The sequence below is a fragment of the Vipera ursinii genome, assembly GCF_947247035.1.
Source record: "Vipera ursinii genome assembly, chromosome: 3".
Classification (NCBI taxonomy): domain Eukaryota; kingdom Metazoa; phylum Chordata; class Lepidosauria; order Squamata; family Viperidae; genus Vipera; species Vipera ursinii.
In genome coordinates, this window is record NC_139516.1 from 53,191,121 (window position 1) to 53,335,299 (window position 144,179).

General features: G+C 39.1%; 6 protein-coding genes across 8 annotated transcripts in view; 3 read left to right on the forward strand and 3 right to left on the reverse strand.

Annotated features, from left to right (window-relative positions):
- Positions 1-32,923: 32,923 nt before the first annotated feature.
- Positions 32,924-39,686, forward strand: RBM15 (RNA binding motif protein 15). The gene is made up of 2 exons (XM_083358857.1): positions 32,924-35,913; positions 39,316-39,686. Exon 1 carries the CDS (start codon positions 32,988-32,990, stop codon positions 35,844-35,846), a length of 2,859 nt encoding a protein of 952 aa, XP_083214983.1. The 5' UTR covers positions 32,924-32,987; the 3' UTR covers positions 35,847-35,913; positions 39,316-39,686.
- Positions 39,687-56,416: 16,730 nt separating this feature from the next.
- SLC16A4 (solute carrier family 16 member 4) lies at positions 56,417-72,144 on the reverse strand (the record flags this gene model as incomplete). The annotated part of the gene is made up of 8 exons (XM_083360218.1): positions 56,417-57,007; positions 62,058-62,151; positions 63,692-63,903; positions 65,479-66,039; positions 66,829-66,990; positions 68,351-68,494; positions 68,965-69,097; positions 72,016-72,144. The coding sequence occupies 8 exons, from the start codon at positions 72,142-72,144 to the stop codon at positions 56,883-56,885; spliced, it is 1,560 nt and encodes a 519-aa protein (XP_083216344.1). The 3' UTR covers positions 56,417-56,882.
- Positions 72,145-74,775: 2,631 nt separating this feature from the next.
- LAMTOR5 (late endosomal/lysosomal adaptor, MAPK and MTOR activator 5) lies at positions 74,776-83,299 on the reverse strand. The gene is made up of 4 exons (XM_083358080.1): positions 83,171-83,299; positions 82,944-83,005; positions 79,010-79,127; positions 74,776-78,044 (listed from the first exon to the last, which is right to left on the reverse strand). The coding sequence occupies exons 1-4, from the start codon at positions 83,242-83,244 to the stop codon at positions 77,984-77,986; spliced, it is 315 nt and encodes a 104-aa protein (XP_083214206.1). The 5' UTR covers positions 83,245-83,299; the 3' UTR covers positions 74,776-77,983.
- An 18,361-nt stretch (positions 83,300-101,660) lies between these two features.
- Positions 101,661-112,869, forward strand: PROK1 (prokineticin 1; the record flags this gene model as incomplete). The annotated part of the gene is made up of 3 exons (XM_083357981.1): positions 101,661-101,732; positions 111,431-111,556; positions 112,455-112,869. 3 exons carry the CDS (start codon positions 101,661-101,663, stop codon positions 112,572-112,574), a joined length of 318 nt encoding a protein of 105 aa, XP_083214107.1. The 3' UTR covers positions 112,575-112,869.
- Positions 112,870-119,590: 6,721 nt separating this feature from the next.
- On the forward strand, positions 119,591-133,814 carry LOC310638858 (embryonic pepsinogen-like; the record flags this gene model as incomplete). The annotated part of the gene is made up of 9 exons (XM_083360219.1): positions 119,591-119,610; positions 122,300-122,471; positions 123,259-123,376; positions 124,884-125,002; positions 127,336-127,535; positions 128,505-128,618; positions 129,210-129,345; positions 130,156-130,254; positions 133,677-133,814. The coding sequence occupies 9 exons, from the start codon at positions 119,591-119,593 to the stop codon at positions 133,812-133,814; spliced, it is 1,116 nt and encodes a 371-aa protein (XP_083216345.1).
- Positions 133,815-136,070: 2,256 nt separating this feature from the next.
- Positions 136,071-144,179, reverse strand: part of LOC310637094 (adhesion G protein-coupled receptor E3-like) — a 14,007-nt gene continuing 5,898 nt past the window's right edge. For 2 of the 3 annotated variants that reach the window (XR_014491864.1, XR_014491865.1), the window contains exons 9-13: positions 143,375-143,466; positions 142,332-142,500; positions 139,796-139,894; positions 137,674-138,920; positions 136,071-136,540 (exon numbers count right to left, since the gene is read on the reverse strand). Coding sequence is in view for 1 of the 3 variants with exons in the window: in XM_083357365.1 (XP_083213491.1) it covers positions 138,858-138,920; positions 139,796-139,894; positions 142,332-142,500; positions 143,375-143,466 (423 nt within the window). In the remaining 2 variants the exon portion in view is untranslated. Of the gene's footprint in view, positions 136,541-137,607; positions 138,921-139,795; positions 139,895-142,331; positions 142,501-143,374; positions 143,467-144,179 lie in introns of those variants that run through there. The other variant, XM_083357365.1, reaches the window with a different exon arrangement.

Below are 144,179 nucleotides of genomic sequence, written 5' to 3' on the forward strand. Positions count from 1 at the left end.
GCGGGCCGGATCTGGCCCCCGGGCCTTGTGTTTGACATGTCTGGTATAGTCCCAAAACACATTCCCAGTTGCTCAAGCATATACTTCCAAAACAGAACAGTGAATACACAAGAGCACAACTGAGTGGAAACAAATTGGTAATGAGGAACAGAAATAAAAAATGCCAACCATTATGTACAGTCAACATTTCCCTGACAGAATCTCAGTGAGCTTTCCCTAACATGGAGATGACGGAATGAGAAAAACATATTTGTTGAACATTTATATGCCAGGCATCTGTTAAGGCATAAAGCCTCTGCAAAAGAAAGGCATGTGTTTGTGCCAGCACAAAGTAGGATGTTCTTTAGCGTACAATTGTCTTTCAAGTGCAAAAGAATGAGGAGAAGGGGGGAAAAAAAGCAGCAAGGCTTCCTTTGTTGTGCATCAGGACAGAAACCCAAGAACTTAAGTGCACTATAAGCATGAAAGCAAAACACAGCATCTGGCAAGTAAAGGATTTTTCTACGGGAAGTTCATGCAGTGGGCTCTGGTCTCGAATCTCTTGCCTCATCATCTCCACAAGCAAAAGGGATAAAACCTGAATGTTTCAGAGTCAAGGTTTCTCAAATTAATTCAGAACATGCATACAGAATTTCTTCAGCTGGGCCTTTTGAATGGTTTTAAGGACATCTCTGTGTTTATTATTATTATTATTATTTATTATTTATTGAACTTATATACCGCCCTTCTCCCGTAGGACCCAGGGCGGTTCACAAGGCAGTTAAAACAACATTACAATACAAAAAGTTAATAACAATTAAAATGGAAATGCTAAGCTTGTAAGCCGCCCTGAGTCTTCGGAGAAGGGTGGGATATAAATGGAATTAAAATAAAATAAATAAATAAAATAAAATAGATTAAATTATCCTTGATTAAAAATCTAAAACCCCTATAACTCTGATTAAAAACCCAATTACAATAAGTTAAAAATTAAAAATTCTCAGTCCTGGCCAGAAAGCTCAAAGAGCCAGGTCTTCAGGTCCCGGCAGAATGAACGAAAATCAGGGGCAGTCCTAAGCTCTACGGGTAACTGGTTCCAGAGGGCAGGCGCACCCACAGAGAAGGCCCTCCCCCTGGCTGTTGCCCGCCGGCAATCCTTTGCCGGTGGCACCCTGAGAAGGCCCTCCCTGTGGGAGCGCACAGGATGAAGGGAACTTCGTTTATGCACGTAATTCTGGTTTGAATTGCTATGATTTTGCTCTTTCTATTGTTATTGTGTCTTTTTTAAACATGATTTTATTAAATATTAAAGTATTAAATATTAAAATTATTTAATAATTTTTATTAATGTTTTTTTTAAAAAAGGAAGATAAAAACCAATACAAATTAATGCAAAGTGAAAAAAAGGAAGGAAAAGAAAGGTAAAAGTGCAAGAATGGAAAAGAAAACAGAAAAGAAAGACAAAAAAAATCAAATAAGTAGCTCCCATCTTCTTTACAGCAGTTGTAAATACAATGATCAATTCATCTCTTACTCTATGGTTACAACGTAATTATCTTCGTTCTATTGTCTATCCTGCCTAATCATCAAAATCATAAATCATAAGTTTATTTTTTTTGTTTCATACAAAAAGTGTGTATGGGTTTCTAGTTAGCAATAAACATAGATATTGTATTTTTTTCCTGATCAAAAGTCAATATAGCCATATCTGCAAGTTGCATCACCTTCACCAACCATTCTTCCATTGCAGATAATGTCGCTTATTTCCATGTTTGGCGTACAATATGCCATGATTTTTTCTCTAGTACAGTATTGTTGTTGTATTATCAAATAAGGATTGTTCACATTGGGCAAAATGGTGGGAGATAAACAAACAAAGAGCCTTGGTGGAGCAGTGGGCTAATGCCTCCTTAAGTAACACCAGCTGCCTGCAATTATTGCAGGTTCGAGTCCCACCAGGCTCAAGGTTGACTCAGCCTTCCATCCTTCCGAGGTAGGTAAAATGAGGACCCAGATTGTTGGGGGCAATAAGCCGACTTTGTAATAATGCTGCTTGGGGTGTGTGTGAAAGCCCTAATAAGCAGGCATATACATAGAATGAAGGCTACTGCTAAGCTTGTAAGCCGCCCTGAGTCTTCGGAGAAGGGCGGGATATAAATGTAATAAAAATAAAATAAATAAGCATAGTACAAAGACCTAGCAAAATTATGAAAAATACAAGTGTTCTGAAAAATACAAGGTGGGGAATGGAAGTATTTCATTTTAATGGAATCCTTCTATTCCCCACAATCCAGTCACAGCTCAAAATGCTTCTTGGATGACAAGTGAAACATCTTCAAAGAAAAGCAAGAAAGTCCAGTTGCCCTGTGAAAAAGCACCTTTGGGACAACCATAATCTGGCTGGCGGAGAATCTCCATAGACATTCTTTCTATTATTTTCTAATAATCAAAGCCACAAATTAAAAGTTCATTATTGATGTTTCATGCAAAAAGTCTATAAGGGGTTTCAAATCAACCATAAATGTACATATTGCTTTTCTCTAATCAAGAAAGTAAATTTAGCCATTTTTGTAAGTTCCATAATCTTTACCATCCATTCCTCCATTGTGCATAATGCTGAGTGCCTTTCCACTTTTGAGCATAAAATAATCTCACTGTAGTTATCATATATAAAATCAAAGTTCCGTGACTTTTTTCCAGCTGTTTATCCATTAGTCCCAAAAAACAAAGTTTTTCGTTTCAATTGTACATTAGTTTTTTAAAATCTTCTGAATTTGGGCCTGTATTTGTGTCCAAAATTTTCTGTTTGTTTTTTTTACAAATCCACCAAACATTATAAAATGTTGTTTACATTTCCAGAATAAATTCAAATTACCTTTATACATTTGATGTAGTTTATCTGGTGTCATGAACCAACAGTACATCATTTTATTAAAATTAATCCCTTAAGACTAGAACATACAGAACCAGAGCCACAAAGGTTTTTGGACACAAACTAGATTTATATTAATTCCATATTCTCAAAATAGCATTTCACATAATGATTTTTAAAGTCTAACCTCACTTTCACTGTTCTATAAATATTCCTGCCACTCAAATCTGAAATCTTGTCCTTCTGATTCTAATAGCCTTCTGTTTCTCTGCAACATCCACTCTTTCATCCAAGCTAAGCAACAGACAGTAGAACAGTTTCAAATCAGGTAGACCCAATACTCCTCTTTCCTTTACTTTTTGTAATACCTTATATTTAAATTATGGGTTTTTTCCCCCTCTGCCATATAAATTTAGATATATCCAACTTTCATAAGAAAAGTCTCCATTAGTTGTTTGTAAAACATCACTACTTCTTCATTTGGGATGTAGATTCCCAAAACCCTAGTGTTGAGTCCATAAGGATTAATTTCTACCTCAACAAATGTAGGTTGTCAACGTTGAAGATTAATATACAAAACAACTCCATTTCTCTTTTTAGCACCTATTGAAATAAATTCTTCAACTAAAGCTTTGTAAGTCAAATATTTGATGTCTTTTTTTATATATGAGTCTCTTGTAGGCAAATAATATCTTGTTCTATTTTTTCATATAAAGAAATTTATTTTCTCCTTTGAGGAGCATTTGCTCTGTTTATATTCCATGTGAAACATTTGTAATTCATACTCAGGAGAAAAATTTAGATAAGTCAATACCTGTAACATTTAATTCAGTATCATCTTTTTCCCGTTGCATGTGTTGTGAGGTTTCTGTAGTAGCCTCTGAGAGTTCCATTATGCACCTCTTCCAATTTTCCTTTAAATCTTTCTAGAAATTCCCTCACCTTCTGAACAAAATTCAGTCTGAATCTATGCTGTGTAAAAGTAAAAAAAAACAACAACCCCACACCTTCCAATTCCCATTTCCAATCAAAAAGGATTCTTTTTTATTTTTATTTAGTAGCCAAGAAAGAATATTCTTTTTTCTTGCATAAAATTCTAATAGGAATCTCTTTCAAAATAATTTCATTTGTATTATCCATTTTCAATATTTTATTAAAATGGTGCTGCAGGACCTTGTCTTCTTTCTAACCAAATGAACCAAATTATCCCTTGGGACATTTCTTTTTCTGGCAAATCTAGAATTTATTCTATAGACTTTTATCTGTAGACTTTTAATTTTTTTCCCCATATCTTCTTTTTTCCCAATCCAGGAAATTTAAGTTTAAGTTTATTGAATTTTTATACCGCCCTTCTCCCGAAGGACTCAGGGCGGTGAACAGGGCATTTGAATAAAAATACAAAAGTACAAAAGTTAAAAAAGAATTAAATTATTGCCCAAGTTAAAACAATCAAAATATACAAACATTAAAACCCTAACTCCCCATCAGGCCAGGCCAGCTTGTTCGAATAAATGGGTCTTTAGCCCGCGCCGGAAGGAGCGAAGATCCGGTGCCATCCGGAGCTCAACCGGCAGTTGATTCCACAAAGCCGGGGAAAATTTGACCAAGTGATGTAACCTTTTCTGCCAATTGCTCTAGCAACTCTGTTCTGTCTTCTCTTGATATTTTTCTGAGATGCCATTGTATATTGTAATCCAAAAGTGAAAGTATCTCAAACAAGCAAAAGGAAAAAGCAAGCCGCCTTCTTTTTTTTTTTTTTTAATCTTCCTGGGCTTTAAGAGTTTCAGTCTAATGACTATAACTTCAAGCCATAATGCACACCATGTTTTTCACCATGACTGACCCTTTATCCACTTTAAAGCTTTCTTAAATCTTCTCTTTGTTAAACTTTTTGCTGAAAATTCTTAGATCTTTCAATCCTTAACATCTTTTTTTTTATAATCGGAAAAGAAAGTTTGATTCACCACAAGAAATCTTATCTTTGCCACAAAAGAAACCTTTTTATGTTTATAGATCAATTAATTTTAGCACAGTTTTTAATAATATTTTAATGTTGGTTCATTTTAAACCTTTAATTTTTTAACTATTTTTCACTTGTTTCCAGATGTTGTAAGCCACCCAGAGTCACCTTGTAGGGGAGATGAGTGGTATAGAAATTTAAATAAACAACTTCCCAAAGTGATTAAGAAATGAGGAAGGCAGAACTTAATGTCAATGTAGGCTATGCCACAGTTCTGAGTGTAGATGGAATCCTGGGCTCCTGGCAACTCAATTCTCAACCCAACTACAAAAACTTTCAGGGAATTTTATGGGAAATTGATATCCATCATGCACATAGATTATTTCACAATCTCCCTTTGATCCAGGGACACTTTTGCTGCCAGAATCTTCCTTCCAGCTACCATTCGCAGCTGTGATGTCTTTCTATTCCTTTGGAAACTATCAGTCCACCATAACTCCCAACCTCTTGCCAAAAATTCTAATAAAAATCCTTGAGGAATGATGAGCATTTGAATTTATACCTGCTCAATAGAAAGAATTTGAATGTAATCCATGAATGTAAAATTAGATAAATTTCTGCAAGTCATCAGGTTTAACAGTCTTACTTTTCCAACAGTCACTGCTTACCTCCTTTAAGATAGCCATATATATTTCTGCAGATCTTCCTTGTGCTCCTGGGTACATGAAGATGGAAACCAGAACCTTGGCATATGAAGATGGAAACCAGCTAATCATTGAAATGATTGCTACTCGCAACTATTTGAGATTGGTCAAAGTGATGATTGGCTGCCCTTACATTGGCTGGGCTTACATTGCTTGCAATAGAATCTGTTATGGCAATGAAAGTCCTAGAAAATCTGTTATGGCAATGAAAGGTAACCCACACATGAACCCATTTTGTTCAGTTGCCAGTTATGCCATGAAAATCTCTGGCCTACAAGTTAAGAAAACCAATGGGCTCGAAAAAAATATATAGGGCATCTACAGAAATGTTTGGAAATAATTCCCAACTCATTCATTCATCCCCCCCCTTTCATTAATTCCTTCCATTTCCAATGTTTGAGTATGTGTGCTGACACTTATGCAGCTAAACTAACACCATCTTTGCAAGTGAGAGGCTTACTTGAGGTAACCTGAGAGTTCAAAGAAGTACAAAACCTTTTTATACCTTCCCCCTCCCCCTTCCCCAAGTTGTCAAGGAAAAATGAAAAATCGAAATGTTGAATAGCCACAGAATACAGTAATGGGATAGTGGGTGGGAATGAAAGCCGTGTTAATGGGGAGAGATTATACTGGAGCAGAATATGCTGTGAGTAAAAGCATTTTGTGATTCTTTAAGAACATAAGCATGTAAGTGATGCCTGTCTGGAGTGGATTTCTTCCCATCTAGTCCACTAATCTCCTCCTACTGTGAGCAACCAACTGCACAAGGAAGCCCATTAGTCTCTCAGTTCAGAGCAGCCCCAGAGCAACCAAGGCTAATAGCTATTGGTCCCCATGACTTCCACAAATTAGTCCAATCCTTTCTTGAAGCCAGCCCAAGCTGGCAGCCAGAACCACAACTTGTGACAATTATTTGTTTGTAGGTCCTGGTTGTTTCTGTTCTATGTATTGCAATATTATTGTGCTGTGACTCACTAATTTTCTCTCTCTCTTTCTGAATTACTACAAAGTGCTTCCTGTTTCTGTTTTTTTCATTTCTTTGGGAATCTTTGCAAGTTACTAATCAGATGAATGATTGTTTTACTTGGATATTTCTTAAAATACTCAGTTGGGCTTAACTGTAGTCAATTCATAGAAATGTGAAGCTATATGTGACAAGAGGAATTATTTTAAGGTCTTTATTAAAGCTTAGTAAGAGAACTGATGTATATTTTTAGCCAATAGGCAAGTTAAATAGCATTAAAATTCACTCTGTGTTGCAGTCACTCAGATGGAATCAGTATTTCAGCATGAGTCTTTCCACACAAGCATTTTCCATTGAGTGTCTGAAAAGCAAATGTAACCATGGAGACCCAGCTCCAGGGCAACAGAACTTCGTGTCAGAAAGTGGCTGCACAGGTAGAAAGATGGCCCTGTAGAAACATGAGCATCTGAAATGATGTCATATGGGTCATCTTAAACAAAACCAATCTCATTCATAGACTATCAGGGAGATAAAAGTTCTATTAAATTTAGGACACTTAGTCTGATGATCTCCATGGAGAACATGGTTTGTAAAAAGCATAATCAAAATGCTACATACTGTATCCCAAAACCATTTTTCTGCTCTTTTTTCTTGAGAGTGAGGCTCTTCCTTTTAGCTCCAAAGCCCACTTCTCAAAAAGCTTCATAAAGGAAAAATCCACAACTGTACTTAAAAGAAATCAAGTACATTTTTAGTAGAAAGTGAAATAACACAGAAGATGGAAGAACAATGGAAGATAAGAAGAATTTGAAAGATAAGAAGAATTTCAGCAACAGAATGGGAGAAATACATTAAGAATTACTGGATTATGGTATATTCAATCTTGTGTTCTAACCTGAAGTTAAATTTAGAATATCAAAACCACCAAAAAACATCTTCCTTTTCTGCTCCCCAGGATATGACTTGTAAGTTGTTATCAAATGTTCTTGCCACTCATCCCATATTACTCTTATTGTGTTGAAAAACCACATTAGTTCTAACAATACTGTGAAATCACCACTTATCCTCCATTACATATATGCACATACATACTGTATATGGCTGCATAAATCATTTTAATGATTTCAGCCTGTTTTTCTAAGCATCAAAACTGCTTTCCAAACTGACCAGATTCTCCAAGCTGGTGGAAAGTTCACACTTTTAGCGCAACCTGAAAAAAATAACACCAGCATATAAGCAAATCTATGTTTTGCTATTAATAATGATTAATGACAGACTACTCCTAAATGCATGAAATACAAATCAGCATTTCATTTAACTTCATTAGCATGAAGTTAAAGGGATCAGCCTAAAATTTTGTGTAATGCCCTTTTTTCCAAGTACAAGAATTATGCTTCTCATTTTCTTATTTCCTCATACCGTATTCCCCCCTCCCCCCAATGAATTCTCAGAACAAGCATCAGTATATTCCTGAGATACTCCAATCCTTTTGGATTTTTAACTGGGTTGTGCTTTAAATCTATGCAAATCTTATCAATATTCTATTTTTTTTAATTACTGGCTGCATTTTCCCTTATCCTTTATTGACCAGAATGTTGCTTAGCTTTTGCACTTTCCTTTATAAATGTTGGCATCCTCAAATCTTTGTTTACCTTCCCTACATTTGTCTGATTTTGCTTTGCATTCCTATTAACTTTGCTGGAAAACTTTCTGATCAGTTCAAGATTTCCTGAGGGTTTTTTTAATGAACAAGAGACTACCTGATATTTATAACTTATTTAAAATCATATTCTGCAGTTGCTTCCTGTAAACTGTTTTCTGCCTTTTACAATTTTCTCCTCTGCAACAGGATGCTTTGTTGGGTTCGAATAATTTCCCCCTGGATTATTGGGCAAGTTGATCAGATATGTTCGGACCTGTAATTTAATATATCTGGAGAGCATCAAGATTGGGGCAAGCCCGTTCCATAATTGGCCAAAGTAGAAACAAAAGACTGGAGATAAGAAAGATTCAGAGATCTTTCAACGGTGCTTCTTATATGGAAATGAATGAATAAATAAATAAACAAACATGCTTTAAAGAAAAGAGGTGCAGATTTCCAGTATATTTAGGAGTATAACCTTTATAGTCCTTTATACTTGCTCTGTTTCATTTCCTGCATTGTGCTATCTCTGCCAGGTACTAAATTTATCTCCTTTAGTTTGAAAAAAAACAGGGTGCATTTATCTTAGATGTACCCAGTGTAAGGTCTAAGCATGAGTGGCGAGATGTGCATGGTTAAAAATGTTTCAGTAGCAAAAGAACTTTGAAACAATTGGCATCATCTCACTGCAAGAAACAAACAAATAACACAGAAACGTATATATTAAAAAAAATCCAGGGGGAAAAATTCAGTACAGTTACACAGTACTGCCCTTGCTTCTAAAGGAGAGGAATGCAATGTCAAAAAAAAAATGTTTTAGGATGACTTTATGATTGAAAAGAAAGAGAAGTGACCCCCTCCCCCCCACACAAATAAAACAATTTTAAAAGATTGTTTTCATCAGATCTTCAACCCACTGAGTAATTGGTATTATTGTTGCAAGAGCCTTGGTGGAGCAGTGGGCTAATGCCTCCTTAAGTAACACCAGCTGCCTGCAATTAGTGCAGGTTCACATCCCACCAGGCTCAAGGTTGACTCAGCCTTCCATCCTTCCGAGGTAGGTAAAATGAGGACCCAGATTGTTGGGGGCAATTAAGCTGACTTTGTAATAATGCCGCTTGGGGTGTGTGTGAAAGCCCTAATAAGCAGGCATATACATAGAATGAAGGCTACTGCTAAGCTTGTAAGCCGCCCTGAGTCTTCGGAGAAGGGCGGGATATAAATGGAATTAAAATAAAATAAATAATAAATAAATTTGCAATTTTTGAACAAATTCCTTTTAGATGTATACAGTATAATATATGGCCTCGTGAACGTTCTTTATCGAAACTTTGTATGGGTATATATGCACATATTAGCTTTCTCTATATAATTTTGTGCTGTCCCAAAGGTGCTTTTTCAAAAGGCAACTGGAATTCTTGGATGAGAAGTGAAATGTCTTCATGGAGAACCAAACAAAGTCCAGTTGCCTTTTTAAGAAGCACCTTCGGGACAACCATATCCTGGATGACTGAGAATCTCCGTAGACATTCAGAGAGAGACTGCTTTCACTGAAATAAACAAGTTGGAGGTTTTTTGTGTGGAGTGTGCAATAGATAGTATGGCACTAGCCATTTGATTATAATTAATTATTGTATTTGTTTGTAAGATGTGTTAGTGAGCCTAAAGCTAAGAGGTTGAAACCGTAGAATCCAATTATTTGGAGAAGAGACTGAAAAAAGGGGATGTTGATGACAGAAGCCCGTTGAATTGAACTGCTCCTGTAGCTTGCTCTGAGGAGCAAGACCACAAAGTTTCTTTCCTTTTTTATAAGACTGTATTACGTTTCAAGAAAAGATAAACGCTGAAGGAGAGAAAGGAACGCAGATGAAAAGAACCAGAGAAGCTTGCTCAGTTTGACTCTTTTCTCCCTCTGCAACCTGATACAAGCTGTACTAACAATTGCCCTGTGGGAAGGATTCTAGATGGGTTTTTTTTTTAAAAAAAAACCTATTGTACACTATTTTTTTAAATAAATCTTTATTTACATTTCGTGTTAAAAACACACCATACACCAACAAAGACAAAAAAAAAACATTTACAATATACAAAAAACGAAGAAATCAAAAAATTGAAAACCATTTCAAAAATTTCACATTATATCTACTTCTAAACTAACAATTATATTCCACTCATTAAGTCTCTTATAACTATTCAACTCCAAAGCTTATTCATTAACAAAGACTATATCACTTCATTTTTGACCAACCTCCAAGCCACCCTCATTTCTTTAATCTTTTATCCATCCAAATATACCATTTATTCCATGATAGAAATGCTGGTGTCTCTTCTTTACCCTTCAACTTCTTGGTCAATGTGTCTGCTTCTGCACAATCAAGTATTCTCCTAATTATAACTTCATCCGGCGGGGTATGATTTGCCTTCCAAAATTGAGCATACCCCATCCTTGCCGCCGTTAAGATATGTAAAACCAAATACCATATTTCCTTCTTAATATTTCCAGGCCTGGAGCCAAGCAGATACGTCTCTGGTTTAAGATCAACTAAACACCCTGTGATTTCCTCTATCCATTTTTGGATCCTCATCCAATATCTAACCACTTCCGGACATGTCCACCATAAGTGATAGTATGTGCAAGATCTGGCTCAGCAAGGGTTTCAATTGGAGTGGTGGGCCTACCTGCAGATCCAGTCAAGGTATAAGAAGGATAAGGAAGGAAGGGGTATTTATCTGAATCTGCAGGAATTAGATAAGATTCTGCTGGGTCCGGAGAAAGGGATGATATCTAAGTGCTATAAATTGTTGCTAACTAGGGTAGTAGGGGAGGAGGTGGTAAAAGATGCGATGATTGCCTGGGGGAAGAATTTTGGTTATGCACTTCCACTTGAGAAATGGGAAGAGATTTGGTGGACTAATATGAGGCTGGTGGTTTCCACGTCATATAAGGAGAACATATACAAAATGCTTTATAGATGGCATCTCCCTCCGGCTAGACTTTTCAAAATGTTCCCCGGATTGTTGGCCGATTGTTGGAAGTGTGGTAAAGGTATTGTACACTATTTTTATTTCCACCCGTTCATATTGCTTGTAAAATATTTGGAATGGCTTTGATCAAGAAAGCCAGGATATCAATAATAAAATTAAAAACAGTTCAGTATAACTATACATTAAAAAAATCAATTGAAATTGCCTTGGAGTATCCATGTGCAAGGAACATTTGCTGCCAAAACTGATTTTATATCCAGGATGTGCAAAACTTTGAAAGTGATGAAACAATTGATGTGATGAAGCAGTTGCAGCAGTCCTTCAAAAGGGGGTCCTGCATTAAATGTCAGGACCTTGTTCATCAAAGTGGCATTTATCTCCTGATCTTGCCACACATTTACAATATCTTCATCTTCACATACGTTCAGTTTACTGCAGACATAGATGCCATCAAAGCGGTTTTACAAAAGATGCACAAAAGCCTTCAGGGTCCTGGATATGCCAAAGCCTCAAAGATAGAATGTCATCATTGCTCCTCAAATAATATCAACTGTATCACGTCTGAGAAATAAAGTGCCTTTGAGGTAACACATGATCAACATGTACTGGCCTAGCCTGTATAACACAGTGAAACTATCATATAACGGACTCCAGTTTAGCAGACTTCAAATGTAAAAGTTGAAATTTATGTTTGGACATCTCTTTGGAATAATGGACATTTCTCTGCACCTGATTTTAGATGAGGCAGTTAAATTCTTTTAATTGTTTGTCTTTCATGGTGATCTGCATCATTTGTGTAACGATATCATTGACATATAACAGGTAATTTGCAATTCAATCTTTCTCCTCCACTGGTTATTAAATGCAAATTTTGTTGCATTATATAATTATATAAATACATTAAATGTCCTTAGTGAGATCATCTGCAGTTTTACATTATACAGCACATGTATATTCATTAATAATCCAGGTTATTAATCGGAATTATAATTAATCTGTCTCCACATCTTTCAAATGCCCTATAGGAAGATAATATGACAATATGCTAAGATGCCATTAACAGAGGGATAGAATCAAGATCACGTGAATTGTTAATACCACTTTACAATGCCTTGGTAAGGCAACACTTGGGATACTGCATCCAGTTTTGGTCACCACAAGGTAAAAAAGACGTTGAGAATCTGGAAAGAGTACAGAGAAGAGCAACAAAGATGAGTAGAGGTCTGGAGGCTAAAACATATAAGGAACGGCTGCTGGAATTGGGTATGTCTAGTTTAATGAAGAGAAGGGCGAGGGGTGACATGATAGCAGTGTTCCAATATCTCAGGAGCTGCCACAAAGGAGAGGGAGTCAAGCTATTCTCCAAAGCACCTGAAAGCAGGACAAGAAGCAATGGATGGAAACTAATCAAGGAGAGAAGCAACCTAGAACTAAGGAGAAACTTCCTGACAGTTAAAACAATTAATCAGTGGAACAACCTGCCTCCAGAAATGGTGAATGCTCCAACACTGAAAGTTTTTAAGAAGAGACTGGACAGCCATTTGTGTGAAATGGTATAGGGTTTCCTGCCTGAGCAGGGGGTTGGACTAGATGACCTCCAAGGTCCCTTCCAACTTTGCTATTATGATTATGATTACGATCTGAAACTTGGGATGGTCTTGATTCTTCAGCTCCATAGGTTTTTAAAATACATACGAAAAAGATCTTGGCTGAATTTCCTTGGCAAAAGCTGAAATATCAAACATGATGGTATTTCTCTTCTGAGGGAGGAGATGTATGCATACAACAAATACCTTTCAAAAAATGACTCATGTTAAATCGTAACAGTTAGAATACAAAACCTCCTGTGATATTTTGAAAACTAACTGGTTGATTTAAAGCACTCTTATAGCCAATAATAATTAACTATGTTATGAAGAACTAGAAAAGTTAGGTCTGCCTTCTCACATCATGCTGAATGATTACATGTTTTGTTTGGTTTGGTTTAGTATACAGTGTGAGTCAAGCCTATATATGCAAGGCAGATAGGCTGTAAGCTTTTAACGCAATGAACTTACTGTTCTTCCACTGATCTCTCCCTAGCCCATCATCCCTTCTGGACAGCAACAGAAAATAATTGTTAGGTATCACAAGGCTGCCCATTGCTCACAGGATTCTAGCTAGTCAACAGTGGTACCATTCAAACTGCCATTTGTAAAAAAGAGAATGGCTTATCCACCATATTCTTGGGGGAGTGGGGAAAGTGGAACTATTATATATAATTTATTTATTTATTTATTTTATTACATTTATATACCGCTCTTTCCCGAAGGACTCAGGACGGTTTACAGGGTAATTAAAAACCAAAATACAAAAGTTAAAAACAAGTTTTAAAAAAATTAAATTTGTCCCTGTATAAGTAAAACCCCAGTTAAAAAGATTAATCCTCAGCCTAGGCCAGAGAGCTCGAAGAGCCAGGTCTTCAGGTCCCGGCGGAATGAACGGAGGTTGGGGGCAGTCCTCAGCTCCACTGGCAGCTGGTTCCAAAGGGCAGGTGCCCCCACTGAGAAGGCCCTATCCCTGGGTGTCGTCCGCTGGCAATCTCTTACCAGTGGCACCCTGAGAAGACCCTCCCTGTGTACAAATGCTTTCAAATTTGGAAAAACTTGATGTTTAAGTAACTGTGCACAACCAAAAAAGTCTTTGTCTTGGTAAGTTGACCCACTGTGGTAATTATTACAGCTGTTTATATTCCACCTGATGCTAATGTCAGCAAGGCACTTTCCAAGCTGTATGATGTCATCACCAGGCAGCAGCAAACTCACCCAGAGGGCGCTCTTGTCATGGCTGGGGACTTCAATCAAGCTTGTCTGAAGACAGTTCTCCCCAAGTTTGTACAGTATGTGCAAGTTTCCACCAGAGGGAAGAACACTTTAGACTACGTGTACTCTAATCAGAAACAGGCATACAGAGCATTTCCTCTCCCCCACCTGGGTACATCTGACCATCTTTCACTCCTGTTGTATGTCCCTCTCAGGAAAAAAACTCAGGCAGTCACAAAAAGGGTCAAAACCTGGCCAATGGGTGCTCTCAGTCAGTTGCAGGACTGCTTTGAAACCACTGACTGGAGTGTATTCGAAGATCAAGACCTGAATGCATACACGGATGCCGCTGTTATATTAAAACATGCACTGATAGTGTAACAATAGAAAAGTGCATTAGAGTTTACGGGAACTGTAAACCCTGGATGACTGCAGAGGTACGAACATTCCTGAGAGCCCGGGATTCTGCCTTTAAGGCAGGGGACAGGGACACATACCGAGAGGCCAGGGCAAATCTCAGAAGAGGCATTAGGATGGCGAAACAGCAACATAAATACAAGGTGGAGAACCACCTAGCAGACAACAATCCGAAGCAAGTGTGGCAGGGACTGCAGCACTTAACCAACCACAAGGGCAGTATGAGTAGCACAGTTAACACTGATGCCTCGTTGGCAGAGGAGCTGAATATCTTCTTCGCTCGCTACGAGGTGAAAAGACCAGACCCCGTAGCCTCTGCTGGCCGGCCTTCTGATTTTCAGCAACTCAGCCTATTTGAAGACCAAGTGAGAACTGTATTGAAGGCTGTGAATCCCAGCAAAGCCGCAGGGCCAGGGGTGCTGGGGATAGTGGTTAAGAACTGTGCCGACCAATTAGAAGGGGTCCTGACAAGGATCTTTAACATCTCCTTGCAAATGGCATGTGTACCATCATGCTTGAAAGCAGCTACCATTGTCCCAGTCCCAAAGAAAATTGCAGTTGAGTGCCTGAATGACTACAGACCTGTTGCATTAACGTCTGTAGTCATGAAATGCTTCGAAAGACTGGTTCTCCAACATCTCAGGACATGCCTCCCACTGGATTTTGACAAACATCAATTTGCCTACAGGGAGAACAGGTCGACAGAGGATGCCATAGCTACTGCTTTACACTCTGTAGCAAGTCATCTTGAGAAACCTGGAAGGTATGTCAGGATGCTTTTGGCTTTCAACACCATTTTGCCGAGCACTCTCATCAAAAAGCTGACTGACTTGAAATTTTCTCCCTCCATCTGCGATTGGATTCAAGACTTTCTCAGGGACCGGTTACAAACAGTGAGGGTCGGGTCTGCTTTATCCACCCCCCTGAAGCTTTGCACCAGCTTACCACAGGGCTGCGTGCTTAGCCCCTACCTGTACTCTTTGTACACATATGACTGTGTATCATCTGACCCATATACTGCGATAATTAAATTTGCAGATGATACTTCCGTAGTGGGTCTTATTACAGGTGGGGATGAGACAGCATACAGGGGGGAGGTACAAAAACTATCCATATGGTGTTGCAACCACAACTTGCACCTGAACATCGGCAAGACGAAAGAGATGGTGCTAGACTTCTGGAGGAAAAAGGAGGAACCTGCCCCACTTTACATCGGGGAGGACTGTGTGGAGAGAGTTTCCTCCTTTAAATTTTTGGGAGTCTACCTTTGTGAAGATCTTACCTAGAAAGTTAATACAACCCAGGTGGCCAGAAAGGCCCAACAGAGACTTCACTTTCTCAGGGTCTTGCGGAAGAACAGGGTAGAACAACGGCTAATGACCCTCTTTTACTGGACTACTATAGAGAGGGTCCTCTTGTACTGTATTGTGATTTGGTATGCTGGTCTGACAGCCGTGGCTAGGAAAGCATTACAGAGGGTGGTGAGCACAGCACAAGACATTGTGGGCTGTCCCCTGACACCACTGGATGACATCGCCAGGGCTAACTGCCTTGGAAGAGTGAGGAAAATTCTCAGGGATGACTCACACCCTGGACGGTATCTCTTTACTCTCTTACCATCGGGTAGGAGATATAGGAGTATAGCCAGCCGTACCAACAGGCTGAAGAACACCTTTTATCCATGGGCTGTTAGGCTTTTGAACAGGAAATAATTTTATAAACTTTATGCATGATTGACTTGCGAGGCTGGTGTGTTGTGCAATTAGCTCACATGGTGTAATAAGATGGAGGGTTTGTGTCACTGTGAGTTGGGGGGTGGAGGCATGAAGGGAGGCTCAGCCAATCTCAATGTATACATGGTTGTACTTTGACAATAAAGGTTCATTCAAGATGTCAGCTGATGGAAAGCACTGAAATGGGCAGATTTTCTCAAGCCAGAATAGCATTTCAGCAAGGCTCGCAAGAACCAAGGAGAATCAGAAGCTATAATAAAATAAAATAATAAAATAAAATAAAATAAAATAAAATAAAATAAAATAAAATAAAATAAAACACTAAATAATTAGAATTAAAAACTTATCTGTATCTCCTGCTAGATTTATTCAGGTTCCCAATTCTTTCTTCCATTAAGATGATTGGAAGTGCATTTGAAATTACAGTACTTTCTCAAACAGCAATGGTGGTATAACCTCAGAATATTTGTGAGTTTACACTGTTGCTTCCTCACAATCTGCACCAGCTTAGTGACCGATGTAGCACATGTTCACGATTGAAACTTCTACTATGTAGAATGAAGACTAATAGTGCAGGAAAACAACAACAAAAAAGAAAATAATGTGGCAGCCCTTATGCATGAAACCCGTTGGCTACTTGCTCCATGCATCTACACATTGGGCATATCCTTTGCCTCATCCATTCTTGTATCAGTAGAAATTCAGATCCTACGAATTGCTGAAACATCTTCAGATTCTGTAGAATGACTGCCCTTAAATGCAAATGATTTAGAAATGGTTGTTAAAATTATAAGATGGAAGACTTTACCACTATAGTCTCAAATCAAAACTATCATAGCATTCTCAGTTGCTTTTCTTGGCATCTGTCCTTGCCTACCCAAACATCACTTATGAAATTTAAAGCTTTATCAGGTGAGCTAGCTGAAAAGTGAAGCTCCAATCTCCAGTTGTCTTCCTCTCTAATTTTGCCTCAGAAAAAGAAAGAAAGAAAGAAAGAAAGAAAGAAAGAAAGAAAGAAAGAAAGAAAGAAAGAAAGAAAGAAAGAAAGAAGAAAGAAAGAAAGAAACATAGAGAGGGTAACCTAGCTGGGAATGGGTTTGCTGATCCTTGGGACAGTGTTCTAACAAACTTACAAACAACAAAACATTCTTGCTTCCTGAGGTGAGATTGGCTCCCATCCTCTTTGACATTTTCTAAGCGCCTTAAGACCTGGCTCTGCCAGATGCCTTGAGGACCCAATGGGGGAGCTCATACTGGAGGTGGTTTATTTTATTTATTTATTTTAATTCCATTTATATCCCGCCCTTCTTCGAAGACTCAGGGCGGCTTACAAGCTTAGCAGTAGCCTTCGTTCCATGTATATGCCTGCTTATTAGGGCTTTCACACACACACACCCAAGCGGCATTATTACAAAGTCAGCTTAATTGCCCCCAACAATCTGGGTACTCATTTTACCTACCTCGGAAAACCACCTACCCCTCTCCCCTGTGTGTTTGGCTTCCTCCTTTGCCATCTTGTGCTAATGATTTTATCTGTTAATGTTTATATCTGGCGAGTTTTTTTACGACTGACGATTTTAATGTTGTTTAATGTTTTTATGTTGTAAGCCACCCAGAGACATTGGATACGAGATGGGCAGTAAATAAATTTCATAAATAAATAAAATAAAAATAAATTCTATCAAAATAATAAAAATATTTTTCTTAGATGAACATTTTAGAGAACAAAGTAAGAAATTGATCATCCCTTCAGAAAATGATTAAAATTTGATATTAATAGTACTGATACTCTGCCTGCCCCACAAATGAGTTTATTATCATTATTAGATTATATTATTATTATATATTAGCTTTCAAGAAATTAAAAGTATCTGTCCAATTCTGGGGGAAAAAAACAACCAGTGCTTTTGTTCAAGGTTTCACCAAAGTTCTTAAACAACGTAAGCTTGCTCATCTACATTTTCAATTCTAATTCACCTCATTTCTAGCCTTTTTATCACAATGAGAATTTAACCAGTCATATTATGTATATAAATATGGGTTAAGATACACACACACACACACACATACAAGCAGTGGTGGGATTCAAATATGTGAACAACCGGTTCTCTGTCTGGATGCTGCTCCTGGGCCTGGGCAACAAAAAGTTACTGTAGCTACCGTTTCGGCCAAAGTGGTGCGAACTAGCTGAATCCCACCACTGTATATAAGAACAAAATATAAAGTTACCTCTTGCTTAAAATATTTGCACAAGGAAAATCAAGTCTGAATGTGGGGAAACAGCAATGAAATTTGAGTAACAGATTATTTTATTTATTTATTTAATTAATTTAATTTGTATACCGCCCTTCTCCCGAAGGACTCAGGGCGGTGAACAGGGCAATAAATATCAAAATACCAAATACAAAAATTAAAAACAGATTAAACCATAGTGCCCAAATACAATAAATAAATTACTTAAAACAATAATTAAACCCAAACCCATCAGACCAGGCCGGCTTGTTCAAACAAATAGGTGTTTAGATCACGTCGGAAGGAGCGAAGGTCGGGAGCCATCCGGAGCTCCACCGGTAAACGGTTCCACAAGTCAGGCGCACCCACAGAGAACGCCCTCCCCCTGGGGGCCACCAGTCCACATTCTCTGACCGGTGACACCCTGAGGAGGCCCTCTCTGTGGGAGCGCACTGGGCGGAGGGAAGTTGATGCCGGCCGCAGGTGCTCCCTAAGGTACTCCGGACCCATGCCATGTAGGGCTTTGTAGGTCATTACCAGCACCTTATATCTCACCCGGAAGGTAACTGGAAGCCAATGCAGCTCACGGAGCAGAGGTGTAACATGGGAGTATCGGGAGACCCCCAACACAACTCGCGCGGCTGCATTCTGTACCAGTTGGAGCCTCCCAGTGGTCCTCCAGGGATTACACCTTGTTTAAGCTGAATATTGTACAACAAAGAGGTCATTGGAGGAGTATCTTATATCATATTGTTCTATCTGTATGCTATTTCTGTTACAGCGCCAGTAGCAGAGTGGTTAATAGTGTTAAACAATATTATAGATGTTCTGGTTCTTTTCCTTCTCCTTTTCAGTGCCTTCATTTCAGAATTGACCTCTGGCATCTTCCTAGATTAGTCCTTGCAATTTTCTTGGCAAGAAGACTTCAGAAGCATTTTCTCAGTGACTAGGCTGAGAGAGACTTTGTGTCTAAGGCAGGACTAGAACTGTCTCCAGGTTTCTAGCCTGATGTCTTAACTACTACTACTACTACCCCAAATTGGCTCTCAATTTTCCTTCTAGTTTTATCAAGAGACTTCCAGAAGATTAATTGTTCCTTCTCCTATCCCTTGTTTCCAGTATAAAAGACACCCAAGGTGATCTGGCCTAATCTGAATGAAGACCCATGCTGTCTTTCAGTCCTCACAGGTCTCTGGGTGATATAATGTAGTAGTTAAGCGAAATGAGGAGGGGTGAAATGGACAAGTGCTGCCTAACAGTAAGGCAGTAGGAGCTATCCTCTGAAGTGGCTGGCAAGAAAAAGACCCCTTCTTCCCACTAGCAGGGATCCAGCCAGCATTCAAAGTGCTAGGCCGTCGTTTGTTGTGTTTGTTTTTTTTAATTATATAGTTCCCAGGCAGATCAAATTATCCATTTCTCCAGCAGAGGTTGAGTCAGAACACAAAGAAACTGTTCCTTTTTCATTTTTTGGGTGTGTGTGGTTGTGCTGATGGTGGTGGAGTGGGGGTCAGTCCTGAAAAGATCATTTGTCTTGAAAGAAAATTTTCCATCTATTGACTAGGATAAAGGATAAGTAACCCCCTACAGGTTAATTAATCCTATTTAATTGTTCGCTTCTGTATTCCCCACTGGTTAGAAGAAGGGAAGACAAAGCACGCTTACTTGACCCTCCTCCCATGCCATTTTTATTATTCTCTTCTTTTTTTAAAAAATAATAATTTTAATAACATTTGCAAATAAAGTTAAAAGGCATAACAAAGTAAAAAAGTAAAAGAAAATGAACAAAGAGTGATAGAAATGGCAGAAAAGAAAATAGAAAAGAATATTGTAAAGGAAAATAAAAGAAATACTGGATATAAAATGACTTTCCCCTTCATCATATCAGATGTAAACAATTTCTGTAACTAATCACCTTCCCTGAGAATGCAACAAAAAATTTCCATCTTTTCATATCTCATTTCTTAACTATCAACAAATTCATAAAGTCTCATCACTTTCTCTAAAAATACAATAAAAAAGTATCTTTTTCCAAACCTTTAAAGCCTCGTTATTCGGTCCTGGTCAGCAAAACTCCTCTAAGGGTTACCAGAAGCAACAACATATATTTTTTAACCTTGATCAAATAAAGCAAATTTACATTCCTTCGTTTTTATTTTAACTGTCTTGATCTTTAATCCCTTTAAATGATGTACCAGTATTTGATTTTATTTCTCTTTGTCTTCTCAGAAAATCCTTTGAAACTTTAAGAAATCTCTTTTGTAAATCCCAAATAAGAAAATTATCTAAGTCACTCTTCTAGTTTCTTTTTATATCAGTTTTAATTATTAAGTCATCAGCAAGTTTCATTTGTATAGTGTGTCATCTTTTTCTACATCATTCTTACAACTGGTCATTTTAAAATTCACCTTGAAATTAGCCTCAGTTTTGACAAGTAAAACTTGTTCCAGTTCTATAATCTTTTTTGAACCCAGTTTGTCTATAATAGCAGATAATCTTAAATTTAATTTTCAAGTCCATTGTTCTAACTATTGTTGAATTTATTCAAAGTGTTCAGTTGCTGATCTCTGCCATTATGCCATACCTGTTCCTTCAAGGTCATTTAGCTCACCATGCTACCATGGGAATCCCTATTTTTATTCTCCTCTTTAAGCGATAGAAGATTACTTCAAAACAAAGCATTCCTGAGATTTTAGAAATCTAATTTTTCTGTTTTTTAAAGACTTGGGGGCATGGGGACATGACCTTAGGAGACAGGGAAAAAGTCAAGCCAGGAAAATGGTCACATGAGAGTCATCTTAGCCCTCAGGAGGAATATATGGCAAAGGTCTCAGAAGGGACCTTCTGTAGTTTGTTTGGACTGTAAAGGTGATGGGAGAGTAATGCATTTTCAGACTTGCAAGATTCTGTTAATGTAAACTTACAATAAAGTAGAAGTAGTTCATCTGGGTAATGATTCCTATCTGAACTCTCTCACAAAGTTGACAAGACATCAGTGCTATGAACAGAGAAAGTTCTGTTCTGCAAATAAGAGAAAGGAAATGAGCTGTCAAATCGTTTGACTGGGTGGCAAAACAGTTACATCAAGATAAGAAAAAAGAAAGATCAGTTTGATTAGATCTTGCTCAGAGATGAAATCCACAGGACTTATAGTTCAGTTTATATACTTAAAACAGGCATATTTGCAATTTTATAGCTCCATTCTGTAGGCAATAAGAATAATAATTGTAACAACAACAATAATAGCAACAATTAAAGGTGTGTGAGAGAACAGTGTTATAATGATGTTAAGAAATTACTGATATTAAAGACCTCAGGAGAACTTTGTGTGATAATTATTGCTGAAAGCTCGCCTGCTTGCAAGTCTATTCCCACTTTATGTATAGAACAGAAGATGTGGATTTCAAAATACACAGGACCTCTGATCTATGGAGTCAGCTGCAATTTAGCTTTCTGCTAACTGTGGAAGAGCAATGACAGATAGTGCCAGGAACCCCGTTTGAAAGCACCTCATCATTCTCAGAATTCTAGGAGAAAGAGATCAATGATTGCCTTAATGGATCTTAAAGTTCTTTCATTATTTATTAAAACTTAACATTGCCATCAGCCTTTTGACTGAAAAACTTAGCAAGGAAGGAATTATTTTAGCCAGATGAAATATTACAGCAGATCTTACAATTCGGACTCTGAATGCTATCATTATCAACCTCTAAGATAAGTGACAAATGATACAATGCTACAATCAGGAAAATTCCTATACAGTTTCTGCCCTCTGCTGATCAGTGGTAAATAAAACAAGTGGTGACTGTTTTCATCCCATTCTATGAAGGAATTCTATACTTTGATGTGAAGAGGGGAAACTATGTTGCCATTACAAAAAACGGAATGACAATCTATACCAGGGTAGGCAACCTTGGCTCTTTTATGACTTGTGGACTTCAACTCCCAGAATTCCTGAGCCAGCTGGCTCAAGAACTCTGGGAGTTGAACTCCACGAGTCATAAAAGAGCCAAGGTTGCCTACCCCTGATCTATACCAATCTAGACTGGTTAGTACAACACCCTGAAAATGATGTAAAAATGTTATATATATCTGCAAAAGATTCAGGGATTCTACTGGTGGCAGTTTCTACATGTTTCCCAAACGCAAAGGAATTTAATAAACCTATAACAGGAATAATTTTCCAAGTTGTTGATGTTAAATCACACCATTGCAAAACGATGCCATAACTTTTTAATCCACCAGTCTTAGTAGCAGGACAATCAACAGTTTTAATAATACAAACACTAAGAGCAAAGGCAAGTGGCTATGTTAAAGTGCTCATCTCCTGTCTTGAAGGGAAAGTTAAAGTCTAAACTTTAAAAAAAGTATGCCGGTATAAATTCTGATTCTGCCATAAAAAGGAGAACATCGTTAAGGTGACAAAAGTTAAGGAAAGTGATTGGTTTGGCTTTGTTTTTCCCATGCTTAAAATAACAGGTTTAATTCATCATGTTCCCAGACTAACAGGTATGAAGATGCTTCGAGCATGTCACTTTCACTCAGGCTATTTCTGAATATGGGTCCAGCACTTTTCTGACACGAAACCCAAAGAACTCTAGCTGACAGGCCATAGATGTGGCTGAGGTGTGCAAGATGAATCAGGAATGATCTCTCCTAATGCTCCTTGCTCTATGCAACTCCATCTCCACCTGCTAATGACAGTTTGCCTGACTACCTTTGAACAGCAGTTTAGGGAGGGACCAAGATATCTAACTCTGTCCTTATGCTAGGCTGTTCCCAAAGCAGCTGTGGACCACAATGGAAAAAATACATGCCAGAGTTCCAAAATCATGCAAATGTGATTTCCCCATAGTTTTCACCCAGGGATTATTGCCACCAAAACTAGAACAAAGTATTGAAAATTCCCCTCTCCCCAACAAAGATGGCATTAAGTAAATGAAAGCATTACGAAGACAGTAGCTATAAAGTAATGATCCTGGATGTGTTGACAGGTTTATGCCAGTATGCCGGTTTTCAGAAATAACAAAAGTGGTATAAACAGCAGATAAACACAAACTTGTCAGCCGAATATAAAACTAATAAAGCTTAGAGTGACAGAGCTAGCAGCATATTACTGATGGAACATCTATCTCTTTTCCTAGTTTATAAAAAGTAAAGGTAAAGGTTCCCCCGCACATGCGTGCTAGTCGTTTCCGACTCTAGGGGCCGGTGCTCATCTCCGTTCCAAAGCCGAAGAGCCAGCGCTTGTCCGAGGACGTCTCCGTGGTCATGTGGCCGGCATGACTAGACACCAAAGGCGCACGGAACGCTGTTACCTTCCCACCGTAGTGGTCCCTATTTTTCTACTTGTATTTTTACGTGCTTTCGAACTGCTAGGTTGGCAGAAGCTGGGACGAGTAACAGGCGCTCACTCTGTTACGTGGCACTCGGGATTCGACCCGCCAAACTGCTGACCTTCTGATCGACAAACTCAGCATCCTAACCCACTGAGCCACCGCGTCCCTAGTTTATAGCTAAACATAAAACAGCTAAATCTGTAGAGGCACAGTGGCTCACTGGCACTGAGATGTTTTTTGCTCCATGGCAGAGTCCCCAGCACTGCATGGCAGAGTGAGCTCCTGTCACTTGTCTCAGCTTCTGTCCACTTAGCACTTGGAAAGCATGCTACGTGTGGGTAGATAAATAGGTATCACTTTGGTGGGAAATGTGGTGGCGTTTTGTGTGGATAGTCGGGCCCCTGCCAGTGCTGGACTTGCCCGGATTCGAGATCTGATTGCAAGGTAACATTGGTGGTGAAAGAAGGCCCAGGATAACTCTGCAGAATGCCACTTGTTTCTTATGAGCAGGTCTGCCCCCTGTGGTGCACTCTGGATATTCCGTGAGTATGAGCAGAACCGACTGGCCATCGTCAGCAGCCAAACAAACAACTACTTTGTAATAGTACTGTACTCTCCTGGTTAATGTAACAGTGCCATATGCTAAATAAACAAAGCTAAATCTTTGTTTAAAGAAGGGGTCAATTGGATTTTGAAAAGGTGTTAGGTTTGCATATCTAAGACCTGACCATTGTTTTGGAAAGTACCGGTCAAGCATTATGCAGCAGTTCTGGAGCAGGATTCTCTGCAGAAGCCTGGTGTCCAGTCTCTTCTTTACACCCCAGGCCAAAACATCCATGGAGGTTAGTGCTCGGTGATTTCAGGGAAGGAGGCCATACTTGGATCTGTATGGCAATTGCCAGTGCGGCACGCTAGATCAAACTAATAGCAAAAAAAAAAAGTGTTGAAGAAAATTAGAAGATTTAAATGGCTTCAGCGGTCTTTTGGAGAAGGCAGCATCGTGGAAACATGCTTAATGAAGATGGGAAATGTTTGTGCTGTTCCAGTTAGAATATCAGCATGAGTGCTAAGAGTCCTTCCAGGCAGATTCATCTTATATGGGTTATAAGGGGAGTTGAAGGATGCCTGCAGGATTTCTGGTAATTAATAAATAGTGTCCCTGCTGGATGTTCCACTGTAGCTAATAGGGAAGCTTTTATGTTGCTTTGTATGTTTACGTGTATGATAAACCAAGGAAGGTCACCTGCTTTGGGTGATGGGTCCTGGAATATCTCACCTTCAGAACTCATGGCAGGATATGTGGATGTTATTGTGATTTCTTTGTCCTATTTGCAGGAAATCTATAACTCCTGTTACTAGGATAATCCTCATGTGCTGGTCTTCTATAATATTGTGGCTTTCCTTTGGACTATTTTTAAAATTTCTGGTTGTACTTCTGGAACACCTCCTGGGCTCAGCTGAGCACCCACCAGTTCGGATAGCTATTCTGATTACATATTTCCATTCCAGTATAAGCATGGAATTTATTTGGTTAAAATAGCGGGACCTTCTGTATTGTTCTCTGAAGTAAACCATATTCATTTATTTTGTCCAAGCCTGTGTTAATGTCCTGACTACAGATAGTCCTCGATTTAGTGACAGCTCATTTAGTGACTGTTCAAAGTTACAACAGCACTGAAAAAATGACTTTATGACCATTTTTCACTTACGACTCTGGCAGAATCCCCAAGGTCACGTGGTTTATATTTGAATGCTTGGCAACCGGTTCACACTTATGATGGTTGCAGTGTCCTGGGGTCATGTTTTGCAACCTTCTGACAAGGGAAGTCAATGAAGAAGTCAGATTCACTTAACAACCATGTTACTAATTCAACAACTGCAGTGATTCACTTAAGAAATGTGGCAAAAAAAGTCATAAAATTGGGAACGACTCACAACAAATTTCTCATAAATTTTGGGCTCAGTTGTGGTCGTTGAGGACTACCTGTATTTCTCTTCACTGAGGGAATAACTACATTAGGGTTGGTTTCTTGCATATTAAAAGTCCAATATTCTGTCGTAAAGTGGGCAGCCAACAAATGTAATAAATAAATAAATATTGGACGGAAATAATGTAATCTTGTATTTTATTTTAGCAGAAAAGATCCTTCTATCCGGTGTATTAAATGCAAATGGAGGTGGGGTAATGTGGGGGAGAAGCAATAGTATTTAAATAAGAATGCTATATATCGTTCAAAAGAACTGTAAATACATTTATATAAGAATACAGTCTCAGTTCCATTGTGATCAAAGTCAGCTTTGTATGTTCCTCTGCTATGTCATCCTTCTCCAAACCCAATAAACCTGCTCAAAATAGAAATTAATGGAGGTTCTGTCAATGTGATTTCAAAATAGATTCATGGTAACCATTAATTCGTTTCTATGACACCCAGTCTGAGTATGCTCTTCTGCCTGACTCCCACACAGACTCTTAGTATATTGTTTGGATGAAAACAAGTTATATGGAAATGTGAAATGATCTGGCACTGATTTCTAACCCTAATACTTCTCAGGTTAAATCAACAAATGATTCCAATATAGACCTCATAATCTAACTCAGTGATAATATGTAATGTTGCTACTACACAAAGGTAATCTGATCACATTTTCATACCCTTGGTGGAGCAGTGGGCTAATGCCTCCTTAAGTAACACCAGTTGCCTGCAATTAGTGCAGGCTCGAGTCCCACCAGGCTCAAGGTTGACTCAGCCTTCCATCCTTCCGAGGTAGGTAAAATGAGGACCCAGATTGTTGGGGGCAATAAGCTGACTTTGTAATAATGCCGCTTGGGGTGTGTGTGAAAGCCCTAATAAGCAGGCATATACATAGAATGAAGGCTATTGCTAAGCACATTGGTTTGTGCTTAAATTGTAAGCCGCCCTGAGTCTTCGGAGAAGGGTGGGATATAAATGGGATTAAAATAAAATAAAAATACCATCAGTACTTTCAGTCCCCAAACTTCCAGGAGCACTATGAAGAAAATCTGTGATTATCTTTATTTCTGCATACCGTATTTTCCGGCATATAAGACGACCCGACGTATAAGACAACCCCAAACTTTTAAGAAGATTTTCAAGGTTTTTCGTCTTATATGCCAGAAAATACTTACATGCCCTGCCCTCCCTGTCCGTCGCAGAGGAGGCGAAGGCCCGACTGGCCCCGCCGGCCCTCCCGCTGCTCCCGCGCTTCTGCCGGCCCCTGAGGCGCAGCGTTTCCCGGGTGGCAGGCAGCGCCGGAGGGCAGCCGCCACCCCGCCACGGCCAGCGCCCCTCCTGCTTCCCCCCCCCAGGCCTTGAAGTTAAACTTCTCCCATTGGGCGCAGGGTGGGGCAGCTCCGCCCGCAGCCTCTTTTTTAGAACTCGTGCCGCTTCCCTCTCACCGTCGGCCGAGGTGCGCTCGGCCCGGGCTCCCGGTCCCTCTTCCCGGCCGGCTTCCCGCCCTGCGCCTCATGGAGCTGGACTGGGCGTGCAGCCTCTCAGTGTGGCTGCTTTTCCTGGGCAGCCTGGCGGTGCGGCTCCTGCGCTCGGACCTGTTGCTGAGCTGGCGGCGGCTGCTGCGCGTGGGGCTGCTGGCCGTCCTGCAGGCGCACGGCCAGGCCGTCCTGCCGCTGCCCCTCAGCGCCACGCTCATGGCGGCTGCCTGCTGGCTCGTCTCAGCCAGCACCGCCCGGCGGAAGTGCATCCCCGCGGGGGGGAGAGCGGTGCTGGTGACAGGTGAGTCCGGTGGGCGCGAGGCCCTCCCCTCGGGCCAAGAGCCGACAGGCAGCGCCGCCTTCGCGTGGGGAGAGCCGCCCGACACTCCCACCCAGCCATGTCCCGGAGCCGCGCCGGAGATAGTTCGGTTGCGCAGGGTGGCCCGGCCCGGGCGGGGTCCTGGAGAGCCAAGGGCCCCAGGCCCGCTCCATCCTCCCCGCGTCAGGACTGAGCCTGGTCTCCGTGCTCGCCGGAACCAAGTGGAGGATGCTGGCGGCGGGCGGGCGCTCCCTCCCCGATCCGCCGGAGAGCGTCTCCCAAAGCGCAGCTTCTGGCGGCCGGGAGTCCGTCGGCCTGGTCGCTGGCGAGCTGGCCCGCGGCTAGGGCCGGGGCCCAGGAACCGGTAGCCGGGTGCGGGTGGGGGGAAGTAAAGCCGGGCGCGGGCTTCTGTGGCTGGTTGCAAGACTGGATGCGGGCGTCTGCTGGGAGAGATAGGGGGTAGCAGGGCGCGCTCTGCTTATGGTCAGATGCCGCTTGGGGGAGGGGGAGGGGCTTCCTGCCACTCCCGGGGTCTGGCGTTTGCAAGGGGGAGGGGAAGGGGCTTAGAGGGGGTGGGAAGGGAGAGTCACGATGGAGGGGGGACTGGACTAAGGAGGCTTGAAGTTGCTTTGCAAGAACGGGGACACTCGACTGATTTATGTTTTTTTCCGGCGTATAAGACGACCCGGCGTATAAGACGACCCTCCAACTTTTGAGAAGATTTTCATGGGTTAAAAAGTTGTCTTATACGCCGGAAAATACGGTACTTGAAATGTTGAAATCAAAAAGCAAATCAGTCCTTACCTCAGTTGTTAGAATAACAAAAAATCAGATCACCACCAGTCCTTGCACTTACGACCACCAGAGCACCCCCATCAATATTTTGGTGCTTGGCAACTGGTGTGTATTTATAATGGTTGCAGCATCCTAGGATCACATGATCGCCATTTGTGCCCTTCCCAATGAGGTGAAACTGGATTCACTTAACAACTGTGTGATTCATTTAATTGCAGCAATTTGTTTAAGAATCATGGCGAAAAAGGTCATTAAAATCAATATAACTCATTTAATAATCGCTTTGCTTAGAAACAGAAATTCTGGTCCCAACTGAAGGCTTACCCATACTTAACAATTTAAACTCTTTATTTGGTTGAGCTACTACGGATAAACTGCCATGCTGCCAACTAGCATTTCTCTTACAAAATTTCTAACTCAGCTGGGTGGCCAGCAGAGGCAAAAACCTCCTCCAAAAGAGAAGCAGAGTCACGCTATCTCAACAAGGAACCTAGCTTGGCAACCATATCAACCTTGCCTAGAAATAAATCTTTCCAGCTAACTCTTGTTCACATCACTGAAAGAAGAGGTGCACAGCTGGCACATATTAAATAATAATTAATAAATAAAATAATAAAGGCTAATAAAACTAAGAGACAGTTTGGTGTACAGGAGTGGTCAATGCACCAAGATAGAAACCAGGAGACCGTGAGTTCTACTGCCACCTTAGGTACAAAAGCCAGCTGGGTGACCTTGGGCCTAGGAAGGATGACAAACTCCTTCTGAAAAACCTTGCAAAACTGTAGGGCAGTCACTAGGAGCCAGAAACTGAGGCACACACATATGCAAAACACCTGTCTCCCCCCAAAAAACTTTAAAATATTGCCTAGAAGACTTTATTAGTAAATGCCTATTTGAATAAAGCTATTTTATTTCTGTGTATAAAAAACCATACAGAAAAATTAAGCAAATGTCTACAATGAAACCATGACAAAGCCTTGATACAACTACTAAGAAAATTTACTTCTCTTAGTTTAGCTTCTCTTAGACTTTCTACTGATAGTATAAAGTGAGTCTCCCAAAACTGATTTTAAAACTGCATCTTTTGATTAATAGAAAATATTACTTTTTCCAAAATAGATCAAACATTTGTGACAACCATTTCTTAACATTTGGAAGAATCTCTTTTTTTCAGTATATCAGTATATTCCTGATAAACAGATTCCAAAGGTATATAATTCATTAAAATATTTAGCAATTAAACATTTTCCCAGAAATCTACTTATGAACACTAATTAACTATGGCATTCCAAATGATATCAAATGATCATGGTCAGTGAACCCTCAATTTTATATCTACAACATAGAAAATCTGATATCCATTCTTTCAAATATTCTTGTCGGGGATACTAGTACACCCTAAATACATTTTTGATGAATAATCTCAAATCTTTTGATGTCATTTTAAATTTTTATGAATTCACTGATGCAGCATTATCTGAGATTCTATTTTTAGTGCAGGTTTGAAATAGTATCCATACTTTAATAATATTCACCTAAAAATATTCTTGAGCTATTGATAAAATAACTAGGAAGTAGGAAGGAAGCCATGTCTTCCCAATGACAGCCTTGAAGATTGCTTCTTTGCATAGCAACATAAGAAGAGTAATTCATTTCCCAATACTCCTTGAAGATTGATGGTTGCTTCTATAGGCATCTTTACTATAGGCATCTCTACTAATCCACCTGCTGTGAATCTTCTCTCCTTGGCCAATGCAATGTGAATCTCAGGCACAGCAGGATAATTTGGAGGGAATGTTTCTTGGAGAAGTAACCATCAACCCTGTTTACTCAGAATCGTTGCATGGTGTTGGAAAATTAGGCTAGTTGGCCCCAATTTTCTCCTCCCTTCATTTTATTACTCAAGTAGAAGGAAGCAGTTTCTCTGAGGATAAGTAAACAAGAGAAATGGCTGGCAGCTCATAATCTGCACTAGAAACTTTAACTTTAGAAAGATGTAGCTAATAGTTATCCCAGTTACAAACAACTAACTTGTGAAAATCATGAATATGAGTCTGCCAAATAAAATTGTTCTGGTAATCTCATTAAAGAGGGTAAAAATAACATCAAAGCCGAGTGTTTTGCATCTTATGCATTACTTCCATTTTGTGTTTGAGTTAGTCTGGACTCCTGGAATCTACATGGACAAGTCCCTCAGTTCTTTCAGCACCAATTTTCCTTGGCTTTTTTTCTAGGGATTAACTGGTGATTAACAACTTAATTTGTGCCTAAGGCAGGACTAGAACTCTGTCTCCCAGTTTCTAGCCCTGTAATTCTATCCACTTTAACCAAACTGGCTTTTACTTCCATACTTCGTTAATTTCAGCAAATGTTTATTAAAAAAGTGCAAGTACTGCAGTACTTTATACATCTGCTCATTTAAAATAATAACATTGTATAACAGCAACATGTGGGGTTCTAAATCAAGAATAGAATATCTTTGTCATTGTGTAACACAATGAAACTAAGCGCTGTCCACAGTGCACACTACTCACAAAACCACAAATAAGAGCATACATGATTGCACCTAATATTGCACTTCAACGTTGCACTACGCAGAATTTAATATGGTTACAGCTCTCTAAGATAAAAACTATTTTTCAGCCTATTTGCCTTTGTTTTTATTATCTTGTACTGTCTGCCAGATGATAATAGTTCAAAAAAAAGAATGTCCAGGATGAGATGAGTCTTTAAGAGTGTTTTGAGCTTTCCTAAGACAGCGGGAACTGTACAGTTCGTCGGGGGAGGGGAGGGGGCAGTCAATAATCCTTTGGGTGATGGTAATGACCTTCTGGAGTGTTTTCCTATCTGCTACTGTGCACTTTACAAACCACACACAAATGTAATAGGTTAGAATGCTCTCTATGGAGCAATGGTAGAAGGTCATCAGCAGTTTTTAATTCAGTTGTTTCCTGAGAAGTCTCCAGAAATATAATCTCTGCCAAGCCTTCTTAACCAATGCTATAACATGAGCACTCCAGGTCAGGTCCTCCTTTATGGTAACACCCCAAAACCTAAAGCTAGACACTCATTCTACATGGTCTCCGCTGATGATCAGGGGGCTGAATGTCTGATCTATTCCTCCTGTAATCTACCTTACACTCCTTGCTCTTAGTGGTGTTGAGAACCCAATTATTTGTGTCTGCGCCACAAGAGCAACCGTTCCACCTCATCCCTGTAGGCAGACTCATCATTCCCCTTGGAGATAAGCCCCACCGCTGTTGTTTGTAAGCAAACTAATAAAGACAGTTCTGTGATTTAGACTTCTGTTGTTTTAGTCTTCTAAAATTTCCAATTTTTGCATGGAAATTGTACAAATAAATTAATAATTTCTAGGCCACGGTATCCTGTTCTCCAAAGGATATAGGAACCTGCAGTTCATTCTCTTTTTAGCGTTGTAGTCATATTTTTTTTCCAGCAAGCCACTGTTGTTGTTTTTTTAAATTTATTTGCAAATGCTCTACTTGTTACGGCCATTTAATGAGGTCTGCGGATTTAATGAACGAGATTTCCGAGAACACCCAACAAAACTACTTTAATAAGCCGAAAACCCAATTTCGTCCAGGAAACCACCCATGAGCGACTGGATATTTATCCCCGGCGCGGTGCTTTCTGTCTTCCATGTGCTTTGATATTCTTCCTGCGTTTAACCCTTTGTAAGTCGCCCAGAGTGGTCCGGCGAAGAAGCGGACTCGGGAAACTTAATTTGAAAGGACTCCGGGTAAGAAAGCTCTTTTGGACGAGGTTCCGTGATGAGAGGAAAGCAGACTCGGATCCCCTCCGTTCCTTCTTCGCGAGATCCGATTAAGCCAGCGTTTCTCAGTCTCAGCAACCAAGATGGGTGAACATCAATTTCCAGAATTTCCTCCCTAGCACTGGGTGGAGAAATGACCTGGCTGGCGGGGGAATTCTGGGAGTTGAAGTCCACACATCTTAAAAATTGCCGAGGCTGAGAAACACTTCCCGCCTAGGCCAGGGGTAGGCAACCTCGGCTCTTTTATGACTCGTGGACTTCAACTCCCAGAATTCCTGAGCCAGCTGGCTCAGGAATTCTGGGAGTTGAAGTCCACGAGTCATAAAAGAGCCGAGGTTGCCTACCCCTGGCCTAGGCGAACACACGCCGGAAGTCGCTAGGAGATATAAAACAGGAATGATATCCACGCGACAAATCTTTTCCCGCCTAAGTTAAAGAAGTCGAAGGTGCGTCCCATGCAGACGCCAAACAAACGACCAACTGAAGCCACTGCCCTCCCCCCGCCCCATCTCCCGCCATTTCTTTAGTCTGTCAAAACCAACGTTCCCACGTGGTCTGGGCACTTTCGCGCGGGTTGAAGCCAGCGAGGAGACTGAGGCCTTCTCTAGAAAAACCGTCAATGAGAGCGTGGAGTGTGTGTGTGTGTGTGTGGGGGAGAAACAAAGAATTGGGATTCTTGCTTCAGCCAATGGGATGGAAGTTCTTCCAGTTCGGCCCATTACCGCTCAAGAAATCGATGACTGATTGGCGATTCCTCCAACGGCCTAGTGAAAGTATGGTAGGAAGGCGGTATTTCCGTTTCCGGTGCTTTGAGCGCTTCCGATTCTACGCTTTCCTTCACCGACAGCTCCTTTGTGCAATGAACACGATGTGCTCCGATTAAACTGTCCAATGCCTGCCCGGTGGGCGGAGTTCCAGCCTGCCGGAAGGTTCCAAGATGGCGGCGTGTGCGTGAGGCGCGATACTCCGCGCGCGGTTCCCTCTTGCTTGGCGCGCTTGCCGCCATGAAGGGCAAGGAGCGCTCGCCGGCCAAGGCCAAACGGTCCCGCGGTGGCGAGGATTCTTCTTCTTCGGTGCGGAGCGAGAGGAGCAATAAGAAGCCCAGCAACGGCGGTGGGAAATCTGCGGGCGGCGGCTCGAGTGAGGGCGGTGGCGGCGGCGGCGGCGGCGGCAGTAGTCGGCGGAGCCTTCATTTGGAAAAAGCCAGCCGGGCCAGCAGCCGTGAATATGAATCGGCCGCGGTGGGGGTCTCCGGGAGCGGCGGCGGCGGGAGCCGCCACGGCTACAGCGGGAACAACAACAGCAGCAGCAAAAATGCGGAGTCTTCCTCCTCCTCGCGTGGCGGCAGCAGCAGCCGCGGCGGCGCCGATTCCCGCGCGCTCCCCTCCGACTCCGGCAGCGGCAGTGAGTACAAGACGCTGAAGATCAGCGAGCTGGGCTCGGCGCTGAGCGACGAGGCGATCGAAGACGGGCTCTTCCACGAGTTCAAGCGCTTCGGAGACGTCAGCGTCAAGATCAGCCGCCTCCCGCCGGGGACCGGCTCTGGCGACGAGCGGGTGGCCTTTGTTAATTTCCGCCGCCCTGAGGATGCCCGAGCTGCCAAGCATGCTCGCGGCCGCTTGGTCCTCTACCATCGGCCTCTGAAGATCGAGGCCGTTTATGTAGGGGGCGGCAGCAGCGGAGGGGGAAGCAGCCGGCGACGCAGCAGTCGTTCCCCCGCCCTTTTGGACAAGGAGTCTCCTTATGGGTCCTCAGCAGTGGGTGTGGCGGGGGCCTCTCCCGCCACTCTCAGGCACCCTGCCACTGGAGCCACTCAGAGGGCCCTCTCTCCTGCTGGGGGAGGGGCAGGCTTAGGGTACAGAGACTTCCGATTGCAACAGCTTGCCCTTGGTCGTCTGCCCCCACCGCCTCTGCCCCGGGAGCTGGAAAGAGAACGCGACTATAGTAGCTTCTATGATCGGGTGAGGCCCGCGTACAGTCTCGATCGAGTTGCCGGAGTGGCAGCTGCTGCCTTTCGTGGGGTTGGTACAGGGACAGCCACTGAGGAGGAGATCAGTCCTGAAGATGACCAGAGAGCTAATCGCACCCTTTTTCTGGGTAATTTGGATATAACGGTTACAGAGTCAGACCTTCGTAGGGCTTTTGATCGCTTTGGGGTTATCACTGAAGTGGATATTAAGAGGCCATCCCGGGGTCAAACTAGCACGTACGGATTTCTTAAGTTTGAGAACTTGGATATGGCCCACCGAGCTAAGCTGGCCATGTCTGGTAAAGTGCTCTTGCGCAATCCTATTAAAATTGGCTATGGTAAAGCAACCCCCACCACGAGACTCTGGGTGGGTGGCCTGGGACCATGGGTACCGTTGGCTGCTCTTGCCAGGGAGTTTGATCGCTTTGGTACTATTCGTACTATTGATTATCGTAAAGGTGACTCATGGGCCTATATCCAATATGAGAGTTTGGATGCTGCACAAGCTGCTTGTACGCACATGCGTGGCTTTCCTTTGGGTGGGCAGGATCGTCGCCTGCGTGTGGACTTTGCTGACACTGAGCATCGGTATCAACAGCCCTATTTGCAGCCATTGCCACTTCCACCCCCTACTCACTATGAGCTAGTAGCAGAAACATCAGCTTTTGGAGCACATCGTGGAGCCCCACCAGATCCACTCCGAGGTGCCCGGGATAGAACACCACCACTGCTCTACAGTGACCGTGACAGAGACTTATATGCTGAAACAGAATGGGTGCCTCCTCCACCTCCAGTTCGGGACCGAGGCAACCGAGCAACTGTTTATGATACACTTGAAAGTCTGGAACGGCGTCGAGATGGTTGGTCTCTAGAAAGAACTCGTGGGGAAAGGGAGCTTGGTAGCAGTAGTAGAGACCCACCTAGGAAGCGAAGGCTAGTGGAGGATGGGGGTCGACATTTGGACCGATCACCAGATAGTGAACGTTCATCTTCATCTCGTAAGCGTCACTGCCCTGCTGTAGCATCTCCTCAAGATCGTAGTCCTGAAACAAGCTTAATCAGAGACCGTTATAATACTGATATTGATCGCCCCACTTCTCGCTTACTCTTGTTGGATCGTCCTTCACCAGTCAGAGAGCCACGTAAGGGGAGTTTGGAGAGAGGCCAGAGTGAGAAGCGGGAACATAAGAGTTTGGTGGAAAAAGAAAGAAAACATCGCACACTTGCATCAGCTGCCATCCAAGAGTGCAAGAGTCCAGCTAAAAAGGATGAGCATACTTCTGAAGGGAACAATAGCAGTGGATCTCGGCTGAAGCCACCTCAAAAGCAGCAACAGCAGGATGGAACTTCAAAATCGGGATCATCTACCAAACTCTGCCTAGCCTGGCAAGGAATGCTTCTGTTGAAGAACAGCAATTTTCCATCAAACATGCACCTACTTCAAGGTGACCTCAGCGTAGCTAGCAATCTGCTGGTGGAAGGAACAACTGGTGGCAAAGTGGCCCAACTAAAGATAACACAGCGTCTTCGTTTGGACCAGCCCAAGTTGGATGAAGTTACCCGCCGTATCAAAGTAGCAGGACCCAATGGATATGCTATTCTACTTGCTGTGCCTGGTACCACAGACAACCGTGCCTCATCTGGGGCTGGTGAAGCTAATACCACCTCTACCCAGCGACCATTAAGAAACCTGGTGTCCTATCTTAAACAAAAACAGGCAGCTGGAGTGATAAGCCTCCCAGTAGGAGGCAACAAAGACAAAGAAAACAGTGGGGTCTTGCATGCTTTCCCCCCCTGTGATTTTTCTCAGCAGTTCCTGGATTCTACAGCAAAGGCCCTGGCTAAATCGGAGGATGACTATTTGGTCATGATCATTGTTCGTGGTGCATCTTAAAGTCCTAATGCTTTCTTGTGCTTATCCTGCTGCTTCATACAACTCCCCCTCCTCCAGTGTCTGCCAGGTGCTAAGCTTTAGCCAACACCCTAAGTATAATTTTAGATCTGTAGTTACTGTTATTTTCCCTTTATCTTCTATAAACTCTAGAGAGCAAATATATTAACTGTTCACTAGGCTACCCTCAACTGTCTTGCTAGTGACAGCATAGTAAGAAGGGATGGTCTGCTTTCACTAAAATGAAACATTGAACAAGCTTGCCTCCCTCTTCTTTTTTTATCTTTTAACTTGTCCTTGTTCATTTCACAACTTTAAAGTAGGTATAAAACCTTTTCCTACACTTAAATTCTAAATTGCCATACTTAAAACATTCATGGCTCATGCCCATTCTGAGCCTTGCAGCTTCCATAAAACTATAGATATAATTTCAGAATAATTCCTAGTTTAAAAAATGTAAAATCGAATTGAATTAACTCATGGTTGAGTCCCTGATACAGCTGATATTAAGCCTTCATGGTGCACTGTATTTTTTTTAATTGGGTTTTCAGGTTTTGTTCCCAAATTTGGAAAAATGCATACTCTTGGAAGAATGTTTCTAAATGGTATTTTGCTTTATTGTTGATTTTTTAAAATATGTTTGCATTTAAGGGTGGTAGTTTTAATGAGAGCTTTACTATAACCCATGAACATCGTGAACTTCTGCATTCAAGAAGCAGGTGGTTTACTGGTGTCATTGTTCTTATTACCTATTGCTAATTGTTAATAGGCACAATGAATTCTAAAGTATAACTTGGAAATGCAAATTTCAAAGTTGGCACTTAATTTTTGCAAAAAGTTCTGCCATAAAACCATCTCAATTATTCTATCCCTGTGGAAATAGAAAAATAGATTACCTGCTTAATATTTTTCAGGTAAAATATAATAGGCATTATGCAAGGTTTTATAGTCTGGTTTGCACTGTTTTAATCTTGACACTTTTGCATTTACCTTGTATTTCTAAATGTTGGGGAAGCAATTCAGTTTACTAAAAGAACATAATTCATTTGAAAGCAAGCCTTTAAAGGCAGTTCTTATTTTTAAAAAAATATGTGATAAGACTTAGGAAAGAATCAAGTTTAAATGTGTGGCTTTTTGCTTGGTCTCTTTTCTGGTCCAATATTTTTGTTCATTTGTAAAGCCGCTGTACAGTAACAATAAGTTTCTCATGTGTAAACCAATTCTTAAGTTTGAATAAGTACAATTAGTTGAAAAGTGGCTTAGTGAAACACTGCTCAGTGAAATAATATTGGGAAATGTCCTATTCTTAAAGTATTTTTTCCAAGTAGAGCCTCACTTCTGAAACAATCACACCCTTTCAGTTTTTAAGAATGTGGGTATAGTAACCTAAATCCCACAATTCTGAAATACAAATTGAAAATATAAATTGTTCCGTAATAAATGAAACTAGGAACTGTGAACCAAATTAAATCTAGCCACTATTATAGGCAGAGTCACTAAGACAGATTTATGTTGCCTGTATGGCATAACATAAATATTGGATTATCCATATTACTGCATTTGTAAATGCAGTATGCTCGTAGCTAAACAAAGCATTTTCTTAGTGTATTTATTTGAAGAGGGAATTTGCTCTGTGTTGAACTAATATATTCATTTAAAAGCCATCGTATTTTTTGAAAATCTTTAATCAGATTCGAAAGTCAAACTTGTTGGCAATAGTATACATACTGATATGCTCTCCTTGTTAAAAAAAGATCCTACAGAACTTGAATTTGAGGTAAATTGAACATTCTGGCATTTTAGGCAACTTTTGGGAACTGGTGTTGGAAAACCCTACACCATGGATTTCTTTTTCTATTTTAATTGAAAATTACGTTCAATGCTGCTTGTCATGATTTGAACTAGGTAAAGGAAATGTGAAATGGGCAGTTTTACAAACCCTTATCTAAGAGGTTTTTTTTTTTAAAGAAGATAGTCCATTGGTAGCTATAGAAAGAAAAAGAATATTAGGAGTCCAATTTAGACTAAAATGCTAACCAACGTTGGATGGCACAGCACTTAGTTATAGATGCTATAGCAATGAATTATATGCTTTTCTTGTATTAGGATAATAGCAGTGCAATTATTCATTTGAGCCAACCTCCAACGCTTCAGCATAGCAAAAGTTAAGTTTTGTGACACATCTGCATGGGAAAAAAGAGGATTGTGATCTTTTGTATATGGTATTATGAAGCTTTAGAGCAATGTATATTTGAATGCTGCACATGACCAGAAATTAGTTTCCAGAGGTACAACATAAGGATGGAGAATGTGTCTTTTCCTGAGAGTCACTTAATATCACTTTTGGGGGAGCTGGATAGGAAAATCTTAACTGGCATGTTGTCTTTAGGATTTAAATTCTAAAATGGGAAACTTAAGAGGTTGGGTTTTTCCCTCCCCCCTTAAAGTTAACTAGGAGTTTTGCATTTTGACAGTTCATCATACATGGTTGGCTGTCAGTGGAGTATCATTTTAAGGCTACCTCATTTACCAGGATCCACTTTTGCGTTTATACAATTGCCTCCCAATTTGGATTATCAAAATTTGAAACATTGGGAGGTAAGATTAGCATTTTTAAAACCAATATATTTAGTCTTTTAGTCTTTTCTTCCAAAGTTATATAAGGGGGAAAGGAAAAAACCTTCCTTAGGAATTTAAGCAAGTAGTAGAAGTTTGATTATGTTTTTAAGAAATGTAGGAATGTATCTGAAAGATCAGTCATTGGATAAAAATGGAAAAGTTAAGGGTAGCCACTTAAGCATACAAAAGAATAATCCTGATTGTAGGGTGCCTGATTGAATGGCTTGGAAAATGAAAAAAATATTGTAAAATAATTCGATGTATGTTAATTTTTTTGCCTTAGATTTTTTTCCCATAAAGTAAACAACAGCTGCTCCAGATGTGTCACTGAGGATAAATATCTCCCTTTGCATTAACCAAATTAAAGTATTTTGGAACAACTAGAAAAAGTCACAGATGTGGGACGAAGAGAATCCAATGCATATTTTAGCTAGTTTTCTCCTATAAGTAAAGAGTCTGTAGTTGGAGATAACATAGCAATGTGAAAAAAATATACTGACAAACAGAACACTAAAGTTCATGTTCTCGTTTGACTTTTTGAAAGTGAGGGAAATGGTGTGAATTGTGAAAATTCAGTTGATTTTTCTCCTGTAATGTTTTTTTTACTAGTACAGCTGATTTTCTCCCCCAATCTGCAACCTATATTTTAACTCCCTGAACTACTATTTGTGCATTTATATACAGATGTTAATTCATTTCAAAAGCTTTGTGCCAGTGAAGGGTGATTGGTGCTTTCAAACATTACCTAGAACATTAATAGCCTTGTAGTTTGAACAGTTATCTGTAAATGTAGGAAGAAGACAGATCTCTTGTCAACATTTGTACTGAATAACCTCTTCTTTCCTCCTGAAAGCAAGGCTAGTGAAGTGCTGAAGACCACAAGGGATTCCAAACTCTAATGGACCTTTGCGAAGAAAAGCGTTGGCTTATGTGGAATTTACATGGGCCTCATGGAAGAAAGCTTATCTGTTTAGTATTTGTGCATTTTACTAAAATGCCAGCTTAAAAAGTTGTGTATCTGCTATTTGTGATGACAATGCCCATGTTTTTAAGTGGAAAATTGACCTCTTTGCTTTGTGCTGTGTACACAAGATTTCTGCAAAAGTAAAGGAAAAAAAAACCTTTTTATGGCTCACACAGCTTAAAATAGCTGTCACTCAAAACATGCGCTCACAGTCGAGCTGATTTTGTTTCATTCTAAATAAATTGTTTCTTTTGAGGAAAGTGGTTTTTCTGCCTGGAAATGAATTGACGACAAACCTTTGACCCCCTTTGTTTGCAGCTGTGGGGGTACTTTACAACTGCTCCTGCTGCTCCTTCTCCTCGATCTGATAGTTGTGGGTCTCAGACAAGAAACAGGGAAAACTTCGCTTTGATATTGACCATCCTTTATATCAGATCTGAAGAAATCTAGTTTGTTGTGTTGCTGTGTCCTCTTGTGTACGGTGAATGGGGATCAATGGCTGCTATCTCCTCATCTTTACGAGGAAATGGTGCTGTTGCTGGCATGCAAGAAGCAGGGAGAGCATCTTAAGTCTCAGAACAGTGTACAGATCTGGGACTTTGTTGATTTTGAAGAGCTGGAGTTCCTGAATTTTAAGTTCTTGATTTGTTTTGTTCACCTAACTTGTTTGGCCTTAGTTCTGATTTTAATTTGAAGAAAGTTTGAAATTGCTTTGCATCTTGCTCATAACCTTTTCACCAAATTGAAAACAAAAAGAAAAAGTAACTCGTAAAAAAATTTAAATGATAGCGCGTTTCCAGACACAGTTGAAGAGCTCCTCCACAACCAGGGGCTTTTCTTCAGAGTTATGCAATCCTGGGTGTAGTTCTGAATGGAAGAAGAGTTCCTGAGAGCTAGAGTGCTGTCATTTTAAAACCTGTACGATTGTTATTGGTGCTCTTACTTGACCAATTTTGAAGCAAATGGTCTACACACCTTGGATGTGCATGCAACCTTGATCGTTTCGTAGGTACCACTGCAAACTTTTAGTTTGTAGTACAGATGATATCAGGAGGAGAGAAAAAATGGTGAAACTTTGAAAAAATTGTGCTATATTTCCTGCATTTGGGGATCTTGAGCTTTGGAAAGCTGTTCCCACTGTGCAGGAGTACAACTCTTTGCTGCAGGAGACTTCGGGGCACAGTTGACAACACATCACCAGAGGTCAAGAGGAAGCGAACAGTGCTGCACCTGCATCGTGGCTGCAGAAACTGCATTTGTTTCCCAAGTCTCTTAGAATTAACTAGTTGCCATTTGACATGCAGATGGAAGACACCTTGAAATGCAAGCTTGCTCTGGTTGCCTTGAAATGCTTAACCTATTGTGGATAAAGAACACTAGCGCTGTCCTGTATCCATGCAGGATGATTGCTAGGCAGCAGGTGCTTATCAACCAAGGATGCTACGATTATGGGTTCCCATGGCAAACTGCTGTGTAAAACTTAAACAGGTAAGGGGTTTTTAAGAGGTCAAAGTGAATTGTAATTATAAGGAACTGGGTTGACTGCTTTTAGGCTTTGCTCATTTTAGCCTTCAAAGTTCTTAAATTATTGGTTCTTACTAACTTTTACTGTAACCCCCCCCCCAACGCAAGGAGGTTTAGTACAATTAAGTATTAATTTGAACATCATTTAATGCCACTTTCATATTGATTTCTGAACTTTTTAAATGATGTAAGTAGCATTTATGATGACATTTCTGTTCAGTAAATTACTGAAGCATCTAAGAGTTGTATCAAATACAGTAATGTCTAACAAGGTCCAGGCTATCCTTTGTAAGAAAAGTAATGTAAAAAAAGGTGCATGTGTATTTCTGGGTACATGCATAACAAAACAAACAGATATATTTATGTTACGATTGGTCCCTTTCCTGTGTACAGTGAAAGACAGTGGAATGTGAAGAGGTCGGTTTTTAGATAATTGAATTTTTTCAATATTTAGTTGATTCAGATATGACTAGAGATACAATCAATTTGCGTATGGAATGCTAAAGACAAGCTACTTAGCAGAAATAGTTATAATTCTAAACTTTAGAATGTTTCTAGATTGGTAAGTAAAAAGTTCCATTAAGTATCATCCTTTATTGGAAGAAAACATCTTATTTTAATACATAGATGAGAAGGTGTGCTTAAGTATCCTCTGATTGCAGTCTAAAAAATTTGTATTTATAACAGAATAGCCTTGCTCCTGTCTACTCAGAAGTAATTCATATAAAATGGAATTTACATATTTCTCTACAGAATTGCAGCTTAAAAGAGTTTCTAATGAGGGAATTATACAGTTAGCAAACTGAAGAAGATTCTTCAGATCAATTAAATCAAAATATTTGATATATTTTCTCTTTTATTGTTCAACCCAGTATATAACTGCAGTGCATTTGGTGCTGGGAAATGCTTTAATAGCTGTTCCATAATAGTTATTTTTTCACAGGATTGGTCAGCCCCTCTGGATTGATTAGAGGGACATCTTTATCTGAAAGGTAACTATTTTTTCCATAAGAATGAAATGCTGCTTAGGTTGGCTTTGACTATGACATAAGAATATAAAATGGACTTAGCCGTGTAAGCATTCAAAGCAGACTTGAGAAACTTATGAAACTGCACTTCATTAGAGCGCTGCCTTAAAATTATATACTGTAAAACAAAAGCTGAATATCAGTTTTAATATTAAACAGCATTTAATTACTAATTTTGGAAAATCTTACTAATTTCAGCAGAGAAGAAAATTATCCCACTAAAATCAATGAAATTGAAAAAAATGAGTAACTTTGGCAATACTGTACATAACTTGCACAGTTAAAGGCAGCTTTTAGTCACCAATCCAAATATTAGGGCTATACAGTTTTACGATTTCAGGCAATATTTCATTAAAAAGATAAATAATTAAATGAAATATTGCCCCTTAAGACATACGCTGCAATGGTACATAATCCTCACATTTCCCCATTTTTTCTAGCTCAATATAACAAACCTAACTATTTGTTCTTCTGACTTGTGTACCTTAATAGGTATAGTCTTAAAGAAGATTTTGGAAAATTACCTTTGCATTAAATCCTTGTAGAATTCATGTTTCAACATAATGAAGACTATATTTAATGTCATGATAAACCAAGATTTATTGTAATGTGCATGACTTTATGAAGCCTTGGGCTTATTTACATTCTTTAGGAGAATAGGTTTGTATAGCTTTTAGTTTGATTGTAGTTAGAATGCTCTGATGTTTACACTAATTATACTACATTAACTTGTGTTTTGAATTGGCTTGTTTCAGAAATATTTATAGTTGCTATTAAGCCAGAATCTCTAGTTCATATAAAATGAGATGCTCTGGTCAGCTAAAGTTAGACGTTTCCACAGGCATTCTTGGACTCACGCAAAAGGAACGTTCCGGGCATACTGTGATTGGTGTATGTCATGCAATGATTGACTTTGTGTCCATAGTCTTTTTTTTTTAAGACTGGCAAATGATGTTATATTTTTTCTGCACTAATTTAACAATGCAGCTAAGATTTGCCTCCATTATTTTATCCCAGATATGCTTAGATGAGGTGGGGAAAAGCCTTCCCGATTGTAACGTATAAAAATTAATTGTTCAGGAATTATGGCTGAAGTTAATTGGCAGAAGTTAAACAGGCGATCGCAAGGGAAATGGCGCTTCAGGTTAGACTGGGAATTCAAAAAGCATCCCAGAAGATAATATCTATATGGTTGCTAGAAACTGCAGTTACTGGGAGTCAGGTTTGGTTGAAGAATACCTATGTGTTGTTTTTTACATCTTTGCGAAGTATTTTTACAAATACTTCTATTCCAGACTTAAGCATATTTAGATAAAATCCTTAGAAAACTGTGGGTCTTTATTCCTGATTAATTTGCATCAAATTGATTTCATTTACTCTGGTCAAATAATTAAATTTGGATCTAACTGGAGAATTATCTCGTTTAAAGTTGCATTACGTGTAAAGGTTTATCACACATAATGAAAATATGCATATAGGATTTGATATACTGTATGACAAAGTATTCATCATAGCGAGGATGCTGTAATCCTACCTACAGGTAGCATTTTTGAAAGGTATGTGAGAAAGCAAGATCCCAAAGATTACTGCTTTCATAAAAAATGCCTAGCTGTTATGGCAGTGAAAGTGTATAGGAATACTCTTGAGAGAAGAATGCACAAATAAATGCACAATCTTCAGTGGTTGTAGAGTTGGATTATTCTGGGTAGTTGCTTATGTCATGTGAACCAGAAAGAATTGTGCAAAAAAAGAAAGAAAATGCAACAGTGTGTAGATTTACACAATTGCATTTGATTTGAACACAGAATATATATAGCTGTTCATTTAAAGCCAATCACTAGTATGGCAGGTGGGGTTGGAATCAAATTAAAAATATGAAGAGAAGAAAATTCCTTGCTTATATTCCTAAATTAAATGTGCATGCTTCTTGAACAGATTGAACATTTTAGGCAAATCCCTCGTGTTTTCAAGTGCATTATTTACTAAGTTGCTGTCCCCAGGAGCCTGGTGTTAAGTCTGTCTGCTAGATATGCCTGCTGTTTCTAGGTTTTGGTAATGACAAACTTTGATTATTAAGGACGGTAATAATTGGACTTTAACTCACAGAATTATAGGGCATACAGGCCAGGGCATAGAAGACATCAAGGCAGTCACCTTTTGGATGTAAAAAAGCATTCAGTGGTACTTATCAAGAGACCTTGCACAGTGTGCTGTGTGTATATTCATTTCTACTTTCCATTATGTTTTATATACTTGAGATAATTTTTAGTCATAAAGGTATCTTCATTGCTGAATGAATTTGAAGTAGTTAGGAAGATATATCGGAGGTTGCAGTTTATTTAATTATTTATTAGATTTTTTAACCCACCTTTATTACCTTTGAAGTAACTCAAGGCAGCAAACATACATAATACTCCTTCCTTTTTATTTTTCCCACAGTAACAATCCTGTGAGGTGGGTTGGGCTGAGAGAACGACTGGCCCAAAGTCACTCAGCTGGCTTATATTGTGTGTATTCGTTTTTTATTTTTATTTTTTGCCTTTGGGTCAGCCTTGTTACAGTTTTCCAGGCAACATTTTCAGGAATGGTTTGCCCTTTCTTTCATCCTAGTACTGAGAGTGTGAGGAATAGAATTCAGGTTTCTCTAGCTTCTAGTCCAGCATTTTAACCACCAGATCCAACTGGCTCTATGCGTTTTCTATTAGCAATTTCATTGTTGATTTTCTGGGTCACACAGTTGGTGAACAAGGTATCCTCACAGTTTTTGGAATGGAGAATACAGTATTTCTATTTATTTTTTTCCTCAACTTAATGTAAAAACAGACAGTAAAGATGGCAAATCCAAGCAGCATTAGTAAGCATATGCTCAGCAAAGGGGTTCAATGACTCTAGCTCAGAACCTGGGAAAAGAGCTAGATTTTTAAGGCCATCCAGAACAGCATCGGAGGAAGCTCCATCTTGCTCTCCGGGAAAGGCTTATTCTAGCAGACAGGTGCTGCAACAGAGAAGAAGGCATGCTTCTGGGGTCCTGTTAGATGGCATTGCTTAATCAAAGGAACCTGGAGTGACCCAACCCTGTCAGGTTGAAATGCCCAGGCTGATATCACAGGAGAGAGGTAGTTTTCTCAAGTAATCCAACCCCCTACCAAGTAGATCTTTATAGGCATCTTGAATTGCACTCAGAAGCAGATTGGAAACCAGTGCAGCTGGCAAGGAGAGGTACCACATGGGCACAAGGGTATATCCACCACTGCCTGCACCAGTTGAAGGTTCCAATGAGCTCTTGAATGGCAGCCGCGTGAAAGATGCATTGCACATCAAGCTATGATATGACGAGGTCCTGAATGACTGTCTGAAGAGCCTCTGAATCTAGGAAACAGTGTAAAGGGTGTGCCAGATGAAGCTGTTCAAGTGCTTTTGTGGCACAACTGTCACCTGCTCACTGAGCAGGCGCTGTGTATCCAGGAGACCCACACATTGCACACCACTACAAATTGGGGAAAGTCAATACAGAATGAATACAAACAATACAGGATTCAGAGCATTCTGTTTTCCAGATTGAATGGTTATAAGAGAGAGCATCTTGATGCAATGTAGCAGAAGAGATACTGTATATTCTAACTCTTTAGGTATCACACCATTACATTATCTTTTTAACCAACTATAGGCATGCTGAGTGTCTAAGGGTTTTTTTAATCTTAGAGGATAAATGTATTTTGGGTTGAAAAGGCAGTATTAACAACTAATCGAGTTAGCTGTTGGAAGTGGAAGACACAGGAAAGCACAGAAATCATTTTTAAGGACATCTTTTAGCTCCCTTTAAAATTATTTCTGGTGCTTAATTATTACAGTAGATAGTGATATTATCTTTTTCTTTTGTGCGAGGACAAGTAGTGAACAAAATGAAAACCATGTTAAAGTTTTACTACAAAATTAAAGAGTAAGCTTTAGAGTTCTGGGCTGCAAAAATCTGAACAAGCATCAAAGAGTTAATACTTTTCTTGTTCTCTTTGCTGCTATTTAGTGGTTGTTTGGATTATTGCTGACCAGTTATTGTATTTCTATACTATGCTATCAGACAGAACTCTGTAATGACAGACAAGACTGGGGGGCAGTGGAGTGGCAACGCAATTGAAACATGAAATGCCCTGGACTTAAAAACATAAGTGTCTGGTATGCAATTTGTTTCTTTATAAGGAGAAAGATCCTCCCAAATAGGAATTCCATTAATATATTGCTACCCACCAAAATGTTCTCAAATATTTTGGAAAGCTTTTCAAAAATTCTTCTAGATGACTGCAGCAAGATGCTAGGAGACCCTTTAATTCCTAGATTAAATTGGATATTATTATTATTATTATTATTTTTGCAGCTTTGCCTACTTATGTCAAACATTAAGGAACTTTTTTTTGCCACCATGGAACTGAATAATTTTAAAACTTAATGCTCCACGTTTTTGTCATGCACGAAAAACTAGGTTCACATGTGAAGATTCAGTTAAATTAATTTATTGCTAAAACCCTATGCGCAGACTTCAGTTGGCACAGGAATCAGTCAACATCTGCTTAGAATTAGATAAAAGTCAGTAGCACTCAAGGGGGGGGGTTGGACTTAATTCTCTCATGGCTACTACGTAGGGTTCCTAGGCTCTTTCACTCCCCCCCCCCAGGTTCTAACTTCCCTTCTACAGTTTTAAAGGTAAATTGCCTTGAAGAAATGTTAAGAATTGGCAAGGTTACAGAACATTATAGTAATATTTCTATTGATCTATTACATAAAATAGAATATTGAATCTAAAACATCAAGAAGGCTTCTTATAGCATTCTTTTTATTTATTTATTTATAAAATTTATTGGCTGCTCATCTTACCATAGGGTAACTCTGGGTGGCTTACAGTTATACAGTTAAAACATAAAAAAATTAAAATCACACATTAAAACCAAGCACACATGGGGAAGGTGGGGGTCTGTTTTGTTATGTGTTTTGTTGTGTGTTTTGTTTATAGAAGAACTGGGTGATTATCTTGAGTTCAGTACTGGGTTATAGCTAAGCTTCACCAATTAAAATAAAACACTGCTGTCTGTAGACTATTTGCTAGAAAAGATATAATTAGTCAGAACCAGCATTCTTTACACTGTCTATATTGTTCAGAAAAAAGGGGAAATATTTAAGTTTGGCTTGAGAATTTTTATTAATATGAAATAAGTTCTTACAATAGTGATAATTCTGATGTTTTTTTTATTGGAGATAATTGGGAAGCATCTTGTTAATTGGATCTATGCCTGCCCGGATTGATAAATGTCATCTGAAACGTAGTTTTTTTTATATATATACTGAGTTTTAGTTGGAGGTATCAATACATCCTCTCCAGATGTGCTGGACTTCCCAATCAATATGGGCACATACATCTGGAATGCAATAAGTTGGGGAAGTTTAGCTTTAGTACTGACTTTCAGTTTTGTACTTTATTTTTTTCAGTGTATATTTACAAATATGGTATTTGATTATATCTACCAAAGAGACAAGCTCTTCTGTTTCTTTTCTATTATCCAAGTAATTTAATGGTATTATTCCCCAACTTGAAAGGAGTAGTTGAGAAATTAATTAGCTCAGAATCAACATGAATATGGATAGCCTTAGATTGTTATCCAGGTTAGAGCATGGGTTTGAGTTCAAGTGACTGTGTTAATGAGATGCATTCTGGATGGTTCAAGGAATCATAAACTAATTTTTGTGCGTAAGACTAGAGTATATGTATATTTATTCAAATTACCATGCATTTAGACTCTTCTGGTTTGCATGTGACCACATACCAAACAGATTATAGAATCTTACATGTAAAGAAAAATCACATAAATTACAAATTAGTGTATTAAAGATTATTATCAGTACTCTCAAGAAGGATCTAAATCAATCCTTTGCCCTCATATAGAGATGCCCATATGTTAAATATTTTTATGCGTACCCCTAAATCTTGTCAACTTCAGGAAGTGATTCCAAATATTTGAGACGGATAAATATCCATTGCTCCAGCACTCCTTTTAGATTGTTTTTTTTGTCCTATAGATATATATTTCATTCCAAGGAGGAATAGCCCATAGCTTATAGCCCAGAAGGAACCCTGGCTTCTCTCTTCCTATTAGCACCCCAAAGGTGCTTTTCAAAAGCCAACTGGACTTTCTTTGTTGTTTCCTTGAAGACATTTTGCTTCTCATCCAAGAAGCTTCTTCAGTTCTGATTAAATAGCAGGGAATGGTTCCATTCAATCACACTGGTAATAAGGCCAGTGGGAAAATGCTTACGGATATTCTCACTCATCCAGGCCATGGTTGTCCCAAAGATGCTTTTCAAAAGGGAATGGTTCCATTCCCTGCTATTCAGACAGAACTGTAGAAGCTTCTTGGGTGAGAAGCAGACAAGTCTTCAAGGAAAAAACAAAGTCCAGTTGCCTTTTGGAAAACCACCTTTGGTCAACCATGACCTGGATGACTGAGAATCTCCATAAGCATTTTCCCGCTGGCCATATTATCAATTTGATTGATCAGTTTGCTCGTTTACTTTAATAGTAACAGAAAACCAGAATCTGCAGTGATCCTTAGGGGCTGGAGACAGCCTTGTTTTCTGTCTAATCCTGCTCATAATCCTTGAGGATGTGAATGGGAAAAGGCCAAAAACAGAAAGAAAGAAAAACACCATGAATTGCGTGACTGGAATGCCGTAACCAGTGGAGGTGCCACTGTTGGAACTCCGGAAGCAGTTCATAAATAGCTTTGGGGGGAGGGTGTCAATCATAACTTCAAATTATGACGGTCGCTGTGACTGTTAAATGAGGACTATAATATAGATCATATGTCTTTTATGAAACTTGGTATTTTATTTTCAACAATCTTTCTAAGTGTATCTCGTCTCATGATGTGTCACAGAGTTCTGTGGTTGCATATGAACAGTGTGGCCTATATTCATACTTTCGGTTAGGAATTACCTTTTATAGCACCAATCAAATATGCAGTAATAGTTTTTTGTATACGGAGAAGAAAAGGGAAGAAGAAACTTAGCTTGATGTATTTTTAAACAACTCACTACTAGAGGTATGCCATATTATGGGAAAATAACTGCCAGCATCATTTTTTCTTGTACTTCATACATTAAGACTCCTTTCTTGCTGATATTTTCAGGAATGTAGGGATTTGCAGTTCTTTCAATTCAGTTTGGGGAAAAAAAAACTTGGAGCGCATGTGAATGAAAAACATTTATGCCTTTTCACAGGATTGTTCAGTCATGGGAAAAGGTGGCTACTTAAACAAACAGCAGCTGCAGACTGCTGCTACATTTGTGACCTTGCATGCTTTGAAATATTTTTTTAAATGAAATCCAAAGCATTATACAGCTTTAGAGAATCATTCACGTAGCTTGATCCTAAGCATAGCAAAAGATTGCATCATGAGGAGGAGTGGGACAGTTTATAACATTATTTAATAAACATTGACAAAGTTGCAGGCCACTTTAAAGAATGATATTTCCACTCTGGTAATTTTTGATCTTAAGCATAGTAAAGGAATTGTGTATGGACATGATCCTGTTCATTGATAACTTATTGGTGCGCGATACTGCACAGAATTGTAATCACTATGCTAGATCTAACCATCACTCAGTCGTGCTTATTTTTTCGCAGAACTTTTCTTCTTTATGTTAATGATTTTAGCCTTAAATCTTTTGTATATTAGAATGAGTTTGAATCTAACCAACGAATGACATGTTGGAACACAGTCAATCTAAAAATGGAATCGGAATGATAATGCTGGCTGGAGTAAACTTATGTTTACAGATTTTACTTTGTATTATAAATCCGCATCCTATTTATTACTTAAGCAACATATCTACATCAAGCTACTCTGCTTAGAGACAGGCCTCACAATTGGCTGACAATCAGAATGATGCTGCATAACATACGCTATGTGTTTAAATTTTGCAGAAACCAGTGACGACTTAAGTAAATTATGGTGGACAGGAGTGAAAATGTTTGCATTAAACATTTAACCTTTCCAGTGAATGTGATAGTGCAGGTGCAGCAGATTTGAAAAAAAGGAAATAGCCAGGAAGAAGATACCACTTCAGTGCCTGTTGAATTTCATTCATTTGATTGAAAGAACCATTCTAGAGCCAAAACTGCAGAAAATAATGTTCAAAATTACCTTATTCTGTGGATGACATCTTAGGCCAGACATGTCAAACACAAGGCCTGGGGTCCGGATCCGGCCCGCGAAGTGGTTTCATGTGGCCCGCGAAGCCATCCTGGAAACAGTGAGGGAACGGCCCCCACTGCCTTGGCCCTGGCCCAGAGACCCTCCTTCTGCCAGAGAGACCCTCAGATCTCTCCCACTACTGCCCAGGCCCCCATAGGCACCCTTGATGCGAACAATGTAGAGCTGGCCATGCCCACCCAGTAGGCCTTACGCACTCTGGCCACACCCACCCAGTAGGCCACACCCACCCAGGCCATACCCACCCGGCCCCTTGAGGGCAACCGCAATGCTGATGCGGCCCTCGATGAAATTGAGTTTGACACCCCTGTCTTAGGCAATTAGTAACAGTAAATATAAGGGAAAAAAGATGACCTGTATATTATTTCCTCCCATTCTGATGAAAACTGGGAATTGGTGATTCTAAAGATTATATACAATTCTTACAATATCATAAATCATATAAACACGGTTTGACAAGTCGAAGCAATGCTTTTTGCATATCTGCATGGAAAAGTGGCAATATTCATAAATAAGCACAAATCTCATAGTGATCAATTAGATCAGGGGTGTCAAACTGCTGGCCTGCAGGCTGGATGCATCATGCCGAAACCGCACCCATCCCAGCTCCGGCAATGGAAAAGTCATGATATGTTGTGACACGTTACGTGACATTGCGAGTTTGACACCCCTGAATTAGACTATAAGAGCAGAATTTCAGCTGACATAAATTTCTTGATGACCAGTGTTCACATTGGCATGCTTAGAATCAAGATTGTTTCCTTCTTTTGTTAAAGAGGAACATGTTTATACTGAAAAAGGTGAGGAACCAACTATATTTCTTGCTATTTTTGTGAAACAATCTATGGATGATGGATCAGGTATTTTCTGGGTAGGTTTAGTCAATTTATTTTGTTAATATTGGGATCCATTTCAGTACTTTTGTTTTTACCTCTGTACTGCTCAGGAGAAGATTCTCATTCAAAGTGGGCCTTTACCAGCAAATAAACAACTTTTAAGCTTAATAAATGATAAGTCTGAAATGAGTGGAATGATGTAAGCAAATATTTTGCATCATTATAAATCAGTCTTAGGGAAATGAAATTGGTAGGCACTCTTAATCAATACTATCAGTCATTATAGAGCTGCACATTGGGAGGTTGAACAAGCCAGGTAGTGCCCAAGAGCCATGTAAGATAATGGACTACTGTAAGTCTGAAATGGAAAAGAAACTTGAATGTATGAGAAACCACCATAAGTGACTGAAGGGCTGTGTTTTTTTAACTGATATTGCCGTCAGATAAAAACAATACATTCTACTGTTGTAGCAATGATATTGCTACCTGCTAGAGTGCAAATATCTTTTTGTATTGGTCAGTGAGTTTCTTCACATTGCTAGGAAGTTGGCAATTGCAAGAACCAAGCAAAGCACATATGACACAAGAAAACAACTGTACATCAGATTCCAACTGGAAACATTTAAGTATACAAATAGAAAAGTGTCATCAACCTGGCACTTTTTTCTAAAAATTTCACAGCAAATGTAAGTATGAAAAGGATATAACATCATACAAGATTTAATAAATCTGTTATGCAAGGTTTAACTAAATGCTGGTTCAGTGTGAAAAAGCTCTATTCGCTAAGCAGAAAGCCTATTTCACATGCTTCGTACTTATTTCGAAGTATGCATTCATGCAGTATATAATGCTTTTTCTAGTTCAGGCAAATGATCTCTAATTAAAGATAATAGTGGACAGAACCTTAGATCAGACTGTTTTGTAGCCATTGACCTATGTTGAATTTCAGTTATATGGTCAGCGGTTGTGTTAGCTTGGGAATTCCAGCCCAATGCATTTGTAAAACAGTTAACTACAATTGGTAATAGTCAAATTGCATAAGGCAGGCATAAATATTTCCTATCATCTATGAGCTGATTCTTTTTATACTGAAACTGATAAGATATAAATTACAATGGCTATAAAAATCTATATAGGTAGTCCTCAACTTAAAACTGTTTAGTTAATCTTCAAAGTTACAGTGGCACTGAACTTATGACTGTTTTGCATACATTGTTGCAGCATCCCCACAGTCATGTGAACAAAAATCAGACACTTGGCACCTGATTTATATTTATGACGGTTGTAGGGTCCCGGGGTCATCTGATCACCTTTTGTGACCTGACAAAGTCAATGGGGAATCAAGATCAACTTAATCATGTTACTAACTTGGTGCAGTGATTCACTTTAACTGTGGCAAGAAAGATCATAAAATGGGGCAAAACTCAACTGTCTTGCTTAGCAACAGAAATTTTGGGCTCAATCGTTGTAAGTTGAGCACTAACTGTACACCCCCTGTTAAAGTGCCAGTTTTTTGAAATGTAAAAAAAAAAATCAGACCAAGATAAATCACTTCAGATTTTTTCCACCTTTAATACACAATTCAATTGAAAAACAAATCTTTTAGAAGAAAAAATAAAAACAAGGCACCTACAATAGCGTGGTTGCATAAGTGTACCTTAAACTAATATTTTGTTGAAGCACCTTTTGATTTTATGACAGCATTCAGCCTTTTGGGGTAGGAGCCTATCTGCCTTGGGAATCTTTGCCCACTCTTCCTTGCAAAAGTGCTCTGATCAGTCAGATTGCAAGGACGTCTCCTGTGCACAGCCCTCTTCCAGGTCAGCTTACAGATTTTCAATTGGATTCAGGTCCGGACTCTGCCTGGGCCATTCCAAAACTTTGATCTTCTTCTGAGGAAGACATTCTTTTGTTGATTTGGAGATATGCTTTGGGTCATTGTTGTGCTGAAAGGTGAAAGTCCTCTTGATCTTCAGCATTTTTAGCAGAGGCTTGAAGATTTTTGTGCAAAAACTGACGGATATTTGGAACTGTTCATAATTCTTTCCACCTCAACTAAAGCCCCTATTCCAGCTGAAGAAAAGCAGCCCCAAAGCATAATGCTGCCACCACTATGCGTCACTGTGGGTACGATGTACACTGGGGTATGGTGTACAAAAAGACCGCTGATGCACAGTGTTGTTTTTGCACCAAACATACTTTTTTGAATTCCAAAAAGTTCAACTTTGGTCTCATCAGAGCATAGCATATTTTCCCACATGCTTTTGTCTGAGGTTTTTGTAAATATAGCCGGGCTTGGATGTTTTTCTTTGTAAAGAAAAGGCTTCCGTCTTGCTACCTTACTCCACAGCCCAGATATATGAAGAATATGGAAGATTGTTGTCACATCTAGTACACAAGCAGTACTTTCCAGAAATTCCTGCAGCTCCTTTAATGTTAAGTTAGCAGGAGCTGGGGCGAGGACAGGAACTCATCCTGTCGTGTGGAGCTCGGTTGTTGAAATAGGTACCACTTCGGTGGGAAGTGATGCCATGCTGGCCACATGACCTTGGAAATGTCTTTCACACAACTCTGGCTCAATGGCCTTGAAATGGAGATGAGTACTACCCCTTATAGACAGCAATGGCTAGTGGAGTAAAATCCACAGGGACTTCTTTTAAAACCTTTTTTTGTTGCTGTAGGACTCTTGGCAACCTCTTGGACCAGTTTTCTTGTTGGTTTTTCATCAAGTTTGGAGGGACATCCAGTTCTTGGTAATATCACTGCTGTGTCATATTTTCTCCACTTGTGGATGACTGTCTTCACTATAGTTCCGTAGTATATACAACACCTGGAAAATTTTTTGTACCTTTCTCCTGATTGATACCTTCCAATGAGATCCCTTTGATGCTTTGTAAGCTCTGTGCAGACCATGGCTTTTGTTGTAAGAGGCAACTGAGTAAATGTCAAAAAGAATCTGACTAGAACAGCTGAACTTTATATAGGCTGATCAGAATCACTTTAATTGATGGCAAGTATGTACGGCCAACCTGTAAATGACTAACATCACTTGGGAATGTTATTGGTTAATTTGGAACACAGCCATAGCCCTACTTCTGAAAGGATGTGTGCACGCTTATGCAACCATTTTATTGTAAGTATTTTATTTCCTCCTCTAAAATATTTTCAGTTGTTTTTCAGTTGTATAGCTTATAGGTTGTATTAAAAGTGGAAAAAAATCTGAAGTGATTTATCCTGGTCTGATTTTTTTACATCTCAAAAACCTAGCATTTCCACCATATCTACTGTATATATCTCTATAACAGCCTTAGTCTCCAAATTTGTGTCTCACCTCACACACATACTAGCAAGTGAGGTAAGTACACATATATGTAACAAACCACAATGATTTTCAGGTCTGAGCAAATGCAATCCTATTATGCAAACTTTGTAATATGTTAGACACGTTCATATAATAATTCAAACATTTTCTTTGTACTTTTGGGTGAATATTGTTGGACATAAAGTTAAGGCAACTGAGTTTTCTAATTCTGGTGGCTACTGATATGCCTAGCTTTCTCCAGTTTCACACTTTAAAGAGATACTGAATTACTGCACCCATAGATCTCCCTACATGGTACCTTGGAGCTGTTGGATTGTAAGTCCTACCTATGTTAGTTGAAAATTAAAAGGAACTTATAAGATGACATTTCGGGAGGACGTTGTTTGGGAAAGGTTGGAGTAAGATATCAAAGGAGTGAAAATGATTTCTATTCTTAAACCTTTCTCTTATGTGCAGTAAAAACCTCAATGTACAAGTAATCCTCGACTTAACAACAATTCGTTTAGTGACCATTCAAAGTTACAACAACACTGAAAAAGTGACTTATGACCGTTTCTCAGACTTATGACATTTGCAGCATTGCCATAGTCACGTGATCAAAATTCAGAGGCTTGGCAACTGACATGTATTTGTGGTGTCCCAGGGTTATGTGATCACGGTCTTGGTTATGATCTTTAAGTCCCTACATGGCATGGGTCCGGGGTACCTCGGGGACCACCTGCTGCCGGCTTCAACTCCCCTCCGCCCTGTGCGTTCCCACAGAGAGGGCCTCCTCAGGGTGCCTCCGGTCAGGGAATGCCGACTGGCGGCCCCCAGGGGGAGAGCCTTCTCTGTGGGTGCCCCGGCTTTGTGGAACCAACTGCCGGTGGAGCTCCGGACGGCATTGGACCTCCGAACTTTCCGTCGTGGTCTGAAGACCCATTTGTTTGAATTGGCTGGTCTGGCCTGATGGGGGAGCTGGGTTTTAAATTGTTATTTCAGATTGTATTATTGTTTTTTAATTGGGCATTGATTTAATCTCTGTTTTAACTTTTGTATAGTATTGTATTTTTATTTATATGCCCTGTGAACCGCCCTGAGTCCCCAGGGAGAAGGGCGGTATATAAATTAAATAAAACGTAAACGTAAACGTAAACCTCTTGTGACTGTCTAACAAGCAGAGTCAATGGGGAAGCCATATTCACCTAACAACCATGTTACTAACTTAACAGTTGCATTAATTCACTTAACAACTGTGGCAAGAAAGGCTGTAAAATGGGGCAAAACTCATTTAACATCTGTCTTATCAACAGAAATTTTGGGCTCAGTTGTGGTTGTACGTTGAGGACTACTTGTATTAAATATGATACCTGATGAAATTACAAAACTTGCTTCCTCATTTGCTCTGATATTGTGGGGAGGAAGTTTCTTCTTCAGCAAAAATGTGATCTCGTCCAAATTTTCAGAATATAGTTTTATTTGCCCTCTAAAAGGAGGGATAATATTTTCTTTTTAGTTTGTGCGCTTAATTTTAAATGACGAGTGATGACCTGCTAATATGAATAAACTGATAGTTAGTATTTTATCCTGCTATTTCTCCAGGAACTCCAGGCAACTTACATGAAGATAGCTCTTCAATTTATCCACACCACATTCCTGTGAGGTAGGTTGGGCTGAGAAATAGTGACACTATATGATTTTATACACATAGCTGATTTTGTACTTAAACCTGCATCTCCCTTGTTCCTCTATTTTTGGATATTGATCAAGCAGCTGTCAAGATACAAGAAGTAATGTCTAAGTTAACTTTCCATTTGCTTTGGATGATAACTCCAATAATTTTCAGATTCAAACATATTTTGCTAAATGAAACAACAATTCAAAAAGGCCATTTTGACTATGGCACTCAGACTCTGGTGTTTGCAGGAATCAAAGCATCCATAACGAATGGCTGAGCAGCTTCTACTTGACCACATGCAATGGCACAGAAATATATAGTCACAGCATAGCTTATAAAAGGTAAAGGTTCCCCCGCACATGCGTGCTAGTCGTTTCCAACTCTAGGGGCCGGTGCTCATCTCCGTTTCATAGCCGAAGAGCCAGCGCTTGTCCGAGGACGTCTCTGTGGTCATGTGGCCGGCATGACTAGAGGCCAAAGGTGCACGGAACGCTGTTACCTTCCCACCGTAGTGGTCCCTATTTTTCTACTTGCATTTTTACATGCTTTCGAACTGCTAGGTTGGCAGAAGCTGGGACGAGTAACAGGCGCTCACTCTGTTACGCGGCACTTGGTATTCGACCCGCCAAACTGCCGACCTTCTGATCGAGAAGTTCAGCATCCTAACCCACTGAGCCACCGCGTCCCAGCATAGCTTATAGGCATGCATAATATTAATATTTTTGAAAGACCTTGTATCCACTGTCCCATAATTGGTTTATTATTGAAAATTTATAACTTCTACAAGATCAGGCTTTGGAGAATTGTAGAATCTGGACTGCAGTGGATTCAACTTTCTTCTCTCCAGTTTTGGGCTAAAGGTTCCAAGAATAATGAAATGGATGAAACAAGGAAACATATACCAGCCAAAATGAAGGAGCCTGAATATGTCTGTGTGTAATCATACAGCCAACCTGTAAGTAAGAGTAATAGCAGAATTTGGTTATTAAATTATTCTCATTTGGTATAGTTGTCTTTTCATATCATTACTAATGCAACACTTAAAAACCCTGTGTTTGCATCATTTAACCTAAGTGGCAATAAAGATTGTTTTATATATTAATTCACCTTAATTGGTATAAATTGCAGGAGCTGATGTCTTATTCCAAGGTAAATATATTTCATTCCTTTAATTTCCTCATGGCATGTTTATTAAATAATAATGTGTTTCAGTTTTTCTTTCACTAGTCTGTTAATTTTTCTGTTTACTCAGTCTCTGTATTTTAGGATCTGCTAAAATACTTGCTCTGGCAAACTGTTAAAATTTACCACCAGAGGGCTTCTTCCCACATTGAAATAGTATGGCTCATATTTAAAGCACTCTGGAATAGTGTTTTAAAACTGCATCTATTGATTCACACTTAACGTGGTGCTTCTATGTGCTGCATGTATGAATTGGATTACTAGGGGATCATAATGTCCTTGCCAGTCTAGTTCTCTTCATTAAAATAACAGCCATGTGGATGCTTCCTGTATGCAGAAAATAGTCCCCCCCCTCCACAATTACTCCAAATCTCATACTCAGAAGTGTCTGAACAAATTCTTTTTATCCCTCAAGGCTTAATACCTACCTGCTTTTGATAATAACATAGAATCAAACCTGAATTTGGCTATAAATGCTTGTTAGCTTGTACCTTAAACCAGAGGTCCCCAACCTTTTGGCCACCAGGGACCAGTTCCATGGAGAGGATTTTCCATGGACCGGAAGGGATGTAGGTTTGCATGCTGCTTTCATCCCGGAGATGGGGCTTCACTGGTTTGCGCAGACTGGTCTCTGGCGTGCCGCGGACCAGTATCGGTCCACGGATCGAGGGTTGAGGACCCCTGCCTTAAACTATACTTTTTGCTTTTTTTCTAAATCTACAGCAGATAACTTGCACTGAATGAGCTCAAATGTTAGAGATATGAAAGAATATTACCAAAAATGCATATGAAATTCTGAATCTATTCTTTTTTTCCCCTTTCTTTTTTGAAGTCTCAAGCGCCTTAACATGGTGTATATGGATATGGTCATATTTCTGATTATTTCATTTCTGTTCGTTTCAGGGCTATGAAATACCTTCTGAAATGTGCCAGATGATTATACCAAATGATGTTACATACAGAATTATTTAAAAACAGTACTTGCCATTTTGTTTTCAGTTTTTTTCCTAATAAAGCCAGTGTTCATGTTTTACTTCCAGTACGTATTATAATGAAATGTTTACCCCAAGTGAAAATCTTTACAGTTCTCTGATAATTAAGCCTCCCCTACTTTAAGAATATAGGAATTGTCGAGCTCAAAGTATATAACCATGTACTTTAATTGCTCGTGTATTTTTTTTTGAAGTTCTTCTGCTTTAGGTTTCACCATCTTGAATCTTTGTATCCAATGGATACAATTGCAATATAAAACACAAAAAATATTTACAATGATTGTCTTCTGGAATTGAATCCTGTCTCATTAGTACTTCTCAGTATCCACTTTGACAACTGGACCATACCCCAGAAAACATGATTGTTGTCGTTTTACCGTCTTTGTTGCTGGTTGCTAGGGAAGTGCTAATAAACAGCTAGATTTAAATGTTAAAACTCATAAAAATTTACTAGAAATTCTTCAAGAACACTAAATTATGTTGTCATGTAGTTAATTTTAATTTGTTAATTTTAAAACCTCTTACATTTTTTCTATTTGGCACAGCTCTTCAGAAGCAGTCCCAGCCCTGTTCCCTAGAATATGCATCAGGTGTGGGTCCTGCATTAAGATCTTTCACAGTGAAGACTGATGCAAAGATTCCAGGTAGAACCTGTGTAATTTCCCTACCCTCTTTCTGCATTTCTATTACAAAGGTATTAAGTTTCTCTGGTTAATTTCCTATTCCCTTTTCCTCATCAGCTGACACTGGTTTTATCAAAATCTGCCTCCTTTCTTATTTTCGTCATGGGTGCTAAAGAAAATCTTAACCATTGTTGCTTTCCTTAGATTGTTAAACTGTGTTATTAGCTTTGAGCTTCTATTATAATAGCTTTAAATAATCCTTTTAATTAATTCCCTTACCACATAGGTCATGTCATCCCAAATAAAATGTAAGATCCTAATTCAGCTTCAGAAATATGAACAAGGATTATATTTCATCCACATTTTGACTAAACTGGATAAATGTGCAGTTGCAAGAAAAAGTATGTGAACCCTTTGGGATTACGTGGAGTTTTGTGTGAATTGGCCATAAAATGCGCTCTAAACGTCATGTAAGTCACAGCAATAGAAAAACACAGTCTGCTTAAAATAATACTACACAAACATTAGCTGTTGTCATGTTTTAATTGAACATAACATGTAAACATTCACAGTGCAGGGTGGAAAAAGTATGTGAACCCCTAGCCTAATGACTTCTCCAAGAGCTAATTGGAGCCAGGAGTGAGCCAACCTTGACTCCAATCAGTGTGATGATATTGGATGTGTTGCTGACAGCTGTCCTGCCCTTTAAAAACACACACCTGTTTTGGGTTTACTCATCTCAAGAAGCACTGTCTGATGTGAACCATGCCTCGCAGAAAAGAGCTCTCAGAAGACCTACAATCAAGAATTGTTGACTTGCATGAAGCTGGAAAGGGTTACAAAAGTATCTCCAAAAGCCTTGATGTTCATGTGTCCACGGTAAGACAGACTGTCAACAAATGGAGTAAGTTTAGCACTGTTGCTATTCTCCCTAGGCGTGGTCGTCCTGTAAAAATGACTGCAAGAGCACAGCGCATAATGCTTAATGAGGTAAAGAAGAATCCTAGAGTGTCAGCTAAAGACCTACAGAAATCTCTGGCACATGCTAACATTTTTGTTGACACATCTACAATAAGAAAAACATTAAACAAGAATGGGGTACATGGGAGGACACCACAGAGGAAGCCATTGCTGTCCAAAAAAAATATTGCAGCACGTTTGAAGTTTGCAAAAGAGCACCTGGATGTTCCACAGCACTACTGGCAAAATGTACTGTGGACAGATGAAACCAAAATTGAGTTGTTTGGGAAAAACACACAATGCTATGTGTGGAGAAAAAAAGGCACAGCACACCAACATCAAAACCTCATCCCCACTGTAAAACATGGCGGAGGGAGCATCATGGTTTGGGGCTGCTTTGCTGCCTCAGGGCCTGGACGGATTGTTGTCATTGATGGGAAAATGAATTCCAGAGTTTATCAGGACATTTTGCAGAAAAACTTACAACCATCTGTCCGCCAACTAAAGCTCCGCAGAGGATGGGTGATGCAACAGGACAATGACCCAAAGCATACAAGTAATTCAACAAAACAATGGCTTCAACAGAACAGAATACGTCTTCTGGAGTGGCCCAGTCAGAGTCCTGACTTCAACCCCATTGAAATGCTGTGGCATGACCTTAAGAGAGCGATTCACACCAGACATCCCAAGAATATTGCTACACTGAAACAGTTTTGTGAAGAGGAGTGGTCCAAAATTACTCCAGATCGTTGTGCAGGTCTGATCTGCAACTACAGGAAACGTTTGGTTGAGGTTATTGCTGCCAAAGGAGGGTCAACCAATTATTAAGTCCAAAGGTTCACATACTTTTTCCACCCTGCACTGTGAATGTTTCCATCTTATGTTCAATTAAAACATGACAACAGCTAATGTTTGTGTAGTATTATTTTAAGCAGACTGTGTTTTTCTATTGCTGTGACTTACATGATGTTTAGAGCTCATTTTATGGCCAATTCATGCAAAACTCCACGTAATCCCAAAGGGTTCACATACTTTTTCTTGCAACTTAACTATTTAGCCTGGGCTAGGATGACAGTAGACCGTGATGTTCACATACATCTCTCCCCCCCCCCTCTCTCTCTCTCTCTCACACACACACACACACACAAACAACTTGGTCTAGTTATAGCATTGGTGCTGTAGCATATTTATTGTTACTATTTATTCCACTTATCAATATCTTTCCTAAAGGATATCTAGTCTGAATAATAGCTACCTCCATTGCTGCCTTTATAAAAAGAAATGCATTGTCTGAAGTACAACTTGATGTTTTCTTTTATAATTAAGAACTGACAAATATTTTATATTCAAGTTATTATTTTTAGGGCTGTGCAAACAGGGTTCGTAAGGGGTACTTTACAATATTTGGAGGCACCCCTCTTCCTATTGTAAAGCAGCTGCAGAACCTCCTTTGGAGGCTTTGCATAGCCTTAATATTTCTTGTAAAAAATCACAGAATTTCACAGCCTTTTGCATCTGAATAATCTTTATGGCTTAAATATCATAAATACTGAGAAGTATTATGCTTAACCTACAAACATAGAAGTTAAAATCTATCTATATAGTTTACCTGGATTTTCAATTCTTTTCTCATAATTTCAGCCACTGTTTGGCTGATAGATATTTAAGATACATATTTTGGCTGTTGTGTACACTATAAACCTTTTGTTTTTTTGAGGACCCAAGCTACTCATTTGGACCTACAGGTAATCTTGTAATAGTAGAAAGGAATAATGCTCTGATATCTATTACCAAAAGTTTAAAAGGAAATTACAATGTAAAAGGAAAGATAACTTTAGTACAAGAAGGGATTGAGCAGTGAAGAAATAAGGAAGGTAATGATTTCCTATCTGTAGTAATTGTGGGTGATACATTCTGCTATTATGCTTTACACAGCACTGTCAGCATACCTGACATTTTATGAACAGAAAGAAATCTCTGTTCTTACTAGAAATCGACTTAAGGGAGATGAAATGAGGGAAAGAGTAGAAGAATATTTAAATATGAAATGCAACACTAAGTACTACATTGCCAAATAGTTACACAGATAATTTTGCTTTCCCTTTGTTTACACTTTTGATAGGATTTTTCCTAAATGTAAATGCATATATAGGTCACATTATAGTTTGTGCTTTGAAAGAAAATGCAGTGCACTATACGGTTAGAAGAATTATTTTTTTCAAGGAAAAAAAAGACAATTGTGTTACCTGCTATTGGAGGTCCAACAATAACTCCGAACCCAGCAATGAATGAGGCAAGTCCCAAGGCACTGTGAAATCTGGCTGCACCTACAAGATCTACCTGTTAAAGGAACCAGTATTTACAGCGATAAAAAAATGATCACATATTGTTGTTAAGTGTTTCTATTTGTGATAGCTAAGCTCTTAGTAACAAATTTGTGACACAACTGGTGGGACAGGCATGTGACATGACATATTTGGCAAAAATCCACTCTTACGGATTTTGTTTCCTAGACTTCCAATATTGATTAGAGGTAAAACCAAGCTGAAGCATGTTATACTGTAAATATATATTTATTGTATTTGATGACATTTTTTGTATATTTGGATATTTGCAGGACCGCCTGCTGCCGGGAACGACTTCCCATCGCCCAGTGCGCTCACACAGAGAGGGCCTCCTCAGGGTGCCGTCGGCTAGACAATGTCGGCTGGCGACCCCCAGGCGGAGGGCCCTCTCTGTGGGAGCGCCAGCGCTATGGATCCAACTTCCCCTTGAGCTTCAGACGGCCCCGGATCTCCAGTCCTTTTGCCGCAGCCTTAAAACATTCCTTTTCCATCAGGCTGACCTGGACTGACGATAGGGATTTTTAAAATGTTTTTAAATTTTAATTTATTAATTTTAATTATTTTATTGGGGCTGTTAGTTTAATTCTTTTTAACTTTTGCATTGCTGTATTTTTATTGTTGTTAGCCACCCTGAGTCCTTCGGGAGATAGGGTGGCATATAAGTCCCAAAAATAAATAAATAAATAAATAAATAAATAATATTTATCTAGATTTGTGAATGCTCAGCTCCATTCAGTTGCCCTGACTCCATCCCAATGCAAGGGATTACAGGGTCATTAAAAAAATCTGGATTTGTGTTAAACTTCAGTTAAGCTTGCAAAAGTGTAGGCCAGGGATGACAAACTCGCAACGTCACGTGACGTGTCACGACATAACGTGACTTTTTCCCCATTGCCGGCAATGGGGTGGGCGCGGTTTCGGCATGACGCATCCAGCCCATGGGCTGGCAGTTTGACACCCCTGGTATAGGCATAGATGACTCAGGAATTCTGGGAGTTGAAGTCCATGAGTCATAAAAGAGCAGAGGTTGCCTACCCCTGCCTTAACCCTTCCATCAAACTGGCTCTTAAAGTAACAGTAACCTAATAAAAATATTGGTCTTAAGACAGTGCAGATCAGTGTTTATGGAGATCCTCAGTCATCCAGGTCATGGTTGTCCCAAAGGTGCTTTTCCCAAAGGCAACTTTCTTTGGATGTTTTTCCCTGAAACTGTTTCACTTCTCATCCAAGAAGCTTCTTGAGTTCAGACTTAAAACTGAAGAAGCTTCTAACATGAGAAGCAAAATGTTTTCAAGGAAAAAAACCCAAGGAAGTGCAGATCATTGCTTAACTAATAAAATAAATTAGGAACAGTAAAATGTATTTTCAGTGTTTCTTTGCAGTTCTTTTTCTAACTTCATCTTTCTGACTGTACCTGAAACATGCACTTCTCCAGTTCTCTAGCATTGTCTGAATTGAAGCAGATTTCAACTTTTGGAAATGTAAAGTGCTACTGTTCTAATATTTTCATTGTTCAATTACTTTTTCCCACTTACCAGTACAAGAAACAGCAGTGCAAGATATCCACCACTGAAAATGGCAAAAATTACAGAGTAACTCATAAGTAATGGGAAGGTTGTAGCCAGTGGACACAGCAGATTAGTGACCCCACAAAGAATGAGGTATGTTTTATGGTAATGATATGTCTTGGTCCAGTTTTGATGAGCAATCCAGCCAGAGACCAGTAAACTGACTGTCTCTACTATCCCTAAAAGAAAACAGAACAGAAACACATAATGATTTCTGAAACAGAAGTTCTTTGGGTGCTAAATAAGGATCAAAAGGAAGGAATTGGCATTTTGTAAATTTCTAAAACCTAAGTCACCAATGTAGCACCTGTGGACATAAATAGACTTAGCAATAATATCTATGTCCTAGTATCAGATTTTTTGTGCCATCTAATTTTATTTTGTATTATTTTCATTAAAACAATAAACAGAAAAAAATCATGCTGCAAAACACCACAAGGAGCCATATGGTAAATATTTATGAAGTGGTTTATAAACTGTCATTTCATGTCTGAGGGTAACCAGATCGTTCTATTTCACATGAAGCAAAAATAACCTGCAAAATTGGAAAAATAAAAATAATCACTCTGGCAATTTAGAATGTCCTTTTCTGTACTACTTTTAGACTTGCTGTTAGATGCTCACACTGCTTGGCTGTGGTCTCGTTTGTCAGATTTCTTATCTGAGTGGTAAGTCTTCCATCCGTTCATATTTTCAGTTCTATCATCAAGATCCAATATCAAATTTCTGGTGACCTTCATTCTCTCTCATGTCTCAAAAATTGCCCAGTACATTGTATGGAAAATTCTTGGATGCTATAGTGAAGAGCTTTTCACTATTAGAAGACTGTTTTTTTCCTTTTTTAAAAAAAACTCCACATTAGATTGGTTAAAGCCCAGTAAGTACATTGAATTATATGAACACTACATTTTTGCTTTATTTTTGTTAGGCATATACAGCTGAAGTTTTGTTTCTATCTGATACATTCATATCTGAGAATTCTGAACATTTTCTTTTATGTTTAAAGCGCATGCTTATTCACAAGCTCTGGCCGGTAATTTTGTGGCAAAATGTTTTGTTAAATGAAATTGGAGTTTAGAATCTGGAGTAATAACTTTTACTTTCTTCATCTGCCAAATTGCCCATTGGTAAGTTCCCATGCTACATAAGCTGCTTGGTTTTGCCTCAAGAGTATCCATCAGCAGGTGTAAGATAGATTTTCCTCTGACATCTCAGTTTCTTTAACCCCTGTTCTTCATCAGTGTTTACAAGCAAAATTGGAAGGGTGGTTTAAATTAAAAATGAATAACTAATAAAGTTGCTTTAACTTGGTTTATCTCTTAAGAATAATATGTAATAAAGATGGAAGCAGTTTTGTACTGAGGTGATTTTTTTAATGCTAATAAAATTTATGAACACATTTTGTTGTTAAAATGGTTTTCTAAAACTATACATAATTATAGAAACATGTCTTTGAGAAAAAGGTCTTAATAGTTACAGCATAATCATATTTCATAAAGCTATATATTAAATATTTTCCCCAATGTTACATTGTAATTTCTCCTTCATTGCAGCATTCATCTGATAGTGGAGTTAAAGTTTTGAATTTGAATCAACACACATGCCTTGATTTCTTTTGTGTTGACTCTTAAGCCATAAACAATTATACATTTTGATGTGCTCTATATGTAATTAGTGATTACATAATTATTATCGGTGATAGCTAATGGTGACGTTTTACAAAAAACATTTTAAAAGTTTGAGATTTTTCTTACCAGCTACTAATATGATGTAAGCAGTATCCATTGGGTCAATACCCAATGTTTTGGCTCTGGCTGCAAGATGGAAAGTTGGGATAAAATAAGCAAGTTGACTAAAGAGAAAAGACCATGTGAAAATAAGGAAGAAGGGATTTTTCAAGTGATAAACAATAAGACGGCATTGCTTCTGTATAAAATGCTGTACTCTGGATTTTCCTTTCTCATTTGATCGGATGCAACTTTGATCACCAGTTTGGTGATCATTCTTGTAGGCGTCCACACAACTATTTTCATGTGACATTTCAGAAAGCTTGTAATTAATTGGGGCTAAGTTATCAGGCTGTTGTAGGTTGTCTAATTTAGCACATTCTTGATTGGGAGGATCCAGTATGTTCAATTCTCTGCTGCAGGTTTTATCTAGGCTGCTTTTGAAAGTCTCTGGAAACATACTTAGTGCAACTATTTGACCTTCATTTTTAGGACTGATGCCTCTGGTTTTTTTCTTATAAACTGGCCGTAGTAGCAGGCTAGAAGGGACAAGGTTCAACATAATGCCGCCATATATCAATAAGAAACCTGAATGAATGGGAAAAGATAATATTTTTAAAAATCATTTTCTAAAAATCATTACAGTCACAGAACTAATTATGGATAAATATTCCTTCCACTTTTCAGGGCTATTTATTTTGGTAATTTTCAAGCAGTATCCAACAATTTCCTTATTCCCCATGCTGTATAGAATCTACTTCCAGCATTGCTTGAAATTATGTCAAAGCTTTTATTCTTGTTGAAAGAAAAAGTCAAAAATGAACACCATTAGTATTAGATGCGGTAAATATCCCTTTAAGTGAATAACAACAATAATAATGCATTTGACAATCCTCAGAGATTGTCCATCAATCTGAGATGTCCCTCCCTAATCACTGATGAATTAGGCCAGTATTAACTTTTATATTTATATTAAGTAAAATTTAAAAGAAATTTTTAAAAAATGTTTCCTAGCTATTTAAAATGAACCTTTGTTTTAATCTCCAAAATGTTATTTTGACAGTATTTATTTCTCATGTGTCTGAGGTGACACACGAATAGCAATAATTCAGTTTCTGTAACTCTTTCTAAAATTGTCCTGTCAAAAAATCAGAGCAATTAAAATAGAAAATCTAAAGCACAATGTATCTTTCCTTTTGTTTGAAAACTAAGGTAGGCTTAAAGTAGATTTCTCATTTCATTTATATCACTGAGAAGAAACTGAATGATTGAAAGAGAATGAGAATTCAGTTACTATTTGACTGAAATGTTAAGTTTAGCATCAACTTACTTTCACATATTAACAGTGTGAAGATGTAAGAAACGAAGATGACTTACCTTGCCAGCTGTACATTTCTATCAGGAATTGAACAAGTGGTGTTAGCACAACACTCAGCCCCATTCCTGAGCGGCCAATTGCATTGGCTAGAGCCAGGTATCTCCTGAAATACTTAATTACCATGACAGCAGCAATCTGATATAACAGGCAAAAACCCAACCCTAAAGAAAGAAAACATCATGAGCAGGGGCAGAATCTTCTGTAGGAATGTGTTTTTATTTCATTTAATGAAAGCCTTTCATAAGTACAAATAATAAATCGCCCAAATGCACAAAGCTTCCAGGTGGACAGTTCTTAACTCTGAAGCAATTGTATTTTGGTCTTTACTTTTTTCCCCATAACAAGATGAATAATTACTTCAAACAATGGTGTTGGAAACAAAAGGGGGAAAAAAAGTTTGGATTGGTGACTGATAGTGATGCATTCTAGAATTCCTTACTAATAGTCACAAACAGGTCTCTAGTCTGAGGTTTGGTAAATTTATTTTGAATGCAGTAATCCTTAATTTGAAATGATGTCACTTAACAAAGGAATAGCTCGGTTCCTGAAGTACTGCACATTTAAGGACCATAGCTATGTGATATGTTACTATGTCAAAGACTTAATCTTTAGAACAAAATACAGACATGGAAGCCTTAAAACGCTGGATAACCATTGCCTCATCAGAAGCAGCATCATGCCATCATACTGTATATAATATTGCAATGTGGTTAAATATCTGACCAGCTTCTTAATATGAAGTGATGTAAAGGTAAGAATATATTTCTAACAATAGCAATATAAGAAAAGCTTTTGTGGTATTTTATCTTTGTCCCTGTCTCCAATACAAGCATTCAATTTGATCAGGAACTCTTAAAGTTTTAAGAACAGTGTAAAGAAATATGCTTGAGCACTCTACCCTTGTCTCAGGTAAGCAATTATTCATGCCCCTCAAAAGATGATGCAATAAGGAATGAATTAAACACCGTGGTTTTAAGTATTCTCTAATTGCTTAAGGACAGAATATCAATTTAAGATAGTTAGTTGTAGTAGCATTCCATTTAACAGCTTCAATTTAGCACCCTGGATTTAATGCACAAAATTATTTGGATCCAGTTATCGTCCAAAATTCAGACAGAAACAAGATTAGGGATAATGTGAATAGTTAACATAGCCAGCTGGCATTAGCATCTGGCGTTGCTTCCTTTCTCTGTCTTTCCTGAAGTATAAAGCCAAGTGTGTTTTGGAGCTGTAAATATCTCATTCCTATTTAATGGATTCCTCTTCCCTCTTAACAGTCCACTAAAATGAGGGGTTATTTTTTTTTGTATTGCATTGAGCTTGTTTCCTATTCTGTTCTGCAGTATTGCCAGTCCAAACAGATTATAGTTCTCTTTGTTAGGGAATAGCTTTATGAAAATGCCCAGAAAATCCAACCTTTGACAATGAGCAGGTGATACAAATTAACTTCATGTACAATTTCAATTTCTGGAAAGTTTCTGAGGGGGAGCTTATTAAATATACTTGAAATGGTACGCTTACCTGTTAGGAATCCCATAGAAACCCAAAGAAAAGGAATACTCGTGGCCAGTGTGCTAATAAGAAAACCAGCACCAACCAGGAGAGCCCCTAACAAGGACGTTTTCCGTTCTCCTAGTAGTTCACACACTGTAGTTACTAGAGGTGCTGGAACAGAGCAGACAGAAATTGGCATTAATGATAGCTTGAGAAATAGATACCACTTCTGGGACAGGAAAACACTGAGTGGAAAATATTTAAGCTTTAAAAGGCATTGCCAAGCTTGCTATTTTTGTTTATTAAATTTACACTGGTTTTCATAAAGACCTTGATTTATGAAAACTACATATGAGAACTATAATGTGTGAGTTATGATCAATAAACAAGATTGGGAAATGACTAAAAACAGATGGGAAAATAGTTTTAACTCACAGGTATAGATAGGTGATTTGGGGATAGGTAGGTACCTTTGCAAGCACATTTGGCATTCTGAGTAAGAGTACTACCTTCCCCCAGCTCTGGGGGCAAAAATTCACAAATTGGACAACAGTCATGAACTGGCCTTATACTGATCTGATCTCAGCCCAGTCCAGCCAAATACATTTAAGCATGCATTTAAACACATAGATTGTACTAACCTGCTAGGAATCGAAGTGAGGACATAATGGACCCAATCCAGCTGACATGTTCAGAAGAGCCACCAATATCTTCTTGAAAAGCCACAAAGAAAATGGCAAAGTTTTTCAGTGTTCCAATTACAAATACATTTACCTACAAAAGTTATCAGTATGGTATTAATTGAAATGTAAAATGGACTATTAATTGTCACTCCATTGCAAAACTGCAGTGTTGTGTTTAAATGATCAGAGGATGTAACTAGGCACCACACTGGCTGACTCAGCAGAACCCCAAAATCCAGCTAGTGTCTGATCTGAGAAGAAAAAAAATAAGGGAAGAGGAATGAGTGACCTTTATGAAATCTGTTGGGTTTGCTAAAATAATGGTAATTTTATTTTTTGGATTACCTCGGCTGAAGTATGACCTGTCAGCCTAAATAAAATTAAAGAATTTTGTGATGGTGAACAGAGGAAGAGAAGAAACTGCAAAGTTTTCATGCAAATTTGTGATAAAGATCAAGCTGAGCAGTCCAGGTGTGGCCAAGATGACCAGAAGAGATGAATTCAGATACGATGAGAAGTTAAAGCTGTTTTCAAAAATGGAATGCCCTCAGAACTTAAGCTAAAAAGGAAAAATATATTTATTTATTTATATTTATATTTAAATTTAAATTTTTTTTTCTGGAAGAAGCATTGGATACACCTTATAAACATTAACTATAAGAAGTCCTTGTTTAACAATTGTTTGTAGTTGTGATGGTGATGAAAAAGTTAACTGCAACCAATCCTCACATTTACAACCTTCCCAAGTCTGTAAAACAAAGGAAATGTGAAGTAGATCATAAGCACAATAGCAATTTCACCTAATGACCAAGTGGATTGTCCAAACTGTCACTAAACAAGGACTACCTGAATGAGCAATTCCTGCTTTATGCCAGGCCTCTGTTGGAGAAGCAGTTATATAAATTATGAGTATTTAGCTTGCTATGGAACTGACTCACTGTTAGTGGTGCTGGGGCCATAATAGGGCAGCACATTTTCAATCTCATTTCTGAAAAGAGAAAGGGATGTGACTTAGGCACTGGGTTGATAATGGCAGGGCTTGGCTCTAGCCATCCTATTGTCACCACGGGATAAGTTTGGCCATTAAAAACATCCTTAGAAATGTGATTATGATGAAAGAAAGCACTGTGATGAGGGTTTTTTTTTTTACTTTTCACTTTACAATAAAATCAGTCTCCAACTCAACTAACTCGACAAACCTATACCGCCTGGGCTTTTCTTGGCATTGTCTAACAGTTCTGTGCTTTTAATAAATTCTAAAGAGCAACATTTTCCTTGCTGCAAAAAAACCACATTATAAGTGACAGAGAGCGCAGGCTGTGCAGTGGTCATTTCTATTCCTTTAGAAACTATTCCGAGTTAAATAGAACTATTTAGTTTTGGCATTTGGATAAGCTTGCTAATCAATCCATTTGTGTCAAAAATGCCATTGGGTGGATGGGGAGAGTGATATAATACCCTTCCCTCTTTGCATTCAGTTCTGCTGCATACATTTCTCTGCCCTTCCCCACACTTTTCTCTCACACTTACACAGCTTTCTGCTTTTCTCCTGTTTCTCTGATGTATCACACAAAATATTTGGGCTTTTTGACAAAGCCCATCAGCAGCCCTCAATGCTGTGGATCCTAGTATCCGTTTGAATCCCCCGTGAAAGCTTGGAATTGGCATTCTTTTAGGATAGCTCTACTCCTTTGCCGTTGGACGAATCTGGTTCGTAGTGACAATGGGGGAAAGGATGTGCCACAAGATCACATCCAGGTCTGTTTACATAAAGTGTCCGGGAAAGGTCATTTAGTTCAAAGTGGGAGATGAGGTATTAGGTATGTTGATAATACCAACATTATGTTGATAATACCTAATTGTGTATCTCCTCCTTGGGCCAAATGGGAGATGGCCTGATTCAGTGCAAGCAAGGGTGAGTGGCTGTTCACTCAGAAGCCTAGGGATGTCAGGATTATACCATCTTTGACCCTTGAAATTGTGCTCCTTCAGGGAAAACAGGGTCATAATATTGGGATTCTCCTGGTTTAGAGTTCCTGGTAAAATAGTAGATATCAGCCATGGGATTTGCTCAGTTCTGCTTGAACTGCTAACTGTAGCCCTACCTGCAAGGATCCACTGAGGACAGTTGCTTGCAACCCTTGTCGTCTTGTTTACTCTAATTCATGCTATATGGGACTCTGCTATTTTTTTAATCCCATTTATATCCTGCCCTTCTCCGAAGACTCAGGGCGGCTTACAATCTAAAGCACAATGTGCTTAGCACATTGCTTAGCACATTTCCCTTTTCTGTAGCGAATTGTAACACAACCAAAAGCAAACTTATGTCAGTTAGCCAGATGTTAATTTTTCTAGAGTAGGAAGAGAAAACCACCAATTTTTCAGATGTTACTTTCAGCATGATCTGGAGCGGTATACCTGATTGGTATACCACGTTCATCACAATTGTAACTTCTATATACTGTATACCATGCTTACTATGCCCTTCAAAGTAACACAAACTACAGCAGGAGTTTCATGGATACACGTATCATTCTATGCCATGATTTACTCAATCATAGTTCATTCCAGAAGCCAAAATGTCTGGCTAAATGCTAAAACCAAACAGAAATATAGCTAAGCACGGCACATGATTCCAGCTAATAGTTCTGCAATTGAATTCATAGTACTAACTCCAAAGAAACCAGCCTTAGAAAGATGCTACTCTATGGCTCTTGTACTACAATTTGTATTCTTTGAGGTTTTCCATTTTGTTAAGAAAGCTGCAAATGTTTGATAAGTTCTTACCAAAGTGCCAACAATTCTTAACCGTTCCTGCAGTTCTTTATATAGTTTTAGATTTTGGCCAGAACACGTTGCAGGCCATCAGAGAAAAATCTCTTTTCTTCAGTATTTTTAAATTTCTACACACATGATAAAATCAAATGCCTTTTGTATTTGTCATGACTTTTAAGCAACACCAAACCATGCACTACATAGTACCGGTAACTTTATCTGCTTCTTACTTACTAGAAAAAAGTTGACAACGATCAGCCAGCCCCACCCTCCATCAGGAACTGCTGTGCTATCGGGACCTTCACTGTTTTTATTTTCAACAGATTCTCCATCCTTTTCTGAACTCCAGGCAGTTGCTGCCATTGGTATCGTCAGAAATGTAATAGCCAGCGCAGTCTGTCTCAAAACATGCCAGCACAATTGCTTTAATATGTGCTGCAGGCTTTCAATCTAACCATTAACCGCATGTTTTAAAGGATGACCAAGATGGAACTTTAATTGCCATCTTTTTCCTCCTTTCTGTTAGCGAAGATTGGTGTTACTGTAGCTTGATGGCCCCGCCCAATGCTTTTAAGTAAACAAAGATAGGGCTTTAATGTAGGCTTGCCACGCAATAAAAAGTTGTTCTATAGCCTCTGGATTTTGAAAAATGGGGGTCCTGACAAGCAGACCGGGATCGGATAAAAATAGCTCAAAGCTGTTTCTTTTGTGGTTTGTTAATGTTTGCAAGACCTGTTGCTGCTTCCTCTTTATTCCCTCTCTTCTCTTTTCTCTCAGGCACACCATTCAGTTCACCTTAGTTTGCCGGCTCTCTTGTAACAGTTTTGGTCAGCAAGGGACAGAGAGAGGAGTGTAATCTTTCCCCTAGCAACAATGCAATTAAAGGGAAGGTTTTTATTTTTTTTAAAAAAACAAACATAGTTTGATCCATTTTTCTAACCAGCAATTATGAATTGTTTAACTTCCTAGTAAATACATTTATACATTAAAAAATTAAAAGGAACTGCTTTAAATGTTAACTTGTGTAAATATTCAAAACTGTTACTAATGGATGAGCTTATATTAGGTAGAAGATGAATAGGGCTTCCTAGTACATTTCTTTGTGAAGAGTCCTGTCCCATCAGAAGGCTTCAATTGTGTTACACGTTATTTGTATTCATTTTTGTTGTTAAACACAAATCTACCCCACCAAAGTATAGTCGTTAAAACAATTTTGTAGATCACAACTGAAAACTGTAAATATAGTTGTAACTACAGCAATTTAAATCAGCTTCCTTTTTTCAATAATGTCCTGCACTTTTAATTCAGCTTCAAAGAGAGATATGTTTCAGGCTGACTGCCAATTGGTTAGATCAGGGGTAGGCAACCTTGGCTCTTTTATGACTCGTGGACTTCAACTCCCAGAATTCCTGAGCCAGCCAGGAATTCTGGGAGTTGAAGTCCACGAGTCATAAAAGCCAAGATTGCCTACCCCTGGGTTAGATTGAAAAATCACTTGTTTTTGAGAAAATGGTGAAAATGAAATGACCACTCCAGGCCATGATATTGACAGCCTCAAAGAAGCGCTGATCCTGGCGCTTCCGCTGAGCCCTGACAGGCCTGCAGCTCCAGCCGTCTCTCGCTCGGGCTTGTGCAGTGCTGCTACCAGTTCAGCTCATTCCCCTTCCCCACTACCACTTTTCTAGGATGGTCACGTACCACCTGCCAGGTGCCAATGTACCACAGGTGGTGCCCGTACCACTGGTTGAAAAGCCCTGGATGATATTTGGTGTGAATGCACACTTCAAAATAGTAGTACTATGCTGTAAACAGTAGTTTACTGCTGTGGTAAATTGTATAAATAGTAATTGTATAAATAATTTTGAGTTGTTTTCTTCTTTCTGCAGAAACTAATTGCAAGCTAATGAAGCCCTTTAACTACAACACCAATGTATGCATTGCAGCAAGGAACAGGCAGTTTCAGCTAAATGTCCAAAGGACACAATACTCATACAGATGTTTTCTTTCTTTACGGAAGAATGTCTAGTACCCAAACTCAGGCAATCATATCTCTGACTAGCATTCTATACAGAGCTACCGTAACTACATCTGTAGTCATTCACGTTCTCAGTGTGTCAGTCTCATACTCCAAAAAACAATCTTGTCTGTTTTGCCCACAATCTTGGATGATTTTACTATTATTTGCCATTACAATTTAAAGTTGAAAGGAAGGGAGCAACAGATTATTTCAGAATCTAATAAAGTCCTGTAAGCTTTCTCCTGTATACATTGGGGAAGGAGTCTGAAGGGACATTGTTTATGTTGGATTCTGTAGAGCTCTGCCTATATTCAAGAGAATGCAGACTCTTCTGAATGTTTGTGGAGCCCTTAGTGCTCTGATGCTGTTACCTAGTACTGGATATATTAAAATATCTGCAAGCAAATAACCAAACTCAGAAAAGAAGGACTCCACAATTCAATCTTGAGCTATGAGTCATCCATCTAGGTCACGTGTTGGCAACCCACGGCTCTGGAGCCGCATACGGCTCTTTCAGCCTTCTACTGCGGCTGTCCTCCGCCATTTGCAGTCTCACAAAAAAAAGTGGGACTAAAAAAGTTCAGTCAATCCCAACTTCTCATGAAAAAAAAGATCTCGCGAAGTTGGAATTGATCGATTGAACTTCTTTTATTTGTGGGACTGCCCACAAACTTTTCTTCTTGGGACTGCATGTGGCGGTGGTGGCGGAAGAGATGGAGGACTGCTGGAAGGAAGGTGCCGCATGGGTCAGATCGGGCGTGCTGGGGCGGGGTGGTTTCTGCCAAGCATCTATGGAGCTGGGGAAATGGGCTGGGTGGGGGGAGCTGCCAATGCCACTGCCATGATCCCCCCTCCCCAGCCACCATTGCCGATATTCTCACATGGCCAGCCAGCCTCACACTCTTCTCATCTTTCACACCCGATCAACTGCTAGCAGCTTGGGTGGCTCTGCTCCATCCGAGTTGAAGAAAGGTGCTTTCTGCTGGCCTCCGCTTTCTTCAACTTGGATGGAGCAGAGCCACCCAAGCCGCTAGCAGCCAATTTGAGTGTGGAAGAGAAGAGCATTTCCTCAGGAACCGCCTGAAGCTCCGCAGCTGGAAGAGCTTCAGCCAAGGCTGCTTTACACCTTCCTCTCCAGCCTCGAAGCTGCTTAGCACCGTCAGCTCCAGAAAGGCATTCCGGCTCTCAGCTGGTTTCTCCATGCCAGTTGCTTCAGCTGGTGGGAACTGCTATATATCCAATCCAAATCAGAAAAGGCGTGCAGACCGGAAAAGAGGCGCTGGCCGGGCTGTGCTCGAGAGGTTTTAATAAATGCTTCTGGCGAGACCCTGTCGGAGCCCGAAGGAAAGGACAGCTCTTTCTAGCCACTGCATGCTTTCACCCCACGGAGTGCCTTTTATGCATGAGGCGCTCGCCTCACTCAAGCCCTGGAGTGCGAGGAAGGTGGCCAGAAGTGGTGGTGGAGGCGCCCTCCCACTCAATAAGGCTGATGCAAGGCAAAGGCGCCCCGGGCTCAACTCCGGCCACCCCCTTTCCACCCAGACCGCTCCTCTAATCAGTTACTCGGGTGCAGTAGCCCCTTCTTCGAGAAGCCTGATCCAACTCTACACGGGGGATTCTGGCGAAAGGGGGGCACAATGAGGAGCATGAGGGAGGAGCAAAGGCTACAGCAGGAGCGGCAGGGGCTATTCATTTGGCAGTATCATTTGGCAGTGAGAGGGAGGGAGGGAGGAAGAGGATGGGAGGGAGAGAAGGGAAGCGCGAGTGCCTCTCTCTCTCTCTCTCTCTCACACACAAACACACTAAGTGGGGGAAGAGGACTGGTAGACCAAGGGCAGCAGAGGAGCACTGGTGGAGAGCCAGCCGAATAAGAATGTCCATGGTATGTCAGCTGTGGTGGGGTGCCTGAGGTGCAGCAGGTGTCTTAAGGCAGCCATGTTCATTTGTCCCATTCTGTTCGGGCCGGTTCCTCATCCTCTTGATCCCCGCGAGAGCAAGATACAAAAACCTGTGTGTGGGCACGTGCGGGTACTCAGACCGGATTAATGAATGAATGGGCAGAAAGAGGGAGATGGAGGGAGAGAGAGAGAGAGAGAGAGAGAATATGAATATATGTGGTTGTCCTTACTGGACTATTAGTAAAGAATGTTTAATGAAATATTTTGATGTTTTTTTTAATTAAGAGATGAGGTATGGGGATAATTATGCTGTATTTAAAGATGGTAGATAAGCTACTAAAATTGTTTTTACCTGTTGGGATAAAGGAGAAAGGCTTTCCCCCCCATTTCTCCTGTCCTTTTCTCCCCCCCCCCCGCAATTTCTTTTCTTTTTGTAGTTTTTATAGTTTGCATCGGCTTTTTATTTCATAAAAATGAGGACTCAAATAGACATTATTTTATTTGAAAGTAACCTTCGACCCAGCATCTTTTTTTTGGAGTTCAAAATGTTTTTGTTGCATGCAGAAATAAAAATGTTTTCTTTGTAGCAGTTCATTGATTTTCTAAATGCAACATACTATAGTTTTTTATACATAGCATAATGGTAAAAAACGATATATGCAGTGTTATCTTCATTTTAGATGTCAAAAGAGTTTTGTGGCTCCCGGTTTTCTGTGGGAAACAGGTCCAAATGGCTCTTTGAGTGTTTAAGGTTGCCAACCTCTGACCTAGGTAATATATATATATATTCTTTATGAACTAATTCAGTATTATGATGGCAGCAAAACCCATTCTGCAGCTTATACAGTAAATCTGTTAAGCTTTCCAGCCATTCTTCTGTAGACATCTTACCCATCCTAGTGATGTGTATTTACCAAGTAGCTGAATTTAAAGATGTGGTTGGCTAATTTATGGCTCAGGGTGTTATGCCAATCTAGGCAACAAAGTAAATTTCAATCACAGTTGAGTACCCTAAGTAGTATGTTGTAAAAACATAACAGAATTGATTGTTTCTGGCTCTAATAATCCTTTGCCACCAGCTTCTATTTCCTTTAAAAAAAAGTTATTTCCTTCGGCTAGACTCTCACAATGCCAAATAATTACTGTTTTGAAGGGCACCAGATTTATTTCAATCTCTTGCTAAGTATTTTAATTTTGGAGCACCAGAATTTTAAGAGTAACTGAAAGGATTTATGTGGTTTTTACCTGGATAGAAAGTATTAGTAAAGTTGTATTAAAAATAACCCCTATACCATATGGTTCTCTTGCTTTATTTTCTTGCCAATTTGTTTTTATTTAAACAGAACTAGAACCAGTCCCAAAACTTTATTGAATTATGTCCCTTGGGTTTAACACTGATGAACTGTTTTCTAAGTATAAGCATGCAAACATCTTAAAATTTAGGGCAAGAAACATCCATACTTAGTACTGATCCTGTTGGCGTTTTTAGTAGCCAGCACATAAAAGAATGTGATAGTCTCATCAATCACAATAAAGATCATGACATTAGGTAATAGCTGATTAGAGAAGAAGTTGTTCACATTTATTTTGTAGGTTACTCTAAAAAGAGCAGTGCAAAAACCACATTGCTGTTATTATCAAACTCCTTTAAATATCTGTCAATATGCAAGCTGGCAATACTTTTTTTTGCTTTTTTTGGCAAGGTGGCAATACGTGATCATCCTTGACTGATCTAGAAAGTTATCTTGAATTGGTCCTGATTAGAATTTGGACTGAGATAGGAAATCCAAAGCTATAGAGTGAAAAACTGAAAAGTATCTCAGAGAAGGCGGCAATGGCTAACCTCTTGCATTTGATGGCAACAAAGCTACATAAATATAGCCGTGTAAGTCACCAAGAGCCAAGCTTGAGATGAAATATATTTTTAGTTTCAATGGGCCAAGGAAGACGATTTTCTTAACAGATTCTTCTGCTACATCAAAGTAGATACACAATATTTAGTCAAGATAGAATGCATTACTTGTCCTCAACAAAATTTTCAGTTCCTCTAACATTGGGGCCATCTGTTAAGCTGCTGTCTCTCCAGCAATAAAAAAGTGCTTCATTACTCAAAAGATGAAACAATGGAAGTTCTGCAGATACACTCTGTATCAAGGTAGGCAAGTGAAGATATTGACAGATTCAATTAGGTTCTAGCTTCATGAGCTTGGATATCCTATTAACTGGCAGAAGACAGTTCCACAAAACTGATTTCTTGAAGAGCAATGAATACTATGAATGTTCAAGATTAAGATGCCATTTTATGTACTGCCACTATGATGCCATCATGCTTCTGGATCATGATATTGCTGGAAAAAAACACACCAAACAATAAATAAATATAGATTTTTTTATATTGTAAACAAACCCAAAATGTTAATGAAAATAGTGCAGATTGGGGCTATTGATGATTTTATAATTCCTACAGTTACATAACTGGTTGAACCTGGTATTTTATTTACTGAATTTACATAGCCACCCATCTCACTTGCATATGACTTTGGGCAGAGTATACAAAACAAAAATTACACAATGAATACAAATTACACATTTAAACAGTTAAAACACTATAAGAACAATAAAACATGGAAGAATGCAATCAAATTTATACCAGTCATTTAATGGACTCCCATGTTTCCACTGGAACTCCATACACAATGGCAAACCCACAATTATGCCCAACAACTCCAAAATATAAGTTCATGGGGATAATAAAAATGAATTAAGTCTTCAAATCCAAGGTTAAAAGAGCCAGTTTGGTATGGTGGTTAAGGCATCAGGCTAGAAACCAGCAGACTGAGTTCTACTACCACCTTAGGCATAAAGCCAGTTGGGTGACTGGGCCAGTTACTGTTTCTCAGCCCTTAGAATCAGGAATCAGGCAATTGCAAACCATTTCCAAAAATAATTGCCAAGAATTTTTTTCCCCAAAAATTAGGCTGAAAATTGACGCAGTGTTTGGAGGCAAAAACAGTAAATGGGTTCTCCCTAATAGGGAAAAGGCACAGGTGTTATATATGCAAATTTCTAGAACCAAAAGAGGGGAGAAAGTTTTAACTTTCCATCTTAGTTTTTTGGCATCCTTATTCAAAAAGGCAATGATGCAGTGAGGTCTGTTAAGTCATTTAACACAACAAAGGAAAACCAGAGAATCAAATGAACATGCCTACCCACGTTTTTTTGGGGAACTGCATTGCACACATGTTAATGAACTGGGATCCACCAGCATTTATGGAATCATAAATTGGTCTTTAAAACTATTAATTATGCTTACCCAGTGTCTGATTCAAGACATACAACAGGAATATCTGTTGGATCAGAAGTTAATTTTGCTGCCTGCTGGGCCAAGACAGATATTACACCTGCATGCTCATCTGAGAGAGTGCCACGACCTAAAAGATAACTGTGCATCATTAAAAAAAAAAGTGTTCTGTATTTAGCTGTAAAGAATACTGTAAACATTCTCCCAAATAATTAATTGCAAATTGCAAGAATTGTCTGGATTTCTGACAATATGTCCAGTTAGAAGTTGCAAAGTCAAAGTGCACTGAAGGCTGACACCTAGATAAATTTTCAAAGATCTGGTTGACTTTTTGGCAATAAAATCCTGAAACAGTTGGACTTTTGGATATAACCAAGCAAGGCTTTTATTATGTCACTTATTTGCTACAGCTTTACAATTATTAACTAGACTTTGGGTCTAGCACAGGGGTGGAAAGGCTTGTCTAATATGGGGTTTGCTAACTTCAGTATTATTGGCACCTAAGCCAGAGGTGAGGAAGGTAAAAGCCTCTGACTTGCTTGATGTCCTTTGTAAGTTCTAAGCACCTTGGTGCTTTCCTCTACCCTTTAGGAAAAGGATTCCCTCATGTTTATCTTTTAATGGTAACCCTTAGTATAGGTAAAGGTAAAGGTTCCCCCGCACATGCGTGCTAGTCGTTTCCGACTCTAGGGGCCGGTGTTCATCTCCGTTTCAAAGCTGAAGAGCCAGCGCTTGTCCGAGGACGTCTCTGTGGTCATGTGGCCGGCATGACTAGATGCCAAAGGCACACGGAACGCTGTTACCTTCCCACCGTAGTGGTCCCTATTTTTCTACTTGCATTTTTACGTGCTTTCAAACTGCTAGGTTGGCAGAAGCTGGGACGAGTAACAGGCGCTCACTCTGCTATGCGGCACTCGGGATTCGACCCGCCAAACTGCCGACCTTCTGATCGACAAGCTGAGCGTCCTAACCCACTGAGCCACCGCGTCCCAAACCTTAGTATAGGGGTCCCCAAACCTGGGCTGCAGCCCACCTTCGGGCCTTGAGTCATTGGGAACTGGGCTGCAGAAGTGGCGGGTGAGGGTGTGTGCCCATCCCCACTTGCGTGAACAGTGAGTGAGCATGTGCACTTGCCTGTCTCTCGCGTAGAACCATCCCCTCGCCCCTCCCCACCGGTCTGCAAAGCTGAAAAGTTTGGGGAACTCTGCCTTAGTAGATTAAAAAAAGTGGCTTCCTTCTCATTTCTACATTTACTATTGTTTCAGTGTTTTCCCATTCATTCCCTCTTTAAACAAACAAAGTACCTACAGCAGTATTGGCTTTAGAAAGGTTGCATAATTATTAAGTCAATGCAATTTTCACTGGATGGAGAGAGTTCTTTCCATTTCTCAGTGAATGTGGAAGGCTACTCTTCTTCTCATTTTCTCTGCTAACAAACGGGCAAATTGAGTCTGCATCTTCCTCCAAAAACACGTTTAGGACAACCATGACCTCGACATTTGGAATCGCCATACACCTTTCCCCATCCTTGTTGTATAATGGGTGCTGTTAAAACAGCCACAAGTTCACAGATGCACATATGCAGATGATGGGAGCAACATTCATATAATACACTCAATTGCTGGATCTGCATAACCAGAAACTAAGAACATACTGACTAAAATTCAGTTGGCTTGGTGGCTCAGTAGTTTTGCAAATACTAACTACTGGAACAAAACTAAGGCCCTTTCCTAGATATTGGGAGGGGGTGGGTGTTAGACAGCCACTCATGCTTTAATTACCTCACAACTTGAGTACTGCGAAATGCTCTACTCAGGCTGCTTTTGAGGACTAGACTGAAGCTTGAACTGGTCCAAAATGCAGCCATGAGAGCAGTGATAGACATGCCTCAGTATGCCCATCTAATATTTCTGCTTCACAAACTCACTGGTTGGTTTGCTTCCAAATGCAATTTAAGGAACTGTTTTCTCTAAAGTCCTGCATGGCATAGAGCCTGGTTATTTCAGGGACCACCTGCTTCCCATAATATCTTGTGGGATATTATAATATATTATAATATATTAGATATTATAATATATACACATTCTGGGTTCCTTCAATTAAACCAGTGGCTCCCAACCTTTTCTTATACCCTGCACCCCTAGAACGCTTCTGATATATTCTCGCACCCCTTACAAAAGTTTGAAATAATGGCAATGAATTATGCATATACACTATAATTTTGGAAACCAAGTTTTTGCATCTCCTGGAATGTTGTCTTGCACGCCCAGGGGGTGCAAGCAGCCCTGGTTGGGAACCCCTGAATTAAACCATGTCATTTTTCAGGACCTCAGAAGTGCCCCTTCTCTTAGCTGTTGCCTGCCTTCTGGCACAAGGTTCTCCCCGAGATCTAGATGGAAACCACTCTGCTGTGGCTTAGAAGAGCCATGAAGGAAGGCCTTTGGCAAGGGAGAGTGAGACCACGCACTGCATCATGATTGTATCTTTTATCTTTATTTTTAATGCTTAACTGATTTTACTGTAATTTCTTTGATTGTTGTGAACTTCCTAGAGTTCTTGAGAGTTGAGTGGCATACAGGTTTAATAAGCTGTGATTATCACTCCCGCTGTCAAGTTTCTAGCTTGGATTCTTCATTGCTGCCAGAGAATTAGATGTCAACAAGATGTCAACATTCTGGATAGGCATTGTTATGTACATAGGGGATGTCACACAGATAAGCCACTGACACCACCAGGATTGGCAGGGCATCCTTTGGCGGGAAATCCGGATATTGGGATTGGTTCGAAGTATACCTGGCTAGGTATATAAAAGGGGCAGTTGCCCTTTTGTTAGAGTTAGTCTGTGCTGAAGCAATAAAAGTGTACTATGATGAACCCTGTTGTCCTGAGTCGTCCATGCGGTCCAGAACTCACGATCTAACAGGCATTTCCAGAGTTTAAAAAACACAAAACAAAACACCGCTTGCTCTTTCATTAGGAGCAGGATTAAAAGGAGGCAACAGCAAGAGGCTCACGTAAGACAGGTTTGTGGACCCTGTTAGAATTTCTAAAGGAGAGAGAGAGCAGGGACACATTTGCACACGAGAGAACTCAACCACCAGGTGGATTGCTTGGGCAGAAGTTTAAAAAAACAGTTAAATGGGAAGTGGGGGGGAGAGAAGTATGGGAAAACCGAGTAACAACCCTATTTCACTTTTACTTCTCCCAGCAAATCACGAAGTCTCTTCCAAAAGTGTAGTTTATACTGGAAAAAAGCTGTATAATGCTCGATTCGAAATTCAAAACAAAGCAACAACTCCTGCTACATGACAAGCGCAGGGACGATGGCACAGTATTTGAAATGGCAAGGGGGGGCTAAGCGTTTAAAAACAAAGGAAGGAGAAGACAAGCGGATTTGGAATATGCACAGAGCTTCTGCCACCGTAAAGTTTCTAGGTGCTGGAGAAGACTCCTGCGAGTCCCTTGGACTGCAAGGCGATCAAACTGGTCAGTCCTAGAGGAGATCAACCCTGACTGCTCTTTAGAAGGCCAGATCCTGAAGCTAAAACTCAAATACTTTGGCCACCTAATGAGAAGGAAGGACTCACTGGAGAAGAGCCTAATGCTGGGAAAGGTCGAGGGCATGAGAAGAAGGGGACGACAGAGAATGAGGTGGCTGGATGGAGTCACTGGAGCAGTAGGCGTGAGCTTAAATGGACTCCAGAAGATGGTAGAGGACAGGAAGGCCTGGAGGAACATTGTCCATAGCGGGGATCTTCAAACTTGGCCCTTTTATGACTTGTGGACTTCAACTCCCAGAATTCCTCAGCCAGCATGCCTGGTGGAGGAATTCTGGGAGTTGAAGTCCACAAGTCATAAAAGGGCCATGTTTGAAGACCTCTGGTCCATAGGGTCGCGATGGGTCGGACACGACTTCGCAGCTAACGACAACAAAGTTTCTACTTACAGCCCAAATTTAGCCCCTGAGAATCCGTGCAGAGGACTCCCGCAATGGAGGGATTCTTCATACTAAGGGAAAAAAAGGAGACGGCACGCGAGCGTTGAACCAGCCAGAGAAGAAACCATTCCTCCCCTCCCCCCCCACAAGCTGCCACCTGCCTTAAAAAATAAAAAATAGAACCTGCCGCTCGTGCAAGACCCGCGAGCAGGAGCGCCGTCCGTTGCGTCACTTACGTATCTTCCAAATGAGTCTCCAGCGCCCCTTCCATTTTGCCGACCGCAGCCTCTCCGGCAGCTTCCGAATTCATCAGCTGATCGAGATCACGTGACTAGCAAGACTTGGACGGTGGCTCGCCGAGACCTAAATTCTTCACGGTTAAAAAAATAAATAAAAACACGCTGATCGGAAAACACGAAGGAGGTGGATTTCTGCGGAAAGGCATCGCGCTCCGTTGTGTTTAAACCGTTTGTTCAGAACATGCGTTTCTATTTGAAAGTTAAGATTTATTTTATCTCGTCCGCAGAGATGGATGCCTCCTATCGAAAATGATTTTAGATTTTTTGCTTGGGGGTGAGCTTCGCTCGCAACCATTGGTGCCTGATTTTACGTAGATGGGATCCTAATATAGTGTGTGTGTGTTTGTGAATAATAAAATAATATAGGTTTTAATTGGTTTTAACTGGTTTTTAATGGCTGTGTTTGAATTCTCCAGATTGCTTAACTTTGTGTTTTAATTGTTTATGCCCCCCCGGAGTCTTATGCGTTAGATGTGAGGTTATGTTCAATAAGTAAAAAAAATATAATAAAACCATATATAAGTCTGATGTTTAGCATCAGATCAGAAGCTCTCCCCGTTTAACTTTCTATATCGGTATCAATTCGATGCTGCCACCTACGGTAGCTGAGGTTTCTTTCGCAGGATCTCCGATCGCACTTTTTTAAAGGGACCGGCAGGCAGTCATAAGAGTAAGACTGTGCTGAGAGATGGTGCCTGTAATCAGAACAGAGAAATAATCCAGCATCTCATTCACCGACATTAGGTACTGCAGGAAGAGAAAGATTATCTAAAGAAAAGAAGAAATAGGGGAGTCATGATAGCAGTATTCCAGTATTTGAGGTGCTGCCACCAAGAAGAGCAGGTCACGTTATTCACCAAAGCACCAGACGGCAGGACAAGGAACAATGGTTGGAAACTGATCAAAGAGAGAAGCAACCTGGAATTAAGGAGAAACTTCCTGACAATGAGGACAATTAACCAGTGGAACAGCTTGTCTCCAGAAATCGTGGCTGCTCCATCACTGGAGATTTTAAAGAAGAGACTGGACAGTCACTTGTCTGAGATGGTATAGGTTCTCCTGCTTGAACAGGGGTCTGGACTAGAAGACCTCCAAGGTCCCTTCCAGATTTCTATTCTATTCTATTCTATTCTATTCTATTCTATTCTATTCTATTCTATTCTATTCTATTCTATTCTATTCTATTCTATTTGTCGATTCTCAGATCCATATTCAGATTAAAATTATGAGAGTAAGAAACCCAGGTTTGAATAGCTTCATAACCAGTTTATGCATACACAGCATCCAGGATCAAATTGTATCAAGATTACATTTTAAATAAATGTAAATTTATTACATTAAATAAAGAGCCTTCCCCTGAAATTTTTGAAGCCCAAATCATTCTTTTTACACTACTCAAATATATATATTTGAATTTAACAGCATGTAATGTGATAACATGTATTTCTCATATTCCATTAGTCCAGGGGTCAGCAACCTGAAACAGTGAAAGAGCCACTCGGAACCGGTTCCCTCACAAAAGGAAAAACTGGGAGCCGCAAAAATGTGTGCGCATGCGCGTACATGCGCACATGTGCAGAACAAGGTTTGACTGAAGAGTGGAGCCAAGGCGAGATATGCACCTACCCTGCATATTTGAATTGATTGATTAAACTTTTTTAGTCCCACTTTTTTTTTTGGACTACACACAGCAGAAGACTGGGAGCCGCAGGAGATGGCTGAAAGAGCCGCATGCGGCTCCGGAGCCGCGGGTTACAGACCTGTGCATTAGTCAATATTTATTATTGGGAAGTTATAAAAACAACAACAATTTTAAACCATGATTGTCCAATTTGTTCATATTTTTTTATTTTGTACTGAGCATGTACTTGTATTTGAAAGCTAAAGTCTATTTTATCTCCTACCAAAGACAGATGCCTCCCATTGAAATTGATTTTAGATTTTTTACAAAAATTAGGCTGAAATGTTTACCTCTAAATGTTCAACATGATTGACTCCCAGAGCTGTATTTAATCATTAGAAATGTTGCTTCCTAAATCAAATGCCACATTAATTCTAGGGCATCAGCACTTTCTCCTGATGAAATAGTCAGAAGCAAGAAGAGTGATGTTTCCTTTGCCACTTCCAATCACCAACAGGAATGTGAGATCTGCGCCATCCCATCGGTCACAACAATATAGAGCTTGAGTAAGAGACACTCTGAGTTATTTGGGGAAAATAAAAGTTTATCATTCTCTGGACATGGAATTATGATCAGGAGAGAAATTTTTGTCATTTAGGCGAGTAGGAATCAGGAATGCAAAACAAAGCTGGATTTATGGTTACATATACCCATTTATTTTGCATCCAATCTCCATATACTATTACTATGTGCATTTAATATTAACTAGTGCTTCATAGATATGGTATATCTTTGTCAAACAGAGCAAAGGCATTTCTTTCTTTATATGTTTAGAGCCATTATCCCAAGTGTTACGGATTAAAAAAAAACATTGAAAAAATTAAGAAGTGTAAAATATGCATAAACAATATAAAATCATAGCAGCATATCACAAGCAGCAAGCAACAACTACTTGCTTCCATCAACAAAGTCCCAAGTTTTTTGAAATGAGTTAAAAAGCCCTTAATGATAGATGCACACATGGACATGGATATAAAGTAATTTATAGTACCAAAGGTAACATGGAACATATTGAAGCTTCTGCTATCCTGCAAAATTATACTGAGCATTAAACTGCATAATGCTCAGTTCAGAAAAGGAGGAAGGAAGAATGAGTAAACAAATTTAAAAGCATAAGAGAAAAGGCAAAAATAGAATTTAATCTACATTAATATAATTTCCTATGCTTCTCTACACCTTTGTATCTTTGCAATGTATTCTTGGTTCTATCATGTCCACACATCACTTTATACATTGCCTGTCGTTCTTTAATTTCAACTCTTATCTCTTATTTTACCATTCAATGTACTTTTAAAGTTTTTCCTGACCCAGCTCTCACAAATTACAGAATAGACAGAACCATACAGTGCACAACCATTTTCACTTGTCAAAAATCCTAACTACTCATCCAAACTGATGGGATTAGAGCTAACAACGACTGAGAGATCTTGGAGTAATGATAATTACTGAAAGTGCTTTGATCAGAATTCTACCTTGCCAGGCACATAACAAACTATTATTTCTGTATTTTTTTTTCATTCCCCCTTCTTTCCCTTTGTAAATGGGAATAGTAATGGCGTTCTTTCAATTGTCAGTCATAGGTACAGTCATTTATTTATTTATTTATTTGTTTGTTTGTTTATTTATTATTGGGATTTATATGCCGCCCTATCTCCCGAAGGACTCAGGGCGGCTAACAACAATAAAATACAACAATACAAAAGTTAAAAAGAGTTAAATTAACAGCCCCAATAGAATAAATTAAAATTGAAGGTAAAAATTAAAAATTTTTATTTATTTATTTATTTATTTATTTAATTGATTTTATATACCGCCCTATTCCTGAAGGACTAAGGGCGGTTTACAGGGCGAATTAAAACAATACAAATAAATACAATTAAAATAGAAACAAATTAAAATTTAAAATTTAAAGTTAAATTAAAACCCCCTCAGTCCAGGCCAGAAAGATCAAATAACCAAGTTTTCAGGTCCCGGTGAAACGAGCGAAGGTCTGGGGCAGTCCAAAGTTCCACCGGCAGTTCATTCCATAGGGCAGGCGTGCCCACAGAGAATGCCCTCCCCCTTGGAATCACCCATCAGCATTCCCTAACCGGCGGAACCCTGTCATCAATTCAGGTCAGCCTGATGGAAAAGAAGTGTTTTAAGGCCGCGGCAAAAGGACTGGAGATCCGGAGCCATATGGAGCTCAAGGGGAAGTTGGTTCCATAGGGCTGGCGCTCCCACACAGAAGGCCCTCCCCCTGGGGGTCGCCAGCCGACTGTCTAGCCGACGGTACCCTGAGGAGGTCCTCTCTGTGTGAGCGTACTGGGCGATGGGAGATCGTTCCCGGCAGCAGACGGTCCTGCAAATATCCCGGGCCTAAGTCATGTAGGGCTTTAAAGGTAAGTACCAGCACCTTAAATCTCACCCGGAGGACAACCGGTAACCAATGCAGCTCACGCAGGAGGGGTGTAATATGGGAGTATCGGGATGTTCCCATCACTACCCACGCGGCCGCATTCTGCACCAGCTGGAGCCTCCGGGTGGTCTTCAAGGGTAGCCCCATGTAGAGAGCATTGCAGTAATCTGTACAGAAGGTAATGAGTGCGTGAGTGACCGTACATAGGGCATCTCGGTCCAGATAGGGGCGCAACTGGCGCACCAGGCAAACCTGGGCAAATGCCCCCTTGGCCACAACTCCAATATGATCTTCAAAACTGAGTCGTGAATCCAGGTGGACGCCTAAATTGCGTGCCCTATCAACGGGAGGTAACACCTCTCCTCCCATAACCAAAGATGGAACCTCTTGGACTAAACGAGATGCCGGTACGTAAAGCCACTCAGTCTTGGCCAGGTTGAGCCGGAGCCTGTTCTTCCCCATCCAAATCCCTACCGCTTCCAGGCAACGGGACATCACGTCGAGGGCATCACTGGGTTGGTTCGGGGTGGAGATGAAAAGCTGGCTATCATCAGCATATTGATGATAAGGTAAAGGTAAAGGTTCCCCTGCACATGCGTGCTAGTCGTTTCCGACTCTAGGGGCCGGTGCTCATCTCCGTTTCAAAGCCGAAGAGCCAGCGCTTGTCCGAGGACGTCTCCGTGGTCATGTGGCCGGCATGACTAGCACGGAACGCTGTTACCTTCCCACCGGAGTGGTCCCTATTTTTCTACTTGCATTTTTACGTGCTTTCGAACTGCTAGGTGGGCAGAAGCTGGGACGAGTAACAGGCGCTCACTCTGCTACGCGGCACTCGGGATTTCATCCACCAAACTGCCGACCTTCTGATCGACAAGCTCAGTGTCCTAACCCACTGAGCCACCGCGTCCCTATATTGATGATACCTCACCCCAAAATCATGGATGATCTTACCCAGCGGCTTCATATAGATGTTGAACAGGAGGGGCGAGAGTACCAACCCCTGAGGCACCCCACAACTAAGGGGCCTAGAGGCTGACCTCTGCCCCCCTGCCAACACCGTCTGCGAATGGCCCAAGAGGTAGGAGGAGAACCAACTGTAAAACGGTGCCTCCCACTCCCAACCCCTCAAGACGTCGCAGCAAGATACCATGGTCGATGGTATCAAAAGCCACTGAGAGATCTAATAGGACCAGGACAGAGGAATAACCCCTATCTCAGGCCCGCCAGAGATCATCCACCAGCGCGACCAATGCCGCCTCCATGCTGTACCCGGGCCTGAAACCCGATTGGTACAGATCCAGATAATCAGTTTTCTCCAGGACCAAAGGGAGCTGCTGTGCCACCACGCTCTCAACAACCTTCGCAAGAAAGTGAAGGTTGGAGACAGGATGAAAGTTATTTAAAATAGTTGGATCCAAAGCAGGTTTCTCCAGGAGGGGCCTTACCACCGCCTCTTTCAAGGCGGCAGGGAAGCACCCCTCACTCAAGGAAGCATTAATAACTGCTAGGAACCAGCCTCGTGTAACCTCCCGAGCCACATAAACCAGCCAGGAGGAACATTTATATCCAATAAGCAGCTTAACTACTTCAAAAAGTTGTAGGACCATATTTTAATATTTCTTCAGTTACCATCTGCACCTGCAGCTTTACCATTTTTTCAATGCCAGCCACAGCATTCATGACTTTCTTTTTATCAGATTTTAAATAATTATTTCAACTTCCATTCTTTGACATATTACAATGCCATACAAGGTCTAAAATATTCCTTCTAGCATTTCCTTGCTTTAGTTTCACCTCAAATCATTTCATCATCATTTTATCCAGCACAGCATCCAGCCTCAGATTGAGGCTCCTTGTATAATACTTTTCCTTTGTTGCCAAAATATTTTTTAAATTTGCTTAACGATTTTGTCTGCCTTTTTTTATTTAACTGTTCCCGGTTATGTCACACTATTTAAAATCAAGAGAAATAATACAGGTAGTCCTCGACTTAACAATAGTTTGTTTACTAACTGTTAAAAGTTACAACAGTACTGCAAAAACTGACACGACTATTTTTCACATCCCTGTTGCAGCATCCCCATGGTCAGGTGATCAAATTTCAGAGGCTTAGCGACTGGCTCATATTTATGATAATTGCAGTGTTCTGGGGTCATGATTAATTTTTGTGACCTCCTGACAAGCAAAGTCAATGGGGAAAGCCAGATTCACTTAGCAAACATGTTACTAACTTAACAACTGCAATGATTCACTCAACAGCTGTGGCAAGAAAGGTCATAAAATGTGGCAAAACTCAAATGTCTCACTTAGCAACAGAAATTTGGGACTCAATTGTGGTCGTAGGTGAAGGACTACTGTAATTCTTTTCTATGCTGTGTTGGTCATACTACCACTAGATTACTAGGTCCATTTCTGTTACCATATTTTAGGAAGAATATATGTGTATCCAGATACACTTCAGAGTGTATCCAGAAGATTGCAGCCAATATGCTAAGGGCCTGGAAGGACAAGGGATCACTAAAGGTATTGTGTATATTTAGCCTAGAGAAGAGAAATAGAAGTATGATAGCCACCTTCAAATATCTAAAAGTCTGTAACATATAAAATAAAATTATTCAATTTTTCCAGTAGGATCTGAAAGTCTGTAATGTAGAAAATAGAATCCTTCAGATGTTCCAGCAGGCAGGTCATTTTTCTTTTGTATCCTAGGACATGGGATGATAAAACTAACGCTGAACTGAAATTTGCTTTGGAATTTCTCAAACGTTTTCTTCCCCATTTTCTTAGGTAGAAAAGAAAAAGGGTTTGAGAATTTCTTTCAAAATAGTGGAGGTGCTTTGTCCCATAGTCCTATCACCCTAGCACTTCCCTTGAATGTGCAGAATAAAGTCCATTAAGAGATTAAATTATGTCTTTCTTGGGAATTAAACGCATTCACACATAAACTTTGGCTGTCATGCATGTGCACCCCCCCATATTAAAGCCATAATAATTTCAGAAATACTAGAGGGAGGGAGAGGGGGAAAGAGAAGCAAATTCTTTTTCATTGAATTGAATGAAACTTGATAGACGAGATGAAAGGGAACGTTTTTGCATGAGAGGAGTAAAAATTCACCTTTTCAAGCACTGAAGAAGCATCCATTGTCAGGGATGGAGGACTCTTATCAGCATAACAACTGCTTCAGTATAAAATATAGAGAGTCAACATTAAATTGTCCCAAGAATAATTTTCTCACATAAATGATTCACAAATGACTCTGTGTTTTTCTTTAGGGCATCTGAAAAGGGATTTTAATATTATCACCAGTTTTTTTACAGATTATATTATGGACACTTGCAATATTTAGCATTTGCATTATAGCTATTTTACAAAGTGGGCAGGATAATGATGGAATATATTTTTAAAACTGGTAAAGTTAGAGATAATTCAGAATAGTAGAATCAATTCACAAGAAATGATTCCTAAAAGATTTTTCTTTAATTGTGCTGGAATTACCAACATTTTTATTCCCTAATAAAACTCATGTACTCCAGTACTATATTTTAAACTTCAAAATAGCCAATCAAGTCCCACTGAAAAATAAAACTTCATAAAGATAACGTTGTCCTGATCAAAGGCACCAATGCATTCAAAAAATAATGTGTGAAAAGGTTCAGAGACAAAGCAATCATACATGAATGTTTCCTTCATGTGAAAAATCATACAATTTATTACCACATCTGGAGCATTATACCAACATTTATTGATAATTGGCTTTTCCATTGCAAAGGCCACTTTTAGTTGCCTGGCAACTGCAGTGACACTATGCAGTTCATTTGCATTTAAGTTTTCAGAACATGGTGCATTTCAAATTACAGACAATATTTAATCTATAAGAAACAAAGATAAATCTGTTGGCCTCTAACATACATGAACATGTATAAACAAACGAACAATTATTTCCAGCTGACTAAACAAGTTTGTTTCTACAAACAAATAGTGAATCTGGATTCTGTTTAAAATATCAACAGATTACACATTCATGAAATATTCATTATTCCCTTAATGCTATTTTAATCCTTTCTTTAACACCCTCAACGGTGACAGTGAAAGTGTCAGTGAGCTTTCTGGCTGCAAATCTTGACATCCATCACTGTGACTTCCAGGTAAATGTTCAAAGAAATAAGCTATAGGAGAAAAATGGAAGATAAAAAAAGAAAAACCCTGAATTTTGATATTGTCTAGGCTGCCTTTAAATGAGCAGAGAAACCATATCCTGGGTGAATTAAGTCATTATGTTATTATTGGAGGCACACTAAGTAGAATATTTCTAATCATATTAAGTGTAAATAATAAACTAAATATTTTTGGACAATGACCTCCAAACTCCAGAAGTTCAGTGACTGGGGTTGGAACATCTCCCTATTATTGACCCGAAAGGGAAGGATCACAGTTCAGATTCAATCTTCTCAGGATCTCCAGGTAAGAATATACTACTCTTCCCGGAAAGTTCAGAGGACCACTCTCAAAGCACATCTGTACTTAGATCTCCACTCTTGTGCCTTCAGCTGCAATCTAGATTTCAATCTGTTCCTTAGCTATGACAACAATGTCTGGCAGACAGATGGTGCAGTTCTTGAGAGGTGGAGTCTTCTCCTGGAATGGGGACTACCAATCTCTTCTATGAAGGTGGGATACTTGATTTCTTTTACTTTCTGGGAAATTAGAGAAGATCTCGTCTGAAATACTTCCCATACCTACTCCTCCTCTTCTGTGGATGGGGAAATTTTTTACATGCCACTTGTCCACTCTGTGGCTCATCCTTGTGTCGCAAGATCATTCCCATTTACCATTACTGTATATATTTTTATTCAGCCTCTTGCCCTGATGAGAGAACTCACCTTGCCCCTTTATTGTTTGTCTTCTTGACAGCCTTTTACCCTGCAGGTTCAATGTTGGAATGGGGTCTGGGGTGGCCATGAATTAGCCAGTCAGCTCAGCTTTTCAGTCTACCATACCCCTTTTTCTTTTCTGCAGTTATCTTCAGAAATGCTGTCTCATTATTTCTCCTACCCCTTCTGCATTGCAGTGACAACTCTTCCATTATTTCCCTGTTGCTTGCCTGCTGTTCAACCAATCAATTGTTAATGCAATGGAAGGTTTGCTGTTAGAATAGGGAATGTCAAGAGGAACTGAAAGGCATCATTTCTAGAAACTTAGCATGGGTAACACGGAGCTAAATGAGTCGAGGGTTTGATTCAGTAAGGAGTGATTTCTGTGCTTTATTGACTTTTGTGAAATCTGCATAGACTGTAGGACAGAAGAGAAGAGAGCTGAACTATTATTCAGCTCTTCTTTTCTTAGAAATCTGTAACTCTGGTTTCTCAGGCTTGCAAAATTGCCTACTTAGGGCACTATTCCCATCATCCTAGTCATTTATAGTGTAATCTAATTTTTACTACATTGATATAAAAGTAAGAATTCCATACATTTCAAGATGTCACATTTCCAAGCAATCCAATGTCAACATCAGATAGACCTACAGTATATTCTTTGGCTTTGTGTTATTCCTACTCATGTTGAAGAGGATCAACTCTGTGGACTGCTACTCTTACTCCATGTCCATTTCCCACCTGGCCTTAGGTGGCCTTTCTTCCCACATAACAAAATCATATTTTTGTGAGTTCACTATTTCTAGTCCAGGAATAGTTAACACAATTAATTGTTCCACAGAGACTTCAGCAGACAAACAGATTGATCATAGTGCATGGGGGGGAGGGAAGAGAGAGAGAGAGAGGAGAGAGAGAGAGAGAGAGAGAGAGTGAGGAGGAGAGAGAGAGAGAGAGAGAGAGAGAGAGAGAGAGAGAGAGAGACGAGGAGAGAGAGAGAGAGAGAGAGAGAGAGAGAGAGAGAGACGAGAGAGAGGATATGAATTATAGTGAGGAAGCGTTTAGCATTGCACCTAGATTCATAGTTCTCCATGGCTGTTCTCTTTCTTACATAATCCTAATTCATCTCTTACAATGTTCAATTTACATCAAACTTCTCACAAATACATTAATATATCTTAACTAGATGACTTCCCACTTCCTCCTGACTCAGTGCTTCTTCTGGAACACAATCTAAATGGGGACATTTGCCTAGGACATTGCCTAATATAGCTTTTATCTTCATTTGCTCTACTTGTTCATTTCTATCTCTGAATGGGCATCATTTATCTCTCTTTTACCCCAGATGGTGTATATTTTATGTGAAATACAAACATTAGGTTAGGAATTCTTGTAAGTGTAGCTAGAAGCTATTTGCTTCATTTTCTTCTATGCCATCTTATTAATTGTTCTTAAATGAATTGAATAACTTCTGTGATTTTGAAACCTGAACTTAACCGAATAGCTGTGTTCACACAAAATACACTTATTCACAAACTAGCTAACATGTTTTAGCCTAATCTAAAACTACTGAAATTTGAGAATAGTCTTTTAAGACAGCCCCTTGTAAAGTATAGTTTATCCAGGTAGCACTGTAATCAGGGTACCAGTTAGGTCCTCTTCACCCTAGTTAAGGCTGCTAAAGCTGGGTAAAAATTCTTTCAGTCATGGCTTCCATCTACTGTTCAAACAGGGTTTATCAATCCAGAACGTCTTCCAAATTGCGAACCTGCTGCTTCATAATTAGTACTTACTTATCTAGAGATACCACTGGTATCAGTGGAACGAAGATCCTTACAATCTCTTGGCACAGAGATTGGAGTGTGATGTATGAATTGTGAATCATCAGCATACAGATGATAATTAATTCCAACCTCGTATCCAATGGTGGGATTCAAATTATGTGAACAAGCAGTTCTCCGTGTGGATGCCACTTCCAGAAGTCCATTCTGGGCCTGGGCAACAAAAAATTAGCTACCAGTTCTGCTGAACTGATGTGAACTGGCTGAATCCCACCACTGCTCGTATCACTACCTCATTGGACTAGAACCATCTACTGAAGACAGACTGGAACAACACTACTTCCAGTTTCCAACCTCATACAACCTACTGTGAGTGATGTTATTAGAAGCTGGGACTAGGCGAGGTGCATAACCTCCATTCAGTCCCAACAAAGCTAATCCAGGAGAGAGACCAAAGCTAACTCATTCCCATGATGGAAAAAAGATGCAATAATCTGTTTCTTCTAGGGTGCTACATAGCGATCTGCCACTGTTGTCTCAACAACTATGCCCCAGAAGGGTAGGGTGGGGACCACTTTATGGCCTCTTCAGAAAAGGATGCAGTGAGGTATTAACACACAGATCCAGGTGTAGTAATTACTCCCCACATGCCTCATAATTGCAGAGGTCCAAACAGCACTCCTTACTAGCACTGATGATATTACCTAGTTCGGGTAATGAAAGTCTGCAAGAAATCAAGCAAGAACTACTTAGTGTTCTATCTATTCATCAGGAGTTCACAGGCCAAGAGGAATCCTAAATAATATGGCAACAATATACTCTATTCACCTTCAAAGATTCTGTTCTTGAGTGGAGACGTTTTTGTTGACAAAGTCCTGTTCAAATTGATCACAGTAGTTAGGTGGAATTTCTCTCTGACTTCTTCCTAGATGAGAGCAGCAATTTTCAATCTATGTTTTATGGGAGAAACAATAGGGTTTGCATGATGAACAACAAATGCCAAGTAGGCCATTCACATTTTTTGAACATACTGTAGTTGCCACAATGGCTTAATTTCTCTAGAGGGATCACACATTAAGCTACACTTCTAAATCCTAGTGGGATTATTTGGTAACTGTGTTCCTAATGTTTCAGTGGAGGATTTAAATATAACAAAATATAGTTTAAAAATTATTTTAAGAATTAAAATATGTTTCAATATCTTTGGAGATGTGTTTAGTTTTATATTGGTCTTTTAAAATTATATTAATTGCAGATGAACAATGCCTGATCAGAAAGGGACTTGAATGAGAATCACACAAAAAAGTTCAAGAAATTACCTGAACAATTACGGCTTTTGTTTTGTGTCATAGAGATAACCCTGTTGCAAAATAAATTAATGACAATAATACATAATAATTTTAAAACATGTTTTTATTTGGGGCTACTACAGCTCAAGCTAAAATAGTTTTTCATGGCACCATCATATAATGATAGTGTTGGAATTGTTGGGAAGTTTGGGTCAGACGAGAACAAGGAATTGAGATTAATTGGTTGATTTGATTCAGCAACTCTTATGAGCCCTGTAGCTTTTTCCTAAAATCTAGCACCTACATGATCAGTATAGGCCTGCATTCACATAGATGGAATCTGTCCATTTTACAAAACACTTTCATTTATATAAATTGGGCAAATTGGCCCTTTCATCCTGTCTTCCCTTGGTGATAGGAAATACATTTTCATTGTCTTATCCCTGTGCAGAAGATCACTGCTGTAGCTAGAGATACACTAAGACTATTTCTGGTAAGTCACTGGGTTAAATTATCACCAGTGCTTCAAATATATCGATGCTGCACTAAAATAGGACTTTTCTTCACTGTTATGTCAATCACCTCAAAGGGAATATTGACAAGCAGAACCTGCCAAGGAATGTGATCTGGTAGATGGCTTTCTGGGCAAACAAACGTTTAATTCTTAGCCAAGTGTCATTGCTATTTATTCAGAAATACAGTAAAATGGGACACATTACGCAGAACATATTGAAAATGTAACTTAATAATAAAATAGAAACAGAAACTTCCACATCAACAACTGATCCTTCATCACCTTAATTTTAAAAAATGGCAATCAGTTATATGTAATTCTACCCAGAATTTCCTCCAGATCTTTTTAGTAGATAAAGAATAATCTGAAAGCACTAGCTGCATCAACTACAATCCTATGAATAATCCCCATTTTCTTCTACACAGTCCCATTGAAAAAATAGGGTTTGAAACTTTCTTTAGTTACTATTTCTAAGTTTAGGATTAACTATCCCATATAACGAAGCAAGTAGGAACAAATCGCATTTGCTCCCATTTTTCTAATAAATAGTATTTGTTTGCCCACAAGGAACCCTGATAATTATTTCAGGTGAGGTTTAAGAAGAGATGTATTGTTACACCTGTAACCTGACATATGTTGTCCTGTGATGGGGGTTGAAAGATGCCCTTATTTCTTTTTGGGTCTTCAAGATACTTGTGGCTATTCCCCAGATTCCTAGCCACAAAGGATCACCTGCAATATTTTAAACACCATTCCCCAAACCATAGATCCTATTGCATGGTCTCTATGGCTCCCATCAGTTCATTACTGAGGTAAAGGATCGTAGATCATCCCTTGCCCTTTACAGACATCAGCTAAGAAATAGAACAAACTAATCAAAGGACAACCATGAATCTTTTCCCTTCTCAGTTAAGTTACTAGGTGGTGAAAACTCTAGCTGAATACTGCTTTTTTATGACTATATTAGATTGTAATCTGTTTCAGCAAGATATATTTTCTTAGAACTTATGCTTTAGAAATTCAATAAATATTACATAAAAGCATCACAACAAATCCTTTTCATTTGACTTACATTTAAAGGATTATTCTGAGTCCATCAGAAAGCAACTACTTCTTGCAGTGGAAGCTATATATATGCTCTGGAGACAGCAATCAGCCAGTATTTCTCTAAACTATTAGATTTTTCTAATTATTTGAGAACAACAAGCCATCATTCATAAACTGAGTACCATATTATATGTCTTATAAAGTTTTCTGCAGTCTTACATCTACTAGTATTTTCTTATGGAACAGCCTGTTGTCCATGTAAATATGCTGTTCACTACTCCTTCAACTAATATGGAATGGAAGGAAGGAATCTGAAGGCAGAAGAGCCTGGTGGCTCCTATGCTTAGGATGCTGGGTTGTGGATTAGTAAGGCCATGTTTGAAACCTGAGTGCTGCTGTGTGGAAAGCTCTGGGGTTTGTGTGTATGGGATAAAGAAGTTAGCCCCTTTCAGGTTGCTTGAGTAACCAGCCACAGGGGTGGAGGAGCTCAATGCCTAAGATCTGTGAGTAGGGTTATTTCTGAGCAGAAGATGTTGGTGTTTTGGAAGATCACTAAACCTGATTTCAAAAATAGTTCAGTTCACAAGTCAAGGGATGGAGGAGAGATACAAGGTGAACTTAGAAGGAGTTTCCTTGTTGCCTTGGGAAAAGCTGAAAAAGTCCATGGATAAGCAAAATGGTATAGGCATAAGCAAGACAAGGTGCCTCCATAAAGTGATTAAAAATATACTCCTGGCACACAAAGATAGACAGACAGACAGACAGACAGACAGACAGACAGACAGACAGACAGACAGAAAATAAATTCATTCACTCAATCACTCACTCAATCACTCACTCACTCACTGATCAGCAAGGCAGCTAGGCTCTGTACCAGCTACATACTAGACTAGAATATTAATCAACACAACATTTCTATCCCCACAAAGCCAAAAATCTAGGGCTGTGTTTATCTTCTGTATCCTATATGGATGTGAGTCTTCTAAGGACTTATCAAACAACTAGAGAAATTTCACATGCAGACCCTCCACTCCATCCTTGGTATTCATTGGCAAGACTGTGTCTCCAACCTGGAGGTCTTTGATCACATGGAGCCCACCAGCATTGAATCCCTGATTACCCAGATGCAATAAGTGGGACATGTCATTACAATGGAGACCATTGTACGGCTCACCAGTTGCTTTATGGTGAACTAGAGACTAAAAGGAGAACTTAGATTGTCCATGCAAGTGCTACAAAGTCACTAGGAAGGAAACCATATACCACTGTAACATCCAGCCAAGGGAACTAAATGTGCAGCTGTAGAGAGGACTCATTGGCGATCCCTTTGCTTTGAAGCCTATATCAGCTTTGAAGACAACAAAGCTGGTTAAAAACTGGTGGGAAATTATGAGTGCCGTCACAAATTAACATTGAACGTTATTGAAACAATGGACTTCCAGTGCCTCCATTGTGCTAGACTTTTTGCTTCCAGACTGGGACCACAGAACCAGCTCAGTATTCACAGATGAACTGCAGAACAGTGTGTCTTCTTCAAACCTGTAAGACAACAAGACTACATATTACCGTAACAGAAGCTTACAATTTTGAATCTACTTCTCCTCTCTCTGACTCAATCCTAAAGAGAATGAGGAAGCGTCTAGCCTGAGATGCTTTCTAAATTGTATTTATGCTTTGGGTTAGGGCTTCTGTTATCTGATCATTGCCTTGATTGTTGCTTTTCTTTTCTTTCTCAAAACTATTTTCAATAGACCATTACAAACTGTAATCAAGTAACTGTTAGAATGTCACAGGCTGGGACTTGGAGAAGCCTCTAGTTCAGGTCAATGTCAACTTGAAACACTCTTTTCTAACCTGGTGCCATCCACATTTTATTGGGGTCATGACTCCAAGTCCTGAGGCAGCATGACAGTGTGGAACCCGTTGGAGGGAAGGCTAATTTAAAAGTAATAGAATTACTGTGCAATGAGGGTGCCAAGGTGGGTCTAGGGAGAATAGTAATCAAACAGCTATTTCAATACCTATAAATCCAGGATCAGCTTTAAAGATTTTGCTGCTTGGAAAAAGCAAGCGTGCCATACATCAAGAATAAAAAGACCCTGGTAAGGGAAATGCTAAGAAGATAAACAGAGTGGATCTAGTGTTGTTAGCTGCGAAGTCGTGTCCGACTCATCGCGACCCTATGGACAACATTCCTCCAGGCCTTCCTGTCTTCTACCATCTTCTGGAGTTCATTTAAGCTCACGCCTACTGCTTCAGTGACTCCATCCAGCCACCTCATTCTCTGTCATCCCCTTCTTCTATTGCCCTCGATCTTTCCCAGCATTAGGCTCTTCTCCAGTGAGTCCTTCCTTCTCATTAGGTGGCCAAAGTATTTGAGTTTTAGCTTCAGGATCTGGCCTTCTAAAGAGCAGTCAGGATTGATCTCCTCTAGGACTGACCGGTTTGATCGCCTTGCAGTCCAAGGGACTCGCAGGAGTCTTCTCCAGCACCATAGTTCAAAGGCCTCAATTCTTTGGCGCTCAGCCTTTCTTATGGTCCAACTTTCACTGCCATACATTGCAACTGGGAAGACCATAGCCTTGACTATACGCACTTTTGTTGACAGGGTGATGTCTCTGCTTTTTAGTGTGCTGTCTAGATTTGCCATGGCTTTCCTTCCCAGGAGCAAGCGTCTTTTAATTTCTTGGCTACAGTCCCCATCTGCAGTGATCTTGGAGCCCAGGAAAACAAAATCTGTCACTACCTCCATTTCTTCCCCATCTATTTGCCATGAATTGAGAGGGCCAGATGCCATGATCTTGGTTTTCTTAATGTTAAGTTTCAACCCAAGTTTTGCACTCTCCTTCTTCACCCGCAACAACAGGCTCTTTAGTTCTTCTTCACTTTCTGCCATTAGAGTGGTATCATCTGCGTATCTTAGGTTGTTGATATTTCTTCCAGCAATCTTAATTCCAACTTTTGATTCATCTAGCCCTGCCTTTCTCATGATGTGCTCTGCATATAAGTTAAATAGGCAGGGCGACAGTATACAGCCTTGGATCTAGTATCCAGTTCTAATTCCTGAAACAGGTAGGTAATGATTTATAATACGGAAAGGAAACATTTCTTTACATGGTTAAATGAATTTTGGATGCTCTTGCACAAATTGCCCATGGCATAAGTATGTTCTATGATCCCCAAAGAATATCTCAAGCTTCTTGCCTGAGATGAACCTCTTGTGGCAGGCAGTTGAATAATAAGAGAAGGAACACCTGCTCTTGGCCCATGTTTGCTGTGAAAAGAAGGTGTCATTTTGCCTACATGCCACCCTTCAATGCACATTGGGAAGGTTCATAATAATATTTATTTATTATTTTATTTTAATCCCATTTATATCCCGCCCTTCTCCGAAGACTCAGGGCGGCTTACAATCTAAGAAGCACAAATCAAATGTGCTTAGCTATGAGCACAGTTTGGTTTCTGCTTTAGGTTCACCAGTGTGGGTTGGTAGATAGCTTCCACCAGTCCTTGATTAATCTTCACGAGATCAAGACCCAAGAAAGAAACTTTCTCTCAAGGCGATGGTCACAGCAGCTCAGGCTTTACTATGTTCTCCCCATGAAATCACATGCTCCCCAAGGATATTATTGCCCCTCACATCTAGAGCAACTGAATAGTTTTGAAGGTAAAGTGCATGTTGAAAATGCAAATGGCATTCATTGAGAATGGGGAGAAAGGTTGATAACGTCTGGGGTGATAGCAGGCAGGGAGAGATTGTCTTCTTTAACATTTTCCTCAACTGAAAGGGAGAAAGAAGCTGATCATGCAACAGGAGGTAATGCCACATTGCACATTACTTCAACGTAGATACCAGCACTGGGGGTGGGGCTAAATTCCTGCAGCCATAGCAGGTGATGAATGAAATATTCCTTTCCAAACAGCTGCAGTCCTGTTAATTATCAGTCCCTGCCCTAAGGAGCAACTACTGCATTTTTAAGCGCACTTTAAATGCAAAGGCAATATCTGGTTTAGCTTTTATTTTAAATGGGTAAAGTGGTTGCCCATTCTTTGCTCATTTCTTCTTTTGCCTGCAGCTTTTTATTCTTCGATCCTTACATAATGCCAGAAGAGTTAAGATCTGTCCAACTAAAAACACCCATCTTACCCAGCCTGTTGCTCTTCAGGAGCATCGGGCTGTAATTCCATCACCCCAGAATGTGCTTTTTCAGTTCTGCACTGTCCACCACTAGATATAAAAATAAAATACAACAATGCCTGAGTTAGAACGAAGTGCCTCAGCCAATGCCAGATACATGGCTTGCCCCTCTAAACAAGACAGTGAAATTCACTGCTTCTGCTACCTCATCTACTATCAGTCTCTAAGAGAAATCTGACCGGTGTACGATGGGAAGAGAATCAGAATTTTCATTAAAAAATTTTTTAAATCTCCAACTTACTTCACCAATTATCCATTATCAATTCTGATTATTTTTTTTTAATAAAAAAATGTGATTCCAACTCAGATTTGATTTGTAAGTTTATGAGTTGTAAATTAAAAATGAAAACTCTAACAAATTGTGCCTGTCTGAATCTAAGTCTTTGAAAGACTAAAAATGATTGTAGTGTTATAACAGTGTTATAGGCTCACATCTCATCTTTGTGTTCTTGGATCATCATACTATCACATCAGCAAACAAATTGAAAGGGGCTGAGAAGATGTTAAATAGAGAACCAAGATAGGAGGATGTGATCAGTTCTCACAGAGGCAGGCAGGAAGGAAGGCACAAACTTGCAACCTTGTTGAGAGGCTGTGACATGTAAGAGAGTGTAAGAAGAAGGAAAAATAAGCTCCCCCCCTCAAGCACCATGAAAATATGTGTGCAAATCTTGTGCTTCTTTCTTTTACTAACCTTGTACAAATGTGCAGTGATCACTGGGGTAAGTTTTCTCTCTCTTTTCATTTTTGCTTATGGACTATTGTAATTGTTGAAGAAGTTGTGTGACCACACTGATGGAGTGGGAATTTTGGCGATGTGGGACAGAATGCTTTCTAATATTCTTAATTTAAATGGTATGGCTAATACATGTTTTAACTCTAACACTGAAATCTCTAACACTGAGATTTTAAGTTATCATTGAAAATATGCAAAACATAGCATAATGAAATAAAAATAAGGAGAACTGATTATTAACTAATTATAACTATTGCATTTTCACAAGTGGAGGGAGGAAAAACTGTTTCACTGATCCCAAAGGCTTTTTAAAATATCAATAGGTTTGGAACAGAGTCTGAAACGGTAATATAGTATACACACCAACCTAAAAATGGGACTTACTCCTGAGAAAAGATGCATAGACTTGGACTGTATGTTTATGTAAAGATTTATATAAAGATTTAAAAGTTTTAAAATGGTATTTTTATTTTCAAATCTTTGTCTGAGTGAATATTGATGATTTAAGATATAAAATTATATGCTTAGTGTTCATTATAGCATTCATGAATATAGCAAGGCAGGTTTGAATTTCATTAATGGTTTTAATGTATTTTTCAAAACAACGTATTTCAGCATTAGCTATATAAAATCCTAAGTTATGGATTTATGTTTCTTAATCCCATCTGAAAATTGTTTACACAAAACTGTCTATTCACAAGCTCCAAATTGGTATAGATACTATATTTTATACATTACCCATGTTTATCCCCACATTAATATATTGATCAGTGCTTGACAAGGGAAGTTTTTAAAGATTTCAGCAACTGGTTCTATAATTTGTAAAAAGAAAAAAAAACAATTTTGTAGATTTTCTAATGACAATAGCTTCAGGGCAGCAAGACTCTTAATAGGTCAGTATTGGAAGAAGGAGGAACTGCCGACTATAGAAGAATGGACTTTAAAGGTTTCTGACCTGGCAGAGATGGCAAAGATTTCGGCTTATTTGAAAGATCACTCGCAAGAACGTTATATTATGGAGTGGAGAAAATGGATTGAGTATATCCAGAACAAATATGGGACTAAAAAGTTTCATGTAGCATTTGAATAAGTCTTCCTTTCTTTTCTCTTTTTTTCTCTTTTTTTTATATATTTTATATTAATAGTGTTTGTAGTTATCCTATATGAGCTAGAGAGTGATAGATTTTAGAGTTTATGGTTGTTAGCATATGGATGTTTATGATTGTTTTTTTTTTTTGCTTTTATACCTTGTACTTAGCTCTGGGAAGTGGGGGGGGGAGGGGGAGAGGGGCAGGGAGGGAGGGGGAGGGGAGGGGGAGGGGGGATTGTTAAAGACAAAATGTATGTTAAAACTTTTCAATAAAAAAAAAAGCTTCAGATAATTCCTTATATTCTAGATCATCCTATTCAAGTAAAAGATTGCTTGTGTGACTATTATTTGCATATATCAGCTAACTGATATAGTATTATCTGTATCAGGTAAATTGAAATCTCTCATTGACTAAGGCTGAGAGCAGTTTTCTCCTGAAAGTGAACATTACTTATAGAGATACTTGTTAAAGACGCACTTGTTAAAAAAAAAAAATCCTGTTTGATACATGGAGATGGCCAAAAACTAAGAAGAATCCATTCTTGGTCTAGCCATGAAACAGAGCAGATTACCTTTCTTGGATGACAGAGTGCAGATTCTGTTAAAGGACAGCAACACACCGTCAGTCAACCTCACTGAGGCTTCTTTCCAATATGGATAAGAGCATTTTGTAACCTTATGCACGGCAGCTGATCTGGTACATTAGATTCAATACACATTTATGAGAAGTTACAGTTTTCCCTATTTCTTGTCAAGGAAGTTTACAATGGCTCAGTCAGAATTAGTGGATGTAATTTAGAACCTCTTGATTCTAAAAATCCACATGAAGGAACTCACCCCTCATCGTTGGAAATTGCAGGTTAAACACACACAAACACACACAGACACACATGTGGACAGAGGGGCAGACAGACAGACACCCCTTTGATATTCAGTTTTTGTATGGGTTGAAAAATTCCTCTTCCAACCAATTATCATAAATGCTGGAAGTCTGTCCCCTTTTACGCTGAAATTGGTAATACAGGTAATACGTTTACAACAGTTCATTTACTGAAAAAAGTGACTTATGACTGTTTTTTACACTTACAACAGCTGCATCATCCCCATAGTCACTTGATCAAAATTTGGATGCTTGGCAACGGACTCATATTTATGATGGTTGCAGTGTCCCAGGATCATGTGATCAACTTTTGTGACCTCCTGACAAGCAAAGTCAATGGGGAAGCCAGATTCACTTAACAACTGTGTTACTAACTTAGCAGCTGCAGTGATTCACTTAACTGTGACAAGAAAGGTTGCAAAATGGGGCAAAATTCACTTAACACCTTCCTCACTTAGCAACAGAAATTTTGAGGCTCAGTTGTGGTTGTAAATCAAGGACTACCTGTACAGAGAAACTAGATGGGATTTTTCCTTTATGCAAATACAAGAATTTAAAGAAGAAAAAATTAACAGTTCTCCTCCCCCCTGATAGAAATATTATTATTGTAACAAAAATACACACATTCTATTTAGTTGCAATTTATTTAGTTGTCAAATTTATAACCCACCTCATTCAAGCAACTCTAGGAAGTGCACAATAATAGATAAAAAGCAAGAATGTAAAAATAGCAAATATAAATATAAAGAATCATAATTATAAATATACTAAAAAACTGGAAATTTCATAGTCACAGGAAATAAAAATAGCCCCTTCAACAATGGAGCCATCTAGATACAGTAGGTCTTCAGTTCTATGGGGTCCACAGGTCTGGTCACATGAGCAGGTCTTAAGGGCTTTGTGAAATATCAAAAGAGATCAATCAGGCCAATCTAATTTTGGGAGAAAGAATATTCCACCTACAGCATAGAAGGCACATCTCCTGGGACCCACCAAATGTAAATTCTTAGCCAAAGGTACCTACGGCATGCCTTCTCTGTAAGATCTGATGGGGCAGGTTTTTGTAAGTGGAGAAGAGCAGTCCCTCAAATAGCTTGGTCCCAAGCCTTGAATTGGATGTAGAAGCAGACTGGCAACTAATGCAGCCCATGAAGCAGAGGTCTAATATGTATTGTCCTAGGAGTGCACATACTGTAATTGCATCTGCTGCTGCATTTTGTACCAGCTGAAGCTTCCAGATGTTCTTCAAGGGCAGTTTCATGTAGAGCACATTGTAGTAGCCCAAACTGGAGGTGACTAGTGCATATGTGACTGTTAGCAGGACCTGCTGATCCAGGTACTGTGGAAACGGCCTTCTAGCAACACTGCCACCTACTCCTCAAGAAAGGACCCCAAATTATATGTTGGGTAGGTCTAGGGTAGTGCAACCCCATCCAGCACCAAAAATTGCGTAGTCCTCTAATCAGTTGCCCCATTTGATCTTCCAGGGTTTAGCTGAAGCCTGTTGTTTCTCATCCAGATCCTCACAGGCTCCAGGCAATGAGATAAGACATTCATCATATCACTTAATTTGCTAGGGGTAGAGATATACAATTGGGTATCAACAGCTTTTCTCCTAATAAAATCTACTCTAATTCAATGTCCATCAAATTTATTGGGCTTACAACAGTGAAGGCACCTTCAGGGATGATGGGTCATGTGATCAGAGCAATCATTTTGACTTCTTATCATCTCCCTTGCCACCAACCCCAATGCCTTCATACAATCGCAGAATGCAAACTAGTTGTTCTCGGAGGACACTATTTGGGGAAACCTCCCTGAAAATATGTTCAAGATTGCAATTTATTTTCCTATTTATTCCTATCAATATTACTGATAACTTTATTAAAGAACCCTGTCTTTAATTTCATAACTAAAGATACTTTTCAAATAAGCAATTGATTGGATCCATTGAATAGGACTACAATGTCAACTGTGTCCTTATCGGCCGGCTCTATCTGTGTGTTACTTTGGAAATAATCATATACAGTATATAAAGAAAAAACTTTCTCACCCTGATGTGCCATATATGTCAGTCCTCAATCTCAGGTCCTTTACCAGAGGCCTGGGAATTTGAGGGCTATGCACATTACCTTAATTGTTCCTAGCACTGCCTTCTTCGTACCACTGAACTCTGTATATGAGAAATATACAATATGTTGAAAATGAAACAAAATGGAACAACACAAAATAACCTATTTCATGGCAATATCTCAGGAGCTGAAATTGTTTAAAATTAGCCTGTTCTTCTTGTGTTGTTGTTTCTAATGTATTATTCAGATATTTTGTGCAGATTTTAAATAGAAGCAGAATTCAGAGTAAATCAAAATAGGAAAATAAAAACAAAAAAACAAAAGTGTCTGAACAATCCTCTCAGCATACCTAAACGGATCTGAGTTATAATCAAGCCAAATAAAGGGATGACTCTCAAAAGTATTGTAATAACTGGATGCTCATATTTTTGATGAGTTACTTCCCTTTCCGTAAATAGTTCTGATGACCTCAGCCTGGCAGAATTTGATTTGTGTTTGTGTAGTGTTTCTTTGAATAAAACTGATATTTATTTCCTCATCTTTACTTAATTTAAGCTATTTGAATTTTAACAGATGCAGGAAATTGCATTATTACGTATTTGTTCTGACATTTATCTATTTAAATTGTCACAGCTGTGGCGTGTAAGTGACTCAGATAATATTTTAGATGACAGTGGAAGTAGATATTTTTAAAAGAGTAGCTCACTTTGGCGCTACAACCATCAGCGTGAACAGAAAAAAAAATACAATTATGGTAAAAATGGGTAGGAAAGAATTTACAGCATTTCATCAAACGTTTTGGTCATACACACAAACACACTCTCTCACACACAACCATACACTTAAACACATGCTTTTCTTCCAAAGGTGCCAAGAAGAACCAATTCAATAGCCATCACACTACACCCAGGAATTAAATTAGGAGTGTACCAGATATGCCTGAGAAGCAGAAGTTAAAGTTTAATAAAAATAAATAAATGTTAACATAGGAATTAGCACCTGGCTTATGGAAATTTTATCTTGAGCCTGTTTTCAATATCCAGGGTAACTCCTAGGGCCTAGGCCAGGAGTAGGCAACCTTGGCTCTTTTATGACCTGTGGCCTTCAACTCCCAGAATTCCTGAGCCAGCATGGTTGGCTAGGCTGTAGGAAACATATGTGAGCTTGCTCCGTTTCGATTAACCATAAACAGTTTTCATGGTAAGCAAGTAGAAACTCAAGACTGTAAAATGTAAGCCATTGGGCATCACCACTTTTTCGGAGTCCTGAGTTTGGGGCCTACAGCACAGCTACATGTTGCAATAATGGCATATTTGACAATATGACAATAAAGGTTATTTTATCTTATAACTTATAAGAAAGATTGGTTGAAGTTGCTAGAGAAAATTTGCTGTACTTAATAGCATGGGGGCAAGTGGGCGGGGGAAAGCATTCTTTCTCTCTAGAAAAAGACTATTGTGCCAAGGATGAGCTGGTGGGCTTTTAGCTTTTCAAACCATGGCAACAAAGCAAGAGTCTTCAAACTTGGCAACTTTAAGACTTAGGGACTTTAACTCCCAGAATCCCTCAGCCTGGCTGAGGAATTCTGGGAGTTGAAGTCCACAAGTCTTAAAGTTGCCAAGTTTGAAGACCCCTGCAATAAAGCACAGGGAATCAGACTCAGTTACTGGTAGTCCTTGATTTATGACCACAATGGATCCCAAAATTTCCATTGCTAAACAAGGCAGTTGTTAAGTGAATTGCACCTCATTTTACAACCTTTTTTTGCCACAGTTGTTAAACAAATCACTGCAATTGTTAAGTGAATGAATCATGTGTTCGTTAAGAGAATCTGACTTCTTCCACTTAACTTTCCTTGTCCAAAGCCGGCTGGGAAGGTTACAAACAGTGATCACATGACCATGGGACAATGCAACAGTCATAAATACATGCCAGGTGCCAAGCACCCAAATTTTAATCATGTGACTACGGGGATGCTGTAGTGGTCATAAGTGTGAAAACCAGTCACAAGTCATGTTTTTCAGTGCTGAACAAATGGCTGTAAGTTGAGGGCTACCTGTATATGTACTTGGTGACGGCAACACTGAAAGGAAAAGAGGTAGGGTGTCGTTTAGTTCGGTTCATAGATTTACACTCCTAGTCTGAAAGAACTTTCACAATGCATGGACAGAAAAGATTGATAATACCCTTTATATCTTCTCTCTAGTCTCTCAGGATCACAGTGGTTGCTTCTTATTGTGCCTGCAAGCTCTCCGGTGCAAGAAATTTATGGATTCCATGCTGCTTAGTGTATCTCCCCACCTCCTCCCGCAAAAAAATATTTTGTTTGCCAGGATTGGGAGCCAGAATTAGCTTCGTTCATTCTCAGTCTTAAGTTTTCGTTAATTTTCTATTTTAGATATTAGACAGAAAAACAAACGTCTACCCTGTTCTTCACAGGTCTTTGAATGATTACCAGCAGGAAGGATAATAGGGTGGGAGAATCTATATTCTGTGTAGAGCAGACCTGTCAAACACAAGGCCCGGGGGCCAGATCTGGCCCGCGAAGTGGTTTCATGCGGCCCGTGAAGCCATCCTGGAAACAGTGAGGGAACGGCCCCCACTGCCTTGGCCCTGGCCCAGAGACCCTCCTTTTGCCAGAGACCCTCAGATCTGTCCCACTCCTGCCCAGGCCCCCATAGGCACCCTTGAAGTGAACGATGTAGAGCTGGCCATGCCCACCCAGTAGGCCATACGCACTCTAGCCACGCCCACCCAGTAGGCCACGCCCACCTAGGCCATACCCACCCAGCCCCCTGAGGGCAACCGCAATGCTGATGCGGCCCTCAATGAAATTGAGTTTGACACCCCTGGTGTAGAGGATCCAGGTTGCTCCATTCTTTCTGTAAACAGGATAGAGCTGGGGGCCAGGCATTGCTGAAATATCTCCTCCAATGGAGTTGCATTTCTATTGGTCAACCAGTCTATCTTCTCTTTATCTTCTTCCCCAAATCCCCTCTATACTCTCAGGGAAATCAAAGAAAAGCACTGGTGTTTGGGATACATTTTCTGTGGCAGCCCTTTCCATATGAAAGACCCCTCCCCTTGAAACCTTGTAGGCCCCTTAACACTTTTAACCTTTCGGAAAGCTGTAAAGAACTGGCATGCCCTGAAAAGCATTGGCTTAAGGTGAAGCATTGGAGCTTGAGAGAGAGATTGGTTGTGGTGCCGGGTTTTCTTGCTGTTTCTGTTGCTATTGCCTTTTGCTTTATTTGCTTTAATTTTTTTTTGTACAATGTTGTTTTTATATTAGGAATGTGAGCCACCTGAAGTTCTAATTTTTAAGGTGGCTAGCCACACAAGATAGTAAATAAATAATTCACTGATTTTATCACATGTTATACAGGTGGTCCTCGACTTACAACAGATCATTTAGTGACAGATCAAAGTTACAGTGGCACTAAAAAAAGTGACTTATGACTTTTTTTTTACATTTATGACTGTTGCAGCATCCCCATGGTCATGTGATGAAAATTCAGACGCTTGGCAACTTACTCATATTTATGACAGTTGCAGTATCCCAGGGTCATGTGTTCACCTTTTGTGACCTCCTGACAAACGAAGTCAATGGGAAGCCAGATTCAGTTAACAACCGTGTGACTAATTAACAACTGAAGTGATTCACATAACAACTGTGGCAAGAAATCCCACTTAACAACTATCTTGCTTAGCAACAGAAATTTTGGGCTCAATTATGGTCGTAGGTTGAGGAGTACCTGTATTACTTACAATCTTTTAATATACTGTACTCAGTTCATCACATTTATTTTGCAAGCAGTACCGCTTAAAAAGTTCTGATCTAAAACTATAATCTCCATAAGTCTTATTTGACAAAATATGGTCCTCTATTTGAGTTTTGTGTACAACTTTCTTGTGTACTTCAGAGGGCTATAAAACTTTAACCTTTTTATTTATCTATCTATCAAATCACTACACCGAACCTCACCTAAATGATTCTGGGCAGATTACAAATTAAAATTAAGATGCCGACTTGTTCCTGTGACTGCCAAATTGTCAGCCAAAATGATGGCTGGTAATTTGGTAATTGACACTGCTCACATTCTGGAATATTCCAGATTGGAGAAGGCTGTTCTATACAGCACTGGAAGATCTTTTGAGCCCTTTTCTGGCTTAGCAGCTGGACTCAGTTATTTCCCCAGGGTAAATATTTACCCATCCAAGATTATTGTGGAATTCAGGCAAATAATGGAAGCTAGACAGCGTCTTCTAGTAAATTTTTCTTTCTCCTTCACCAATATTCTCATTGTTCTAGTTGCAAATGTTGCAGATTGGAGTTTCACTTTTGAAGATAATATGGGTCTTGATTTTCTATTTTATTTAAATTGCAAAATTAACTCTACTGCTAAATGTTTAGAAGTTAAGTCACAATGGAAATAACTATTTCTTTATTATAGCCATTGCAAATATTTGGGATTTATTTAACAGAATATTATTCCTGCTGAATTAGAGTCTTACAGATTGCCTCATTCTTTTCTGAAAAGCAAAACTATTATTTATTTCTTACCAACAGAATTATGGCATAATGAGAATTAGATGTCCACTGTAAACTACAAAGTTTCTTAAATAAGAGACAGTTGAAGAAGTGGAATAATTTTCCTGCTTATTATTTCTTCCCCTGAAAACCAGTATATTTATTGTTCTTTTGAGATGCACTGTTAATGCATACTCATATTTCAAAAAGAATGCCATATAAATGTCATTTCATTTTGTTGTGATGCTTTCAATTTTACTCCCTCTTGTAATAAATGATGAGATTAGTTATAAGCAGTCATGTTTTATTTGCCTGACATCTCTTTCTTCTTCTAAATGCAGCCCTGTTATACACATCTGCTTTTTGATTAATGTGCTTCATAGAGGAAGCAACTTTGCCAGTGTGCTGGATCGATCAAGAGTCTAATGGCAAACAAATTCTAGAGTAATTTATATGGCAGTGGTTGCAAGGAAAATGCTCAAAACCCTTGCCTCAGGCCAAATGGCATAGACTCTCTATTAGCAGTCCAATATCCATGTTCTTGCTAGGGCTCCACAACTGACATAGGCTTAATGAATTATTTAAAATTAACATGGGCTTAATTCTTTGTATATCTTCATAATATCTGCAGGATTTAATGTCCAACAAATTCCTTATGAGCCTGTATGGTGAAGACAGGTTCGCCTTCTAGCCTAAAGTAATCATTTGAAAAAGCTTATGTTTTCTGTACATTAAATCAGTTCCCAATCTTGAACAAACAATTGCATGAAAGAGTTATTGGATGAGCAGAGACTACAATGTGGTCGTGTGGAAATTACCCTAAACTTTATGTTAAAATTACTCTCCTGTTTGGTTAGCTCTCTGACAAAATGTATATTTAGCATCAGATATAAAATTGGTTATTCAGCTATCACTAAATTTTGGGACCTACCAGTGACATGGCTGTTTCCCCAGGTCTTGATGTTTTTAATTATTTGTAAGATCTTCTTTATGAGAAGACTGCTTCTCTAAAATTCCCACAGACCTTTACATCTGCAATGAAATTCTAATGGTAAATAAAAGTTTCTCTTCACACCAGCATTTTTGTGATGGTTTTTTTGTTTGTTTGCAGGCCTGTGAAAGAGATCTGCAGTGTGGAAGTGGGACATGTTGTGCTATCAGCTTGTGGCTCCGTGGGCTTCGTATGTGCACTCCATTGGGGCGTGAGGGAGATGAATGCCACCCTATTAGCCATAAGGTATTGTAAGTAGCCTCAACTAGTTCACAATATGAAGTACTAATTGTCTTTCATGTCAACATATATTTTTGTATTGATTTGTATATACGCACACACACACACACACACACACACACACACACACACACACCAGCTTCTGGAGCACATGACATTTTCTACAGGCTTCACTTTATTTATCACTTGTTTATTAAAATATTTACATTTCAGTTTGTATTTGCAGCGTCCCAGAGTAAAATGCATTTGTGTATTAGTTGAGAATTCCATTTTCTACAGCCTGATCATTGTTTGATTTTGTTGAGCTGAATTATAGAAACAAAGCAACAGTAACATTATCTGCTGCATAACTATCAACTACATTGGGAGGGAGGCAAAACCTCTGATTTCTTAACTGAAATTAAATTGCTTCACATAACAATTCACTCTTGCAAGAAAAGAAGTTTTTTAAGAAAGCAGGTATCGATATTGTATGAAAAAGTGTGGCCTTTTATTTCTCTCTCATGAAATGACTTCACACATTCTTAAGTCTCCAAGGGAGAAGCGGCCCACATTTCCCCATGTTGTACAGGGTTTCATTCCTTGTTAGTTCAGAAATTTATAGAAAGATGAAGATCTGGGTCCATTCCAAATTACATTGCAGAATTTAGGTCAAGGTTTTTTCAAACTTGGCAACTTTAAGATGGATGGACTTCAACTTCCAGAATGCTCCCAGCCACCATTCCCAGAATTCCATCTTAAAGTTGCTACATTTGAAGATTAGGCCATATAAATCCAAATAGTTTCATTTTGTTTTTCTTAAGGATAAAGTGTTTTATAGCTTCTTTGTGCATTTAGTTGCTTACTTTACTTGAATGCAAAGTTTATTGTTAACATTATTTATATTTTCTATTTTCTTTAAAAGGTCCCTTTCTTTGGAAAACGGCAACATCACACCTGTCCTTGTTTACCAAACCTCATATGTTCTAAATTCACTGATGGTCGATACCGATGCTCAATAGACTTCAAGAACATGGATTTTTAATAAAAAGTGTTTTGTGACCTTCATACCTTTATACCCACAGCATGTTAAAAAGTGTTGAAGATAATTGTCAGTTTACACAAATGACTTAAATGGGCTGTCAGTAATTAGTAATTTCTGGATGTGCAGATATTGTTCCTGTAAAACAAATGAAAAGATTCCAGAACTGGAATTAAAAATATAAACTTGCAGAATGACTAATATGAGCTGGGCATATTTTTGTAGTTCTGGAAACACCTTTAATTATTTTTTTTAAAAAAACCCTATGTAGCTAATATTATTGTATCTGGATATCTTTTTTTAAAAAACAACTAGGTAGTTAATATTATTGTATCTGGAAAGATGATAGATATAGATTAGGTAGCTAGATAGGAAGACAGCTGGCTATTTAGCTAGACAGACAGACAGTCAGACAAACAGATATAGATAGATAATAGATGTTTGTGTTCTCCTCATCTTTCCTACTCACTGTTTAATCTCAATGTGCACAGTCACTCATGGAAAGATTGTACACTTTCCACCGTGCTGAGGAAAGTTTGCCAGCTTCAAAGGGTTTGTTAACTTTTTTCATGTAGCTCTGACCCTCACTAGTACAATCAGTGGCAGATTCCCTATGAAACTATGTGTGTTTCCAGGCAGAAATGAGAAAATGCTTAGCTCTCATAATGTGGTGACATTGTGGAAAGTTAAGAAGTCCCTGATGAAAGCAGACCAAAGTTAGCATCATCAATTTCCTGCAGTTTGATTAAAAAGTTAAATTGCCACAGAAGGTTTCAGGAAAGCAAAGCAATCAAGTTGGTAGCACAAAGGAAGGAATACCTCTTATCTTCCATTTCCCTAATGAACCTTTCTTTCCTGTTGCCATGGGTACCGAGGAAGAAAAACATATCAATATTTTCCTTAATCAGATTGATTTCCCATCCACTCTTGAATGTGATTAAAGTTTTTATACGATTCCTACTTTGACTAGCCATAATTAACCTGAATGGCTGTTATAGGCAAGGGAAGAAACAAGACTGGTGCTCCTTGGACAAATAAACTAGGAATTTTGGATCTGAATCTTCCTGATGTGGAATTCCATTCCTTTCCTGAACCTTGGCAAGCATCTTTAGTGGTTACTACAGTAGATACCTTACAGCACAGTCAGTCCTTTAAACAAGTATTTCTCAACCTCAGTAACTTGATGATGTATGGACCTATTCCCACAATTCCCCAGCCAGCATGATTAACAGACCACTAACTGAAAACATTTCATACATACATGATATGTTTATGTGAAATAAAATGTGTATAATGGTTATTTTAGGGGGGTGGGAGAGTGGTGTTGGGTTCTTTTACAGGTCACATTTTTCTCTGAGATCTGCTCAGTAGGATGGGGTAGAAAGATTTTAATAATGGAAAGAAGGAAGGAAGACAGACTTGTCACAAAATACACCTAATCAGTATTAACCTTGCCATTTTTTTTCTGGAAACAGGAACAAAATTTCTTCTGACACAGTTTGAAAGATTGTGCTTCTGCCTAAATTGGGTTAAGTATAGAGCTATGAAATATTCACCAACTCTTTTCCATAATGCTGTCTCAAGAGCATTGTTTTGAATGTGGATAGAAGCCAATAATTACAGGGCCTGGATATGTACCACACTTGATAAGATTATTTTCCCCCTTGTAATGTGCAGATATACTTCCATTATTGTTATGCGTGCTATATTGTAAAATGAAGTATATACCTGTTGTGTATATAAATTATGTAAGTACTGGGTCTCTGTCATATCATGTAATGCAAGTCATATAATTACTGTTAAAATACTTTGGCCAGAGAAAGAAAATGTATACTTTTTAACCACTTTTAGAAAATGATACTTACACACACACACACACACACACACACACACACACACACACACACACAAACACACACATACACACACACCCTTTCATCAGTTTGAGAGCAGTTCTGGACCTCTGATTCCAAAATATTGGCAAATGTTTGGCAGAGGAGCTGATTTGTTTCTGGCTCAGTAATTTTTCTTTTTTAATAAGGCGCAGCTCTGTAAACTTTCTATTTTTTATTTCTGTTCAGTTAGTTTTGATGACACCCTACTGCAACCATTTTGTTTTTATTTACCCATTTCCCCATTCCTGCCTCAATTTGTCTCCCTGCAGCTCAAGTAAGGAAGTGATTTTTGCTCAGCACTGTAAGGCTAACAGATTGGTTTGAAGAGCATTGAAGTACTATTGAGGAATAAATGAGGCTGTATCTCATGGCATGAGCATTTAGACTGCTTTTATAACAGGTTTTGTCCCTTTTTAAATCTGGCCATATTTGGAATTTATTAGACTGCCATGGCAGCAGCTAGCTGGTAATATGGAGACATGAGCAAGTGGATTATAAGGTGGATGTGTGGCCTGACATTCAAAACATAAAATAATGTGATGCCGTCATTCTGCCCCCCCAAAAAACCCCCAAAGGCAAATACCTATTTTACAAGATGGTATTTTTTCCTCTCTTTCTGTCAGTCAGCCCACATTCCCAATTTCTGCCATTTCCCACTGATGCATCTTCGTTTAGGCTTTACCCTCCAATATATTGGTTCAAAATGGGAGTGTCTGTATGCAGTGAAGACTGAACAATTAACAGCAAGGAGGCAAAAAGATCAGGTCCTTTGAAACTGATGTGGGGTGGGGGGAGAAGAAGAGAGCAAACACTCTGGTGGGCAACCATCATATTGGGACCTCAACACCATGAGATGTGCTGTTCCTTCCCAAACTATTTTCAACTTAAAAACATCTCCATGCTTTGGTGGTACACAAACTGGCATATATGTGGACCAATTCTCGAAGTGTCAAAACATGAAAATTCTTCCTTCTTTCCCCAATTTTGCCACACATTAATTCACACTGGTTGAATTAGAATGGAAGGATCTGGACATTAGTTCAATATAGTATTAGTGTATTTTTTATTATGGGATCTGAGCAGGGTTTTTCCCCATCCATTTTCTTTTTTTTTTATTAAAGAGTTTTACAAAATTTTACAATATATCCCCAAATCCCTCCCACCCCAACCCCCCCACTTCCCCCCCCCACTTCCCAGAGCTAAATACAGGACTATAGTTACAACAATCATATTCTAAATAAAAATTTACACAATATACAATCAACCAAATTCGTACTACGCTTTAACTCTCTCTTAACATAACTACAAACAATAACAATATCTCACTAAATTCTACTCATAAGCTAAATGGAACTTTTTGGTCCCATATTTGTTTTCAATATAATTTATCCATCTCCTCCAAACTGAAATATATCTCTCCTGTGAGTGATCCTTTAAATAAGCAGAAATCTTGGACATTTCTGCAAGATTAGAAACTTTAAACACCCATTCTTCTACCGTGGGCAGATTGTCCTTCTTCCAATATTGTCCCACCAGTAACCGTGCTGCCGTTATCATATTCAACATCAGATTAGTCTCTTTGACATCACAATTTACAACAATACCCAGTAAGAACAATTGCGGGGAAAACTTTATCTTCCTCTTAAAAATCTTTTGAATGTTCCACCAAATTTTAATCCAGAAGGCTTTTATGTTTCTACAAGTCCACCACATGTGGAAATAGGTAGCTTCTAAGCTACCACACCTCCAACACTTAGACTGCAGATTAGGATACATGTTGGACAACTTCTTGGGATCCAGATGCCATCTATAAAACATTTTGTAAAAATTTTCTCTTAAATTTTGAGCCTGGGTAAATTTAACATTTAACATTTCCCATCCATTTTCTTATTAGCTTAGCAAGGCTATCTTAAATTTGTTCTTGGTCAAGTAAGGAGATGTACTTTAGTCCATGGGACCTCTTTCTGGACATGAATACACTTAGAATTCACTATCATCAGATGGGGTGATGGCCACTATTTAAAAAGAGGACAGTATAAATTAATTGGTTGTTACAAAATTTATTCATTTATACATCATGCCTTGGTTTTAATGGCTATGTACTACTCTTGAATCATAGACAGGATGTCTTCTCCAGCTGACAGGGAACAACAGCAGAAGAAGTCTGTATTTGTAAACTTTCTAAATGTGTTTGATTGGTCACCATGTGACACAGAATGCTGGACTGGATGGTTCTTTGCTCTGATCGAGCAAATCTCCTATAGGAATTCTTATGGGCATGCCAAGAGCAACAGTAGAAAGGCTAGAAATTTATTACTTGAAGGAAAGTACTACAACCAATGATGCCTAAAGCATCAAAAAATGTTACACTCTTCAAATGCAATAGAAATAATAAGTATTTGCAATCTCACGTGTCTTGACCTTGCAAAGTAATCTTTTTAAAGCAAACTGCTGTGAATTTGAGATGACTGGACGATATTCTTCCAAAGTCATTAGAAGGGAGGGTGACCTACAACACAGAAGAAATCTTGTTTGCTTTGTTTAATTCTTTCTTTAACCAGGACGATAACACTAACAAAATATGATTTGACTCATTTAAATATATCGATATTAAATACAAATGACCTTTTCTGCTTTGACAAGCTATGTACAACTCAAATAGCCGTTGGTGGAATTTTTAAATGATTGCCAAGGCTTAGTAGGGCAAAGCCAAAGGTATTCAAATATAAGATTATCATGGTGTGGCAGAGTTTGCTTTCGAACTGGAAGTGTATTGCTTAGCAAAGGTGGCAAGCAACACAAAAATCACACTATAGCTTTTTTACATTTTGCTGTATATATATATAGTTATTTACACCAGATCTTTAAAAGACAATCCTGATGTCAGGTTTCCTTTCAGGTCTCTTTCCAGCAATTATTCCCCTGTATCTCTCCTACCTCCTCCCATTTTCTCTCCAACTTTGTCGTCCTTTACTGGTCTAGACAAGAAACAGAATGAAAAGAAAGAAATGAACTGGATTACTAAAATGTGCTCGGTATGTCTGGACTTTTTTCACCTCAGCTGAAAGACTTTCCATTTTGGCACTGGGGAAGAACCTCTCTCAAAGTCTTCTCCCCAGTTCTTCCTCACAGACCAGGGCTTCTCTTACAGCAGCCACTTCCTACTATCCCCTCTTGGGTTTTGGGTGAAGTCGCCATTTGCAGCCAATCAGGTTCCTGTTTCCTGAACAGGAACCAACATGCTTCACTTCAGTCTCCAAGTTCTCCTCAGCCTTTTGCTCCAATGTCTTCTCCAGTTTTTCTTTTCATTCCTGCTACATTTATTCTCCTTTCCTTTTCCCCACCCCTTTCCTTTCTCCCTATCTCCAATTTTTGCTTAGAAGGCAGCATGTCCCACAGGAGCTGAGAAGATGGGTTTCTCCCCCAGGGTTGTAATCCCCAACACCTGTATACTTTGCTGCCCAATGGACTGCTGTCTGAAATCTTGCTACCATCTACGTCAGCTCATCAGGCCTCATGCTAACATAGTTGTCCTTTTCTCCTCCCCCCCCCACTCCAAATACTGACTCACGCCAGCAGAACAGCAGCCAGGCCAGGCTACAAAAGCCATATGCCACAAAGATACATTCACATATTTTTCAAATGGTGCCTCCTCCACGCCTCCTGCCAAGATACATTATACATCATATTGTCCTTTGCTAAAAAAAAATTGTTGGTTCTTCTCACTCTCCCAAGTTGTCTAATTAATGTAACAAGGGCATCCCTTGTCTGAGAAAATATGGACAGAATAACAAAAATATAATTTACAACATTTCCCACAAAAACAGATGTTTTGGTGGCAATAAACTCCAACAAGCCTCCCCAAAACACACACAACACCCTTCTGATATATTTTATACTGTACAGGGCTTAGAAATCATTGTGGACATGTTCTGTCTTCCTGTATTTTTCCTATACCATAACCAGATTTCAAAAACTCCCGAAAGAAAAAAAATGCAAAGTCATCAGTGAAGATGCTCCAGAATGCTGTTGATGGATGCAGTTTTTGAATTCTCTTTCCCTGGCCTCTTTTTTTGGCATTAATTTTTAACTTGAAATAGTAAAATAATCATCTTAGGTTGTTCAATTGGTTATAACTACATAATGCATAAAAATACACATCAGTAAAGGACACAGAGACAACAGCAAAGTGTGTTGAATTTGTCCCAAAATTATTATTAAAAAAATGTTTGACAATTTTAGAAACAAGAAGCAGGGAATTACAGATATATCACATGAAAACTAATCATGGATACACCAGTTCTTTGAGCCTTGGGCTATGGAATAGTTAAGGAAAAATATTGTAACAAGCAAATCTAACTAAGATTGATTTGGTGGGACAAATAAATAACAGCAATACAGTTCATGTGTAGTTTTCAAGCAACAGGAACATTAAGAAACTGGAAGAGACTATTGGAGAGAGATCATGCAAATCTGAAGATTTTATTACTCTAATTTTAAATTCTCACTGATACAAAAAAAAGGATGCTATTGTAAAGCTTCAGACACATTTCACCAACATCATGTGTGGTTAACAGGCTAGCAGGGCTTGTTAAGAGGTTCGGGTATGTCCTCACATTGAACTAATAATAATATTAATTATTATTATTATGCCAATATCTTAATGTAATATCAACTTTCCTAGCTCAAAAGATATGTGTCAAGGACTTCAGATAAAAGTGAACATTTGCTTTGGAACCATAAGAACTGGAAAAATACACAAGGTCGTAATACATAAGGAGGGGCATTCTCCAGCCCTTCCTCCCCCCCTTCCCAATAATTTACTTTCTTCATAGTCTTTGCCATTTATGAAAATATAAGACTAGGATGCTCACTGAACAGAGTTCAATCCAGTTAAAGTGAGAAAGAGCTATATTTATTTAAGATAAGCATGCTTATATAAGGTTTTTTATTGTGTAAACAATAATATAGCAATAGAATGAAATCTAACCACAAGATCAGTTGAAATTAATGAGGTTTCATTTAATATAAACTCCATTAATTTCAATATGTCTGTTGTAAGCAGAGTAAGTCTGCATTTACATAATAGTAAAGTCCTATTGGAGATTACACAGTAAATCAACAATGTACAAAATGCTGTCAAGGTATGAACATTTCCTATAGTTCGTTGGAAAGAAAGCATGTGCCAGAAATACCTATTTTTTCTCTCTTTATACCCAGATTATGAATACATTTATAAATTCTACTTTGTATAAATTTATGTTCACAATAACCTTATCTCACTGTGTACAAATCCTTCATGATATGTTTGACGATCAAGAATGAGAACAACTGGATATTTTGGGCTGGCATTTACAATTTTTTGATTAATGTTCCTTTTTTAGTTTATTTTTTATTTTTTCACAGAAAATTAAAACACAAACTCCAAAGGGGAAAAAAAACAAGAAAAAAATTACAAAAATGAGACAAAACTAAACTAAATCATTAAAAATGTGGATTAAAAAACAAAAAACAGAAACTCGTATTATCCTCCCTAGTTGAGCACTGACAAATATGTTACTGCAATAGTAGCTTTCTCCTCTTACAAAGAGGTCTAAGATTTATAAACTTCTACATCTATTAGTAACCAATTCACTTGTGATACATCTATTATACCATATATATGTAGAAAAAATAGCTAGGTTAATCAACAACAAAATTAAACTTCAGAATTCTGTGTTAACAATCTGTAATCATAATGAACTCTTAGAAAGTCTATCACAGTTTCTTATCTACCACAAACCACCCCAATTATCACATCTGATCAAATATCTTCGTTTGACTCTTAATAATAAAATCATTCCTTAGATTACTCTGAGTAATAATGCCATTAGTTAAGGATTTTCCCAACAATTGCATCTCATTCACCAGTACTATGAGTCTTTGATGTAAATATCTCTGCAACACCCATTGTTCAAACACAGCAATCTGGCCAAGAGAATCCAGTCCATCACATATCAGTTCCATTATCTCTGAATTTTTTGTGTCCTTTTTCATTTTTTCTGCCAAAGCTATAACAGAGCAGTTTTTCTTCATCATCTCTGGCAGCAACAAATCATATTTCAATTCATCAGATTACAAATCAAGTCCAATTTTTATTTTCTGCTTTTGGGCACTGTCCTGGGTTTGATTCAGAACTGTTGTGAACCCCTCAAATTGTTTATATCTGTGCTTTTAATGTGGTTTTATGTCAGTGGTGGGATTCAAATATGTGAACAACTGGTTTTCTGTGTGGATGCCGCTTCCAGGAATCCATTCTGGGCCTGGGCAACAAAAAATTAGCTACCGGTTCTGCTGAAGTGGTGCGAACTGGCTGAATCCCACCACTGTTTTATGTGCATCATGCCTAGTTAAGAAAAGTAATATTGGAATAAAGAGAACAAAAATGATTCCAAAAGGACAATGACAAGGATATAGCATCTAAGGCACAGAATCATACCCCAGTCTTAAACAATTCTATCAGTACAGATCTACAGTTGAGGATGCCAGTAATGTTATTTGAAATGAATGTTATATTGTGATAAGTATGCAGCTGCTAAATCCTGCCCATACATTCAAATCACAAGCTACTCTGAAACAGAATGATTGGCAATGTAGTCACTACAGCAAAGGATATGTACCTTGATAAGATTTTGATATATTTATAGAGAACAAAGTGAATTGGTTACCGGAGATTAGAGTTTCTTTGTTGAATTATGATAACCTGTTATTCAAATGAAAGTGGGTATTATTCCAGTAGCTATAAAATAGCAACACGATGTAGAGCAGGCACAGCACAACTGGCGCATCTTTGGTGGAAGGAGCATCATGAAGCACCTAGCAATTCTCTTCGCTCTTGTGGCTTTTTCTGAATGCTTTGTTCAGTCAGTCCTCATTTTATTACTAATATTTTCATCACTGACAGCTGCAATTGTTTGCTTGTTTAATTGATTTATTTGTGAACTTTCTATTCTGGCAGTACAGGGGAGATAAACTATGGATAGTATATTCAGAATTAAAATTACATTGTTATTTTAATACAATACAATGCAAAGAGAAAGCAGATTTGAGGCAATATTAAAGGCATTATTATACATTTTTGGTTTTGTGTAATGTAAACGTGGTGGCTCAGTGGGTTAGGGCGCCGAGCTTGTCGATCAGAAGGTCAGCAGTTTGGCGGGTCGAATCCCGAGTGCCGCATAACAAAGTGAGCGCCTGTTACTTGTCCCAGCTTCTGCCAATCTAGCAGTTCGAAAGCACGTAAAAATGCAAGTAGAAAAATAGGGACCACTATGGTGGGAAGGTAACAGCGTTCCATGGGCCTTTGGCATCTAGTCATGCCGGCCACATGACCACAGAGTCATCCTTGGACAAGCGCTGGCTCTTCGGCTTTGAAACGGAGATGAGCACTGGCCCCTAGAATTGGAAATGACTAGCACGCATGTGTGGGGGAAACTTTACCTTTACCTTTAAGATGTAAAAGTCATCTTAAATATTACCTAAATCAGATACTAAATATCTAGAAACTAGTTAAAACTTTTAACTAATGCTTTTAAAGTTTAAAGGTAGAATAAATTAACTTGCAGCATTTCCTTTAGGCAGTCGTATCATCTCTTACATTTTTGCAAATCTTTTGGATATATGGTTTGTTATATTCATGAGTGTAGGCTATATTAATATTTTTGCTGCTGGGGTCAAGTTCAAAGCCCATGATGTTTGATTTAAATCCATAACTGTTTTTATTTAATTTAGAGATAGGGTGGATGACAATGTGAAACAGACTTAGAATCTATTCATTTTGTTCTTCTATGCCAGGATTCCCATCTGGAAAGGAGAGAAACTTAGAGATATTCTTAGAAGGAATAATTTGCTGGAAAAACTTCTACAAAAACATCATTATGACATTACTACTAAGTACACCAAACATTCTCCAGTTGTTTTCAATCCTGGTCAGCTAGCTGATGAACCGCTCTTGAACTATTTAGATGTAAGTTGCTGGTTTTCTTTTGATTAGCCAATAGAAGAGAATATATGTAACTCAGGGTTGATCTGTGGAGTCCTTGGTGCTCTCTAGCTTGCAGCCATGTGTCCAGAGAGTATGTTTTGACATGGAAAAACCTTTTCCCAAATATGCATTATTAATTGCCTGTGATAAAAACTGATATTTAAACAATTTTGAAAACTGAAAATTATTTTACCATTATAGATGTCAAAGTGCAAGTAAAATAATGCTAGCTCAATTATTCTTATTTATGTAGCTAAAAGGGTGACACACGGAGATAGCATTTACACATTCTGTTTATTCATCTGGTTTCTATTTTGTGTAATTCCCACCTTTTTGTACTATTCCCTTCTGTAGATATTTTTTCTCTTGCTTTATTTCATGTTTATCTCACACGTCAATATTAAAATATTGGGAAAAAATATCTACTGCAGTGGCGTAGCGTGGGGGGTGCAGGGGGGGCTGGCCGCACCGGGCGCAACATCTGGGGGGGCGCGCTCGCACTCACAGCTCTCTGCCCCTGCCTGGCTCACTCACTCTCTCTCACTGCAGTGCTGGCTGTGCGAATCCGATCCGAGCCGCCGGGTCGCCACCCACTGTGGAGGGGGGGTGCCAGGCGTGCGGTGCGGTCCGGAGAGAGAGCAAGGGACTATCTGGGGGAGGGACAGTGCAGCGGCCGGGTGCTTGCCCCGGGTGCTGACAACCCACGCTACGCCACTGATCTACTGTACTCAGGTCTTCCAGCATATATTTATTATTTACAAATTAACAGTGCCAGTACTACGGAACAATCTACATTGGAACACCACCACAGGAATTCACTGTTGTGTTTGACACTGGATCATCAAATCTCTGGGTACCATCTGTTTTCTGCAAAAGTGAAGCATGTAGTAAGTAACTGTCTCCATCAAAGTGGATCAACTGGGTTCATGGATGTACTAAATTTCATTATATTTCCTGGGTAGCAGTGAAAGCTATCAAAGATGCAGTTTCATTGCATCATAGCCAGAAAATCCTGCAAGATGGGGAAAAAATGCTTGAAGCCATTACTCTAATGAAGAAATTCTCTAAACAGGGATGCCGATCTGATAATGGCATGAGGTGCTTTGCTCCCTGAAATCTCACCAAGCTCTCCTGAAGGCAAGCCGCTGTAGCAGAATACACAGCTAGCACTGGCTTTCTTAGAAATGAGGGAACCCATTTTGCAGCCCAGAGGGAAAAGCATTCGACACAGGATGGCCTGTGTTTCTGTGGGGAGGACATCTTGCCTGCCTCGCTCCTCGCCTACCCACTGCTTTTTACCACTGTGCTGGCTTGAAAAGTGGACCAAACAATAACTTAAAGGAACAAAATAAGGATCGTTATCATGCTATTGTGACGATCCCAGGAGTAGAAATATGCTTATTTTATTTCATTTTATTTTTTAAAAGATTAGTGGAAGGATACAGGGTTAGGCAAGAAGTGGGCATGATAAAGCAGTTGATACCAATGGAATATATATATAGCTCAGGGTTCAATGGTGGAGTTCTTGCTGCTCTCTGAACTTGGTTGGTTTCTTGCAGACATTTTTTTTACCTGATGAGGCAACATTTTCAGTGGTAGCATTGAATAAAACATTTGCAAAAAACAAACAAACAAACAAACAAAAAACCAAGCTAAAAGAGCACCAAGGACTCTCCAAAGCCGTTGATTTCTGGTCATCTTTTTGCTGGTTACTTTGCCTGTTTCTGTTCAAGGCTGTCCATAAAGGGCAGATACTGATCAGCGGGGCATTCCCAACCCTATAAATGTTCCATAACAACATATGCATCTAAGATTCAAAAAGGTTTAGAATGGTAGACGACAACATCCCATGAACTTTAAATTAGAATCAGGAAAGATTGGCAGTGGGATTTTAAGAATAAGGCCCACTGAGCACAATGGAATTTGGCTTCTAACAATAAACATGCATAGCCTTTGGGTAGCAATCTTCTAAGGAATACTGTATGTTCCACTGAATATTATGGGATTTGATATGTGACTGCGTAGGCAAATTTTAATTTGTAAAAGCACAGGGTAATTTTCAGCAAAAGGTTTCAAGATAGTAATTAAAATCAATTTCCTTATTTGAAGACTGACACAAAGAGTAACCGATCGTATTTTCCAGAAATAACATTCCTTTTAATATTAAGTGACATTCCTCTAGTAAATAATTATATCCACTAGTTTTATTAACCATTTATGTGGCTTTTCCTTTTAATAGGCGAATAATAATATATTTCAAATGCTCTGCACTGTAAAATGTTGCAATGTTTTTCTTCAGGAAGAAATTTATATTATACTGAGTTTGATACCCACCATTGATTAAAAGATATTTTGATATTAATTAATGACTGGTGTTTTGTTTTTTACATTTAGGAAAACACCAACGATTTAACCCAAGTCTTTCTTCTACTTTCAAGAGCACACAACAGACTATGGCCATTGCCTATGGCACAGGAAACATGGAAGGCGTGTTAGGATATGACACAGTGAAGGTAAAACCAAGCATTCTTTAGGTACCTAAAAGATGAGCAGATAATAAACGGCTAACAAAGTCTATTTCTAACAATGTTGTGGTTCATAGCAATTCTGGGAGTTAAAAAAAGATATTCATAATTCTCCTTCTTTCCTCCTGAGGTTTTAATACAGTAGTATCAACAGTATAAGAAGATTCTTTTTGAACTGGTAGTAAGGGTGGCAATTGATGCAGTAAAACAGTGGAAGCTTTTATGCTTTTTTACTATTTGCAATTAGGCTGTTTACAACATATTTACAACTCAGTCCTGGTTTTTGCCAGGTGTCAGGTTTCCTCCTATGTGTCTCCCTCCCAGAGAATATATTTCCTTCCAGCTTTTCTGCTAGCTGATTTATTTTTTAAATTTCTATGTCATGAATCTCCCCTTTAGGGTGACTCTGGGTGACTTGTTTTCCTTCCCCTTTTACCCAATTTCATCTCCCTTTTCTGGGCTTGACAAGAGAGAGAGAGAGAGAGAGAGAGAGAGAGAGAGAGAGAGAGAGAGAGAGAGAGAGAGAGAGAGAGAGAGAGAGAGAGAGAGAGAGAGAGAGAGAGAGGGAAAGGAAAGGAAAGGAAAGGAAAGGAAAGGAAAGGAAAGGAAAGGAAAGGAAAGGAAAGGAAAGGAAAGGAAAGGAAAGGAAAGGAAAGGAAAGGAAAGGAAAGGAAAGGAAAGGAAAGGAAATTTTCTATACTATGTTAAGCACTGTTTGACTTTCTCCTGGATCTGCTCAATTGAAGCTCTACTGCCTCTCCACTTGGGAAGCAGTAGGTCTTCAAAAAAAAAAAAAAAAGACCAGAGCTTTACCACTGACTATTCCATCCTCCCTGACCTGGGTCTTGGGTAGAGTTCTCATCCCTCAGAGTCTTCATTTCCCTTCTTCCCGGAAAGCTACTCTTAGATTTTTTCTTCTTTTTTCTCAACTGACCGAGAACTTTCTCCAACTTTTCTCTCCAGTCACTTCACTCACTCTGTGCACAGACTTTTTCTGCCCTCTCTCTCTCTCTGCTCACTATATGTTGCAGTTTGAGAAAATTCATTCTTGATTAAATAGAATCTTGGGTGTATAAAGAAAGCAATTTAAAAACAAAAAAACAAAAATTCTAAATTTGATCCTCATTGTGGGTATTGCATTTAAAAACCTGGTACAGTTTGTGATGTTATATGGGTTGAGATATTAAGGAAAACTCTATCCATATCCAATGAATATTGGTGGCATCCAATATCCAATAATGGAATTGAGTTCATTGAATTTAATGGGGTCTTCTTCATTAAACAGGATCATCTGGTGGTAGATATCTGGTCTAGGAAGGGCACCTTTTCTTTCTTCATATCTGCCCTCTGGGCCAGCATTTCCCTAGAGATTTATATGACCCTCACCCCATGATGTTCAAGAAATCTCTGAAACCCAGACTGTTCCCTGGGCACAGGATGGATGTTTAACCCTACTGTATAGCATTACATTTCTCCAAGGAATTGTTTGCTCTGGATGTGCATGGTTATGCTTCTTATAGGTTCTCTTTGTTATTATTTTAAAAAGTTGTATACTATCTAGATCAGAGGTCTTCAAACTTGGCCGTTTTATGACTTGTGGACTTCAACTCCCAGAATTCCTCAGCCAGGCGCGCTGGCTGAGGAATTCTGGAAGTTGAAGTCCACAAGTCATAAAAGGGCCAAGTCTGAAGACCCCTGATCTAGAGTTCAACCTCACATGTTACATTATGGTACCTAAGCATATTAGAGATAGCAAGGCAAGGTTGTTCTGGGTAGTGGTTCAAAAAATATATATCCAGATGACAGCCACAACTAGGTGATCAAATCTCCTAGCCTTTTTAAAGGGATGATGTGTGTGTGTGTGTTTTTTTAAAGGTGGAGTTTCAAATTCATGGTTATGGGCACCAACTTGCCTTCACTGACCCAGCCCATCAACATCCCAGTAACAAGGTCAAATCTTATGCTCATTTCTGCGAAGGATGGAAAAATGACAGAAATGACATGCAAAGAGTAGCTCACACTAAGTTCTACGCATGATGCCAGCAGCTACACATTTACCTTGGAGCCTGAGATCATAATGAAATAGAATTTATACTGGTTTGGGGCAGATTCAGCCTCTTGAATAATTTTAATTAATTAGTAAAAAGTCCTGGCTGACTCAGTTATTGTCTCGAAGCCACAATAGTTATTAATTTAATTGTGTTCTGAAGAATATGAGCATAGGCTTATGAGGGTTGCCATCATTCATGATACTAGTATTAAAAGTCTGCTCTTCAGTTCATCAGGTTAATAGATAAAGGAATACTTTGTTTCTCTTCTAGGTGTCCAGCTACATTGATACCAATCAACCTTTCGGTCTGAGCACTGTAGAACCAGGAATTATTTTTACCTATGCAAAGTTTGATGGAATCCTGGGCTTAGCCTACCCTTCAATTTCAGTTGACCAAGCAACTCCTGTCTTTGATAATTTGATGAAAGAAGGTTTAGTGCAACAAAACTTGTTTTCTGTTTATCTTAGCCGGTAAATGATATTTTTATCTACCAGTTTTGTTAGTGGTTGGAATGGAATATATTTCTTTGACAGCCCAGTTATGTCACCTGAATAACAAAGAATTGGGTTGTATTCTTAAAGAGTATGAGATGGCCATGGGTTGTAGTTAAAAAAAAATTAACAACACAGAATAAGACAGCTGTTATTCCACTGTGCTTGCATCTGTGCAAAGGCCAATCTTCTCACGGCAAAATGTGTATGGGGATTCTCAATCATCCTGGTCACAGTTGCCCCAAAGGTGCTTTTCCAAAAGGCAACTGGACTTTCTTGGTTATTTCCTTGAAAATGTTTTGCTTCTCATCCAAGAAGTTTCTTCAGTTCAGAAGAAGCTTCTTGAATGAGAAGTTAAACGTTTTCAAGGAAAAACCCAAAAAAGTCCAATTATCTTTTGGAAAAGCATCTTTGGGACTTCTCATGGCAAATTGTCTTGATGATTCTTCATTAAGTTTAAAATAGCATGGGATGTCTCTGATTCCACAATGTCTCTATTATTGGCTCAGCTGTCTACTAACAGGAGTAGTAGAGAGCTGAACCAATGGATTTCTGGCCAACTATGGTTTTGTTGAAATTGATATTTCCTTTTGCAATTCTTTGAAAACCTGGAACTCCATAGAACTTATGAACAGACTGTTTCTTTATTGGGGAGATCTTCTATCCTGGCTCCTGGACTTGAGCTGTTCTACCTGGTCCTTTGCAGAAAATGGTGGTTTGATGACTTTGCAGTTCAACCACCCAGACTTTTTTTTCATGGGCAAATATGCACACAGTGAAGAAAAGACTTGAACAGATGGGTGGAGTGGGAAAGTGCAAGCCGTTCCTTTTGTTGTTGTTGTTTTTGTTGCATGTGAGAATGAGGAATCTTTTTTTAATTTTGTGACATGGGACACTTAACGTGCATCAAATGGCTTGGCAACTTCATACCATATATTCATGTTTCAGAAAAGCAACTGGGAGCGTGATCACTTTTGGTGGAATAGATCATTCTCATTATACTGGTTCTATTAACTGGATACCAGTGAGTCAACAAACATACTGGCAGATTTCAATGGACAGGTAAGCAGGATTTGCTATAAGTTATTTAGATTATAAATAATATCTATATCTATATCTATATTTATATCTATATCTAGATTGAGTTCTTTATTACTATTTTTCATTATTGCTGGACAGGGCTTTTTTTGTCATAGAATGCTCAGAACGGAGTTCCGGCACCTTTTTTGGATGGAACCTTGTAGGGTAGGCAAGGCAGGTTGTATGACATGTGTGAATTCCGGCACCTTTTTCTTTTACAAAAAAAGCACTGCTGATGGACACCAGAAAGTTTTATCAAATACTTTTAAGATTCATAACCTGAAGGGATAAGAAGTGAAAAGAAAGAAAGAAAAGTTAAGCTCACATCTGCTGGAATGAAAATGTTGATTACACATGGCATATTACATACTGGAAGAGCAGAGTTTCCTGCTCTAAAGGGCTTCCCAGCTACATTTATTATAACTGCTTTCTGCAGTTTCAAGCTGATATCCTGGTTTTGCCTTGTCTAATTCTGTAGTATAGAACCGTATTAGTCACCTCATGTTAACTTTTTAAGGAACACAGTAATTATATTTTAATAAGTATCACCATCACACAATTTCTGTTTCTTAGTGTTTTAGTGAATGGTGAGAAGATTGCCTGCAACAGTGGCTGTCAAGCAATTGTTGACACAGGTACCTCCCTCTTGGCTGGTCCACCATCCTCCATAAATAGCATCCTAAATGCCATTGGAGCTAATCAGGGGCAGGTAAGATTAAACCCCTTATTCTCTGCCATTGTATTTGCAATTCATTATGTTTGAAAGACTCTTCTATTCATCCTCGTCACACTGATGTCCTTACAATACCAGGTGTGAGAGGTTAGGTGTAGAAATATGTAGATTGGTAGATATCTGATTTGTATTACTGCTCAGTTTGCATTGTGGTTTTCCATTTCAGCAGATTTCTGCCTATATATTTCATTAAAATTCAAATGTAAATTTGATAGTCCTGTTAAGATAAAGTTGTGTTTTACTCAAAATGTGTATGAGATGACCATGGATTATGGATCTAAAAAAATTAAATAATAAAAATATTAAATCTCCCTAGAATTTTTTTTTAAAAAAACACATCCTGCATTTATCATGTAATCAAAGTAATGGAAATTATCTCAATTTGCAAGGTGGTGTTCACCTCAAGCATAACATTCAACGTCTATGGAGATTCTCAGTCACCTAGGTCATGATAGTCACAAAGGTGCTTTTTCAAAAGGTAACTGGATATTTTTTTTTGTTTTTCCTTGAAGATGTTTAGTTTCTCATCCAAGATCTTCTCATCTTGGATGAGAAGCGAAACATCTTTAAGGAAAAACAAAGAAAGTCCAATTGCCTTTTGAAAAAGCACCTTTGAGACGTAACACTTAATAAACTTAATAATGAGTTACCACTTAAGACAGCAATTTTACTTTCTTGAGATTTCGTATCTGGAGCAAAAATGTTGCATTTTGTGATTTTTTTTAAAAAAAATATTATATGTTGTGATCAGAATAATTCAAGAATACTCTTCCTTGTTTTGTATAGTCTGTAAACAACTGCAGCAATCTCTCCAACCTGCCTGATGTTGTTTTTGTGATCAATGGAATCCACTATCCACTGAAGCCTTCAGCTTATACTCAACAGGTACATAATAGATTTGGATTTATACTCAATGCCTGATTACAACTAGCTGTATGCAGATTGCAAGTGCCTGGTCTGTCCAAGGCAAGAGATAAAAATGGAAAGATGGAGGCAATCTGTTGTAAGAAATATTATTAGTAATACAGTTGGGTTACAAGGGCTGGAGATGCTCTTTTGAGGTGCATCTCAAATTCAAGGATAAAGGTGCTCTTTGGAAGAGCAACCATACCTGTACTCGGATATTGTGACATTAACATAGATTTTATTCTTGAATAAGGTTTTTGACTTTTAGTCATTTTGTCCTGCCAGTTACGTGCTTATCACTGTCAAGATTTTTTGATCCAAAAGTTGCAGTATGATATCAGGTGTTGCAAGTCTTTGTTTAGCTGTTCCAGGAAAGACAAAATGTGGAAGAAAATAATGCTGTTTTCCCCTCAGTTCCTCTTTGCATAGAAAATTGCAAAATCTCAATTTCTGCATTTTCTTTTTAAAACCACACTATGTGTTTTTACAATGGCAATGAGAAAAAAAAGCTGCTCACTTTTCAAATTTTAGCTACTTGAAGTCAAAGGATTACCCTAAAGGAAAAAGAGTGGTGTATAATTTAGATCAGTGCTTCTTAATCTCTAGATCAGTGGTCCACTACTCCAGGTCCATGGACCAGCATTGGTCCACAACATGCCAGCAACCAGGCTGTGCAAACAAGCGAAGCCCCATCCGTGGGATGCAGGCAGCACACAAAACCACAATCCCTCAGGTTCATGGAAAAACCTTTCTCCACAGAACTGGTCCCTGGTGCCCAAAAGGTTGGGGGGGGGCGCTGATCTAAATAGAACATGATCTATTTTATGTGGAAAGTATATGAGATATAAAGTTGTAGTCTGGCAAGTTTTACTACTCTTTTATTCCAAATACTGCTACGTCCAACTATCCTAGCATACCACAGTTGTTTCCACAATAAAATGAAAAGCACAAGAAGAGCAGTAAAACAAAGGCCCAAATCTGATTTGCTTGGAAGATCCTTCCCAGCATAACTGTCAAATGCTAGGGAAATCAGAAGATTCAGGCACTTCAAATGATTACAAAGATTTATTGCAAGCTTAACTTCTCTACAAAATCTGAGCTACTAATGGTCAAGAGAAATCAACAGGAATTAAGAGGCATTAAAGGTGGGCTGGAGTTAGAATTAGATCTTTTGTGGGTTCGCAGATATTCGCAAGGATTCATGACTTATGAAACATTTGACCCCTCCCTCGGATTCAGCCTGGTTATCTCCTACAATTCCTGGCATCTCTGCACTAGACTTACCAAATATTATATTAAAAAGTGCTATTCTAATTATAAATCATATCTTTCTTATTATAAAAGTCTAATTATATCTAAGGGCTATCCATTCTTTTAATCATATTCAAATAAATATTTAATCACATAATGTCCCCTCTGGTAGGTCAAATCTTCTATTTCAGCTGTTCTCTGTTAAGTTAGGAGTTACCGAGCAGCCAAGAAACTAGGTTATTATCTGTTTCTCAGCTTCTCACCAGATTAACTTCAGTCCTTGCAGTTGTATATTCTAATCCACCACTAGATATCATTCTATATCCATTTTCCACTCTCCAAACAGAAGGTTGATTTCTTATATTTCACCCCACTATTTTTTCAAAGAGAAAATCTTAACAATTATCTCAGTTTTCAGATTTAGCAAAGCTGTAGTTTTATATTGTTTCCACTTCAGTATTATGTATTTCTGTCCCCCATAAAAAGATTTAAATGCCGCTTCCGTTTCTCTGGAAGGGTGAGGCTACAATCCCTTTCCTTCTATGTTTGGAGGTTTTTAGCTTCTTGGGAGCCTTTTCCAGGAAATTCAGTTGAAAATAGTAAAGAAAGGATCAATATTCTCACCCAGTTCCAAACAAGCTTTTTATGATCTGCTAGTTAGTGCTTTGTTTCTTCGGTTGTCAGTAGCTGAATGCTGGCCACAGGGATGCAGCCAGTCTTTCCCCTGCCGATTTGGAGGACTTTCCTCAGATCATACAGAAAGAATACCATCTCTCCATGATCAACAAGGCACCCCTCCTTCTTCATCGCCTCTTTGGGGTGACTTTAGGCCCTTTTAGTAGGGTGAAATCAGGCACGGAATGAAGAGCTCTGCTTTCCTGTGTCAGTACCACTATGAAGTCAAACCGGAAATCCTAGATTTACTAAATATTGATGCCTGTTGATAATATACTAAAAGCTCTTATCAAATTCAACTCTTCAAATAAGTTGGATTATAATTCTAAGAATTCTAAAATACTCTGGGCCCTAATTTTAGCTCTGCTGTCAGGGAATTCCAGGCAGTGTCCCAAAACAATGAGTAATCCTGCCTATGTTATCTATGCCTGGGGTTTACTGATTAGTGGGTTCTTTTAATGCAACCTGTACACCAAAATAATAACACAGAATCAAGTCAATCACTCTGTGAAGGAATTTTCTCCATGATATTATTTCAGGGCTTGATGGATATGTGGAAAACAGAGTCCACTTCCAAGCCTGAATCTCCTTATAGTTTGTACATGTATGTTTAGTGAATTAGTCAATTTTTGAGTTCACATATTATTTAAACAATAAACAAATGGAATAAGCTGATTTGCACAACACGCCACAAAGAATCAAACCAATATTTAGAATAGAATAGAATAGAATAGAATAGAATAGAATAGAATAGAATAGAATAGAATAGAATAGAATAGAATAGAATAGAATAGAATAGAGCTGGAAGGGACCTTGGAGGTCTTCTAGTCCAGCCCCCTGCTCAAGCAGGAGAACCTATACCATTTCAGACAAGTGACTGTCTAGTATGCACTAACCAATCTATAAAGTTTTTAACTGATTTCTCAACAATGTTATCTCCTGAAAATTTATGCTGTTGATATTAATAACTCTTAACATAAATATTTATTAATGTCTTCCTGGATTAAAAGGACAGTAATACAAAACAGTACTATTACAATGTCCACATAAATTCACTTTTTTTTTGTACTAGCAGAAATAATTTCAATACTATCCTTCCCATTGTCTAGCTAAGTTCAAAGATAAGATAAAATTGCAGTGCAATTATTTTCTCAATGGAGCAGCACATAAAGCAATTTGCAAGTCTGGAATCTCCCTACAGCTTTTAAAGAGCTTTCTTACTTGAACAGTTGATTTTTATTCCTTTGGGTATCATCGTAGCTAACAATCTCTTTGCATACCATACCCCAGCATTTACTTCATTATTTCATTTAGTTTATTCTTCTTTTATAATTTTTCTAGGGAACACTTGCTTAGCTTTTTGTGTTTGTTTGTTTCTTGGCAAAATTTGACTATAATTAATTCATTGAATAATCCATGCACAGATCCAATCTTATGGCTGTTTTTTAATTTCTTTTCTTTTCTTCCTTCCCTAGGTTATACCAGGCTATTGCAGGACTGGTTTCCAGTCATCTCCCGGGGATCTCTGGATTCTAGGGGATATGTTCATAAGAGAATACTACAGCATTTTTGATAGAGACAACAATCGAGTTGGGCTGGCAAAGGCAATCTAGAAAAAAAATCTGCTTTTTACAACAGTGAATAATGTATCTGTTTAATCAACACATCCAACTATATTTTAACTTCCCAGCAATGTATTGAATTAACTCTAGTCCTGTGATTTTAAATGCAATAACTGATATATTACAAGATAATTTGCAAATGATAGCACCATTCAAGTATTTCTAATCACCACTGCATGCAAAAAATAAATACATAAATATCTTGTTCCAAAGTTATGTTGTTAGAACTGTTGCTGAAACACATTGTAACTTGTGGTGGCTTCAGGGTAACACTTGGCAAAATCTCTGATGTTTCACCCTGCCCCATCAGGAATATTTATGTGTTGGAAAATGAATTAACAATCACTCTCCAGAAAGTGTGACCAACCAGGGTTGGGGAACTTTAAAGGTGCTATGACCTTTCTTTGCAGTTTGTTTGGGGTAGTTCATAGTCAACTTTTACTTATTGTCTGTTTGTTTGTCAGGAGAATAGCTGTCTCCCCATCCGCTGAATGATTTGAAGGCTGATATGGCAAAGTGGCCTGTGTTTTTCAAAGCTGCTGTATTAGAAAGCACGCGCTAAGCTGCCCCAAGCCTTCACTGCTTCTTCCTGTGTTCATTTTCATGTTAAGCTGCCTGCCTCAGCAGTCCCATTGTCTGTCTTCACTGCTGCTCACCAATTATTTCTTGAACCCAGTAGTACTTGCTGGTCTTCTATCTATAATCTGACATCAATCCATCTGCCTTTCTTGAATCATCTGGGTATAATTCCTTATGGGACCAATTCCTACAGCAACTTAGCAAGTAACCAAGGCTCTACTTGACTGGCAGCTGCTTGCTTGGGCTTCACTGATATGCAGTGACAGTCTGCCACGAAATATGGAAGAGAGGAGTGGAGGGGAAAATACTTGGGAAACTGCAACATGCTGTGCCTTCTCAAGGAACTGCTTCAAGGTCATTCAGCTGGAAGAAGGAGGAGGTGGCATACCAGAGCATGCCTGAACTGACCATTAGGAAAACAGCTTGCAAGATTTTAATTGGACACTTTAATTGGGATGGGAAATGAAAAGCAATCAAGGAAGGGGAAAGTGGAAAGTATAATGTTTGGGATTTTGGTGCACAAATCACAGTTCTGGCTATGCCTTACTGCAATCCACTTGATCTCTAATAAAACTATACTTTTCTCAACAAATGGAGCCAAGAATCATTTCTCTTTGGAGGTTCAGTGAGGGCAGTCTGACACTGAATATTGTGTTAAAACACTGCTCCAGCTTTGCTAAGGGAGCTCCTTGGGAAGTCTTTTTTTTTGTCAATGAAAATAACATTTTGGGTGATCTGGGATTTTCACCATCCTACATTTCAGCCTTTCAATCTGGAGCCAGAAGTTGAAAATAAGATAATTGGCATCTGGTTAGTATCATGGTGACAACTTTTTTTTTAAAAAAAATAACAGTAATAAAGTGAGGTCTCCATCTCTCTGACAGCAACAACAAAAATGGTAATGGAGCACAAAGTGGTCATAGCAGACCTCTGACTTCTTCTCCTCCATGCAGAAGGACTCATGAAAAATACATAAAAAGATTGAAAACACTTTTTTGTGGTAAAATCCATCTTAGCCTACCTCATCGGCAGGCTAATAACAAGAGAAACACTCCACTGTGAGAAAAGCCCTTGGCAAATAATGTGGGGTATCTTCATATTTCAGAAAGCAGGACATGTGTATAAATCCCTTGAAAAATTGCATTTCATTGAAGACAAAGTCAATTCATTTCCTACCCAAATTTCTTTGAACGAGATAAACTTAGCTCACATAAACAAAGTGATAGGCCACCAAAAAGCATTTATACAGGCAACCTGGGCCTATAGAGACAGTTTCAGTTTGCTTAAACTTCAGAAAATTTAAGGCTGTCAATTAATGCTATTGATGGAGACTTTCTCCCACACATCTTAAGTTGCCAAAAGCTGTGGAATAGGTTTAGCTCTGATTTTTTTTGGGGTGGGTGGGTGGGGGAGGCTAGTGGGGATCATCATTTCACATTAGTTCCAGAAATGTCTGACTTCTGGACAAGGAGAATAGAAGAGGAATTTCACAGGAGGGATTGCACCAAGTGAAAGGAGAAAATTCTTTTTTCAGGAGCCTTGGTGGAGCAGTGGGCTAATGCCTCCTTAAGTAACACCAGCTGCCTGCAATTAGTGCAGGTTCGAGTCCCACCAGGCTCAAGGTTGACTCAGCCTTCCTTATCCTTCCGAGGTAGGTAAAATGAGGACCCAGATTGTTGGGGGCAATTAAGCTGACTTTGTAATAATGCCGCTTGGGGTGTGTGTGTGAAAGCCCTAATAAGCAGGCATATACATAGAATGAAGGCTACTGCTAAGCTTGTAAGCCGCCCTGAGTCTTCGGAGAAGGGCGGGATATAAATGGAATTAAAAAATAAATAATAAATAAATAAATAAAAAACTCCCATGAACTTGATCTGCATAGAAATTAATTGGGGAGTGGGGTGGGAAGAGAAGGAGGACACTTTTATTGACATCAGGGGAAATTTGGAACTCAGAAAAAAAATAGAAAAATAAAAAAAATAGATCCAGAGCTACGGTCCCAGGTTTAGCAACATCACCAGCTGATTTATATTTGAAAAATATAGGCTGGAAACTCAGACTCAAGAACCATCAAAGTATGAGGTTGTGGTTATACTTCATGTATACTTCTTTATTTTTCTTTATAGTTCTGTATTTTTCTACAAAAAAGGGGGGGGGAGAATAAACAATAAAGAAAGAAAACATCAGCCAGTAAAATTATTAGCTAAGTTCAACTAATTAATTCATTTAAATACTTTATTCTAATAAATAAAGTATTTTAAATAATGAACAAATAAAGCAAACACACACAGAGACTTAAAAAATAGGATTAAAAAGAAAAATGAACCATGGATATAAATTAAGAACCATTTTGAAAAACATTAAAATGGTGAGTTCATATCTCAGAACATCCTCCCAGAATGATTGAAGTATTGGACCATAATGCTGTGAGATAAAATTGTCTGAGTAAAAGTCAGCTATTGAGTTTCATTGCTAAAGGTATTATTTGGCTGGATCTGGATGAGATCCAAAATAATATATTGCTTAAGGCAGGGGTCCCCAACCCCTAGTCCATGGACCAGTACCGGGCCACGTCATGCCAGCAACCTGTCAGCACAAACAAGCAAAGCTACATCTGCGGGATTCAGGCAGCACACAAAAACACGCACTATCCGGTCCGTGGAAAAAAACTTTCTCCATGGAACTGGTCCCTGGTGCACAAAAGGTTGGGGACCTCTGGCTTAAGGTATTGGACCCAGAGCAGGGAGATCCATCCAGATCTAGACAAATAATACCTTTAGCAATGAAACACAATAGCTGACTTTTTCTCAGACAATTTTATCTCACAGCATTATTGTTTTGGAATAAAAATAAAAGGAGATTGTCAGGGAAGCTGCCTTCAGTACCTGGATTTGGATCAACAATTAATGTTTAACCAGATAAAATGATAATAAAATGATCTGTCTTATCACTTCTTGAACAAATTTATTCTCATACTTAAAAAGAGAATAACCATGATGTTTTAGAATGCTCAAAGATACAATAGAAAATATGGAACAGTAGTTGATTCCAAACTCAGTGTAGGTTGCAATGCAATATGGCTGTTCCAAGAAAAATACAAATTTAGGGCTTTGGGGGTATGGGACTGATGAGAATTGCTTAAAACAAAAATAACATTTTAGCAAGAATTTATTCCTGCAAGCAATGATAATGAAAGTAGTTGCTATGACACAAATTCCATTTTTAATTATACAGAAAAGGATGTTGACTGCAGTTTAAAATTAACACCAACCTTTTATAAACTATTCCTAAATATTCAAATCCATCTGGATTGATAGGATTGAAAGGATCCAGTTGTTTCTTACTAATTAATTGTACTATTTTTGTACCAGCTTGGTTGTAGAATCTTCTAATTTTTAAATCTGTTAAGGATCACTCTGAGTCTTCTGGTCTTCTGAACCTCACTCAGCCTCAACCGCAGGAACTGGCTGAAGAGAGGAGGTACAGGCCCAATGCAGGCTGAGTCAGCTGATACAGAAGCTGAGCTAGGTAAGTCCCAAACCCAGGAAGACACCACAAGTTGAGAAGAGGAGAACAAGGAAGCTGAGTCATCCACTTGAAAACAAGAAGTATGTCTCAAAATAATCCATTCTAATTGGTTCAGCCTGTAGAAATATGGTCTGTATAAAGGAAAAATGTGCCCTGACTGGCTCTTTGTAGCAATCAACATTACACATGCCCATCCATAGACATAGCCCACCTCCTTCTAGCCTAACTGTATGGTGCTTTGACTTTCTTGGATAACCTAGCTGAATTTTGATCTGGAAACTGACCAGTCCTGGATCATTTCCAAACTGGCATTTTGTCTCTCTGGACTATTTCAGTTGGGTTTTTCTTCTCTAAGCAGAAATGTCTGTAGTTCTCAATGTGTTTATGTTACCACAGATAAGGATTTAAGGACTGCAATAAATACTTTTTTGGCAGCCAAAAAAATAAATAAATCGATTAATTGGTTTAAAAGTACACAGTCATTATACAGAGGAATGTTGCTGTCAGGATACTTGTTATGTTGGCACATCCTTTGTATTCCTTCAACCCATGTTCAGCCTTAGTAAACATGACATTCTCTAAAAGAGTAAAGTACAGAAATGTGCTGTATTAGGGAAATGTGCTGCATTAGGGTTGAATAAACATTTTAAATATGTCTTTTGCAAAATTGAAATACTCTGAATGTGAACAGTTGAATACTATACTATATATACTATGTATAGCATATACTATATACATTATATACTATAGAGAGAACTGAGCAAAAATGGCAATGAAAATAGGGTATGAGTTGAAAGTAATCTTTCCAACATGGCTCTGGATTTCAAGTTACATTAAAGGGCTGAGAGCCAACAAGGGTTTACTATATTCAATTTTTCTTCAGTTTTGTTCAAACTGAACAGAAGAGTCCAAAAGAGAGACAGTGAGCTATGTTGGGCTTCCCCATTCTATTTTCTGGCCATCCACTGAAGGAGTATGTTGTACGTTTGCCTGAAAAAAACAAAAAAACTTTTATTAGGCCATGAACTAAACAAAACAACACAACATAGTAAACCAAGGCTGGGCTTAGGCTAATGTAACAAACCAAAGTTGACAAAAAGCAGTGCTTATCTTTGCATAATATATGTCCAAACAAATAAACTAGGGCTTATTGTGATAGCCTGACTCACATAACATTAGACACAAGGGATGGGAACTAACCTAGGGGAGCTTTGCTGTTTTCCACACACATATTTTCCAGCAACCTCTCCATTCTTAACAACTGATCAGATGCTTTTAATATTCCAGTAAGATCTACTGTTCATTTCAAAAAATTGTAAAATCGCTTTGGCTTTTCATCTTCAAACATATAAATGAATAGCCTCAGAACCCTCTATGAAATACTAGACTCTACACCAGAGGTCTTCAAACTTGGCCCTTTTATGACTCATGGACTTCAACTCCCAGAATTTCTCAGCCAGGCATGCTGGCTGAGGAATTCTGGGAGTTGAAGTCCATGAGTCATAAAAGGGCCGAGTTTGAAGACCCCCTGCTCTACACCACCTCAACCAAACGCAAACAACTTCAGGAGGTTTTTTTTTCAACGTACAGTGACCCAGTTCAGCTCTTTGGTGCCTTTCCTAGGCCTTTTGGTGAAAATAATGTAACGCTAAATCTCAGCAACACCAAACAAAATCAACTATTTGCCCCCTCTACCATCTATGGATACATGTTATTTACAGTATAACAATAAAATTAGCTAGAAAAAATAATTCTGATTTCTGAAATATGATATTCTATACATGTTATCCTTTCAATATTGGGCTGTAGAAACCATTTACCCATGCCATTGCAAAATGTAATAATTTTTTTTTGATCATACTTACTGAAGGATTGGTGATGGGAAAAGAGGTCACAATAATCTCGGAGACATCAGGTACGCTGTCTTTGATGCAGCAGATCCAATGCCAGTATGCTTCTCTCACCTGAAAATCCAAAAATTCAAACTCAGTAGATGGAATTATCTACTAGTCTTCTATTAAAGCTGGAAATCCTCATTTAGCAACCACAATCGGGATTGACAACTTAGCCTTTAAGTGAAGTAGTGGCTAAGTCAAACTATGCTGTGCTTATGACCTTACTTCAGCTTTCCTTTGCTTTACAGGTTTGCAAAGGTTGTAAATGACAAAATTGGTCACAAAGTTACATTTTCATCACTGTTGTAATAGCAAACGATTTCTAAAGGAGGTGGTCATTAAGTAAGTACTACCTGTATGTGAAATACGTCAAAGCAAAGGAATCAAATCAGCTATGGTTTGGGTTGTGGATTTCTTTGTGTATATTACAAATCAAAGTAATTAATCCAAAGTATTCTCCCTGCAAATAGGCTGTTGAGAAGTATTTCCTCTTCTACTTCCCTGGTCTATTTATCTTCTCTAAAGGAGTGTTAAAGATTATACACATTTTTGTCATTTCTGAAACCTCCAGTAATGTCTGGTTGTATAATGATGGGTACTCAGCTTAGAAGATCCTGAAATAAAGGGAATGTACATATTTAAGGGACGCGGTGGCTCAGTGGGTTAGGACACTGAGCTTGTCGATTAGAAGGTCGGCAGTTTGACGGGTCGAATCCCGAGTGCTGCGTAACAGAGTGAGCGCCTGTTACTCGTCCCAGCTTCTGCCAACCTAGTAGTTCGAAAGCACGTAAAAATGCAAGGAGAAAAATAGGGACCAGTACGGTGGGAAGGTAACAGCGTTCCGTGCGCCTTTGGCATCTAGTCATGCCGTCCACATGACCAGGGAGACGTCCTCGGACAAGCACTGGCTCTTCGGCTTTGAAATGGAGATGAGCACCAGAACCTTTACCTTTTTACTTACATATTTTGGACCGCCATTTAGTAAATTCCATTTATAATCTCCACTCCTCTGTGAAGTAAAGTAAACTTCCCAGAGAAGCTTACTTTACTTTCTGTAAATACAAGCTAAAAGGATGGAGATATAGATGAATTCAGGTATAAGAACCCAGATTGTTGGGGGCAATTAAGCTGACTTTGTAATAATGCCGCTTGTAATAATGCCGCTTAATAAGCAGGCAAATACATAGAATGAAGGCTACTGCTAAGCTTGTAAGCCGCCCTGAGTCTTCGGAGAAGGGCGGGATATAAATGGAATTAAAATAAATAAAATAAATAAAAATAAATAATATAAAAACCACATCCACAGCCTGCAAAACTGCTCTTTATATTTAACAACAAATAGCCTCCCCCACCAAAAAAAAAACCCTCTGTGCAACATTCCAGAAATGTTCAGTGAAAAATGAACACATTTCCTCTAAAGGCATTACAAATATGGCTTCAGATCCACAAGAGAAGCAAATATCCCACTCCATACCAATCAGTCAGTGGTGGTACTGCTGCTGACCATAATCAGAAGGATTTATGCCCGTGGTGGTGAATCTATGGCACGCGTGCCACAGGTGGCATGCAGAGCCCTCTCTGTGGGCATGTCCGCCGTCGCCCCACTTCTAGGCCTTCAGCTGGGTTTTATAAAACCTTTTCGCTTTAGGCCTCCGTCGCCATGTGCCAAAAAAAAAAAAGGTTCAATCAATGAATCAATTTCATCTTGCATGGAGAAAAAAGATATCACAAAGTTGGAATTGATTGATTGAACTTTTTAGTCCCACTCAGTCTGCCGTTACCACATCAGACATGCCCACCCAATGGGCCACGCCCACCCAATGGGCCACGCCTACCCGGCACCCGATGATACATAAGTAGGTTTTGGGTTGCAGTTTGGGCACTCGGTCTCTAAAAGGTTCACCATCACTGATTTATGCCAAGGGAAGTTCAGTTCATTTGCAGAGTGAATTTGAAGTAACATTTGTTACTACCACATTCTTTATCTCTAGCATGAACAAGAAACTGGGAGTGAGAGAGGGCTGTGACCAGTGGTGGGATTCAAATATGTGAACAACCAGTTCTCTGTGTGGATGCCGCTTCCGGAAGTCCATTCTGGGCCTGGGCAACAAAAAATTAGCTACCGGTTCTGCCAAAGTGGTGTGAACTACCTGAATCCCACCACTATTCCTGTACCAGAAGCTCACAAAGTCCTGAACCCAGTCTGGAAAATTTCGAATATTATGTTGTTTGTGTGGTAACCTACATTTTGTGCAGCCCTCTCTTTTTTTCTACATCAGTGATTCTCAGCCATACGAGGGGCCATATGGATATTTCAAAGGGGCACAAAGGTGAACAATACGTATCAGAAGGCCACAGCATATGCTGAGGAGGTTACAGAGAAGCAAAGCATACTATGCTGTAAACACTGTCTTTATTACAAATAAAAAACATTTTTTTCATCAATAAGGCAACCTAGACAGGGGACCACAGGGAGGAAAAGTTGAAAAACACTGCTATACAACACCTTTTGGTTGAGTAAGCAGTACACCAGGAAAATGAAGATTCCTTGCACACTGTTGGTGATGGTGAACAGATATGCCATAATGTCTTCCACAGGGCCGTATTGAAAGAGACCCAAACACCAGGTCACACCCAGGATGAACACATGGGCTATGGCCTTAAATATCAGTGACCTACAACAGAGAAATTACAGTGCTGAAAAGAGAGCATCTGAATCCATCTAAGGCAGGGGTAGGCAACTATGGAAATTTTTGGATTTCAACTCCCAAAAGTCCTGGCTCAGGGGTTCTGGGAGTTGAAGTACACAGGTCATAAAGCTGCCATAGTTGCCTAGCCCTAATCTAAGGTAATCGTCTCCCCCTCAAGTGACTCTGTGATAGAATGAAACCAGAATTGTCACTTCCCAGAAAGGATATAAATGAGATGTGTGGAATAGTGGGAAATGATTCAAGTTGATTGTGGCCATAGTCAAAGAAGGAGGGAAAGAATGGGAAACTAGTACAGTTGGCCATTACCAATCATTTGGAGTTTTCCCTTTGCTGAGACAATTTACATAACATCCACTGCTTATTCCCAAGATTAAGATCATGGGTTTGATGTTCTGGTGAGAAAATCCTTGTTTTAAAATCAATGAACATTGAGACATCCAACTTCATATTGCACCTATGCTTCAGTAAAGTCATTATCTTCTGCAGATGCCCAGCCAATATGCATCCATATCTTTCTGCAAAATGGAGGAACAATCTAGATTCTACAATTTTTAGGTCAAAGGGGGAAAAGATGGTGACCTCCATAATGAAAAGGACTCTTTCGCTACTGATAATCAATTCACCCTCCCCTGATTTTTGCCAACCTCATGCATACAAATACCTCAGCACCATTCTCCACTATATGAATTTCTATATTTGCTCCCCAGTGCCCTTCTTATATTGTACAAGTTTTGTATCTCTCAATTGGTCATGAAAAAGAATTTTGAAGCATTATTTTTTATTTGTGAAGATCACACTGAACTGCACTCCACATTTCATGCTTTGTGATAGCTCTTACCTGGTATTTTTGACTGAAGATATCTCTGAATTGAGAGAAGCCAATTTTTTATGCAGATTCCTCAGAATAAGACAAAAAAACACTAAGTTGACCTTTGGGAGGAAAAAAAGTCTTCAGAAAGAAATAAAATAATGATAACAACAGCAGATAGATAATGCTCTAAGTCTAAATAAGATGAAGAAAAGAGAACAACTGTTGGTTTTAGATCAGGAGTCCCCAACCCCCGGGCCACGGGCCACTACTGGGCTGTGGCCCATTCAGAACAGGGGCCTGTGAGTGGTGGGGAAGTGTGCGTTGGCTTGCAACCCCACTCACAGGCCCACTTGTGTGAGCAGTGGGTGCTTGTGACTGCAGCCCCTGTTGCACGAGCTATGTGCACATGTGCCAGCTGTCCCTCGCACAAAACCATTCCATCTCCCCCCCACACACACACACACCAGGCTGCCAATCCAGAAAAGTTGGGGACCACTCTTTTAGATTGTACATTTGGCAGCTGATGTTTTAATGGGTGGACATCTACCTCTTTTTTAATTATAAATGACAGAAAAAAATAGAAATTTCTGCATTTCAGGAGAAAATGGGTTAACTTTTCATTCTCAACTTCATCTTTTCTTTCTCTCCCTAACAGTATAAAATAGTACAAAAATGCAGCTCTTTGCAAACTATTAGAATTGATTAATTTCCCTTGTGTAGCTGAAAGAACTGATTTTCCTGCATTTTTAAAAACTTAGGAGCATCGTCCAATACATTGTAAATATAGAAAGACCAACCAAGGTTTATGTAACCATTTTAGCTACATGAGATC

Excerpts from the sequence above, each read along its gene's own strand:
- RBM15 (XM_083358857.1), top strand. The coding sequence starts at position 32,988 with ATGAAGGGCAAGGAGCGCTCGCCGGCCAAGGCCAAACGGTCCCGCGGT.
- LAMTOR5 (XM_083358080.1), bottom strand. The coding sequence starts at position 83,244 with ATGAATTCGGAAGCTGCCGGAGAGGCTGCGGTCGGCAAAATGGAAGGG. Across the intron at positions 83,006-83,170 it reads GAGACTCATTTGGAAGATAC|TATGAAGAATCCCTCCATTG; the intron begins GTAAGTGACGCA and ends TTTTTCCCTTAG. Across the intron at positions 78,045-79,009 it reads TGTCTTGAATCAGACACTGG|CAATATCATGATCCAGAAGC; the intron begins GTAAGCATAATT and ends GTTTTTTTCCAG.